Consider the following 122,156-nt stretch of genomic DNA (forward strand, 5'->3'; position numbering starts at 1 on the left):
AGTGAGCAGTTCCCATACTACCTCAAAACTTGCTGAGGCAACATGGAAACCCAAGGAAGGAAGGCAGAAGGCATCCAGATCGAGTCCCTGGATGGTAAAGTCGTCATCTGTCTCCCTCCGCTCTTAGAGTGCAATGAAATCATGAATAACCGTACTGAGATCCCGACACCAAGTGCGGTGCTACAGCAGCCACATCTCCACCACATCGCCAAACACATCCCAGAACTGGATCCAAAAGCGGAAATACTCCTGCTATTAGGAAGAGATGTTATCCAGGTACACAAGGTTAGGCAGCAGGTCAATGGACCGTTCGACGCCCCCTTCGCACAACGTCTGGATCTGGGCTGGGTGGTGATAGGAGAGGTGTGTCTCGGTGACGTACACAAACCGACGGTTGACACACTCAAGACCAATGTGCTAGAGAGTGGCCGCCATTCAATCTTTCAACCCTGCCCGAGTGTCCCGTGCATTAAGGAAGCACAACAAGACGTTAACAAGCCTAAAGTAACTGACGAGACGCCAGGTCAGTCAGTTTTCGTTCAATCCGAGCACGGAAATAAACTTGCACAATCAGCTCAAGATGCCATTTCTTTAAAAACAAAGGACAACAAGGTCTTCAGAGATGAAGCAAATAATTGGGTCGCCCCACTACCCTTCAGAGAACCACGCCAGCGGTTGCCAGATAACAAAGAGCAGGCAGTCAAACGGTTCACGTCCTTACGGAAAACTCGGAAAAGGAAACCTGAGATGCAGCAACGCACCCGATTGACCCACGAGGTACTGTGCACCCTAATGGCACAGCCATTATAAACGCACAACCACTCCTACCGTGTCTTCTGACCCAGAAAACCCCTTCATACCTTCGCCATCAATGCTCCTTACGCAGAAGGCAGGAGCTCCCCCTCCACCAGGAGGCTTCTCAGACGAGGATTTGTACACAAAGCAATGGAGACAAGTCCAGGCTCTGGCAAATCAGCTCTGGTCTCGCTGGAGACAAAAATATCTACCCTTGTTGCAACAGAGACAAAAGTGGACAGAACCCCGCAGGAATCTTCAAGTTGGAGACTTAGTCCTGCTCAGGGACAAGCAAATCGCCCGCAACAGCTGGCCAATGGCCAGAATCACTGCTACATTCCCTAGCGGGGATGGACATGTCAGGAAGATCGAATTGAAGACTACCGACCAAGGCGATGTGAAAATTTACCAAAGGCCAGTTACAGAAGTTATTCTACTTCTACCTAATGACTGATTAAGAAACTAAGTTTGTACTCTGTTCATTATGACCTTACGAAGGTCAAGCAGGGAGTGTGCTGTCTTTACGACAGTTATTTAGTTTATAATATTTTCGCATAGTAATTCATTTTATAGTATTTTCTAGTTAGAATTAGAAGTGTTTAAAGTATATTCATTGCATGTAAAATATATCGGCATGCGATGACGTCACATCCGGTTTCGCCGCGTCTTGTGGGAAAATACCGGTTTGAAATTAGCGCGAGGGTGGGGGCTCACCACGAGGCACACCTGAGCAGAAGTTGTTTTGCAGGCATGAGAAATCACAGTGAGAACAACGCTGTAAGTTAATAGATAATCGATATATTGAACTAAGATGTTAATGCCGATCCTGTTAGAAGTAACGACGGTCGATAATGTTTATGCTTTCGTTAGTTAAAGAGTTGCGGATAGTTTGCATGGAAGTGTATTTAAAGTAGTCAATGGAGCAGATAAACTCTCCCTGTATACTGCACCTTAGTGTAATGTAGTTATAGTCACCTTTACAATTATTTACAATTGAAATGTGATATTAAGGAAGGAAGAAATACTGTATCAATCTTGTATTGTTTTATCAACAGTTTTCACCATATGTTAATGTGAAGAGTGAACAGTAAATGGTTAATCTTACTGCGATCTGGTTTCATTGACTGGTTTATCTCGACGTTGAATTCGGCGTTATTAGTACGCGCGAAGGAGAACGTTACAGTTATTTACTTAAAATGTATTTACGTATGAACGTTTGCATCACTACTTATACGGAGCTGTTGTGTTATTATAATTGATCCCCTGTGCAAAATTGTGATTCTGTTTTGTACTTTCTTTATGATAAGAGAAGCGAAAACAAAATTATCTGTGCATGTGGAATGTTAGTTTTGTAATTTGCAATGAAGAATACGGTATGTAATCAGATTAATCAGATATGTAAAAAATACGGTTGTTGTCAGAGGGGATTTCAAATGTGGTACTGTGGCGACCCATTTCCTGGCACATCCGAACCGGCTCACAATTAGATAGCCTACGGGGGGTTGCGAGCACAGAGCATTGGAGCCTCTGCGCCACGGGGGGCAGGTTGAGGGAGGCTTAAAAGTGAGGCTGAGGATTTCGAATAAAGTTTTTTCCTTCGACTGCAGTTACCGACTCCGTGTCGTAATTTTAGCGCTGCGTGTAGCACACCGCTACAATTGGTGGCCCCGACGGTCCAAACGATTTTTGGACCAGAAATGACCGACGCCGCCTCTGTTCATGCGGTTTCGTTGAAACTGCCGGGTTTCTGGACACAGCGAACGAACCTATGGTTCCAGCAAGCCGAAGCCCAATTCCACGTTCGCCGGATCTCCTCAGAATACACCCGCTACTACTACGTGGTGAGCTCCCTCGACCAGGACACAGCGGCCCAGGTCGCGGAGTTCGCACAGTCGCCCCCGTTAGAAGGCAAGTACACGGAATTCAAAGCCCTGCTCCTCAGGACTTTCGGACTCTCACGGCGCGAGCGGGCTGCCCGTTTACTGCACCTGGATGGCTTGGGCGACAGACCTCCAACGGCTTTAATGAATGAGATGTTGTCTCTCGCCGACGGACACACACCCTGCCTCATGTTTGAGCAGGCATTCCTGGAGCAGCTGCCCGAGGACATACGCCTGCTGCTGTCTGACGCGGATTTCAGTGACCCCCGGAAAGTGGCAGCCCGGGCGGACTTGCTGTGGAACGCCAAAAAGGTGAGCGGGGCGTCCATCGCACAGATCTCCCAGCCACGCTCCCGGCAGCAAACCAGTCCAGGCCCGGCCGCAGAGCCCGCCAACACCCGGCCCCCAATGAACACTGGTGCTTCTACCACCAGCGGTGGGGCGCAGAAGCCCGCCGTTGTCGCCCGCCCTGCAAGTTCCCGGGAAACGCCAGGGCCAGCCTCCGCTGATGCCTACGGCGGCTGGCCATCGGGATAGCCTCCTGTATGTCTGGGATAGAAGGTCTGGACGCCGGTTTTTGGTCGATACGGGGGCTGGGATCAGAGTTTTACCTCCGACGAGTTACGACACCCGCAGCATGGCACCGGGTCCCCCCCCTGAGGGCCGTGAATGGCAGCACAGTAAGGACCTATGGCACCCGTCAGGTGCAGCTACAGTTCGGCTCCAGCCAGTTCACGTGGGGCTTTACACCGACCGCCGTAGCCCAACCGCTTCTGGGTGCGGATTTTTTGCGAGCTCACAGCCTACTGGTCGACCTGCCCAGGAAGAGACTGGTACACGCCGAGACCTTTCAGACGTTCTCCCTGGGTGCAGCCCAGTTGCCAGCCTCTCACCTCGGCTCCATCACGCTGTCCGACAACGACTTCACCAGGGTCCTGGCGGATTTCCCATCGGTTCTGGCACCGCAGTTCACAGCGGCCATGCCCAGGCACGGCGTACAGCACCACATCCCGACCCAGGGACCACCCCTCCACACCCGCGCTCGGCGGCTTCCCCCGGACAAGCTCCGACTGGCGAAGGAGGAGTTCCAGAGGATGGAGGAATTGGGGATCATCCGGCGGTCCGACAGCCCATGGGCCTCCTCCCTGAACATGGTGCCCAAAGCGACGGGAGGCTGGAGACCGTGCGGCGACTACCGCAGGCTGAACGAGGCTACCACACCGGACCGCTACCCTGTGCCGCACATTCAGGACTTTGCAGCAAACCTGCACGGCGCACGGATCTTCTCCAAGGTAGACCTCGTCCGAGGGTACCATCAAATCCCGATGCATCCTGACGACGTCCCCAAAACGGCTCTCATCACCCCGTTTGGCCTTTTCGAGTTCCTCCGCATGCCGTTCGGCCTGAAGAATGCCGCACGGACGTTCCAGCCGTTAATGGACGCGGTGGGACGGGCCCTGGACTTCGCGTTCATCTATTTGGATGACATCGTCATAGCCAGCAGCAGTCGTCAGGAGCATCTGTCCCACCTCCGTCAACTCTGTGCCCGACTGAGTGAGTACGGTCTGACAATCAACCCCGCCAAATGCCAGTTCGGACTCGATATAATTGACTTCCTGGGCCACAGGATTACTAAAGACGGGGCAACCCCTCTGCCCGCTAAGGTAGATGCGGCCCGCCACTTTCCCCGACCCACCACGATCAAAGGCCTTCAGGAATTCGTAGGTATGGTAAATTTCTACCGCCGCTTCCTCCCTTCAGCTGCCCGGATCATGCGCCCCCTGTTCGCCCTGATATCGGGTCCGAGCAAGGACATTACCTGGGACGAGGAGTCCGCCGCCGCTTACGTTCAAACGAAGGAAGCTTTGGCGAACGCCGCAATGCTAGTACATCCCAGAATGGACGCCCCTACCGCCCTCACGGTGGACGCATCTAACACGGCAGTCGGTGGGGTGCTGGAGAAACTCATCGCAGGTCGCTGGCAACCCCTGCCGTTTTTCAGCAAACACCTGCGGCCACCCGAGCTCAAGTAAAGTGCTTTCGACCGGGAACTGTTGGCGCTTTACCTGGCAATCCGGCATTTCAGGTACTTCCTAGAAGGTCGGCCCTTCACCGCGTTCACGGACCACAAACCGCTTACCTTTGCGTTTACGAAAGCGTCCGACCCCTGGTCGTCCCGCCAGCAACGCCACCTGTCCTACATCTCTGAATACACGGTCCGGCACGTCTCGGGTAAGGACAATGTCGTGGCGGATGCGCTCTCTCGCCCTACCGTTCATGCCCTTTCCCAAGGAGTAGACTTTGAGGCACTGGCAGAGGCGCAGCAGGCGGATGAGGAGATTCCGAGTTACAGAACCGCAGTCTCCGGTTTGCAGCTCCAGGACCTCCCCGTTGGCCCGGGTGAGAGGACCCTACTCTGTGACGTCGCCACCGGCCAGCCCCGTCCAGTCGTCCCGACAGCCTGGCGGCGCCGTGTTTTCGACTCCATTCATAACTTGGCGCAGGTTCGTTTGGCACGGACTCCGCAAACAGGTCAGTGAATGGGCCAAAACGTGCATGCACTGCCAGACGGCCAAGGTGCAGCGGCACACCAAAGCCCCACCGCAGCAGTTCCATCCCGCCCACCGGTGTTTCGACCACATTCATGTGGATATCGTGGGCCCCCTGCCAGTGTCGCGCGGAGCGCGGCACCTCCTGACTATCGTGGACCGGTTCACAAGATGGCCAGAGGCGGTCCCGCTCACCGACACCACCTCCGAATCTTGCGCCCGAGCCCTGATCGCCACCTGGATATCTCGCTTTGGTGTACCAGCCCACATTACCTCCGACAGAGGCGCCCAGTTCACCTCCAGCCTGTGGTCAGCTATGGCCAGCCTTTTGGGGACTCAGCTGCACCACACGACTGCCTACCACCCACAGTCGAACGGGCTAGTGGAGCATTTCCACCGTCACCTGAAGTCGGCCCTCATGGCCCGCCTGCGAGGAGCCAACTGCGGACGAGCTTCCCTGGGTCCTACTCGGCATCCGCACAGCGCCCAAGGACGACCTGCACTCCTCGTCGGCCGAGTTGGTATACGGCTCGCCCCTGGTCGTCCCCGAGGAGTTCCTACCAGCCCCACGGGGGCAAGAGGAAGATCCCGCAGCAGTCCTGGGCAGACTACGCGAGAAGCTCGGTAACCTGGCCCCCATACCCACTTCACAGCACGGGCGGCACCCGACCTGCGTACCCAAAGACCTACAGAACTGTAAGTTTGTGTTTGTACGAAGGGGCGGGCATCGGCCACCGCTGCAGCGGCCATACGAGGGTCCGTTTATGGTGCTCCGGAACAACGGGTCCACGTTCGTGCTGGACGTTGGGGGGAAAGAGGAGGTTTTCAAGGTGGACCGCCTCAAACCGGCCCATGTGGACCTGGCGCAACCGGCCGAGTTTCCGGCACCTCGGCGCAGAGGCCGACCTCCCAAGCAGGTTCTGGCCCGGACTGTGGACATTGGGGGGTGTATCGCCGGTTCTGGGGGGGGGGGGGTTATGTGGCGACCCATTTCCTGGCACATCCGAACCGGCTCACAATTAGATAGCCTACGGGGGTTTGCGAGCACAGAGCTTTGGAGCCTCTGCGCCACGGGGGGCAGGTTGAGGGAGGCTTAAAAATGAGGCTGAGGATTTCGAATAAAGCTTTTTCCTTCGACTGCAGTTACCGACTCCGTGTCGTAATTTTAGCGCTGCGTGTAGCACACCGCTACAGTACTTTAAATTCTTAATGTCCAGCAGTGTTCGTTAAATTGCGTTTAAAAAAGACATATTATTTAATAGAGACGTTTGGCTGGCGTCATAGAAGCTACTGCGTCCAAGCACACAGTCATCTTACTGGATGATTATTGTCCCTCTCAACCCCATTCCCTTACTTTTTCTATTTAGCATTTGACGCTCTTACTATTCATGAAACCATCAATCTCCGCTTGCAGTATATCCATCGACTTGCCCTTCACAGACTTTGTGTGAATGAATTCTACGGTTTTCTCCTTTTCTGCCTAAATAATTTTCTCTTTATTTTAGTTCTAAGTGGACGTTCCTCTATTCTCGGGCTGCAACCGGTAGTCTGAAGACTACTGCACTGTAAGAATCATTCTCTCTCCGTCCTCTCAATCACTGATTGATAGGTATAAATCAGATTGCCCACCTCCATTCTTCTGACGTCCAGTGAGTACAGGCCCAAAGTCCTAAAAAGGTCCTCATACGTTAACCCATTCATTCCCGCAATCATTCTCATAAACTACTGTAGGCACTTTCCGATGCCAGCACATTTTTCTTAACAAATTTAAGTGAACATTCTCCTAATCTGTCTATGTGTGTATGCAGAATTTCTACTTTCTCGACAATACCTGATGTCTTCGAATCATCGGGAAATTTGGCAATAAAACCATCAAATCCATCATCCATATTATTACATGTTACCTGAAAAGAAGCGATATGAACACCAAGCTCAGTGGAATATAAGTCGTCACAGTCAGGCAACCAGAGAACTCGGTCACAACGTTGCCTCCTTGATTCAATGGAGGTTTTAACGCTCGGTTTTTGCGCGTTTTTAACCATCTTGGCAGTTGTTTTCCTCGGACTAAGGTACTGAACAAGAGGGATTGTAACAAAAAGAGTATTTCATTTCGATAAAAATAACAGGCAGTTTTGTCATTGAACGGAGTGATGTTCAGGAAGTGTACCAGACAATCTGGTGTTAACATTGCCGTACTTAACACTTATCTAAAGTCGTGAATATAAATTAGCAGTCAGTCCTCAATAAGATAGCAGATCATTGAATCACCTGCAAGAATGTTGATTATTTGGTAATATTGTCTGAATTCGATACAAGGATTTGTTTTCGTGCAAATTAGAGTGACTGCCATGTGAAATCGGCCAATGTCCATCGGTAAATCCGCTTTCGACACATTTGAATTTCTTCCCTTATACAAATAAAAGACTGTTAAACGAAGTATGAAAGGCTTGGCATAAAAGCTCTAAATGAAGGGTTTTTTTGAGGTATTTATTCTTGTGCATTCAAACATCCAATTTATGCTTTTTCCGCGTTTACTGATAGCCTACGGTGATTGTTATTCTATCTCGTGGGAAGTGCACTCATTCAAAATGTATCACTTGTTATATGGCTGTGAAACATTGTGGTTCTGTCGGCTGTGTAAATCTAGGGAAGACAGTCTCCGGCCTTGCCAAACCTGTGAGATTGAGGCGCCAGCGACAGCCCATCCTAAAACCCCCTGTTCGTGTGAATGATGCGTAATTCGTTACCCTGTTACAAATAAGAACCCTACGACCTCTCCTCCCCGGCGTCTTCTCTCTTCATTTCCATAACAAAAATCCCAAGCCCAACCTTAGTGTCCCTCACCCGAGAAACCTCCCCCTAATTCGGCCATTCTAATTGGATGGCACACAATTCTCCTATCACTTATCTTCAACAGTAACCCAAACAAGCAGCTTGCACCGAATAGCACAAATAAAATACAGAGAAGCATGATATAATAGTAACAAAATATTGTCTAGAACATTACAATTGCAATGGCTGTAGAAGATCAACTGGTGATAGCACTTGATGTAATAATATATGAGATGAATTGTTATGTTTTGTAATTTCTAAATATTAAACTAATTCAAAGGAAGACAAAGGAGTACGAAAAGAAAAGGGTGTACCTTCATCTTTAAGCGATTTTATCGCGTATCCCGTAATAGCGTGATGAGTACCCAGTGAATGTATTTATTCATATAATCCGTAGTGAAATAAGTAAACGAACAGGAAAGCTTAATCAACCGTAATATACTCCAGATTACTCAAGAGTAACTAAAATATTAAATACACAACAACTGGCGTGTGTTTTCCATGTGCGGTCACAAGATCACTTTTTTTTTCAGCCTTGGTCTGTTTTATGTGATCGATTCATTGCCATTTGTTGGCAAACCCGAGAGCACACTATATTATTACGCTGTGAAACTGCAGCGATGATTATAATGATTAAAGTTGGATTTCGTTTTGTACAGAAGATGCCAATTAACTTTGGAAATGAACAGTTGGGAATTTATTTGCATTGTTCTCTGGTTTTGTAAAACGGTCTCATCCGTATAGTTTGCCAACCTAGATTGGATACTTCCATTTAGACATCGCCTTAACAAATTTGGCGCCATTATCATTGCTTGGGCTCTTTCATGCTCTGACCATCTAGCATATATTACGTGTCAAAACGGTAAGGAAGTGACACCGAGAGACGGAATTGGGGAAACTTGCAATTGTCCACAGCTTATAAGCAGCCAGAATTCGATCATAATAATTCTCTCTATCACAAGCTCTGCATTGAATGATAACATCAATGCAGTACACATTTGCACAATTTCCAGGCATTTACTTTACGCTCACAGAATGTAATAATTCATTCAAATTCATGGAACACACTGGGTATATGTTCGTGTACTTGTTTACTTATGTGGTGCCTTGGGTGAAGTTCCGTGAAACATTAATGAAAGCTATTAAAAATCCCTTCAGTTTATTATTTTAAATCATGTGACGTAAAGGTGAAGTAGAACGTAATCCATCTTCAAATTTGAGATTGGATCTCGTTAATTATGATACATTAGTACAAATTCTTTCTCACGTGTTTATAATGAAATTGTGTCAACATAGCTAATACAGATATTGAGACATTTCAAAATTGCTGAATAAACTATGTGGTCATTTCAAATGTAGTTATCAGTGCATCATTTCATGTTGAAATACCGTCCATATGAACTATAACGATGGGCACGCAAATTTGATGGTGTCATAATTGATCCTATTTAAATGATGTTAATATTTTCACTATGGTTACTCTTTTGTTGTTGACATCACACACTTAAAATAGTCAAACACAACTGAAAAACATTTCGTCTATACTGTCACAAACAAGAGAAAATCCACAGATGCTGGAAATCGTAACAACATGCACAAAATGCTAGAGGAATTCAGCAGGCCAAGCAGCATCTGTGGGGGAAAAAAAGTGCAGAACCCTGTCAAAGGGTTTTGGTCCGAAACGTCGACTGCATTGTCCTGCTTAGCTCTTCCAGTATTGCCATGTATCCTGTTCCCACTCCTGTTCTATTTCTCTTCTCAACAAAAACCATCGGGATAAAGTGTTATACAAGTTAAATGGTGAACACAGTTACAATCTCAAGCTGGTGCCAATGCAGTTTATAAAATATCTTTGTGCAAACCATAGAAAATCAATCTTCCACCTTCTTATTTAAATAAAACAGCTGTCAGTTTATTTTGTCAGTGTTATTTTAATCCTGAGTTTATTTGAAACATAGGAAATCGGTTTATTGGTTAATTTCACAGTGCAAGCTGTTTACTTTCAATACACAGAACTATTTCCAGAACCATGTTAATTGTTACCACATCTTCTGTAACAAAATACATTAAAAGTTGTAATAATGGATAAATCAATAGATCACTTCATGAGTTCCCCTTAGGCCTGCTGGTATGAACGAATTGATATCCACCTTTGCTTTTGCCTTCAGCTGTGCTGATACTCTCTGTTTACTATACCAGGGCCATGCATTGCCTGACTTCCTGGCTTATCTAAGTGATCTAAATAGTTGCATAAGTGATTGGTCTCTACAGAAAGCAGATTTATTTTGTTTTGAATAAAGTGTACAAGGATATATTGCCCATTCCCTGGTGGCCTTAATAAAGGGATCACAGCCTTTATGCTTGAACCTCAGAGAAGTTCTGGTGAAGAAACTCAAGAGCTTTCATACAAAATAAGATGACCAACCTTTCTCTAAATCAGGTTGTCAATTTGAATGAAGTCGAACAGGTGAGATTGTTCAGAGTCGTAAATTTCAATGAAAATGGCGAAAGTTCATCACATGTAAAGGAAGCTGTTTCCTTCAGCCAGAAAATGAACAGGCTTAGGTCATTTATTTGTGATTCTAGTGGACATTGGTTCCACACAAAATTACTCTACACATCAATGGAATTCATGAACAATTTGCATTTGACTAATACAAATCCTGCTAATGCAGAATTTAGAGGAGAAACAAAAATAGCAGAGACTGAGCATGTATGTGACACAGGCTACTCTGATGTTTTTGTACTCCAGGACTTATATGGAGCAACACAGATTGTCTAAACCACAGCAAACATTTTTTTCATGATTTTATATCGTATTATAATAAATGTTCCAGTGTATTATAATAAAATTTCCAACGAACCAGAGGAGAGTAGGGGCTGGTTTAAAGAAAGAATGGGAAATGAGGCAATGTTGAAATCATGATAGCACAGGAATATGGATCATACAGAGTTTAAAGAAAGTGGATTAAGAGAAATCTGTGAATTTAAAGTATATTCAAGAAACAAACTACTGCGCAAAAGACAAATAATTGAGATTTCCAGATGTATGTATATTAGATTATTGGTGTGTTGCTATATTTCTTTAACTAATTATTTCCCTTTTAACCCTTGCATACTGTTTTGATAAAATTTGACCCGTTTTGACATTTGACAGCAGTAAAAACACCCTAAATGTCATTTTCACCGAAATTTGATGACTGTTCCTAAAGTGACCCAAAATGCTCAAAAATGAACATATTTTAAAATGTTATACTTCTGTACAGGTGCTGCAAAATTTTGTACATTGAGGCTGTTCCAGGACAAATATGACCTGTTTCTATTGAAATGGATTTTAAATCTCCGTAACATTAAAGATTAATCACTCATTTGTTAATGTCAGGTAGGCTATTTATACATTCTAAATAGAACTGAGGTACAAAAGTTGGTATTTATGAGGGGATTCAGGGGCCAGGCCAAAATTGACCCAGACCATACTGAGAAGGTATAGAATATGAACAGTATGTAAGGGTTAAATGCAACTGCAGGAAAACATTGTATAGCATAATGTAAGCCAGAATTCTCTGGTCATTTCTTGCTTCAGCCCTAATGTTATTCCATTGTGGTGAAACAAATACTACTCACTGCTTCTCATGCTCTAACCCCATGAAGTAAAATTTCCATTCCAATGTTACTAAATTGCATTTCCATCTTTGCATTGTCACTTCTGCAACTGAAAATCTAATTATTCATGTATCTTTGTCCTTTTAATGCAAAATCATGGTCATTATCACTAAAATACCACTCTGAACATGCAGCTTACATGATAAAATGGTCCAGACTCTCTGGTTCATGAATTTTTCATACATTTTTCTAAACAGATTTTCTTGTATGTCTTTTAAGAAATCAGTAACATAATGTTTGGCATTAACTTTGCCCAAGATAATTTGAAGCTGAAATCCCCAACATCCATTTATTCTGAAGCATTTTTGAGCTGTAACAATGTACAAGTATTTCTGCTTCAATTTATCTTTGATTATAAATTATGATGAATACCAGGCACTAAATAATAATAACAGGACTCTTAGACTCTTATGACACAAAAAGAGGCCATTCAACCTAACATTCCTCGGCCTACTCTCTGCCCTAGTATGTCACCAATTCCACCACTTGGCCCATCAGCATACTCCTACATTTCTTTTCTTACAATATATTCATCTAATTATCCTTTAAAGAGCACGATGAAACCCCATCCACCACAAGTACAAACAGTACATTCAAGTTACCATAACACACTGCATGGAAAAGATGTTCCTCATTATTTTTGTTTTGTTATTCTTTATCTTCATTTATCTTATTAACCCTCACTCTCTCAACTAAAGGGAAGAGTTATCTCCTTTTCAAAAAACATCAATTTTGTAGATGCTAGAAATCAAGAGCAAAACCCATAATATGCTGGAGGTACTCAGCAAGTCAGACAGCATCTATGGATAGGAATTAACAGACAATGTTAAAGGCTGCGACCCTTCAATAACCCGTGTGGAATTTCATTGCATAAACATTCAGTGATCCACTAAGTAAAACTATTTCCCTCTAATTCATCATTAACTATATTGATCATTTAGTTTTTTTTTCTTAAGAATTCTATATTGCATTTGCATCTTCCAATAATGAGGCAACCAGAATTACAAACTCTTTTACAATGGTGAACACAACCTCCCAGAAATACTAGTAAGAAGTGGGGACACATTGAAACTAGAACTATAGGAACATAATAAGGTGGAAAATCATATCAAATATTATTGGTGATTTATCCAGGCTCCAGAGTGATTAATCTAGTTTTAGAAATGAAGGCTACATTGTTCCCATTTTCTAACATTTATTTTACTTTGGAAAAATGACAGTTAACATCATGGCACTATATTTAAAAACATTCAGTGGTGAGACAGCAGAGACTTTTAGATCAATGACCTTGTAAGAATTTTAAATCATATGGCAGGCAAGCACTTGGGGAAAAGTTGCAAAATCAAAGTCAAGTAGAATTTGTGGCATATTGGTTCAGTTATTAGCAGAGCTGGCTCATAGCTCAAGAGATCTGAGTTCAATCCAAAGTTTGGGGTTGCTGTGAGCAGTTTCTATGTCCCCCATTTGATATTGTGAAGTTCTCTGGGAGTGTTATTTTGCAGTCACACATCAAGTTAATACTAATTGTTAGGATGATTGTCTACAGTAATTTGAAGATGCATGGAAGGGTAGAGGTTACAAGAGGGATGCAAGCTTGAAATGATTTAAGCAGATGCATATAATAACTAACACATACCAATGCTGGAAAAACTCAGCAGGTCGCAGGACAGTGAAAATGCTGTATAACATGGAAATGTATGAAACTATCTAGTTTAGTTTTACACAGCTGCTAAACGAAATACCAACAACATAACAGTAAAGATGTGAACCAGGGCACTACACAAGAGCAGAAGATATTTGATTAAAAAGTCTGCCATGTCCTGGGATTTTCTATAATTGATTCCATATTCTTCAGTTCCTGCATTCCAACCTGTGAGATGTAGCTTGTTCAGCACCTGATCAGCAGTTCACACGCCGGTGTGCTCGAATGCTTTCATAATCTGAGGAGTGAAGCCAAATATTGGACAAGCCAGAAATGTCAGAGTAGAAAAAAACACTGAGAAAGATGACAGTTGCTGATCTCTTCTAATTTTCCTTCATCTCACGTCACTATTAAAGTAATCATCTTCCTTTTAATCTCTTAATACAATTTAACTTAAATATTCAACAAACCTCTGTTTTTCTCCAACACAAGACAAAAGGCCTAATGCCATTAACATTAGATAAATTGTTTGAAATGATTTACAATCTACAATATTGTAGATAGATTAGAACAGCACAAGCACACAGTCAGACATAAAACATAGACAGTTCTATGAAATATGGAGAACTCAACTGAGTGTCCACCTGTAATGATCTTCATCAGATCTCAATATCTCATTCCATTTGTTTGTGGGTTGTGCTTGAAAACTATCTCCACTCCTATACATTTTTGTCAGCTTCACTATTTTGGCAATATCTGGTTTAAAACCATCAATAAAAGTTGACTTCAAGGATCCATGTAGTTGTCCTCTATGTTTTTTAAAATCACCTTTCTTGTAATGTAGAAAATCACTTGCAGTCACTTTGCTCAAACATGAATTTTTCAGCTGATGCAAAAGTATTCCAAAAAAATTTGCACTTTGCACATTCTATTTTATACTGCAATATTCAGTAGGATACAATCTGTACCTACAAAAGCAATTTCCTTATCTAAACTGGCCCACAGCAGTTGCAGGATTTAAAAAAGGATGTCTGCTCATGCTCTGTTAATGCAGCTGGATGGAATTACAGTGAAATTGGTTTAAAACCAGGCAGCTACAGCTAAATTCACCTTATTACAATTACAGTTCCCTTGTGATTTACCGGCCTTGCTTACTGATGCATTTTATTCTATCTGTCCTGCACCATGATGAATTTTTAATAATCCAGCTATAACCATAAGATTTACATCTCATTCCTGATTTCCAAGGAATTTTCCAGGTCCAACAATGTCAACTTGATATCTGTTGCATCTCTCAAATAAATTAGCAAACACAAAGTTTGTAATTCTGCAACTAATGAGACTGATACTTCATTAAGATTTTAAACTCTTACAAGCTGCATGGCATCTTCTTTGCACCCCCCACCTTTTAATTCTGGAGCACTTCCCCTTCTTTCCAGTCCAGAAGATAGGTCTCTGCCCAAAATGTTGACTATTTATTCACTTCATAGACACTACCTGACTTGCTGAGTTCCTCTAGAATTGTGTGTGTTGCCTTGGATTTCCAGCATCTGCACCCATCAAGATCTAGCTAGCCTACTACCACTCTACCCACCCTTTTTACTTGGGCATCTTCCCCTTTCCTTTCGAGTTACATCTGATCTCCAAGCTGGGCTCAGCAAAGCCTAATAGATTTAACATGTTACCATATACAATTCTGAGATTCTTCCCCTGTGGACATACTGAGCAAATAAGTGGAACAGTAAATGTAAACATTAGGAACTGTAAAGTGCAAACTGTGAAAGGACCCTAATGGCAGTTGTATACAGTCCTCTAAACAGCAGCCAGGATGTGGATTACAAATTACAGCAGGGGATAGAAAAGGCATAACAACGAGAGAATTTGTAAAATGTCTAAGGGATTTTTTTTAGAACAGCAATTTTTTTTAGACCCCACCAATGGCTGTGCTGGATTGGGTGTTGTACAATGATCTTCAGGTGATAAAAGAGCTTAAAGTTACAAAAAACTGAGGGAACAGTGATCACAATATGATTGATTTCACTTAGACACTTGAGAAACAGAAGCAAAATTCCAAAGTGTCAGTATTTCAGTGGAATAAAGGAAATTACAATACCATGAGAGGGGAACTGACAAAAGTTGACTGGAAAGGGACACTAGCAGGAGGGACAGCAGAGCAGCAATGGCTGGAGATTCATTGAAAAGTGAGGGAAGTGAAAGAAAGATATATTCCCAATAAGGAGAATTTTTTATTGGAAGAAGGACAATACTGTGGCTGACAAGTGATGTCAGAGCCAAAGTAAAAGCAAAAGAGAGGCAATACGAGGAAATCAAAGTTACTGGGAAGATGGGGAAGCTTTTGAAAACTTGTAGAAAATAAGTAAGAACGTCATTAGGAAGGAAAAGATGAATTATGAAAGGAAGATGGCAACTATTATCAAAGAAGATACTAAAAGGATTTTATAAGTATATAAAGGATAAAAAAGAGTTTAGTGTAGATACAAGACCAAAACAAAATGTTGCTGGAGATATTGTAGTGTGAGATGCAGAGATGGCAGAGGAACTGAATGCATAGTTTGCAACAGCATGCTGTCTGCAGTATACCAGACATACACTAGCCTGACATCAGTGTAGGAATCGATCGTTAGGGATGAGCTTACAGAGTACCTGGAGGCACATGACAAGATAGGCCAAATCCAGCATGGCTTCTTGCAAGGAAAGTCTTCCCTGACTAACTTATTTCAATTGTTTGAGGAAATTACAAGCAGGATCAAGAAACGAAATGTAGTATTTGTGTTGTACTTCTATTTTCAAAAGGCCTTTGAAAGGGTGCCACACATGAGGCTGCTTGGGAAGATAAGAATGCATGGGTGGAGCATTGGCTGATTGGTAGAAGACAGAGTGGGAATAAAAGGATGCTATTCTGGCTGGCTGCTGGCTACCAGTGGAGTTCTAACGGGGTTGGTGTTGGGAGCATTGCTTTTTACAATCTATGTCAATGATGTGGGCTATGAGATTAGTGGATTTGTGGCTAAGTTTTTCAATGATACAGACAGGTGGAGGAACAGGTAGTGTTGAGGATACAGAAACAGAGATCCCACAGAGAGACTTAGATAAATTAGGGGCATGGGCAGAACTGGCAAATAAAATAAAATGTTGGAAAGTGTATGGTCATACACTTCAGTGGAAGAAATAAATGAGCTGACCATTATTTAGATGGGGAAAGAATTCAAAATGCAGAGATATTGGTGGTGAGGAAGGCAAATGCAATATTCACATTTCATTTATAGAGATATGGAAGATAAGAGCAGGGATGTGATGTTGAGACTCTATGAGGCACTCATGTGACTGCACTTGGAGTATTGTGTGCAGATTTGGGCTCCTTATTTTAGAAAGGATGTACTGACATTGGAGAAGGTTCAGAGAAGGTTCACAAGAATGATTCCAGGAATGAAAGGGTTACCATATGAGGAACATATGGCAGCTCATGGGCTGTCTTCCCTGGAGTTCAGGAGGATTGGTGGGTGGGGGAGAATTTCATAGAAACATTCCAAATGTTAAAAGGCCTGAACAGATTAGATATGTTATATATTGTTATTTCCTTTGGTAGGGGAGTCTAGGACAAAAGGGCCCGACTTCAGGACTGAAGACGTCCATTTAGAACAGAGATGTGGAGAAATTGCATTAGACAGAGAGTGGTAAAACTGTGGTATTTGTTGCCATGAGCAGTTGGGAAGACCATGTCTTTGAGTGCATCTCAGTCAGTGATAGATAGGTTATTGATTAGCAAGGGCATTAAAGGGTATGGCGGGAAGACAGAGGGGTGGGGATGCCTGGAAGAATTGGATCAGCCCATGATTAAATGGCGGAGCAGACTCGATGGGCTGTAAGAACAAATTCTGCTCCTATATTTTATGGTCTAAATTATGAAAGTGCAAATATGATTAATAGCAACATACAAGCATAAAATAATAATATAACATCCATCAATATCACACAATAACAGAGTCCTTAAATGAGTGCAGCTATCCACTTTTGTTCAAGAGCCTGGTAGTTGAGGGGTGGTAACTGCTCTTGAATCAGAGTGGTGTGAGTTCTGAGGCACCTGTACCTTCTACCTCATGGCAGCAGTGGAAAAGAGCATGACCTGCATGGTGAGAATCTTTAATGATGGATGCTGCATTTCTATGGCAATGTTCCATGCAGGTATGCTCAGTGGTTGGGAGGGATTTATCCATGATGTACTGGGCTGAATCCATTATCTTTGTAGGATATTCTGCTGAAAGGCATTTGTGTTCCCATACAGGACCATAATGCAGCCAGTCATTACACTTTCCACCACACATCTATAGAATTTTACCAATGACATGCCAAACCTCCACAAACTCCTGAGGAAGTAGAAGTGTTGTTGTACTTTCTTGACAATCAGTTATATGATAGGTCCAGGGCAGATCATCTGAGATACTAGTAACCAGGAATTTAAAGTTACTGATCTTTCAATGATTACTGGTTCATGGACCTCTGGTTACCCTCGCCTGGAGTCGACAACCAGTTCCTTGGTTTTATTCATATTCAATGAGAGTTTGTTATTTTTACATCACTCAGCCAATTTTTCAATCTCTCTATCCTGTGTACTGATTCTCTACCCACTTTGATACTATAGTAAGGCTATAAGATATAGGAGCAGCACTAGCACATTTGGCCCATCAATTTTACTCCACCAATTCATCATGGTTGATCCAATTTTTTTCCTCAGTCACATACTCCATCCTTCCATCATATCCCTTCCCGCCCTGACCACTCAAGATCATCAGCCTCAGCCTTAAATATACATACAGCCTTGGGCTAAACAGCTGCCTGTGGCAATGAATTCCACACATTCAGCACTCTCTAGCTAAAGAAATTCCTCCACATCTCCTTTCTAAAAAGACAACCGTCTATTTTGAGGCAGTGTCCTCTGGACTTAGTCACTCCAAACATGGGAAACATTCTTTCCACATCCATGCTATCAAGGCCTTTCCTCATTCATTAGTTTTCAATTAGGTCACCCCTCATTATTCTAAATACCAGTGAATAAAGTCCCCAAGCCTTCAATGCTCCTCATATGACAAGCTGTTTAACCTTTGAATCATTTTCATTTAATCCAGTTTCAGCACATCCTTTCCAAGATGAGGGACCCAAAACTGCACACAGTGCTGCAAGTGAGGCCTCACTAGTGTTTTACAACATCTCAAGATTACATCCTTGCTTTTATATTCCAGAATAAATGATAAAACTAAAGAGAACTTCTTACACTCTGGAATACAGAAATATTTCAGCATGGTATGATAAATTACAAAGAATATCAGGCAGTTTTCACATTAACAGGTGTGGTAAATTTCAATATTTGTTTATCGACAGACATATCACATATCAGACTATGTCAATGTACATGCAATTAATAAACTTAAATCTGAAATCTGCTCTATAGATCCTTGTGCTAGTAAAGAATGATTTGCCTCAACACTACAAATCTTGTTATGAAATTACATTAGCAAATTTACTTCCTGACAATATAATCATTCATAGATAATATGAAATTACCGGTCATAGCACTACTGTGGAGAATTCAGATGGAAACATGGAGTGAGATGGATTGTCTAGTTCAGTAGTTTTGCAACATCCTTTCAGTGAGCAACAGAAAGACCAGAGAACTGATTGCAGACTTATGGAAGTGAAAGTTGGGTGTACATACTCTAGCTCTTGCATTACCCTTTCACTGACGGTAAGGGTGAGCAACAGCGCTTCAGTGTCGACATCTCAGTGGATCTATACAATGGACAATAGACAATAGGTGCAGAAGTAGACCATTCGGCCCCTTGAGTCTGCACCGCCATTCTGAGAACTGATCATTCACTATCAATACCCAGTCCCTGCCTTGTCCCCATATCCCTCGATTCCCCTACCCATCAGATATCTATCTAGCTCCTTCTTGAAAGCATCCAGAGAATTGGCCCCCACCGTCTTCCGAGGCAGTGCATTCCACACCTCCACAACTTTCTGGGAGAAGAAGCTCTTCCTCAACTCTGTTTTAAATAACTGACCTCTTATTCTCAATCCATGCCCTCTGGTACTGGACTCTCCCAACATCTGGAACATATTTCCTGCCTCAATCCTATCAAATCCTTTAATTATCTTAAACGTTTCAATCAGATCCCCTCTCAATCTCCTCAATTTCAGCATGTACAAGCCCAATCTCTCCAATCTCTCTGCGTAAGACAGCCCTGCCATCCCAGGAATCAACCTAGTGAATCTACGCTGCAGTTCCTCAATTGCCAGAATGTCCTTCTTTAAACCTAGAGACCAAAACTTTACACAATATTCCAGGTGTGGTCTCACCAGGGCCCTGTACAAATGCAAAAGGACATCCTTGCTCTTGTACTCAATTCCCCTTGTAACAAAGGCCAACATTCCATTTGCCCTCTTCACTGCCTGTTGCACTTGCTCATTCACCTTCATTGACTGATGAACTAGGACTCCAAGGTCTCTTTGCATTTCTCCCTTACCTAACTCTACACCGTTCAGACAATACTCTGCCCTCTTGTTCCTGCTTCCAAAGTGGATAACTTCACACTTATTCACATTGAATGACATCTGCCAAGTATCTGCCCACTCACCCAGCCTATCCAAATCTCCCTGTATTCTCCTAACGTCCTCTTCGCATGTCACACTGCCACCCAGTTTAGTATCGTCAGCAAACTTGCTGATATAGTTTTCAATGCCCTCATCTAAATCATTGACATAAATCGTAAAGAGCTGTGGTCCCAATACAGAGCCCTGTAGTACCCCACTAGTCACCTCCAGCCAGTCCGAGAAACACCCATTCACTGCTACCCTTTGCTTTCTATCTGCCAACCAGTTTTCTATCCATGTTGAAACCCTGCCCCCAATGCCATGAGCTCTGATTTTACTCACCAATCTCCTATGTGGCACCTTATCGAATGCCTTCTGAAAATCTGGGTATACAACATCCACTGGCTTACCCTCGTCTAACATCCGTGTTACACCCTCAAAAAACTCCAACAGATTAGTCAAGCATGATTTGCCCTTGGTAAATCCATGCTGGCTCGGCCTAATCCTATTACTGCCATCAAGACGTGCCACTATTTCGTCCTTAATAATGGACTCAAGCATCTTCCCCACGACTGACGTTAGGCTAACAGGGCTATAGTTCTCCATTTTCTCCTTCCCTCCCTTCTTGAAAAGGGAAATACTTTGATGATTATATTGATGCAGCCTTGAAGAAAGCATGCATCCAGCTCATTAGCAACCTGGAGAGATTTGGTATGCTACTAAAGCCTTGTGTAACTTTCTACATGTCAGTGATGGATAGCACACACGCTGATCCTCCTCGCTGATGATCAACACCAACACAATTCAGGGGTCTGTGCTTAGCCCACTGCTCTACTTTCAGTATACACATAACTGTGTGGCTAGGCATAATTCAAATACCATCTATAAATTTGATACAACCATTGTTGGTATAATCTCAGGTGGTGACGAGAGGGTGTACAGGAGTGAGATATGCCAACTGGTGGAGTGGCGCCACAGTAACAAACTGGAACTCAATGTCAGTAAGACAAAAGAGCTGATTGTGGATTTCAGGAAAGGTTTGATGAACAAATACATATTGATTCTCTTAGAGGGATCAGAAGTGCAGAAAGTGAGCAGCTTCAAGTTTCTGGGTGTCAAGATCTCTGAGCATCTTACCTGGTCCAAATGTATCAATATAGTTATAAAGAAAACAAGACAGTGGCTATACTTGATTAGGAGTCTGAAGAGATTTGGCATGCCAACCAATACACTCAAAAACTTCTATAGTTGCATTGTGGAGAGCATTCTGACAGGGTGCATTGCTATCTGTTATGGATGGACTACTGCACAGGACGGAAAGAAGCTGCTGAAGGTTGTAAATCTAGTGAGCTCCATCTCAGGCACTAGCCTACAAAGTACCCAGGACATCTTTAGGGGGAAGTGTCTGAGAAAGGCAGTGTCCATTATTAAGGACCCCCAGCACCCAGGGCATGCCCTTTTCTCATTGTTACCATCAGGTAGGAGGTACAGAAGCCTGAAGGCACACACTCACCAATTCAGGAACAGCTTCTTCCCCTCTGCCATCCGATTCCTAAATAGATATTGAAGCTATGGACACTATCTTACTTTTTTAGTAAACAGTATTTCTGTTTGTGCTCATTCTTTTAAATCTATTCAATATATGCGATTGATTTACTTATTATGTTTTATTTTATTTATTATTATTTTTCTCTCTCTACTAGAATATGTATTGCATTGAACTGCTGTTGCTAAGTTAGCGAATTTCACGTCACATACCAGTGATTAAAAACCTGACTCTGATTCATCATTAAAGAAACTCACCATCCATACATGCCCTATTCATGCTTTTGCATTTTAAAAGCCTATGTCTTAAACAGCAGCATAGCTGCAAAATGACAAATTTCACAATATGTGCAAGTGATAATAAACATTCAGTTTCTGTAAGGCTTTTTTGAATCCTCTCTTCCAAACCAGTATCATTCATAAGTAAAAATGTTTTTTTATTTGACTTTCACAGTGATTGGAAATTTCTTCATCAGCACAGATCTCAGATTTATGTCAAATGGAATTCCTACTGGAAGCAAAACCCTAAACCTGCTTATGTATTCATAAAGTCAGATGATATCTTGATGGTAACTGAAGTACTGTTATACCATAGAATCCAATGCCTCATTGCATCATTACTCTCTTCATGTGCAAATACTCATCAACTTTCTCAAGTTTGTTCATACTTCACTGTATTTTTCCTTATTAAATGATGAGATTTAAGCCTCTCCCTATTTGTAATTGTCCACTAAGCAAAACTACAAATTTCTGAAAAGTTTGCCTACACCTTCACGCAAGCCTCTCACACCAATTCTGGTATGTATAACGAGCAAATATTTTAAGCTATTAGTCCTATTGTGAAAACTTTTGTTTAGAGCATGCGAGAGTCAGGCTGGTGGAACACCTTGTCAGTCCAGCTGTAGAGTACATGTGCCAATTCCCTGTTCTGATGGAGTCATTTAGACCTTCAGCAGAGAAACAGAGGTCCTCTATCCACTAGTCTTTACTATGCAATCCTATCTTACTATGTGGATAAACTTTGTGGTCTTAAATACCTCTGTGATGCTAATGGGCTCTTAACTTTTGCTTTGAGTTTGAGCCTGATAAGTTTGTACATCTGATACACCCTGTGCTCCAAGTAAAATGAAGTTCAGTCTATCCTCATAACTGAGAGAGTCCATGTCCAACAAATTATTTTGGAATCTCCTCAGCACAATCTAGAATACCAGTAACCAAAAGGGTAAACCTTTACTGTACACTCTCTAACAAGCCCACCTTTCCAGTATAGATAGGTCAGTAGTAAAGCTCAATATTCCCTCTTTATACTCTCAGCACTGATGCTGTGTCTTGATCCTAAATGTGAACTAAATTATATTAAATATGAGCCAACAGTTTGCCTCCACAGATGCTGCCTAACTCTGCATTTCCCCAGCAGTTTGTTTCTGGTGCCTTTCTTTATGGATTTACATAGTTTTCAGATTGGCTTTTGGGATATCATGCAAGTTAATTCCACATGCTTCTAGAAATGTGCAGAACAGTATGGGCCCTAGAACGCAATATAAATATATAAAATTCCACTCCACATCAATATAACCCATTCCTCCTACACAACCTCTAGACCTCCATTTTATATTATTTGCATACCCAAGGATCCTTCAAATATATTAATGTACTGCATTATTTTCAAACACTCTACATCTACATAGCTTTCACATATCTGATTACAGGAAAAATACACAAACAGTACAAAGGCTGCATGAGAGCAGTGCACATTTTCGGCATTTCAGTAAAAGGATCTCTCCATCTACTCCCTTATTCTACTTGTGACTGATCATTTTCTTCAAAGTCATTGTTTTCATTAGCAATTTCATCTTACCTCCTCTCTTCTTCGTCCAGCAATAAATTCCAGCAAGCACAGCACTCAACAACATAAGTACACATACACCGATCAGCCCAATGTGCCTGTCTTCCTTCCCACTGCCTTCTGAAAAATAATAATGTTTTGTAATTATACTAATATAATGATAAGCTTTGCAGATATTGCATTATTCCAAATATATAGGTCACATGTATTTTTGTAAGTCTGGCATCCTCTTGAACTATGCATACAGTGCATTATTTTATAAGGTGCAAATTCTCTCCTCCATAGACTTTGCTGAACAGGTCTGTGTGAAAAATACATTGCAGAGCAAAGCATGAAGCAGACAGCAAAGGGTTAGGTGTTTATAATCAGAGAGGATCAATCAAATGTTTGATATAATTGCATGATTTGAAGAACAATGATCAAAAACTTAATTTTGTGAACAGTTTGAAAGGAATCTGGGTCTGAAACAATGTATTAAAGCAATACATTAGATATGGTGTATATTGACAAGTTGAACTGAAATAAAATTAACCATAGTTGAATGCATAGTTGGATGTAAAGTCAGAATGAATTTTCATCATGGTGTGCTAACATGAACTTTGTTTTCTTATTTGTTCTATTGCACTTCTCCTTACAAGTGAGTATAAATTATGATTAATCTATGTTTCAAAGAAGGTTCTTAATGATTCCTTTGTTTCTGCATTCACCAGTGAGAGGCAACTTGATGATTGTGATGGTAGTGCAAGGACATGACAATATGTCTGACCAAATTCATATTAAGAGAAATTACTTGAACCTATGAAGAACATTGGGATAGATAAGTCACTGGGCCTGACTGGGGTTATAGGCTACTGCAGGAAATGAAATAGGAGATTGATGCACCTTTTGTGATGTTCTTTGCATCGTCACTGGCTGCAGCAATAGGACAAGATGACTGAAGCTTGGCAAGTATTCTTTTGTTCAAGAAAGGGAGTACAGATAACCCTGGGAATTATAGACTAGTGAGTTTGACATCTGTTGGGACAGGTCTTTGGAAAATATTCTGAGATTTAGGATGAATTTTTGGAGACACAAGGGTTTATGAGGAGAAGGTCGTGCTTCACAAAGTTGATTGAACTTTTTGAAGATGTGACAAAGCACAGTAAGAAGGCAGAGCAGTAGACAGGATACATATGGATTTTAGTAAGGCATTTAGTAAGGTTCCCTATTGTAGGCTTGTTCAGAAAGTCCAGAAGCTTATCTGTTTGGATACAAAATTGGCTTGCCAATAGATGGCAATAGGTCACTGTAGATGAAGCATTTTCCGTCCAGATGTTGGTGATCAATGATTTTTTGCAGGAATCAGTTTTAGGATTCCTGCTGTTTGTGATCTTTATAAAAGTGTTGTTGATTACAAGGAATATGCTGTCATGAATGTTGCTAGAGTTAGATACATTAAGGAAATTAGTAGGTCTCCGAGATAGACACATGCGATAGGAAGATACGTGGCTATGTTGGAGGGAAGCGCAAGGCTGATCGTGGGGTAGGTTAAAAATGGGGTGTAACATCATTTGCTACAGAGCCCATACTCTACTGTAACATGCTATATTTGATGCCTTCATCATTCTTTGTTGTCTGGTCATATATTTGTTTCATGTTGCTAGAGTAGCCTAGGCAAATAACTGCAGTGCATTTTATAGACAGTGCACAATACATATGGAGAAGCAACAATTTTGCAGCTTCACACACACAGTAGAAATTAGGTCTCCTGATTTGTGCTGTTTGAACTGTGAAAACAGTGGAAAGGCTTTTGCATATCAGGTGGTGTATGTCATTGGCCACTGACTGGGAAAGATAACCTCAGTTTTAAGCATTTAATCCAGTTTAGGATTTGCACCATGGTTAATGCAAGAGGCCAACTATTGGGCAGTATTTAATAGCAATGGCATTTTATAACAAAAGGTAGCCAAATTACTACTTGTTGGGCATGAACATGCCCAGCATTTGTGATAAAAAAATATTATTAGCCACTTAACAATCCAGTTGAACTTTTTATCCAAGGCTTTATAAATACATGCCAATTACATTTTGGTGGCTAAATTTGTTGATTACTTTTAATTTTCTAAGATTTAATAAAAATGTCAATAATCACAAAATATAACAAGACTTCTCTCTCCATTCTCACAGCATAATTGGTTCAATACATTTGATAAAACTTCTTCCAATTTCAGACTGGTAACAATTGGAGCAAGTTGCATTTGTGGTACCAATGCCAGAGGTATAAATAAATTATGTGTAAAGCAACGGACAAAATTTAAAATTGTGATGAACATTAGAAGATGGGAATTATAAATTGAAAACAGTTCTTGCTTTCATCCTTCAGCAAAATGGAAGGCTACACAATATATTAGTATTAACAAAGTTCAAAGGAATTAGAATACAGGATGCAGTCTGAGGGATTAAAAGGAAACAAAAAATGATAATGATAAACTTTGTTATTAATAGTGCCAAAGCTTATTCCACCTGCTCAGATATGAATGTCCTTACCCCAGATGACTGTCTTCCCATCCGGCATGCTGCTATGATTAATATGGCAGGAATATTCTTTGCCATCAGATGGATCAAAATCAAGGACAGACCGCAGTTGATATGTTCCATCTTGATTTGATAATACTCCAGTAGATTTTGTCTCAGAGACATTTTGCCCATTCTGGAACCAGCTCACCCTGATGGCCGTTGGATAAAATCCAAACACGCTGCATCGGAGAAACGAGGAATGGTCCTTGTGAGCATCAAGAAAGACCTCGGGAACAACTACATGATAGAACATAGAACACAGAAAAATAGTAAAAATAGTATACAGTGTATGCCCTTTTGACATAATGACATTTTAATATTTTTATCTACGGAAGATTAATCTAAGGTTTCCCACCCATATATCTCTCCATTTGTATTTTGTGCCTATGAGCATCTTAAATGTCCCAAATGTATGTGTACCTATTGCAACTTCTGGCGACACATTCCATGCTCCCACTGATCCCAGTGTTAAAAAAAAACTACCTCTGACCTCCCCACTATAATTTCCTCCATTCATATTAAAATTATCAGCATCCATATTAACTATTACCCCTTAGGAAAAAGGGGCTGCTTTCCCACTCTGTCATCTTATTAAGGCACCTTTCATTCTCCCTTGCACCAAAGTGAAAATTTCACCCAACATTTTTCATGAGACATTATCTGTATTCTAGGCAGCATCCTAGTAAATATCCTGTTTGAATTCAGTTCCTCAACCAATTAAGACCAACATACTAGATGCCTTCTCATACACCCCATCAAATTCCATGGCGAATTTGAGTGATCTATGATCGTAGACTCCATGATTCCTCTGCTGCTCTAACAAGTGAAAAATCTTGCCATTAACCCTACAGTCTGCATTCAAGTCTGTTCTTTCAAAGTGTATTGCCTCATACTTTTCCAGCTTGAATTCCATCAGCCACTTCTCAGCACAGTCTGCATCCTGACAAAGTACAGCTGCAAAATGTTGGTTATTTTCAGCTTCAGCAAGATTTGCACTGCAGCCATCATGCATCCATTCACACTACTCCCATTTTTCCTCTTTAATTTCCATCATCCAATTGGTCCTTAATTATTCTCCCATATTCACATACGTTATTAACAACAAACAACAACCAGCAGAGTAACATAGCTGATAACAGTGCAAACAACCTGGGTTCAATTCCTACTGCTTCCTGTAAGGAGATTATACATTCTCCCTGTGAGCACATGGGTTTCCTCCAGGTGCTCCGGTTTCCTCCCACACTCCAAAGACCTACTTGTTTGTTATAGATTAAATAACTATATTTAATATATAGTCCCATGATTATTTTAGGATTAAATGGGGGGATTGTTTTTTTGATGTGGCTTGAAGGGTTAGCAGGGCCTGTTCTGCACTATATCTCAATAAATAATACATAAATTAACAAGTAAATAACATCTCAATAAACTCATTTTTGTCGTGTACAGGAAGTGATAGCACATCATCGAAACAGACATGATTTCAGGTACAACATACAGTCTCTAAACAGTCAGCACATAAAATGTTTTCACGAGGGCATGTAATTGACTATAGTAAATAAATGACAAGTTATTAACTGAACAGCATGGTTGGGAAACAGAAACTTCTGTTGAGAGCATTTGGGAGGGGAGGAGTGGAACAGATTAGTGCAGATTAGAACAGTGGAACAGGAGTGGAAAGGGGCAGATTATTTACAAACAAAATGTATAAGTACCAGTATTTCTATCTACAGAAGTTGATCAATTTCAGCCACTCCCTATGCCTGATATTTGTGAAAGCTAAGCCTCTTAATACACGGAAAACAAATATGGTTGTATTGCTGAAAGATGGAAGAATTGACATTCTGGAAAACTGGAAAAAAGCTTAGTTAAGGGCTTGGGCAGATCAGCCATAATGACTCTAAATGGCAGTCCAGGTTTGATGACCAAATGGCTGACACCTGCTCCTATGCTTTTGTATCTGTAAATCCAGGCCTCTGAAACAGAGAGGTAGACGTGATTAATTATATTATTAATTGTATTACTGGGCTGAATCTTTCATGTAAGTAAATCAATGAAAAAGTAAACAATTCCACCGTGTCATATTTAGAAAATTATAGCAGAGACTGATACACACTGGAGTGACACTGTATAACAGCAGGTAGAGCAAGTCTCACATTTCCCATAACCAGGCTTCAATCTTCTACAAGAAATCTGAAAATACTTAAGAATTTACTGAATCTTGCAGGATTGATGAAAACAGAAACAGTTTTAACTTTTCAGACTGCAAAGCTTTTACCAAAATAGAGAAGAAGAAAATAGTAGTTTTCAGTTGCAGGAAAGGAAGAGGAGAGATTACAGGATAGAGTGAAACCAGCTTCCTCTTGGGAAAAGGTGTCAAAGTCTCCCATTAATCCATTCCAATCTCTTTAACTTCCTGCACTAATCCATTGATATGGCAAAGTTATAGAGGAGGTCACCAATTCAGAGGGTTTGGGAGAGCAAGAGAAAGAGAAAGAGAGATAAAGGAACCAGAATTGTAAAGACAATAAGATATAGGAGCAGAGGTAGTTCATCCCCACTCCCCTGCATTCACCCCCATACCTTTTGATGCCCTGGCTAATCAAGAACGTATCTATCTCTGCCTTAAATAAACCCGATGACTTGACCTCCACAGCCGCTCACGGCAACAAATTCTACAGATTTACCACCCTCTGACTAAAGTAATTTCTCTGCATCTCAGTTTTGAAAGGATGTCCTTCAATCCTGAAATCGTGCCCTCTTTTCCTAGAACCTCCTACCATGGGAAATAACTCTTCCATATCTAACCTGTTCAGGCCTTTTAATATTCAGAAAGTTTCTTTGATATCCCCCATAATTCTCCTAAACTCCAGGGAACACAGCCCAAGAGCTGTCAGAAGTTCATCATACAGTAACCCTTTCCCTCCTGGAATCATTCTTGTTAATCTTTTCTGAACCCTCTACAAAGTCAGTATATCCTCCAGGTACTCAATAAACTCATCCCTAACAATCGATTAAAATGCTTCCCAACCACTGATATTAGGCTAACAGGTCTATTGTTTCTTTTCTGATACCATCCACCCGTCTTAAATAGCAGAGTAACATCTGCAAATTTCCAGTCTTGTACAGTGCCATAAACTATCATTTCCTGAAAGATCATTGTTAATGCTTCCACAATCTCCACAGCTACTTCAGAACGTGAGGGAGCATTCTATCATATCCAAGAGATTTATCCACCCTCCCATTAAGTTTCCTGAGCACCTTCTTAGTCATAATTTTCACTACACAAACTTCACTTTCCGGACATTCTTGAATGTCTGGTATACTGCTGATGTCTTCCACTGTGAAGACTGATACAAAATACACATACATTTCCTCTTACATCTCTCATTGCAATAATTCCAGTGTCATTTTGTATTGGTCCTATAACTTCCCTCAACTCTCTTTTATCTTTTATACAGAAGACACAAAAAAGCTTTTAGTATGTTCTTCAACTATTAGTCATAGCTTTCTCTCATAATTCATCTTTTCCATCCAAATGTCCTTCTTAGTTTCCTTCTGCATTTTATTTTTAAAAAGCTCCACAATCCTTTATCTTCCCACAAGCTCTGGCTTCCTCGTATGCCCTCTCTTTTACTTTTACTTCAGCTCTGACTTCACTTGTCAGCGAAGATATTGTCCATCCTCCCCTTTGAAAATTTCTTCTTATATTTGGAATATAAAAAATACATCTGTCTTGCACTCCCATCATTTTTCACAGAAGTTCCAGTCATTGCTACTCTGCTGTCTTTCCTGCAAATGTCCTTTTCCAGTCAACTTCGGCCAGTTCCCCTCCCATGCCATTGTAATTTCCTTTATTCCACTGCGATACTGACACATTGGATTTTATCTGTTCTCTCTCAAATTTCAATGTGAACTCAATCATATTGTGATCACTGTTCCCCAAGTGTTCCATGCTGCTCTATAGGACTTGAGCATTCAGTCAGGTACAGGTCAATAACTTTCAGTAGGAATGGCCAATTTGGATACAGGCAGAGAAAGTAAACTACCTTAAAATTGTGCATCCGATATAGAGTTTGGAAACTACAACATGCAAAGAAGGAAAATGAGCAGCTGCTCGACAACCTTACATTGTCCTTGTGGTCCCAATGCAAGAGGTCATACAATGGACCATTGTAGGGTGGGGAATCTCAATGCAAATGCAAACCAGAAACAGAAAAGTAGCAATGACTCTAATAGGGGTAATCTATAGTTACCCCATAGAAATAAATCAGAATCAAGATTAATATCATCAGCACATGTTGTGAAATTTTATAACTGTATGACAACAGTACCATGAAATATATGATAAATATAGAGAAAAATCTGAGACATTAATTACATACAGTGCCTATAAAAAGTATTCATACCCACAGAACCATAGAACATTACAGCATAGAAACAGGCCTTTTGGCCCTTCTTGGCTGGGCCGAACCATTATTTTGCCTAGTCCCACTGACCTGCACCTGGGCCATATCCCTCCAAACCCCTCTCATTCATATACATGTACAGGGTTTTCTTAAATGTCAAAAGTGAGCCCACATTCACCACTTCATCTGTCAGCTTATTCCACACTCCCACTACTCTCTGCATGAAGAAGCCCCCCCAACCCAATATAACCATATAACAATTACAGTGCAGAAACAGGCCATCTCAGCCCTTCTAGTCCATGCCAATGCTTACTCTCACCTGGTCCCACTGGCCCGCACTCAGCCCATAACCCTCCATTCCTTTCCTGTCCATATACCTCTCCAATTGTACTTTAAAGGACAATATCGAACCTGCCTCTACCATTTCTACTGGAAGCTCATTCCACACAGCTACCACTCTCTGAGTACAGAAATTTCCCATCATGTTACCCTTAAACATTTGCCCCCTAACCATCAAATCATGTTCTCTTGTTTGAATCTCCCCTACTCTCAATGGAAAAAGTCTATGTCAACTCGATCTATCCCTCTCATTATTTTAAATACCTTTATCAAGTCCCCCCTCAACCTTCTACACTCCAAAGAATAAAGACCTAACTTGTTCAACTATTCTCTGTAACTTAGGTGTTGAAACCCAGGTAACATTCTAGAAAATCTTCTCTGTACTCTCTCTATTTTGTGGATATGTTTCCTATAATTTGTTGACCAGAACTGTACAAAAAAATCCAAATTCAGCTTTACCAATGCCTTGTACAATTCTAGCATTACATTCCAAGTCCTACACTCAATGATCTGCTTTATAAAGACCAGCATACCAAAAGCTTTCTTACCACCATATTCACTTGAGATTCCACCTTCAGGGAACTATGCACCATTATTCCTAGATCACTCTGTTCTACTGCATTCTTCAATGCCCTCCATTTACCATGTATGTCCCATTTGGATTATTCCTACCAAAATGTAGCACCTCACACTTATCAGCATTAATCTCCATCTGCCATTGTTCAGCCTACTCTCCTAACTGGCCTAAATCTGCAAACTTCGAAAACCTATTTCATTACCCACAATGCCATCTATCTTAGTGTCATCTGCATACTTACTAATCCAATTTACCACCCCATCATCCAGATCATTAATGTATATGACAAACAACATTGGACCCAATACAGATCCTTGAGGCACACCACTAGTCACTGGCCTCCAACCTGACCAACAGTTATCCACCACTACTCTCTGGCATCTCCCATCTAGCCACTGTTGATTCCACTTTACTACTTCAATATTAATACCTGACAATTGAACCTTCCTAACTAACCATCCATGCTGAACCTTGTCAAAGGCCTTACTGAAGTCCATATGGACAACATCTACTTCTTTACCCTCGTCAAATTTCCTCATAACCTCTTCACAAAATTCAATAAGGTTTGTCAAACATGACCTTCAACACACAAATCCCTGCTGACTATTCCTAATCAGACCCTGTCTATCCAGATAATTATATATATCATCTCTAAAAATACTTTCCATTAATTTACCCACCACTGACATCAAACTGATCTGCCTATAATTGCTAGGTTTACTCTCACAACCCTTTATAAACAATGGAACCACATGAGCAAATTTGTAAGGAGATAGATATTTGTAGTAAGCACAAGGTTGTGATTGTGGAAAATTTTAATTTTTCACACATAGACTGGGAAGCCAATTCTGTAAAATTTCTGGATGGTTTGGACTTTGTAAAATGTGTGCAGGATCATTTTTGCAGCAAATCATAGAGATACCAAATAGAGAATGGGCAGTAGTGGATCTCCTGTTAGGAACTGAGATAGGTCAGGTGATGGACGTATGCTATTTCTATTTCTATGCTATTGCTATTTCTATACCAACTTCCCTCAATGTCCTAGGGAATATCCTGTCAGGACCAGGAGATTTATCCATTTTTATATTCCTTAAAAGTGCCAGGACTTCCTCCTCTTTAACTGTCATAGATTCCATAACTTCACTACTTGTTTCCCTTACCTTACACAATTCAATATCATTTATCTTTATCCCTTTATAACTTTATCCCTCACTATCTGTTTGCTATTAATATAACTGCAGAAACCCTTCAGATTTATTTTCACCTTACTTGCCAAAGCAACCTCATATCTTCTTTTAGCTTTTCTAATTTCCTTCTTAAGATTCTTTTTATATTCTTTATATTGCTCGAGCACCTCATTTACTCCATACTGCCTATATTTATTGTAGATCTCTCTCTTTCTCTGAACCAAGTTTCCAATATCCCTTGAAAACCATGGCACTCTCAAACTTTTAACCTTTCCTTTCAACCTAACAGGAATTTAAAGATTCTGTACCCTGAAAATTTCACCTTTAAATTACCTCAATTTCTCTATTACATCCTTCCCTTAAAACAATTTATCCCAATCCACTCCTTCTAAATCCTTTCACATCTCCTCAAAGTTAGCTATTCTCCAATCAAAAATCTCAACCCTGGGTCCAGTCCTATCCTTCCCCATAATTGTATTGAAACTAATGATATTGTGATCACTGGACCCAAAGTGCTCCCCAACACATACTTCTGTCACCAGACCTATCTCATTCCCTAACAGGAGATCCAACACTGCCCCTTCTCTAAGTCAGTTCCTCTATGTATTGCTGCAAAAAAACTATCCTGCACACATTTTACAAACTCCAAACCATCCAGCCCTTTTACAGAATTGGCTTCCCAGTCTATGTGTGGAAAAGTAAAATCTTCCACAATCACAACCTTGTGCTTACTACAATTATCTGCTATCTCCTTACAAATTTTCTCCTCCAATTCTCGCTCCCCATTAGGTGGTCGATAATAAGTGTTACTACACCTTTCCCTTTCCTCAATTCCACCCACCTAGATGAGCCCTCTAACCTATCCTGCCAAAGTACCATTGTAATATTTTCTCAGACAAGCAATGCAACACTTCCTCCTCTTGCCCCTCCAGTTCCATCATACCTGAAGCAACAAAATCCAGGAATATTTAGTTGCCAATCATACCCCTCTTGCAACCATGTTTCACTAATAGCTACAACATCATATTTCCAGGTATCAATCCATGCTCTTAGCTCATCCACCATTCTAACAATGCTCCTAGCATTAAAATAGATGCATTTAAGAAACTCTCCAACTCTTCATCTCTTTTTATCCCTAACGATGCGATCAACTTTATTATCTTTTCCTTCCTTCTGCCCTACATCTTCGGTCTGAGCGCTCCCCTTCTCTATCACCTGTCTATCCTCCCTCACACACTGTCTACTAGCTTTCTCTATTTGTGAACTAACCTCCTCTCCCCTAGTCTCATCAAACTGATTCCCACACACCCAACCATTCTAGTTTAAAGTCTCCCCAGTAGCCTTAGGATATTTCCCCGCCAGGATATTGGTCACTCTAAGATTCTTTTTGTACAGGTCACTCCTGCCCCAAAAGAGGTGCCAATGATCCAAAAACTTGAATCCCTGCACCAGCTCCAATCCCTCAGCCACGCATTTATCCTTCACCTAATTCCATTCCTGCTCTCACTGTCGTGTGGCACAGGCAGTGATCCCGAGATTACTACCTTTGTGGTCCTTCTTCTCAACTGCATTCCTAACTGCTTATATTCTCCTTTCAGGACCTCTTCCCTTTTCCTACCTATGTCATTGATACCTATATGTACAATGACCTCTAGTTCCTCACCCTCCCACTTCAGGATACCTTGGTCACGATCAGAAACATCCTGAACCCTGGAAACTGATCACTAGGATAAGTGCCAGGAGGGAGATCAGTGGGGAGGGATAAATGTTCATTGCCCCCATAATCTCAATTTACTGTGGATATCCAGTCTAAATACACCTCCAAACTGCACCAGAAATGCCTCAAAGCTCTGTTTCTTTCTGGACATCAGACTCAACCGATTCCCCTCCACTATCAATCTCCTCCATCTAGTGTTCCTCCTAGTACTTATCCTTGTAAGCAGAACAAGTGCTACACCTGCCTCAACAAGTCCTCCCTCACTGCCATTCAGAGCCCCAAACAGTTCTTCCAGGTATGTCAACTCTTCACCTGTGAGCCTGTTGAGGTCATATAGTTTGTTCAGTGTTCCTGGGTGGCCTTCTCTATATCAACAAAGATTGAGAACACCGTTACTCCATCCACCAGAAGAAGCAGGACTTCTCAGTGAAGATCCATTTTCATTTCAGTTCCCATTCCAATATGTCAATCCATCACTTCCTGTACTGTCATGATGAGCACACACTCAGGCTGGAGGAACAACACGTTATACGCCATTTGGGTAGCCTCCAACCTGATGGCGTGAACGTCTATTTTTTTGAACTTCTTGTGATGTTCACAAGAACTGCCTCTCCTTAATGATTCCCCATCCCCATTTCCCTCTTACCTTATCTCCGTACTTGCCCATCAACTCCCTCTGGTGTTCCTCCTCTTTTCTTTCTCTCCTATCAGACTCCTTCTCCAGACTTGCTTCTCTTTCACCAATCAACTTCCCAGCTCTTAACTTCATCACTTCCCCTCCAAGTTTCACCAATCACCTTGTATTTATCCCTCCCCCTTCTCCACCTTCTACTCCTCATGTATTTTTCTCCAGTACTGCTGAAGGGTCTTGGTACAAAATGTTGACTGCACTTTTTTTTTTAATATATTCCATAGACACTGACTGCCTGACTGCTGTCTTCAATGTGGAAGACACTAGCGGTATGCTGATGGTCCAGGGTGCAGAAGTGAGTGCCATTGCTGTTACAAAGGAAAAAAGTGCCAGGTAAACTCCGAAGGCTTCAGGTGGATAAGTAACCCGGACCAGATGGACTACATACCAGAGATGTGCAAGAGTTTGATGAAGAGATAACAGATGCATTGGTCATGATCTTACAAGAATCACTTGATTTTGGTTTGGCCCAAAAAGGCAGGAAGATTGTGAATGTCATTTCACTCTTTAAGAACATGGGAAGGCAAAAGAAAGATAACTATAGGCCAGTTAGTCTAACCTCAGGGGTTGGGAAAGTGTTGGACGTTTCAGGGAACTTGCAGAGTGATGATAAAATAAGTCAAAGTCAGCATCCGTTCTGTGAAAGGAATCCTTGGCTGACAAATCTGTTAGACTCTTTGAGCAGGTAACAAGGAGGTTGGTCAAAAAAGTGGCAGTGGATGTCACTTGAATACGTACATGATGCTGGAAGAACTCAGCAGGTCAGGCAGTATCCGTGAGAAAAGAGTAGCCAACGTTTCGGGCTGAGACTCTTCATCAAGAATGGTGGGGGGGGGGGGAAGAGAGGGCTGAAGCCCAGTAATAGAGATAGGGGAGGGGGAAGGGCTAGAGGTGCCAGGTGGAGAACCAATCAGAGGAATGATAAAGGGGGGAGGGGATAAGCATGAAAGAACTGCAGAGATAAAGGAGCAGAAAGTTGAAAGGGGAGTGAGGCAGAGAGGGACCTAGGATAGGGGGAGGGAATTCCCGGAAATTGGAGAATTCAATGTTCATACCACCAGGCTGGAGGCTATCCAGACGGTATATGAGGTGTTGCTCCTCCAACCTGAGTTTGGCCTCATCATGGCAGTAGAGGAGGCCATGTATGGACATATCTAGATGGGAATGAGAGGCAGAGTTGAAGTGGGTGGCAACCGGAAAGTCCTGTCTATTGTGACGGATGGAGCTGAGGTGCTCGATAAAGCGGTCCCCCAATCTGCGTTGGGTCTCGCTGATGTAGAGAAGGCTGCACCAGGAGCATCGGATGCAATAGACTCACAGGTGAAGTGTTGCCTCACCTAGAAGGACTATCTGGGGCCCAGAATGGTGGTAAGGGTGGAGCTGTGGAAACAGGTGTAGCATTTGTGCTTACAGGGATAAGTGCCAGGTGGGAGTTCTGTGGACGTGTGGACCAGGTAGTCACGGAGGGAATGATCCCTGCGAAAAGCTGAGAAGGGTAAGGAGGGAATGATGTGCTGGGTGGTGGGGTCCTGTTGAAGGTGGCAGAAGTTGGGGTGGTAGGTGAGGACAAGGGGAACCCTGTCCCTCTTGTGGTGATGGGAGGATTGGTTAATGGCTGAAGTGCGGGAAGTGGAGGAGCTGCGGGTGAGGGCATCTTTGATGACTCCAGAAGGGAAACCATGACCCTGAAAGGAAGAGGACTTTTGAGAAGTCCTGGAATGGAAAGCCTCATCCTGGGAATAGATGCAGCCAAAACGGTGGAACTGGGAATAGGGAATGGCATTTTTGCATTGGGCAGGGTGGGATGAGGTATAGTCAAGACAGTTATGGGAGTCAGTGGGTTTGTAGAAGATGTCAGTGGATAGTCTGTCTTCGGAGATGGAGACCGAGAGATCAAGAAAGGGGAGAGAAGTGTCTGAGATGGACCAAGTGAATTAAGAGCTGAGTGAAAGTTAGAAGCAAAGTTGATGAAACTGACGAGCTCAGCATGGGTGCAGGAACCTTCAGCAATGTAGTCATCAATGCAGCGGAGGAAAAGTTGGGGAATGGTGCCAGTATAGATTTGGAGCATAGACTGTTCCACATAACCCACAAAGAGGCAGGCATAGCAGGGGCCCATGCGAGTGCCCATGGCTATACCCTTGATCTGGAGAAAGTGGGAAAAACCAAAGGAGAAGTTATTAAGAGTTAGAACAAGCTCCGCCAACCGGAGCTCCTGGTGCGGTTCCCGTTGGAGACCCGACACAGATTGGGGGACCGCTTCGTCGAGCACCTCCAGCCTGGTGGTATGAACGTTGAATTCTCCAATTTCTGGTAATTCCCTCCCCCTATCCTAGGTCTCTCTCTGCCTCTCTCCCCTTTCAACTTTCTGCTCCTTTATCTCTACAGTTCTTTCCTGCTTATCCCCTTCCCCCTTTATCTTTCCTCTGATTGGTTCTCCACCTAGTGCCTCTAGCCCTTCCCCCTCCCCTATCTCTATTACTGGGCTTTGGCCCTCTCTTCCCCCCATTCCTGATGAAGGGACTCGGCCCAAAATGTTGGCTACTCTTTTCTCACAGATGCTGCCTGACCTGCTGTGTCCTTCCAGGGTTGTGTACGTATACTTTGATCCACAACATCTGCAGTTGTATTTTGTATTTTAGTGGATGTCACTTACTTAGATCTGCAGTAGGCACTTTATAAGATGCCACACGTGAGGCTGCTTAAGAAGACAAAATCCTTTGGCATTACCAGAAAGTTACTGGCATGGATACATGAATGTCTGACAGACAGGAGGCCGTGAATGGAAATAACGGGGAGTTCTCTGGTTGGCTGCTAGTGTTAGTAGAGTTTCTCAAAGACCCATATCAGGACCATTACTTTTCACATTGTTTGTCATTGATTTAGATAATGGAATTGACGCCTTTTGGCAAAGTTTGCAACTGATACAAAGATAGGTGGAGGGTTAGGTAGTGCTGATGAAGCAATGCGACTGCAACAGGACTTAGACAAATTGGAAGAATGGGTAAAACAGTTGCAGATGGAATACAGTGTTGGGAGATGTGTGTCTATACTCACTGGTATTTTGAAGAATGCATGGGGATCTTATTGAAACCCATGTCATGTTGAAAGGATTAGATAGGATGGATATAGAGAAGATATTTCCAATGGTGGGGGCATTAGTTCATGAGCCAGGACACCAAATTTGGGCCACTGGTACTATCTGGGGAGAACAGTTCTTATAGTGTTTTTTGGCAATGTATACACCCCTAGTGCTAGAAAATATGTGAAAGCGTTGCAACCGTGGTAGTTTTCTGAGTGTTATCACTCGATAACCCCATGTCAAAACACACTTTTCAAGACTATACATAGCACAGAATAAAACTTTCTACTTCAAACTGATGGTTCTCTGTTATTATTGACACTTCATCTTTGAAAATTGGTGCAAATATAGCTCAGACAATAAGTTTTTCAGAAAAATTATTAAAATTAGCATCTGTACGAATGTTATCTATTACTGGCAGTGACAATGCAGTAACTATACTTTACATAAGATATACTTGTTTTCATGTGCTGTTTCACATTTATATCTTGTATTTCATCATTTACGCATACATTTATATGAACTTTGCAGCAGGTGCTTTTTTCACCAGCAATGTTAATGTGATTTTCTTTTCTGTTTCAGCTACTGTGGTGGTGGGATTGTCCTGCACAATAGAGTAGAGTTTATTTAGATCTGGAGTAGCTGAATTACTTTGCTTCAGAATGAGAGCCATAAGCACAAAGAATCTATTAAGAAGCAGTGTATCATACACCTGAAAATATCAAAAGAAGATGATGTTGTTGTCGTTTGAATTTCCAGCATCTGCAGATATCCTCGTGTTTGCTCTTTAAATTCACTACTGCGAAGCTTCTGCCAGTGATGCCTACACTGAAGAAGTTTAAATCTTCTCTTCGACGGGAGTTCAGTGAAACCCTCTCTCACTGCTCCCCATCTATAACTCTTTCAGCCCTTCAACTTTTCGATCATATTTTGACCCAGACCCGCTATTACAGCCATATACCCTTCCTTGGAATGTGTCTCCGCTGCCAACTGACTCCAATTGGCTTCAGGATCCGTTTTCGAGCTTCTCAATTTGGACTTTCTGAGGATCCCAGATACTCACATTTAATTGATTCTGCCTCCATTTGTTTCTCCCGTCGAGCTCTGAGGGCGACACTCTCCACAATGAGAAGGTACCTGGCATCCCTTTCATAATCACTTCCACCCCTCCGGGACACCTTTTTCTCCGTTTGCAATGGACCTGTCCATTATTTCATCCTCCGTCGGATCCATGCGTGCAATCACCAGTTCTTTGACTTTAACATGTCCTGCAAGGATCGCAAGATCTTCCCTCTGCAGACCCCAGAGCATGGTCTTCGTATCGCATCCCCAGCCTCGGCAGTCAATCTTAGCTGCCCCAGCGACCCAGGGTATATTGAAAACCCGGACTCCAGCACCATCGACACGGGTTCCTATGGCCATGGACAGCTTCAAAGTGATTGCGTAATCACCGATTGCGACTCCAGCCTTGAGCTCCAGGCCGGGTCTTCATATGCTGCGATTGTGACTCCCGTCTCCCCTTCCCCCACCACCACTATGCAATCCCCTCTCCCTCAGATCCCATTGTCAGCTCTTGGGCCCTTAGAGGATCCATCTTCCTCCCAGCCCAACCCCTCCCTCTCCACTGACACTACCAGCCTCCCTCCCCCCTCTGATCCCATCTCTCATCCATGCTGGGTCTTTACCATTCCCTCCAACCTTCAACTCTCTAAGGCAGAGCGCTCTGTCCTCAGTAAGGGCCTCTACTTTGTCCCCCTTCACCCACACTTCAGTGGGTTCTGCGTACGCCATGACTCTGAACTCTTCTTCCGCCAACTCCGTCTCCGAGCTTACTTCTTTGACAAGGACTCTCCTACACCCACCGATGACCCTTCTCCCGTCTTCAACCCTACTCCTCTTCATGGACACCCCGCTCTGGTCTTCTACCTGCTCTGGATCTCTTTATTGCTGATTGCCGATGGGACATCAATCGTCTTGACTTCACCACACACTGTTCCAATTCCAAACTCACTCCTTTCAAACGCTCTGCTCTCCACTCCCTCCGCACCAATCCCAACCTCACTATAAAACCTGCGGATAAGGGGGGAGCTGTTGTGGTCTGGCATACTGACCTCTACCTGGCCGAAGCACAGCGACAACTCTCTGATACCTCCTCTTATTTACCCCTTAATCATAATCCCACTAAGGAGCACCAGGCCATTGTCTTCTATACCAACCTTATTAGTTCTGGGGATCTCCCATCCACTGCCACAAACCTCATAGTTCCCACACCCCACACTTCCCGTTTCTACCTCCTACCCAAGATCCACAAACCTGCCTGTCCAGGTGGACCTATTGTCTCAGCTTGCTCCTGCCCCACTGAACACATTTCTGCATAACTTGACACTCTTATCCCCCCTTGTTCAATCTCTTCCCACCTATGTTCATGATACTTCTCATGCTTTGAATTTTTTCAATGATTTTAATTTCCCTGGCCCCCTCTGTCTTATTTCCACCATGGACGTCCAGCCCCTATATACCTCCATGCCCCACCGAGATTGTCTCGAAGCTTGTCGGTTTTTTTTTTGGATTCCAGACCTAACCAAATCCCCTCTACCACCACTCTCCTCCGTCTAGCGGAATTAGTTCTTACTCTCAATAATTTCTCATTTGGCTCCTCCCACTTCCTCCTAACCAATGGTGTAGCCATGGGCATCCGTATGGGTCCCAGTTATGCCTGCCTTTTTGTTGGCTTTGTGGAACAGTCCATGTTCTAAGGCTATACTGGTATCCATCCCCCTCTTTTCCTTTGTTACATTGACGACTGCATTGGCGCTGCCTCTTGCACGCGTGCTGAGCTCGTCAACTTCATTAACTTTGCCTCCAACTTTCACCCTGCGCTCAAATTTACCTGGTCCATTTCCGACACCTCCCTCCCCTTTCTTGATCTTTCTGTCTCCATCTCTGGAGACGGCCTATCTACTGATATCTACTATAATCCAACAGACTCTCACAGCTACCTGGACTATTCCACTTCCCACCCTGTCTCTTGGAAAAAGGCTATCCCCTTCTCACAATTCCTCCGTCTCTGCCGCATCTGCTCTCAGACGCATCTCTCCCATTTCCCGCACATCTGCCCTCACCCCATCCACCCACCACCCCACTCGGGATAGGGTTCCCCTTGTCCTTACCTACCACCCCACCAGCCTCCAGGTCCAACATATAATTCTCCGTAACTTCCGCCACCTCCAACGGGATCCCACTACCAAACACATTTTTCCCTCCCCCCTCTTTCTGCTTTTCGCAGTGATCACTCCTTACTCGACTCCCTTGTCCACTCCTCCCCCCCATCCCTTCCCACCGATCTCCCTCCTGGCAATTTTCCTTGTAAACAGAAAAAGTGCTACACCTGCCCTTACACTTCCTCCCTCACCACCATTCAGGACCCAAGACAGCCCTTCCAGGTGAGGCGACACTTCACCTGTGAGTCAGCTGGTGTGGTATACTACATCCAGTGTTCCTGGTGTGGTCTTTTATATATTGGTGAGACGCAACGCAGACTGGGAGACCATTTCACTGAACACCTACGCTCTATCCACCAGAGAAAGCAGGATCTCCCAGTGGCCACACATTTTAATTCCATGTCCCATTCCCATTCTGATATGTTTATCCATGGCCTCCTCTATTGTCAAAATGAATCCAAACTCAGGTTGGAGGAACAACACCTTATATACCGGCAGGGTACCCTCCAACCTGATGGCATGAACATTGACTTCTCTAATTTCTGTTAATGCCCCTCCTCCCCTTCTTACCCCATCGCTGACATTTTTAGTTGTTTGTCTGTTCTCCATCTCCCTCTGGTGCTTCCCCCCTACTTTCTTTCTCCTGAGACCTCCCGTCCCATGACCCTTTCTCATCTCCAGCTCTGTATTACATTCGCCAATCACCTTTCCAGCTCTTAGCTTCATCCCACCCCCTCCTGTCTTCTATCATTTTGCATTTCCCCCTCCCCCCACTACTTTGAAATCTCTTACTATCTTTCCTTTCGGTTAGACCTGACAAAGGGTCTCGGCCTGAAACGTTGACAGTGCTTCTCACTATAGATGCTGCCTAGCCTGCTGTGTTCTACCAGCATTTTGTGTGTGTTGTTTGAATTTCCAGCATCTGCAGATTTCCTCGTGTTTGCAAAAGAAGATGACAATCATTTAGTCCTCAAGACTATGAATCCTGAAACAGATCGCTTGAAGCAGGCAAAGTGAGACACTATGCCCCAATTTTAGACTTTGCTAAAGAACGTCAAGGAAATGAAATCCACAGAATCTACTATCACCGAAAATGCCAAAGCTTTTTCACCATGAAGAGAGACTTAGAGACTCTGAAAAGAAAAGCCAAGGAAAGCATTACTGATTAAGCTGGTGAGAATACCTGTACATCAAAAAGGTCAAGGAGATCTTCATCAGAAGAAAGAGTGTATGATTAAATCTGCATTTTTTATTATAAGGTGAAATTTCTGAAGGGCTCCAAGTCACGTGAAAAGCTTACACAAGCTGTACAACTCAGAGCTGACCTAACACTATGAGAACGTGCAACCCAAAAGGAAGATGAAAAGATTCTAGCAGTAACAAGCAGAGGCATAGTGGCTACAGAGGCCCACTAACGTGTTTCATGCTAGAATCAAGAATAAGGGACCTGAGTTCAAAGAGAATGATGGTGATGAACTGTATAAATGGATTGAAAGGGAAGCCTGTAAGGACCTTTTCAAGTATATCAGAACTGATAGCATACCCAACAAGATGATTGTACAAGTCACTCCTTTGGTCATGAAACTTGAATCTTTCATGCTATCTGGTGGAGTTAGACTCCTGCAAGTTTCTACAAGGAAGCACATTTGTAGGAAACTGGAATATGAGCTGGGCAATTTAGTAGATATATTTCCAGATGACAAAGGAAAAATATTAATGTTTCCTGAAAGTGTATCTTTAAGGGACGTTGTCTTAGGAAATCAAACTCTACAGAGGGAACTCAAAGTTTGGAGGGCCAACACAACCAGTTTCAACAAGATCATAGATCAGACTTCATCACATATCAGATCAATAATTAGACAGGAGATGACTGTGACTCCCTGGCAATTCCATCCATCTGATGTGAAAGATAGTGCTCATATCTCCATACTGGATCAAATAGAGCAACTTCTTGTTGGACTGCTCACCAGAAGTCCTGACACCAAGACTCAAACACAGAGGGTCACTGATCTGGTTCAGTCATGTAGTCAAGGCATAATATATGCTGTGACATGTGGTCAGCATAAACCACCAGATCACCTTCTACTTCCTTATGCAGTATAAACACTGATGGTTAACACTGAGTTCATCCAAACACTGAACAAGCTTGGACATGGAGTGTCTTACTCCCAACTTGAAGAGAACAACACTGCTCTGTGTCTCCAAAAGCTAGCAACAGCCTCCAACCAGAGAGTTGTACTTTCTGCCTCCATCAAGCCTCCTATCTTCTCTAATGGGACAATATCCATAGACTTGCGGAAACTCTCACTGGAAAGGGTGCATCACATAGAGTCAATGGCATAGTGGTACAGGTCAATGTGTATGGACCACATCTGCCAAGAGCAGAGCTTTCACACGTTGAGAAACTGAAGCAGAGATCAGTCACCACTGAGGACCAAGTATACATCGCAGGTGCACGTATAGGCCCACAGCCTCTCCCAACCAGGGAACACTGTGTCCAGGACAGCAAGGAAGCTGCTTTTCTTGCCTGCAAGAAGAACCTGGTGCAGACTCTTGCAAAGCAAAGAGATCCAGAGAGTCAGACAATCCCAAGCTGGACTGGTTGTAATATCAGCACCAGCAACCAAGGACCAATCTCACAAGTTATTGTTGGGTATCTACCAGCCATCAATTCACCAGCCACAGAGATGACTACAGTATTTGAAAACCAGAACCAATCAGAACTAATCAGGAAGGAACTTCATCTGGAAACAATTGTGGTAATCATGGATCAAGCACTCTATGCACAAGTCACTGAAATTGCCTGGAAGTACAGAGTGCTTCTCCAACATTCATCTCAGAATGGGGACATTCCATACCATATGTAATGTTTTAGCCATCCTAAGAAAGCGATTTTGGGATGCTGGTCTAAAGGCCGTATGCACAGAAGCTGCCATTGATGGCAAACACTACAATCATGCTGTCAGGGTCCGCAAGTATATCTATGAAGCACTGATGAGACTCACATTGGCAGAGTTCACACCGTGGATTGAGGACAACATTCCAGTGAGAAGCGAAATGATCAAATCATTCTCAGACCATGTGAGCTATATGGCCAGTGACTTGAAGCAACAGAAGTTGAAAAAACTGCTGCAAAGTACACTCTTAGCTGAGCTGATAGCCCTGTAGACAGACATTCTGGAACACTTCCGTCACAACAATGGAGAGCTATCCACATTCTGGATATCATACATTGACATGGTAGAGAACGTAGTACGTGGGCTTCTGTATACATTTTGTGAAGGGGGCTTGGACCTGCATCTCCATGTTATAAGAACGATGATCCCATGGCACTCTGCCTATGATATGAATTATTCCAGGTACCTGTCCCCTTAATTTGCTCAGATGATGAACCACCCAGAGAAGAATCATTCTGTGTATGAGGCCTTTAAGACAGGCCAATTCTCAGTGCAGCTGAAGTACCAACACCTTTGAGCAGATTCCTGTGGACCAGGCTATTGAAGCCACAGTGAACAAAGACACATAGACTCCTGGAGGCACATCATGGTTAATTCTTAATGCTGGAGCTATCAAGCTACCACTGGTGAAATGCTATCATATATTTTTTAACTCTAGAGATGTATACCTTGCCAAAAATCATAATGAGTTTTATTCCTTCAGATGGTACTGAACAACCCTACTGGACTACATCCAGAACTAGAGAACACAGCCTCAAATTGACAGGCAATGCTTTGAACAGAGTTAAGGTGTATGTTTTTCTTTTTAGCCAGAGGATAGTGAATCTGTAGGATGCTCTGTCTCCACTGTGGTGGAGGCTAAGTCCATGGGTATATTTAAGCTGGAAGTTAATTATTTCCTGATCAGTCAGGGCATCAAAGGATATGGTGAGATGGCAGGTGTATGAGGTTAAGTGGAATCGGAGATCAGTCACCACGGAATAGTGGATCAAATACAATGAGCTGAATGACCTTATTCTGCTCCTATATCTTATGGTCTTCTGGCTTTGTGAGTGCAAGCCATGACTCATATGCCTTATTGAATTAATTGAGCATACGACAAAGCATTGATGAAAGTAATGTAGCAGAAGTGGTGTATATAGAATGTATTAATGCATTTGCTAAGGCTTCAAAAAAGTCATTCAGAAATTCAGGAGGCCTTGGATCTTGTAAAACTTCTCTGTGTGTGTTCCGAAATGGCTTGCCACACCCCTGCTCTTTTGTGATTGTTGTAAATGACCTGGATGAAAATGAAAGGTTTCATTTGTAGATTTGCATATGACACAGCAGTTGGTGGAGTTGTTGATAGTACAAAAGATTGATGTAATGCATGTTACACTGGGACATTAATAGGATTCAGAGCTGGGTTCAGAAGTGCAGATGTAGTTCATCCCAAAATTGTGCTAAGTGATTCATTTTGGAAATTTAAATTTGAAGGCAAACACAATTGCAACATATTTACTAGTATGGAGATTTGAAGGAAACTTGTGGTCCATGCAGAATGATCTCTCAAACTTCCCACAAAATTTGATAGGGTAAAAAAGTGTATAAGTGCATTGGGTTCATCAGTGAGGGTAATAGGTTCAAGAGCCATGAAGTAATTTTGCAGTTCTATATAACCCTGATTATTAGACCACACTTTGAGTTTTCTGTTCTTTTCTAGTCATCTCCTTATAGGAAGGATGTGTAAGCTTTAGGGAGATTCACGAGGACTCAGCCAGAATTCGAGCACTTGTCTTATAGGGATAGTTTGAGTGAGCTAGGATTTTTCTCTTGGAACAAAGCTGGATGAGAGGCAACTTGTTAGTGGTATACAAGAGGATGAGAGAGGTACAGATCAAATGAATATGCAGAGATTTTTTCTCCCCAGGGTGGAAATGGCTATAAGGGGGTCTCATTTTAAGGCAACTGAAGGAATGTTTTGAATGGATGTCAGTGAATTATTTGAAAAAAATAAAATGTGTGTGAGTGGTGAGTGCATGGAACATGGTGGTAGAGGCAAACACATTACGTATAATTAAGTATTTCTTAGGTAGCTACATGGATGATAGAAAATGGAGAGCTATGTGGGAGGGTTAAGTTAGATTAATCTTGGAGTAGGTTAAAAGGTCGGCACAACTTTGTGCGTCAAAGTATTGTGTATGAACCCTATGGTGTAGGGTTCTTTGTTTTATGTCCTATATCCAGTACATGATTGGAAATGCATTAATCCTTCCTGCCTCTGTCCATTGGCAATGGGAAGGGAAGAATTAAAATGATATGTGCTGCATGTGCCCTGATTAGTTGAGTGATTGTAGGGTTAATGGAGCAGACCACAGACTTGCATGTGGAATAACAACTGTGAAAGAGTGAATGGGGAATGGAAGAAGAAAAAAAGTTTAGTGGTAGAATCCTGTTAAATATGACAGGAAGTGTTGAAAGAGAAGTTTGGAGGGGTTGTAGGTGACCTCCAGGGCAAGCCTATGGTTGCTATGCCAGAGAGCAGATGCTGTTATGATGGAACAGCACGACATAGATATAATGTCATCAGCTATTCTTTCAGCTACCATCAAGTGAAGCCACAGTTCATGAAGGACAACTGCCTTTGCTATTAAAATGGAGTTTCCAACCATTTTCTGTCACTCAGTGGGTTTCCTCCAAATGAGCCAGTTTGATCCCACATAGTAAAGATACACCAGATCAACTTCTTCTCACTCATAAGGAAATAGGAAATGGGTGTGTCCAGGTTACAAGTAATAAAACAATGACAAAACAATGCCTTCAGCCCTGAACTCACCTTTTCGGGTCAGGTATGCTTGCCCAACTGCATAATAGTTCTTGCATAGTGGCACACAGTCCTTTTCTAACAAGCTCTTGAAATATTGGTTCATTTTCACATTCTTATCCCATTTCGTTTTGATGGACTGATATACTGGATCATGTACAATCCACTCCAGTTTGTCTTTATCAAAGCTAAGTATGTATCTTCCTTCATAAGCGAACTTCAGTATCCCTATATTGGGACTGTTTTCATTCAGCTGACAACCAAACTGCCCTTGTAAGTAGTGATAACCTGAAAGAAAATGAATTATTGATTAACTATTACATCTGGACAATATGTGAGCACCTAAGCCAAAATACAAACATCCCCCTTCCAGCCCCATGGAGAATGCTCAACTCCACAGAGGTAATCCTTTCATGATAAGACTGGGAACAGATTTAACTACCTGAAATAAGCATTCTTACATAGAGTCATGGGAGATAGTGAAAAATAAGCTGCAAGGTCAGTCAGAAATACATGCTGCAATCCTATATCAATGCCAAAGCAATTTCCTTTATTGACTGAAATATCATTTGTCACAAAGATAATGCAAGATGGATTGTTAATTCACTTTGAGCTTAACCCAGGTGAAAAATGTGTCAAATATCTTATACAAGACACATAATTTAACTGTGTTACAGTAAATTAAATTGATTCCCTCACGTGCAGCATTTACAAAATGGAGCAGACAACTTAGAAATCTTTCTTCTGGATGGCATCTTGTTAAGGAAAGCGGAGCTCTCACATTTCATTAAGCAGAGGGAGTCAATGCAATCACAGCTTCATCAGGTCATAAAGCACTTAATAAGGCTTTCCTGCAAAAATGATCCAAGAAAGCAAAGATGTTCATCTAACTAGTCTCATGCTTCTTCAAGTTGGTGCTGGCTCAGAGCAATGATATCAACCCACCTATTTCACTCTCGTATGCCTACCAACTCTGTACATCAACTGCGCTCATTTAACCTGGCAAAATGGGCATCAGAATCAGAAAGCAGAATTGACCTCTGGTTATTGGAACATGAGGCAGCATCATCATTAATAACCTACTCCACATCTGCTCCCCAAAGCATAAATTACCTGAATTTCATACACATGAAATTAGCACAGTTAAAACAAAGTAATTGGAAAATGAATTTAAGTTTATACTGCTACCCAAACTAAACAAAAAGAGAATTTCTTTATGATAGCAGTCTTTCTTTTTACAATATTTTTATTCAGAAGAAAAAAAACAAGATTTACAGAGTGCAACACGTAGATACATCTCAACATAAATTGTGTATTCATATATTGTAATAAAATTGATCAAAATGTTATAGCATATCACATAAAGGTATAACACTCTCTAATCAAAACTTCAAAGATGTCATACATCATAAAATAATTTTTTATATATAAAAATGTCAACCCCTTACCAACTACCAAAGAAAAACGCTAATGGATGATAATAGATAATTAGAAAAAAAAAACATATTCGCTTAAGAGAAGATAAAAATATACATAAAAGTCTGTGCACTGTTAAACTTTATAATTTGGAAAAGTAATTTAGGAAAGATCCCCAGATATCATAAAAAGATTGTTTCGAATTTAAGACTGAGCAGCGGATGTTTTCTAAATTTAAATAAGACATAATATCACGTAGCCATTGAAGATGTTTAGGAGGGGTAGACTTCTTCCATTTAAGCAAGATTGCTCTCCTTGCTAATAGAGAGGTAAAAGCTAAAGCCTGTAGGTTAGTATTTAAAGTTATATCTTCATTTGCAATAATACCAAACAAGGCAGTAAGGGGTTTTGGGTCAAAATAGACCCTAAATTTGCGAGAAGGTATGGAATATTTCTCGCCAAAACTTTTCAATTTTAGGGCAAAACCAAAACATATGAATTGAAGAGGCATCAGCAAAGTTGCATTTATTACAAAGTGGAGAAACTTTTGGATAAAAATTGGACAGCTTCTGTTTAGAAATCTAAGCTCTATGAAATTGTAGAAGAGAATGATGAGTACAGAAAGATGATTTATTAACCCGTTCAAGAATTTTATTCCATCTTTCATCAGGAATCTGCCAATTTAGGTCATCCTCCCAAGCTTTTTTTATTTTATCTAAAAAGTCTCGTCTAGAATCAATCAACAAGTTATAGATACCGGTAATAGAACCGTTAACAACAGGTTTTAAATTTAAAAGATCATCCAGTACATTTTTATCAGGACCTATAGGAAAAGTAGTTAATTGGAAACATAGGAAATCTCTAATTTGAAGGTATTTGGAAACATGTGTTTTTGGGGGTGCAAATTTAGTTGACAATTGGTCAAATGAAGCAAGAGATCCTGAGATAAGCAGGTCCCAAAAACACTTAATACCTAGTTCATCCCAATCCTTAAAAGACTTTGTCAGTCATGGAAGGGATAAAAAAAAAATAATTAAGGAGAATGGGAGATGATAATGAAGAATTCGCTACACCAAACCATTTTCTAAATTGAGACCAAATTCTTAAAGTTTGCTTAACAATTATGTTATCTGTTTTATTTGCTAAAAAAGAAGAGCATGATCCAAGAAGAGAGACAATAGAGGAACTTTTAGGAATAGAGGACTCAAAATTTCATTATACACTGATGATATTTTATTTTTTATCTCTAACACTGAAACTTCTTTACCTTCAGTGATTTCTTTAATTTCCCAGTTTAATTTTTTTTTCAGGATATTAATTCAACTAAATTTTTATATCTTTTTCAGGCTTTACATATTGTTATTCCTAAGACCTACTTTGATTATTTAGATTCAATTTTAACATCTTATATTTGGAATAATAAACAAGATCGTTTAAGTAAAGTTTACCTACAAAGAAATAAAGAGATAGTTGGATTAGCCTTACCCAATTTTAGGTTTTACTATTGGGCTGCCAATATAAGGAATATTACTATCTTGTCCTATTATATTTATCATTAAGATTACTCATCATGGGTCTCCTTAGGTTAATCCTGTAAAAAATTCCTCTATTAATGATAGCAGTCAATGTTTTATGCAATGTAGAATGAGGCAATTCAACACACTGCATCCAAGCTATCTGATCGAGCAATTCCATTCCTCCAATAATGTTTCCTTTAACCTACCAGACTACACTAGAGGAAATCTAGCCATTAATTAACCCATTGACATGGAGGAACATATGGAAAATCTGGAGGAATTCAGATGGTCAGGCAGCATCTATGAAAATGAATCAACAGTCAACATATCCGGCCAAGATCCTTCATCAAGGCTGGAAAGGAAGGAGAAACTGCTAGAATAAGGTTCGGGGAAGGGAAGGAGAGTAAGCTGGATGGTGAAGTCAAGTGGACTAGGGAGAGGGATGAAGTAAGAAGTTGGGAAGGTGATGGGTGGAAAAGGTAAAGGACTAGAGAAGACAGAATTTGATAGGAGAGGAGAGTGGACCATGAGAGAAAGGGAACCAGAGGGAGGTGATAGGCAGGCGTGGAGAACAGATAAGAGGCCACTGTGTGTAAATGAAGAGGAGGGAAGGGGAGGGGTAAAGAAATTACCAGAAGTTAAAGAAATCGTTGTTCATGACATCAGGTTTGCAGCTTTCCAACCGGAATATGTGGTGCTGCTCCTCCAACCTGAGGGTGGCCTCATTGTCGCAGAAGAGGTGGCCAAATGTTGCCATGATGGAATGGGAATAGAGACAGGAATTGAAATGGTTGGCCACTTCCCTCATGCCTCCACATTAATCTCCTCACTGGCACTTACCCCTGCAAGGGCTGAAGAGCTAAACGTGCTTATTTACATCCTGCCTCACCTCCATTCAGGGTAACAAAGAGTCCTTCCAGATGAGACAGCACTTCACCTGTGAACCTTCTGGGGTTATCTACTATAGCAGGTGCTCCCAATGAGTCCTCATTTGCACCAGTGAAACTTCAAGCACCTGTGCTCTATCTGCAAAATGCATGATTGCCTGGTAGGTAGCTAGTTTCATTTCTATACCCATTCCCATATGTCAATCCATACCTTCCATGATCTGCCATGATGAGACTACTCTCAGGTTGTAGGAGTAACACCTCATTTTCTCTATCTATGCTTGCAGTTTAAGGTGCTGCTGTTGTGTAATGTAATCGATGAAACGTGCATAATTCAGAACCACCAACATTGAGTTGGCATTCAATCTAAAAGGATGGTTTGACATGATAACCCAATTACATGAAGTTTTTTTTACTCCGCAGTCTGTTCTGTGTTTGGAGGACAATAATGAGTTGTTACAGCTTTCCTTCAAATTTAAACCGCTCTGCTGTTTTATTTCTGAGAACTGGTGACCACGAGTTATTCCAGAGTTATTGAACACACATCAGCTAATCATTTCTTCAAAACTGCTGGAGATTTGGGAGTAAAGTGTTGCTGCTTGGTTTGTGCAAGCTGAAGCCCTATCTCTGTGTGTGTCACCAGATAATGCTACATAGTAGATTCACTCAGGAGTTCCATGGCTGTGAGAGTAGTGAGTTTACTTGAATACCAGCCTGAAATCTCGCCTTTTACAATCTTTGGGCTCATTGGACTCAAGCTTGCCAGATGCCTGGGGGATGCTCAGCCTTCAGAACTAATGAACCATAAGCAGTCTCTTCTGGGAAATCACCATCCTTGCTTAATTTTTAAAGAACCGTTTATGCAGCAAATGTTTGATCAAGTTCACATAGCCCCCGTTAATGCATGCACAGAGGACTATAGGGAGATGGCTAAAATGCCTGATGGTCGAAACTCATCCAGGCAGAGGTGCATGATTCCTCCTCTTTTCCCTGCCTCAATAAGCCCAGTCAGCAGGACCACCAACACATGCACACCCCTGGCTGTGAAAACTCTGAGTCTGTGCTTTTGGCATGCTTGCTCTGGTATGAACTCTAGGATGTGTCAACTGCCTTGCAGCTTCAACAGTGCCAATGCATTGGGGTATCAGAGGTCTGTGAACACTATGCGTTCTAGCTGCCAGTCTCATTTACTATTCATTACAGACACCCTTTCAGGGCAATGCTTCAATATGACGCAGGTGCTCAAGTGAGTGTGCTGGCAGCATGAATGATCAATCAGAAGGCAAAGAGTGAGGAAACCTCACTGGAGACCACCAAAGGCAGCTGGATTCAGACTTTAACTTAAAGCCCTTTGTTTAGACATTTACTCTGTGACATTTGCTTTGTTCTCCTCAGCGCTGAGGCTGTGCCCTGCTCTGGGCTTCACGTCTGTGAACTTTGCAACAATTTGCCCCTGCTGTGTGATGATCTGAGGCTGAGTCTATGAACCTGCTCCAGGCATCACACTTATGGGTTAAATTTAATTCTGAATGATGTTGATTGCTTTATTGTTTGCATGATTTGTGTGTTTCTTTCTCCCTCTGCACATTGGGTGTTGGTCCTTTTTTAAAATTGTGTTCTGTCTGGTTTTGTGTTCTGTGGCTGCCTGTAAACAGACAAATCTCAAGGTTATCTAATTTATACATTTTCTGATCATAAATATGCTTTCAATTTTGATATCTTATGGTCTTATTTCCACATGGACCACTCTTTTGTCTTTTCAGATTCCTTCTTCTCCAGCCCTGTACCTTTTCCATCTATCATCTCCCAGCTTCTTACTGTACTTCACTTCCACTCTCCAACCCACCTGTCTTCATCTACAACCTTTCAAGCTTAGACTCCAGCATTTTCAGTGTGCTGTTCTAGATTTTCAGCATCTGCAGAATCTCATATTTATAACCTACTGTCCTGCGTGCTTTTGCGGACCTGTAGGAAAGCAAGGCAGCAACATTGTCACATGAAGGAAATGCAAACTCCACAGAGGTAGCATTAGAGGGCAGCATTGAGCTTATGTAACTGGAGCTATAAACTAATAGCTCTACAAGCTAAAAATGTACTTCTGCTGTAGATTAAATCTCCACCATGAATAAAACATAAAAATTTTACATTTAATAATGGAAACATATTGATGTTATTCGTGGTAATTAACCTGATAATAATTCAGTGAATATCTTATTGACATTACTTAAAAATTATATTACTACTAGATCTGAAGGTTGACAGAAATTGTGACTATGCAATAATAATTTGCTGCAGATATGAATCTTGTTCAATATGTTCAGAGTAAATTACTATTTCAGTAAAAATTTACTAAATACATAATTAAATATCATATGATAAAAAACAACATTATGAAAAATAATCAGTTATACAACACCATTGTCAACCAATGTCAGCTGTGGCAGAATGAATTTCACAACTTACGGTGGGAGTTATTGGTAAATCAATTGCCCAAGTTATGTTATGTCTGACCTTCAAAATCCTCATGCACCATAGCTCGGGCATCCAACTCTGCAATTAGTTCATGCCATTTCAGATTTCCAGCATGTGTATTTTTCTTAATGTTCATTCTCATTGACCTAGAACACCCTCCAAGTTCATTCAACAGAGTAAGTTTACCTGTAGTTGTGTTATGCTCCTGCAGCCATTCTGTAGCCTGTCCCTTTATGATTCCATGGATACTATGTTCAGTCATTGTATCTTTTGCCCAATAAGACTTGTCAAATGCAGACGCCATCCATCTTTGTCTTGGGACTGTCATTTCCATAGTTTTGTCATAGTACTGGATCTCACAACCATCCAGGACACCAACGACACTATACTCAGGTAGATCAGCATTCCCAAGATTCAGAGTGTAGTAATAGATCAGCGAGTGAGACACTAGAGAGAACAAAATAATAGAAATATGTTAGTGAGCGGTGACTCGAAATAGCTTAAAATAATATATTCAGAGAATAAGACATCCCAAACTCAGCTGGGTTGGTTAATTGGCAATGGTAACCTTCCCATAGTGTGGAACTGAGTGGTGAAATTTGGGTGTAGTAGTTGGGAATAACCAGAGAAAATGAGTCATTGCAGGATATGTGCAAATGGTCAGCACAGGTTTCCATACCAATCTATTCTGATTAAGTTACATCACATTATGCTTATGTAAAGTGAGACCTACCATTTTATTATACAATATTGATTCAATCAATTACAGTATTTTATTTTATTTAGCAATGCAGCATGGAGTAGGCCCTTCCAGCCATGCTGTCCCAGCAACACCAGACAAATATGATTAACCCTAAAGTAATCTCAGGATGATTTACAGTAACAAATTAACCTACCCAGTATATCATTAGGCTGTGGAGAGAAACCAGAACACCCAGGAAAACCCATACATTCCACAGGAAGGACATATAGACTTCTTATAACTGGTACTAGAATGGAACTCCAAATCACCAGGTTGTAATAGCATTGAGCTAACGGCTACATTATTGAGGAGAGTGTTATCTGCCACTAACACTCTCCTCCACCTAGCAGAACATGTTTAATCTAGACCAGAGGTCGGCCACCCGCGGCTCTTTCATCTCTGTGATGCGGCTCCCCGTGGTTTGTTAGTTTTTGAAATGTAATTCGAAATTTGAAGATTATGGTGATCTTGTACAATCTAAAAACTTTGTGGAGACCCCATTTCCTGGCACATCCGAACCGGCTCACAATTAGGCACTGTTCCGGCTAAGGGAGATAGCCTTCGGGGGTTTGTGAGTACGTGTCTTTTGGAGCATCCGTGCCCACAGGGACAGGTTGAGGGAGGCTTTAAAGCAAGGCTGTTTAGTTCGAATAAAGCTACCTTTGACTGCAGTGTCTTTATTTTAGCGCTGCGTGTAGCACACCGCTACAACGTGTTTTTTTATCGCTATTAATATACATCACCACTGCCAATGCCTGACACCCGCCAGTGCGTGCTTTCTTTTAATTCTTCGATCCAAGGTAGGCTAACTATGGAGTAACCTTCAACCCAACGTCTTTTTTTCGGAGTTCAAAATGTTTTTGTTGCATGCAGCAATGTAATTTCGTTTTCTCTGCAGGAGTTCATCAATTTCATAAATGCAACACATTATAGTTTGTTTATACATAGCATAAAGGCAAAAAAAGCCATTGTGTGCAGTGTTACTTCATTTTAAATGTCAAACAGGTTTTGTGGCTCCCAGTGTTTTCTTTTCTGTGGGAAATGGGTCCATATTGGCTCTTTCAGTGGTAAACGTTGCCGACCCCTGATCTAGACAAACTTTTTTTTTATTCTTCTCATTTTATACAAACAATACCTGAAGCCATGGGCACCCACATGAGCTCCAGCCGTGCATCCTTTTTTGATAGCAACTTGGTATAGTACTTATTGCTGGCTCCACTCCCCCTTTCTTTCTCTAGTACACCAGTAACTGCATTGGTACTATCTCTGCGTGGAGCTCACCTGTTTTGTCAATTTTTCTACTAACCCACTCAGTACTCAAATTCATATAGAACATTTCTGATACATTTCCCCTCCATCCAGATCATCTCAGAAGATGAACATAAAGGGAACATTTACTATAAACACATCAAATCCATCAACTACCTAGACTACACCTTCACCCACCCAGTCTCATGTAGTGATACCATGGCTTTCTTGGTACCTCTATGTCTAATACATCTGTTCCAAGAGATGGTTTTCCATTCCAGAACTTTGGCTTCCAACTGTCTGAAATTGATGACTCCTCAGTGACATCTCCTCCATTTTCCCACACTTCTAGTGCTGCACTGCCTCCTCCCAGAGAGGCAGAATTCCTTTAACCTCATCTTTCATCATATCAGCCCCCGCATCTAGAATATCATTCTTCATCATATCCATCCATTGCTACATTACCAGACCACCCGTCATACTTTCCCATTCTCACATCACTCTGCTTTTCACAGGGATCACTTTCTGCATGGCCACCTGCATCATTCACCCATCCCCACCAATTCCTCCATATTCCAGCACTATTTTCCCCTACTGCAGTAAGAAATACAACTCTTGTCCCTACAACATCACGATCATCCACTGACCTGAACTGGCCTTCCTAATGAGGCAGAGATGTCTTCATTTCATGGTCCAGTACATAAACTCCACGTTCCGGTTCACGGTCCAGTCTGTGGACTCTGGACTCCAGGTCTTCTGGCTGTCCGTTGTTTCATTTGGGCTTAATCACAGGTACCTGATTCTCATATTGGGCCTGGAATATATTGGCCCTGGGTTCAAGTGTGGTGGCTGGTTTGTCTTGTTAGAGTCCTTGCCTCTGTGGGGTAAGTCAGGCCGTCCTTGCTGTTGCCCTATGATGGGATCTGTCCCTTCCTGTTCTTGCCTCCATTGGGTAAGCCAGGCCATATTTGCTGTTACCCTGAGGCTGGACTGCTCCCTTCTTTCCCTCTGAAGCCTGGCTTGAAGCCCTGCTGGCTACACATCCCTGTGTCCTCGCCTGTATTGCCATCGAGTTCAGCCGCTGGAGTGAGACCAGACCCTTGCCACGCAACAGAAGGAACTATCTATTGTTGAGCTTGGAACTGTCTCTTTATGTCCGTGTTTATTGTCCATGTACGAGTCCCAGCCCTATGTCCTGTTCCCATGGAGGGGTCCCAGCTCTGCGTTCTGTGTTCCTGTGCTTAAGTCCAAGGCTCCGAGGAGGTTCCAGTCCATGTCCAAGTCGCAGCCTAGACCCTGTCCTGGTCTTGTCCAGGGCTAGTGTCGGTGTCCAGTTATGCATGTCTCCGCCCCTGCTTTGCTCTCCCTCGACCTAGGCTCTGCGTTCCTCCTCTCCCTTGATCAAGACCTAGTCTGAACTTCATGTCCTTGTCTAGCCCTGGAGTCCCGCATCATGCCCCACATCCAGTCCTGTTGCCTTGCCACGTTCAGTCCTCGCCTGGATCCGGAGTCTGAGCCCGAGTCAAGACTCTGGTCCCAGGTCCCTGTCCAGTCACTGGCTCAGAGTCCTTTTCCAAGCTCCTAGTTCCTCATCTGGGTCCCACTTCCCTGCTCTAGTCCTAGCCCATGCTCTGTATCCTAGTCTTGTCCAGCATTGTTCCTCCGCCACTTCGCTTGCTTTCTTGATATGCCTAGTCCTCTCCCTAGTACTTCACCATCTGTGTCTTGCATTTGGGTCCGTCCCCAACGCCCACCTTATGACACTTCCAATGTGGCCTGCTCAATGTGACCTGTGCTCTGTCCATAGTGGACACTTCAAGCTCCCATTCACAAGCCATTTCATTTCTCCTTGTATTCCCACTGGGATGCATTTGTCGTTGGCCTTCTGCACTGCCAGCATGGTGCTACGTTGAAGCTGCAGGATTGGAAGCTCTTAAAATACCATAAGACATAGGAGGAGAGTAAGACCATTTGTACCATTGGGTCTGTTCCACCATTTCATTCTAGCTGATCCATTTCCCTCCCAGACCCAATCTCCTGTCTTTTCGCGATACCCACCTATGCCCTGACTAAACAAAAGCCTATCAACTTCATAAGTATCTCCAATAACTTGGCCTGCACAATCGCCTATGGCAATGAATTCCAGAGATTCATCAGTCTCAGAAGAATTTAATTGATCTTCCTTTGCAACTGCTCCAATATCAGTGCATCCTTTCATAGATATAAGGTCCAAAACTGCTCACAATACTCCACCTGAGGCCTCACCAGTGTGTTATAAAGCTTCAATATTACCTTCTTACTTTTATCTTCTCAAAATAAATGCTAACATCACATTTGCCATCCTGACTACCGACTCAACCTGCAAATTAAGCTTTGTTGAACCCTAATTGAAGACCCAAAAATCCCTTTGCACCTCAGATTTCTTTTAATTTTTGCTCTGTTTAGTAAATAGTCAATGCTTTTATTTCTTCCCCCAAAGTTCATGACTATGCACTTCCCCGCACTGGATTGTATTTGCCATCTCTTTGCCCATTTTCTTAATCTTTAAGTCTGTCTGTAGCCTCCATTCTTCCTCAAAACAACCTGCCCCTCCACCAATGTTCATATCATCAGCAAATCTAGTCTCAAAGCCATCAATTCTGTCATCCAAACCATTGACGTATCACATAGAAAAACAGTCTCAAAACAGACTAGACACTGGTAGCCAACCTAAAATGGTTTTCATTATCCCCACTCTTTGCCTGTTGCCAAGCAGGCAATGCTCTGTCTATGCTGATATCTTTCATACAATACCATGGATTTGTTAAAAGCCTCATGTGTGGCACCTTGTCAAAGGCATGCTGAACAATCCAAGCACCCTGAAGGGAACCATATTGACTGTGGCTCACAAAGTACCCCAAAACCACATCCTTAACAATCAACTTCAACATATTCCCATCCACTGACGTCTGACTAACTGACCTATAATTTTATTTCTTCTATCCCTCTCCCTTCTTGAAGAGTGAAGTGACATTTGTAATTTTCCAGTCATCCAAATGCAAGCCAGAATCTGCAAATTCTTAAAGGATCATTACTGATATCTCCACAATCTCTGCAGCCACTTCTTACACTACACTAGTGTGTAGTCCATATGGTACAAGTAATTTATCTACCTTCAGACTTTTCAATTACCAACTTCACACACTTCTGCTCCCTGACACTTTCAACCTTCCACCATAGATCTAGTATATTCCACAGAAAAGACTTATGCAAAATACTTGTTCAGTTCATCAACCATTTCTGTGCACCCTCCCCCATTACTACCTCCCCAGCACCATTTCAAGCAGTCTGATATCTACTCTTTCATCTCTTTTATACTTAGTACATCTGAAGCAGCTTTTGGTATCCCCTAGCATTATTGGTTAGCTTGTTCTCCATTGTTCCTTCTTAATAACATTTTAATTGTCTTCTGTTGGTTTTAAAAGCTGCCCAGTCCTCTAACTTTCCATTATTTTTTGTTCTATAATATGCAATATCTTTGACTTTTTTCATATTTGATTTAATTTATCTTGCCAGCCACTGTTGCATCATCCTGCCTTAGGTATATCTCCTGCACCTTCTGAAGTGCTCCTGGAAATTCCAGCCATTGCTTCTCTGCCATCATACCTGCTTCCTTACAATCAATTTTGGCAAGCTCTTTTCATCTTTCTGTAATTCACTTTACTCCACTGTAATACTGATACATCTGTCTTTAGCTCTCCTTCTCTAGTTGCAGAATGAATTCTATCATACTATTATCACTGGCCCTAAAGTTTTGCTTTACCTTAAGCTCTCTAAACAATTCTGGTTCATTGCACAACCCCAATCCAGAATAGCAGATCCTTGAGTGAGCTCAACCATGAGCTGCTCTAAAAAACACTGCATAGGAATTGTACAAATTCCCCACTTGAGATCCAGCACCAACCCATTTTTACCCGCAATTTCTCTGCATAAGGAGATACCCCATAATTATCGCAACATTGCCCTTTTAACATGCATTTTGAATCTCTCATTGTAATTCGTAGGTCACATATTTGCTGCTGTTTGGAGGTCTGTATATATCTCCCATCAGGGTCATTTTAACCTTGCAGTTTCTTTGCTCTGCCTACAATGATTCTACACCTTCTGATCCTATGTCACCTCATTCTAATGATTTTATTTATTTATTTGTTTATTTTTATTTTTTTAAATGAACAGAACTACCCAAACCCCCTCTATCTACTTGTCTGTCGTTTTGATATGCTGTGCATGCTTGGATGTTACGCTCCCAGCTATAATCTTTCAGGCATGACTCAGCGATGCCCAGACTTCATAACGTCAACCTCTAACTGTGTTACAATTTCATCTGCTTTATTCCATAAAACTGTGTGCATTCAAATACAACACCTTTAGTTCTGTATTCACACTTTTCGGATTTTCTCTGTCAATTACAATGGAATTCATCCCATTCACTGAAAACTTTGCCCTAACATCAGCCTCCCTTTGCTTGCAGATTCACTACACACAACCTCTAATTGCAAACCAGATACCCCATCCTCAGCACAATCACTCAGGTTCCCATCCTCCTATCAAATTAGCTCAAACTCTCCTGAAGAGGTCCAGCAAACCTGCCCACAAGAATATTGATTCCTCCTTAGGATTCAGGTATAATTCATCCCTTGTGTACAGTTGGTACCTTCCCCAGAGGAGATCCCAATGATCCATAAATCTGACACCCCTGCCCCCTGCACTAGATCCTAAGCCACACATTCAGCAGCTGAACCATCCTATTCTTGCACTCACTAATGCGTGGCCCAGTCAGCAGTCCAGAGATTACTATCCAGGAGGTCCTGTTTTACAATGTTTTACCTAAAATAATTTTCCTAAAGTTCTTTTCAGGACCTCCATACATTTCCTATCCTTGCAATTAGTGCAAATATGTACCAAGACTTCTGGCTGCTCACCAACCCCCCCCCCCCCCACCCCCACTCCTTCAGAATGCCATGGACCCGAGCTGAGACATCTCTGCCCCTGACAGCTGGGAGGTAACATGCCATCCAGGTGTCTCTGTCGCTCCCACAGAATCTCATCTCTGTTTCTCTGACTATAGAATCTCCTATCACCACTGCAGTCCTCTTCACATCTGTTCTCTTCTGAACCACAGTGCCAGTGGTAAGTGCTGTAGATGCAATTGCTGCACTTACCCCCAGTAGGTCATCCTTTTAAAAGTATCCAAAGTGGTATACTTAATATTGAGGGAAACAACACAGAGATGCTCCACACTGGCAGCCCATTCACATTCGTTCTCATGACAGTCACCCAATTACATGCCTCCTTCAATCCAGGGGTGACTGCCTCTCATTAGTTCCCATCTATCACTTCATCAGTCTCCTGTATGAGCCAAAGTTCACCGATCTGCACCTCAGGTTTGCTTAACACATTCTCTGAAGAGATGCAGCTCGGTGCACCGAATGCAGATGTGATTATCTGAGAGGGTAGAGGTTTTCCAGAATTTGCACACCTCATCCAGAAAACAAAACATTTCCCTTGAGTCATTCTCACTGCACTATCTGTTGCCTAGGAGTAATGGAATGAAAAAATAAAGTGGCTCAAGACTGATCTTGCCTAAGCCTGCTAAGCACTCCACTGCTGGCTCACTCACTCAATGCACCATATTTACCTGTCTTATTTTTATTCATTATTTCTAATTAATCCACTTCATTGATTGGGTGCAGTCCAACTCTCTCCTATGTAGTCTACAACCCAATGTTACAAAACAGGGAATATACCAGATCCCAGCAAACTGCATCCTGTGATCTGTTTTCCCCTCTTCTGCTTGACCTAGGTCTTCTCAACACTATTCCTTCCAAATTACCTCACTAGCTGTCTGCCACCCAGATCCTTTCTCCTTTCTGAACTGCTCCCATCTGCCCAACATCCTTCCTTTATCTTGTGCCACTCATGAGCTTCTTTTATCAGAATTCATAATTTGCAGCCTGCTGTTGTTTGCACATCACCTGCCAGTCTGAAACTACCTCAACCTTTCCTATCCCACCTATCTGTACTGGCCCCTTCCCTGGATCTGCCTATCACTTTACAGATCCTGTCTCACCCTCCCCTTTTCTTATTCTTAATGGCTGTCTCTTGTCAAAACCCTCAGTTCCACTGCAAAATATAGATCATAAGATGGGAATTGATCAAGACTAGAGCAGAGTGCACATTGGTGTCTGACACTGTCTGCCTGTATTTGACCAGTCTTTCTCTCCCTTTGGCTAGCTGCTGTCAGAGGAAGGCACCAGAACCTTGGGCTCCATGATGCAAGGATTGATCAGCAAGACTTGTGGCCATGGACTCATCTTGGGGGATTTTGAGGTTCATGTTGCGTGCATTTCTGGATCCTGATTACACTCTTGATATATTTCAGTAGTTTGATTGGGGCAGTCAGAGCAGACAAGGGTACCTCAGTGAATTCTGGCTCTACAGCCTACAGTCAGCTAGCAACAGAGAACTGGACTTAATCGAATAAATTGAATACTCATAGTTTGATGTTGAGATTCTAGGAGTTGCTCGATCCCTTTTTGCTATTTGTATAAATAGTTCTTTTATTCATTCATTGGATGTATCATGTTTTCTTTGAAAAAATTCCATGGTGTTTCTTTGTTTTGCAGCTGCTGCGGGAGGATGAATCTCAGAGGTGTATTCAGTATACATACCTAGATAATGAGTATACATTGATTCTTTGAAATTGACAAAAGCATCCTCCCTTGAGAGATGCTGTCTGATGCACTATCTTTCTATAGTAACAAACAAGAGAAAAATCTGCAGAAGTTGGAAAAGCTTACATTTTTTTCACGAATCATCTTCCCAGCTCTTTCCATTGTTTCAGCTTGCTCCTGCCCCACCAAATACATTTCTGCATACCTCGACACTGATTTATACCCCCTTGTTCAATCCTTTCCCACCCATGTTCATGACACTTCCCATGCTCTAGATTTTTTCAATTATTTCAAGTTCCTTGGTCCCCATCATATTTTCTCCATGGACGTTCAGTCCTAATATACATTCATCCCCCACCAGGAAGGTCTCAAAACTCTGCATTTATTTTTTGGATTTCAGACTCGACCAGTTCCCCTTAATAATTTCTCCTTCGGCTCCTCCCACTTTCTTCAAACTAAAGGTGTAGCCATGTGCACCCATATGGGTCCCAGCTATGCCTCCCTTTTTGTTGGCAATATGGAACTTCCCATGTTCCATATCCATCCCCTACTTTTCCTTCATTAAATTGATTACCACATTTGGCACTGCTCCCTGCACGCATGCTGAGCTCATTGACTTCTGCAACTTTGCCTCCAGCTTCCACCCTGCCCTCAAATTTACCTGGTCCATTTAGACAATAGACAATAGGCAATAGGTGCAGAAGTAGACCATTCGGCCCCTCGAGTCTGCACCGCCATTCTGAGATCATGGCTGATCATTCACTATCAATACCCAGTCCCTGCCTTGTCCCCATATCCCTTGATTCCCCTATCCATCAGATATCTATCTAGCTCCTTCTTGAAAGCATCCAGAGAATTGGCCTCCACCGTCTTCCGAGGTAGTGCATTCCACACCTGCACAACTCTGGGAGAAGAAGCTCTTCCTCAACTCTGTTTTAAATAACTGACCTCTTATTCTCAATCCATGCCCTCTGGAACTGGACTCTCCCAACATCTGGAATATATTTCCTGCCTCAATCCTATCAAATCCTTTAATTATCTTAAACGTTTCAATCAGATCCCCTCTCAATCTCCTCAATTCCAGCGTGTACAAGCCCAATCTCTCCAATCTCTCTGCGTAAGACAGCCCTGCCATCCCAGGAATCAACCTAGTGAATCTACGCTGCACTTCCTCAATTGCCAGAATGTCTTTCCTTAAACCTGGAGACCAAAACTGTACACAATATTCCAGGTGTGGTCTCACCAGGGCCCTGTACAAATGCAAAAGGACATCCTTGCCCATGTACTCAATTCCCCTTGTAACAAAGGCCAACATTCCATTTGCCCTCTTCACTGCTTGTTGCACTTGCTCATTCACCTTCATTGACTGGTGAACTAGGACACCTAGGTCTCTTTGCATTTCTCCCTTACCTAACTCTACACCGTTCAGACAATACTCTGCCCTCTTGTTCCTGCTTCCAAAGTGGATAACTTCACATTTATTCACATTGAATGACAAAGTATCTGCCCACTCACCCAGCCTATGCAAGTCTTCCTGTATTCTCCTAACGTCCTCTTCGCATGTCACACTGCCACCCAGTTTAGTATCGTCAGCAAACTTGCTGATATAGTTTTCAATGCCCTCATCTAAATCATTGACATAAATCGTAAAGAGCTGTGGTCCCAATACAGAGCCCTGTGGTACCCCACTAGTCACCTCCAGCCAGTCCGAGAAACACCCATTCACTGCTACCCTTTGCTTTCTATCTGCCAACCAGTTTTCTATCCTTGTTGAAACCCTGCCCCCAATGCCATGAGCTCTGATTTTACTCACCAATCTCCTATGTGGCACCTTATCGAATGCCTTCTGAAAATCTAGGTATACAACATCCACTGGCTTACCCTCGTCTAACATCCTTGTTACACCTTCAAAAAACTCCAACAGATTAGTCAAGCATGATTTGCCCTTGGTAAATCCATGCTGGCTCGGCCTTGTCCTATTTCTGCCATCTAGATGTGCCACTATTTCGTCCTTAATAATGGACTCAAGCATCTTCCCCACGACGGACGTTAGGCTAACAGGGCGATAGTTCTCCGTTTTCTCCTTCCCTCCCTTCTTGAAAAGTGGGATAACATTAGCCACTCTCCAACCTTCAGGAACTGATACTGAATCTAAGGAACATTGGAAAATGATTACCAATGCATCCGCAATTACCTGAGCCACCTCTTTTAGAACCCTCGGATGCAGACCATCTGGACCCAGGGATTTATTAGCCTTCAGTCCTACCAGTCTACTCATCAGTTTCTTTCCTAATGTCAATCTGTCTCAATTCCTCTGATATCTTATGACCCTGGCCCATCCATACATCTGGGAGATTGCTTGTGTCCTCCCTGGTGAAGACAGATCTAAAGTACGCATTAAATTCTGTTGCCATTTCCCTGTTTCCCATAACAATTTCTCCCAATTCATTCTTCAAGGGGCCAGCATTGTTATTAACTATCTTCTTTCTCTTCACATAGCTAAAAATGCTTTTGCTATCCCCTTTTATATTCCTGGCTAGACTGAGCTCATACCTAATTTTTTCTCTCCGTATTGCTATTTTAGTTAAGATCTGCTGCTCCTTAAAACTTTCCCAATCATCTGTATTCCCACTCATCTTAGCCCTGTCATACTTTTTTCTTTAATGCTATACAATCTCTAACTTCCTTTGTCAACCACTGTGGCCCCTTCCCCCTCTTTGAATCCTTCCTTCTCATTGGAATGAACTGCTTTTGCATCTTTTGTATTATGCCCAAGAATATCTGCCACTGCTGATCCACTGTCTTTCCTGCCAGGGCATCCGCCCATTTAACTTTGGCCAGCTCTACCCTCATGGCTCCGTAGTCTCCTTTATTTAATTGCAACACTGACACCTCTGATCTGCCCTTATCCCTCTCAAATTGTAGATAAAAACTTATCATGTTATGATCACTACTTCCTAATGGCTCCTTTACTTCAAGATCACTTATGAATTCCTGTCATTACACATCACCAAGTCCAAAATAGCCTTGTTCCTGGTTGGCTCAAGCACCAGCGTTTCCAAAAATACATCCCTTAGACACTCCACAAACTCCCTATCCTGGGGTCCAGCACCTACCTGATTCTCCCAGTTCACCTGCATGTTGAAATCACCCATAACGACTATATTACCTTTAGCATATGCCAACGTTAACTCCCTAATCAACTTGTACCCAATATCCATGCTACTGTTTGGGGGCCTGTACACAACACCCATTAGGGTCTTTTTACCCTTACTGTTCCTCAGCTCAATCCACACAGACTCTACTTCCCCTGTTCCCAAGTCACCTCTTGCTAAGGACTGAATCTCATTCCTCACCAACAGGGCCACCCCACCCCCTCTTCCCATATTTCTGTCTCTACGATAGCATGTATACCCTGATACACTCAATTCCCAGGCCTGATCCCCTTGCAACCATGTCTCCGTTATCCCAACAATATCGTAGTTCCCCATTTTCATCTGAACTTCAAGCTCATCTGTCTTATTTCTGACACTACGCGCATTCAAGTATAGAATTCTTAGCCCATTCCTCCTCTCTTTGCTTAAAACACTGTCTACTGTACCTAACCCAGCTCCTTGAACTTCCATCGGGCTAATTGCACCCCGAATTTTGATGACCTTCTCAAGATCACCCAAACCTTCTACACTTTTAACCCCATGCTCCTTCTGACCAACCCTCTGGATCTGGATCCCTGCCCCCTGCACAACTAGTTTAAACCCCCCCGAGCAGCACTGGCAAACACTCCTGCAAGAATGTTAGTACCCCTCCAGTTCAGATGTAGACCATCCCTTCGAAACAGATCCCAATGTCCCTGGAACAAAGATCAATTATCCAAAAACCTGAACCCTTCCTTCCTGCACCATGCTCTCAGCCTCGTATTAATGTGCATAATCATTCTATTCTTCTCCTCACTCGCAAGTGGCACAGGTAGCAATCCCGAGATTGTCACCATGGAGGTCCTGCCTTTCAGCTTCACTCCTAACTCCCTGAACTCTCTAAGCAGGACCCCCTCACTCACCTTACCTACATCGTTGGTCCCTACATGGACAACTACATCTGGGTTCATGCCCTTGTTCTCAAGAATAGCCTGCACCCGATCTGAGATGTTCCGGACCCTGGCACCAGGGAGGCAACATACCATCCGAGACTCACGATCTGCCCCACAATATCTCCTATCTGCCCCCCTAACTAGAATCCCCTAAAACTATTGCTCTCTTCTCTTCCCTCCTCCCCTTTCTTGTTGAGGGTTCAACCTCTGTGCCAGAGGCGGACCACTGCAACTCATTCCTGGTAGGTCATCCCCATCAACAGTATCCAGTACGGTATACTTATTGTTAATGGGAATGGCCGCAGGGGTGCTCTGCTCTCTCTGCCTGCTCGCCCTGCCTCTCTGGACCGTCACCCATCTGCCTAAATCTTGGTTCTTTGGTGTGACTACCTCCTGATAACTCCCATCTATCTCTGCCTCTGCCTCCCGAATGATCCGTAGTTCATCCAGCTCCAACTCCCTAACTCGGGCTGATAGGAGCTGCAGCTGGACGCATCTCTTGCAGGTGTGGTCATCAGGGACAACTGTGTTGACCCTGACTTCCCACATACTGCATACAGAGCACACCACTGCTCTGACTGTCTCCCCCATACCTGAACTGAATTAATAGAATAAGTCTAAAAAGCACCTAGCGACCTTACCTTCTTCCCCTCAGCGAGCAATCACACAGCCTTACCGAAGCCCACTTAGCCAAAGCCCAGGACTCTGCTTCCACGGACTCCGCTGCCCGCTCTGACAAGAAGTCCTGCCTTTTAAAGTGCGCGCTCGACGCTGACGTCACTCGCGCCTGCGCAGTTCCCCCTCCTCCACAGGTATTGACCAGGTAGGCTTAAATCCTACCTACACGGTCGAATTCTCTGAGCTCCCAGCTGAATCACAAGCTGTAACTTGCTCCCGATTCAAATGACCACTCTGACAAGAAGTCCTGCCTTTTAAAGTGCGCGCTCGACGCTGACGTCACTCACGCCTGCGCAGTTCCCCCTCCTCCACAGGTATTGACCAGGTAGGCTTAAATCCTACCTACACGGTCGAATTCTCTGAGCTCCCAGCTGAATCACAAGCTGTAACTTGCTCCCGATTCAAATGACCACTCTGACAAGAAGTCCTGCCTTTTAAAGTGCGCGCTCGACGCTGACGTCACTCACGCCTGCGCAGTTCCCCCTCCTCCACAGGTATTGACCAGGTAGGCTTAAATCCTACCTACACGGACGAATTCTCTGAGCTCCCAGCTGAATCACAAGCTGTAACTTGCTCCCGATTTCTGACACTTCCCTCCCCTTCCTTGACCTCTCAGTATCTCTTGGAGACAGCTCAGCTACTGATGTCTACTATAAGCCCGTGGACTGTCACAGCTACCTTGACTATTCCTCTTCCCACCCTGTCACTTGTAAAAATGCCACCCCCTTCTCTCAATTCCTCCATCTCCACTGCATTTTCTCTTAGAATGAGGCATTGCATGCCAGGATGAAGGAGATATCTTCCTTTATTGAAGAAAGCGGCTTCTGCTCCTCCACCATCAACTTTGCCCGCAAACACATCTCTCCCATTTCACGCACATCTGCACTCAGCTCATCCTGCCACCACCGCACAAGGGATAGGGTTCTTCTTGTTCACACCTGCCACCCCACCAGCCTCCATGTCCAACACATAATTCTCCGTAACTTCTGCCATCTCCAACAGGATTCCACCACCAAGCACGTCTTTCCCTTCCCCCCTCCACTTTCTGCATTCCGCAGGGATCGGTCCCTACACAATTCTTTTGTCCACTCAATCCCCCCCCCCATTCCTTCCCACCGATCCCCCTCCTGACACTTATCCTTTTAAGTGAAACAAGTTTTACATCTGCCCTTACACTTCCTCCCTCACTACCATTCATGGCCCCAGACAGTCCTTCCAGGTGAGGCGACAGTTCACTTGTGAGTCTATTGGTGTGATATACTGTGTCCAGTGATCCCAGTCTGGCCTTCTATATATTGGTGAGACCCGACGCAGACTGGGAGACTGTTTCACTGAACACCTATGCTCTGTCTGCCAGAGGAAGCAGGACCTCCTAGTGGCCATACATTTTAATTCTACATCCTATTCCCATTCTGATATGTCTATTTATGGCCTCCTCTACTGTTGAGATGAAGCCACACTCTGGCTGGAGGAACAGCACCTTATATTCTGTCTGGATAGCCTCCAACCTGATGGTATGAACATTGACTTCTCTAACTTCCATTAATGCCCCTCCTCTCCTTTTTACCCCACCCCTAATTTTTAACTTTTAAATAAGCTATATTTTTTCTCTCTTTTCCTCTCACAAAAACTCCTTGCCTGTTCTCCATCTTCTTCTGTTGTTCCCTTCCCCCTTTCTTTCTTCCAAGGCCTTCAGTCCTATGATACTCCCCCCTCTCCATCCTTGTTTAAGAAGAGAAATAGGGACAAAGAAGAATATTATGCACCTGTAAGCCATACATTAATAGCATAAAAATTTATGAAGAGTTTTCTTGGAATAGGATCTATTCACATCTGGACAAACAGATTTGTAAGGGTAGTCTGGCTTTGTGTGAGAGAGGTTGCATATTGCAAATGATCAAGTTTCATGCCAGGCATGGGGGTGAAGAATGGACTGGGTGGATGTATGCAGATAGTTGGGAAGGAAGGAGAAGTAGGGGAGAGACACAGAACAGGTAACTCAAGAGAATGGCAAATGTGTGATTTGACAACTTTTGTAGTTGTTCAAATTGACTGTTGAATTTCTTTACCTGTGAGCTCTGGAGAGAAGTAATCAAATACATACTAAATATACTAATGTGGAATCTGCAGTAAGGCAAGGATAGCAAGGGGCAGTTGTAATCATGGAAGCTCATTGAAGTGAGAATGCCAGAGTCACCTCTGCTTGCTAAAGATGAGATAGACTTGGGTAACTGTGGCAATATGCACTCAAGCCAAATGAGTGAGGCCTCTGTAGTGAGACTTCCTGAAAGGTCAACCTAAAAACGTGTCCCTTTACACAATAAGGAGTGCCAAAGTCAGACGAGATAATAAAAGGTTATGAAATATACCCAACAACTAAGGCTCTATTGTCCTTGCTAACATTTAAATATCATTGCTGTTTGCTTGAAGTTCAGTTGACTCCAACATCTCTATTGTGAGTGGTGTTTTATCTTGGGAGTAAGGAATTCAAGCATGTACAGTTAACAATAATTACTATCCATAATTGATATGCTATTTCTTCATGGAAATAGCAGTTTTCAGTTCATATGTCATAAAAGGTGGATGACAGTGGCCCATGCTGTTTTCCTTGGGCACATGCAAAATAAATGGAATGCTTGAGTACTGAGAATGTGTGTGGTCTGCCCCAGTTATTTTATTCTATTTTCTTCTCAGTGGCTACAGTTACTTGGACAATGTTGACAAAGCTTAAATAATGCTGGTGTCTGGAGATATAGGAGGACTGTTGGAAAGACTCATTCCACCGACATGTAACACTGAACGTCATAGGAATTCATTCCTGCCTGTGGCCATCAAACTTTACAACTCCTCCCTTGGAGTGTCAGACACACTGAGCCAATAGGCTGGTCCTGGCTAATTTCCACTTGGCATGATTAACTTATTATTTAATTATTTATAGTTTTATATTGCTATATTTCTGCAGTATTCTTGGTTGGTGCGGCTGTAATGAAACACAATTTCCCTCGAGATCAATAAAGTATGTCTGTTACTTTGAATGTATAATTGTGTCAGAGATTTTCTTTCATTACAGTGGTCGACCAGTGGTTCAGCTCGGACAATTCCTGCTTCTAGATTCCCCGTGTTTCCCAATGTCAAGTCAAATTCATCTGTTATTTATACAGTATCTGCATTTGCAGTTTGTGTACAGTTGCTGATGTTTACAGTTACTGTTCTATAGATTTGCTAAGTATGTCAGCAGAAAAAGGTTAGGGTTGTATGTGGTAACAAACATGTACTCTAATAATAATATTATTTTGTTCTTTGAATGCTCACAAGTACATGAAAGCAGGTGTTATTAAAAAACTTGCATCATTAATATAGCATTTAATATGCAGCATTTAAATGAAAAATTTAATTATGCATTATTTTACAAGAAAGCAATTAAAAAAAGGACTTGCTGTGCTATGTCAGTGGTTATCGGTATTGCCTCTCTAGTTGTCTGTCTTTCTCCTTTATATTTGCTAACAGTACCCTGTAGCAATTTCTCCATTTTTAAAGCATACTTCCTTTGCTGTCTGCTCAAAAGCTGAGGACAGGTATTATACAAGCTAAATATAGTTACTGTGGTCATCTGTTGTTCTCAATAACGAACTTCTGATGACCTTCTGACAGCTCACTGCATTGTCTTTTGTCAGGCAGTTCCTGTCTCATTTCTTTGAGAGGCCCCAGTTAACACAATTGTTTACTTGCATTGGGATTAAGCAAGACAGATACTTCAACTATGTACTCTCATCAATAGTCCTCGAAAATACATTATAGAAAAATAAGCTTCACACAAAAGAATTGACTATCTTGGTTATTATCAAGCTTTTGAACAAGTGTAACTTTATGTTTCCCATTAAACTGGCACTTTCTCAGAGTGCTTTCTAACTGTAGTGTCTACCTTAACAAACAAGATGACAAGATAAAAGTTAGCAACAAACTCTGGCATTCTGGAGCTTGGACTTCAATTCCAGCACAGTTCTATAAGGCATCTCTATATGTTCCCCTCGTGGAACACATGGGCTTTCTCTGGGCCGCCTTCTTTCCTCCCACAGTCCAAAGATGTAGATTGTTCATTGTAAATTGTCCTGTGATTAAGTTAGGCAGGGTTATGGGGTTGCTGGTTGGTTCGAAATGCCGGTACTCCACACTGTATCGCTATATAAAATAGACATTGTTTGAATGTTACAGAAGTTACACAACTTCCTCTTGTTTAACAAGTACTTTTCCACAGTGTACTATATGGTAACCAATATCAGTGCTTTGAATGAATTTGAAATAATCAAATGAAAACAGAAACATTCTTAAACAATGGACATTTACAAAATGGAGAAGATAACAGCATCTGTTAATCATAAGCTGGAACAATTTGATTCATACTGGGAAAATGGTTTAACTACATAATGCCTCATAGGCCTGATTTTATTCTTACAAATCAATGAATATGTTGTAAAAAAAATCACTCCATACTTGTACATAGCTTTTTTTTCCTTTTGCTTGTTTTTTCTTTCCGCTCTTTTCTATAAGTGTATACCTCAGATAAATACTTTGTGGAGATTTGTGATATACATGAACAATGTCTGAAATATATCTTATGGAAATGTTTGTTTGATGATGAACTTCAATTAAAAAAAATGACAAAAAGATTCAGCTTCATACGAGACCGAAGTCTCACACTCACACTCCAATCATCCACTTCTCACACTCACTTTAAACTCATGAGGACCTGGTTCTCACACTCATTTTAAACTCATGAGGACCTGGTTCACAAACTCACTTTAAAAACACAGGGAATTGGTGTCCACACACACTTTAAACTTCAGCACAGTTTATCCATTCCAGCTGCGATACCATTTACCTACATTGTGTCCTATTTCCCCTCCACACTTTTCCTATTTAATCCATGCACAAATTGCTTTAAAGCATTGAATTGTATCTGCTTCTGCCACTTACTTTGGCAGCTCATTTGAAATAAACACAACACAGGGATCTGTTAACATTCAGATCTCTTGTATCATTGTCCTTGAAGGGGAAAAAAAGTCCTAAACAATCTGAGGCCCTTAGCAGTTCATCACATGTTATAACTTCAGCCTCCTATGTACTATTGGGAATAGACAAAGCCAATGCAAATTTTGTTGCAACTATAGCATGCCGCTACTGAAAGCAGCCTGGTGGATCTTTTACAAGAGAAATCTGCAGATGCTGGAAATCTGAGCAACACACACAAAATGTTGGAGGAACTCAGCAGTCCAGATAGCACCTTTGGCAGAAAGAGCAGTCAATGTTTCAGTCCAAATCATTTGGCAGTCCCAAAACATCCTCTGTGCACTTTTCCCCCAAAGATGCTACCTGGCCTGTTGAGTTCCTCCAGAATTTTGTGTGTGTTGATGAAACTCTTCTTCACTCCTTTTAATGCCACTATATTTTTTTCCTGAAGCTTGATTCTATACAGTACAAGTGTAGCCTAGTCAATGTTTTGTACAGCTGCATCATGAAATCCCAGATTTTTTATTCAATATCTCAGACTATAATTGCAAAGGTACCATATAATGTCTTCACTAACCTCTCCACTGATATTTCCACGTCCAGGGAGCAAAGGCCCTGCACTTCAAGATCTTTCTGTATGTTAATGTTGTATGGTGACCATTTGCTCCATAATGACAGATGAGGAAGCTTGTTAAATCCCACAATCATTTTTTTTGTGATAAGCAAAAACAGACCAAGCTCCATTACCCAAAGAGAGAACAGCTCTGTCTCACACAGACAGGGGAGAATGATCATCGCCCACCACAGTTACAGTTAAGGTGACCCACAAATACACAAGCAAATGTACAATCCAAGATAAAATGTAACAATAAATGAAATGGAATTTCCCATAGTAATTCCACAAAATCATTTTAACACAAGAGTAATAAACTGTGCTGGTCATTAGAAAATCAGGTGTGGGCTGTCGACCACCGCCACATCCCAGGAACACAGTTGCTGTGTTTTTTTAGGTATTTAATCAACATGTCCAGAAGACCATGAGACATAGAACAGAATTAAGCCATTTGGCCCATTATCTGTTCTGCTGTTTGATCATTGCTGATTCATTTCCTACACAGCCCCATTATACTGGCTTCTCAATGTAGCCTTTCACACCCTGACTAATAAAGAATCCATCAACCTCTGTCTTAAATATACCCAATCACCCAGCCTCCATGGCCGCCACTGGCAACAAATTCAAGATTCACACTCTGACTAAAGAAATTCCTGCTCATCTCCATTCTGAAGTTATGCCCCTCTATTCTGTGGTTCTGACCTCAGGTCCCAGACTCCTTCCCTACAGGAAATATCCACTCCACTGAAGCGTTTCAACATTCAACAGGTTTCAATGAAATCTGCCATTAATCTTCTAACTTCCCGAACGCACAGGCCCAGAGCCATCATATGCTCCTCATATGATGAGCCTTCCATTCACCTAATAATTTTCATTAACCTCCCTTGTAAATTCTCCAATATCAGCATATGTTTTCTTAGATAAGTGGCACAAAACTGCTCACAATGCTCCAAATGAGGCCTTGCCAGTGCCTTGTAAAGCATCATCATTACATCTTTGCTTTTATATTCAATGACACTTTAGGGAATCCTGCACAAGGACACCAACGTCACTTCGCATCTCAGATTCTTGAATTTCCACCTCATTTAGAAAATAGTCTACACTTGCATTCCCTGTAGCAAAGTCCAGGACCATATACTTCCTGATATTATATTCCTCTGCCACTTCTTTGCTAATTCCCCTAATATGTCCAAGTTCTTCTGCTCCCTTCCTGCTTCTTCAACATGACCTGCCCCACCACCTATATATGTTTCATCCACAACCTTAGCCACAAAGTCATCAAATCCATCATTCAAACCATAGACATGCAATGTAAAAAGTAGTCCCAACACTGACCCCTGAAGAACAACAACTGTAACCAGCAACCAATCAGAAATGCTAATTTTATTCTCCCTCGTTGCCTCCTGCCAATCAGCCAATGTTCTATTCACACTAATATCAGTCCTGTAATACCATGGGCTTTTAACTTGTTAAGCAGCCTAATGTGCAGTGCCTAGTCAAAGAGCTTCTCAAAATCTAAGTATATATCATCTGATTCTCATTTGTATATTCTGCTTGTTATTTTCTCAAAGAATTGCAAAAGTTTGTCAGGCAAAGTTTTCCCATGCTGCCCTTGGCCTATTTTATCACGTGCCTGCAAGTACCAGTTGGATCAACTACACATGCCCTGAAACGTACTCCATAAAAATTGGCTCCAACATGTTCCCAACCACTGAGGTCAGGATAACTGGCTTCAAATTTCCTTTCTTCTGACTCCTTTGTTTTTTTGAAGTGTTCCAACATTTGTAATATTCCAGTACTCTGAAACCTTGCCAGACAGTGATTCTTGAAAAATCATTACTAATGCATCCACAATCTCTTCAGGTACCTCTATCAGTACCCTAGGGTGTAGTCCATCTGGTCCAAGTGGCTTATCTTACCATCCATAAGATACTGGTCTCTTTCAGGTTCAGTTGTAACCCATGGCTTTTATATAGGTTATACATTCCATAACTGAAACCATGCCCATGCACTAGTTCCAACTGAACTCTTTCAGAATGCCATGGACCCAATTCAACACATCCCTGATTTTGGCACATGAGAGGAAACATGCCACCTAGGTGCCTCTATTGTATCCACAACATCTTGGACCTACTGATCTAACTATGGAATCCCTTATCGCTGCTGGAGTTCTCTTCTTCCCATTTCGCTTCTGAGCCACAGTGCAAGACTCAGCACTGAAGACTGGGTCACTGCAACTGCATCATGCCCCCTCCCAAAAGTGTCCAAAGTTGCTTACCTATCATTAAGGGAAACAGCTACAGGAGTACTCTGCATTGGCTGCATACTTCCTTGCCATCTCCTGACAGTCACCCATGTACTTGCCACCTTCAACGCAAGGGTGACTACCTCCCTTCAGATCCTATTTATCACCTCATTTTCCCATACGAGCTGACATTAATCAAGCTGCAGCTCCAGTTTCATAGCACATTCTCGGAGGAGCAGAAGCTCAGTGTACCTGGTGCAGTAATGGTTGTTCAGGAGGCTGGATGCCTCTCAGCATACCCACATCTCACACAGACATGACACAACCTCTGAGGTTATTCTCACTGCTCCAACTATACACCCTCACTGATGAATGATAAAGAATCTTAGCAGATATGTACCTCACTAAGCCTGCCCTCACAGAAGCCCAATGAGCCAAAACCTCCCTACTCTAACTCTAGCAACACACACAAAATGCTGGTGGAATGCAGCAGGCCAGGTGGCACCTATAGGGAGTCCAGTTGATGTTTCGGGCCAAGTCTCTTCTTCAGGACTAACTGAAAGAAAAGATAGTAAGAGATTTGAAAGGGTCTTACTATCTTTTCTTTCAGTCAGTCCTGATGAAGGGTCTCGGTCTGAAATGTCGGCTGCACTTCTTCCTATAGATGCTGCCTGGCCTGCTGTGTTCCACCAGCATTTTGTGTGTGTTGCTTGAATTTCCAGCATCTGCAGATTTCCTTGTGTTTGCACTCTAACACTACTCCACTTCACTTGTCCACACCTTCCTTTTACTTGACCTTGCTAGTGATTGGGGTACAATAATTTGACTTTCAAAGTATTTCATCACAGCAGATGCGGGTGCCACTGTGTGACAGTTATTGAGGAAACTCAATCTGCTCTTCTTGGGCACAGGTATGATTGTTGCAGTTTTGAAGCAGATGGGAACTTCTGACTGCAGCAGTGAGAAATTGAAGATGTCCTTGAACAAACTTGCCAGTTGGTTGGCAGAGGATTTTAGCACCCTTACAAGCATCCCACCAGGACCTTACACCTCTTGAAAGATGTTCTGAAGTTGGCCTCCAAGACACAGACCACATGCTCAATAGATGCTACATGGATTCAGAGAGGTGTAGTTTTGGAATCCCTTTCAAAATTTTATACTTCCTTTCAAAGCCATTCATGATGTTAGGTTTTACCTTGTAGGAAGTTTCATTTGTGGTGGCATTCGTCAGTCTCGAGAGACCATGGATCTGCGCCTGGAGTTTCCAGGGTGCAGGCTTGGGCAGGGTTGTGTGGGAGACCGGCAGTTGCCCAAGCTGCAGGCCTCTCCACGCCACCGATGTTGTCCAAGGGAAGGGCACTAGGACCCATGCAGCTTGGCACCAGTGATGTCACAGAGCAATGTGTTGTTAAGTGCCTTGCTCAAGGACACAAACACGCTCCCTCAGCTGAGGCTCGAACCAGTGACCTTCAGGTTACTAGACTGATGCCTTGCCCACTAGGCCATGCGCCAACACAAGTCTCATTTACTGCCCATTTAATGCTGAAACAGAGTCATGGAAGCAGAACATTCTGCTCACTGTGTCCATGGCAACCATGAAGCACCCAGTTTTACACTAATCCAAACTTAACCCATTTTTATTCTCCCTACATTCCAACATTTCCCTCCAGATTCTACCACATATATCATAACCAGTCAATTTACTGTGACCAATTAAACTACCAACTTACATGTACCTTGGAAGTAAAATAAGGAAGAGCATATTGAGGAAGAACATTTAAGTTTCAAATAGATTGCCTGGTGATCAATTGAGTTAGACATGAACAGGCAATTATGCAGGTTGTGCCTCTGTTAATGTTTGATGACAATTATGCCAGCATCATTCGATCCCCCTTACCCTGTAGAACCTTATTACCAATAAGATAAGACTGTAAGAATGAGGACTACAATTGTGTCACTCAGCCCATCAAGTTTGCTCCATATTCAATGATATGAACATTATCTTTCTTTCTGCTAGCCATGCCCACTGTAACCCTTATAGATCAAGAAATTATTAAATTCTGCCTTGAATACACCCAGACATTTAACATCAACTACTCTGAGGCAATGAATTCCACGGATCTGTCAATCTGGCTGAAGTAAATCCTCTTCATCTCAGCATCTAATGTCTTCTATTTATTCTAAGGCTGTCCACCCAGATCATAAATTCTCCTAATAATGGCCAAATTTTCTCCAGTTGTACCCTACCCAGGCCTTTCAGTATTTAGTGGCTTTCAGTGAGGACCCCACCCCCCACCTCATCCTTCTGAACTGCATTGAGTACAGACTCAGAAATATCAAGTGTTCCTCATATGTTGAGGCTTTCTTTCCTGGGACAATTCTTGTGAACTTTATCTGGACCCTTTCCAGGGCTAACATATCTTTCATTAGATACAGGGCCAAAAATTATTCAGAATATTCCACATACAGTTATCCTGTTACATTTACTCCTTTTCTACTTAAAAAGTCAGTACAATCAGATTTTAGGTTTAAAATCTCTAGTGTCATGGTAGTCCTCCCTGTGTTGACCAAAGTATTCAATCAACCTCTATCAGCTCTGACTTCCTGATTCTCCAGAATTTACATCCTTTGTTCAGATCTAGAAAGTTGAATGACATCCTCTAATCCTTCCTTTAAGTTACTTCTTAAAATACTCATTTAGTTACATGTTATAATATTGCATTTAAAATTAGGGTAGATGAAACTTCATCAATTGTTCAGAAATAGGGGGAGCAGCTTCAATTTCCTGGGTTCAAATATCTCTGAAGATCTATCCTGGGCCCTAGCATATTGATGCAATTACAAGGAAATTACATTAGGAGCTTGAGGAAAATGGGTAGGTCACCAAAGACATTTGCAGATTTCCACAGGTACACCATGGAGAGCATTCTATATGGATGCATCACTGTCTGGTAAGGAGGCACCATACCACAGGAGCAGGAAAAGCTGCATACAGAACTCTGCCATCTCCATCATGGGTACTAACCTCCCTAGTATTGAGGACACCTTCAGAAAGGTGGCATCTGTCATTAAGAACCCACATCACCCAGGACATAGCCTCTTATCAATGTGACATCAGCAAAATGGTACTGGAGCCTAAAGACATGGACTCAACATTTCAGGAACAGCTTCTTCCACTCCACTCTCAAATTTCTGATTAGTTGATAGACCTATGAACATTTCTTGCACTGTTCCTCTCTTTTTGCACTGCTTAACTTATTGTACTACTTTTTGTAATTTATTGCTCTATTATTATGTATTGCAATGTTCTTCTGCCACAAAGCAAGAAATTTTAAGACATCTGTTTGATATTTTAAACTTGATTCTGATTTTTTTCACAATATGAAGTAAAATTGTGTATGCTAACAGTCTCAAAAGCTCTTTAACTTAACTTCATTAACAGAATTGCAATAACTATGTTACTGTTTACTTCCCCCAAATTAGATTGTCAAGGAGAATATAATTGTTTCATACATAGCTGTCACTTCTGGCATCAATACTGAATTTTATTGCCAAGTTTATTGAACTTATCCTGTACCTTGGGTTTGTCTTGTAGAGTATCTGCCATACAAACATAACATGAGCAGGATGATATCATTTCACTCTGTTCTTGTTTACCATTCTATAAGATCATAGCTAATCTTTGCAACACTTTTATATCTAATCCAAGTCTCCAACTTTTTCTAAAGCTGCATCGATCATTGTATTGAGTAATTGAATGATAAGAGCTCCCCTCAAATTCCTGGGAGAACACATCACTCACAACTTTTCATAGTCCCAGAATGCATCCTGCACAGTCAAGACAGCTCACTAATGCCTCAAATTTCTGAGTAGGCTGAATAGAGATAGACTTTGCACAGACATGCTCAGCATTCTACAGATATGCAATAGAGAATATCTTAACAGGCTGCATCACTGCATGGTATGGAAACTAAATGGCATCAGACAGAAAGGCAATGTGATCTGTAATCAATACTTCCAAATGAATCACTGGCAGTAGCCTACCAAAGGTCATGTATGCAGAAAGGTGTCAGAAAGTGGCCAGTAACAACATAAAAGATACCACAAATGCTGTTCATGGACTGTTCATCCTGTTGTTATCAGGAATGATTGTTGGGTTTTATCAGATTGAGGGTAACAATTATTTCATTCTCCTTATACTTGTGTACAAGAAATAACATAAAACAATATTGAATCTTATACCTTGCATCAGTTAGAGATTGGCAATTGTGAAATTGTGAGCATCACTGAGCCTTAGCTGAGAGAACATTATATTTAGGAGCTCAGTATTCAAGGATACATTTATACAGAGAGAACAGGCAGTTAAGCATGATGGTATGGGTTGGCTTAGTTAAGTAAGAAATTAAATCAAGTCCTTAGCAAGCGGTAATAGAAGATCAGAAAATGCAGAATACTTCTGGTGAGAGTTAATATAGGATGAAAGACCATGATGCAAATTATATACAGACATCTGAATGTTGGCTAGGATGTGGAATATAAATTACAATGCAAGAAGGAAAAGGCATGTAATAAGGGCAATGTTATCAAAGTCATGGGGGATTTCAATATGCAGGCGGATTGAGAAATTCAGGTTGCTACTGGATCCCAAGAGAGGGAACTTGTAGAATGCCAAAAAGATGACTTTTTAGCTTGTTTTGACCCACTTGGGGAAATGCAATTTTGGATCAGGTGTTGTGTAATTAGCCAGATTTGATTAGGGAGTTTAAGGTAAAGGAACTCAAAGGAGTAGTGATTATAATATTATAGAATTCACCCTGCAGGTTCAGAGGGAGAAAATGAGGTCAGATATATTAGTATTGCAGTGGAATAATAGGAATTATAGAAAAGAAATGAGAGGAAGGAAACTGGAGTTTCTGGGGACAAGGTACAGGATAGACACAAACCAAAGATGAATAATAAGTATTATAAAGGGGGGGATGAGGCTCATAAGAGAAGACAAAGAGTGCATATAATATTGTAAAAGTCACTGGGAAGTGAGAGGATTGGGAAATTTAAAAACAGAAAGCAATTGGAAAGCCGTAAAGAGAAAAAGATTGAATATGAATGGAAGCTGGCTAATAATATAAAGATACAAAACATTTTTTTTCAGATATATAAAGAGTAAAAGATAGGTATGTGGACAATGAACCATTGGAAATTAATGCTGAAGGGATAGTAGAATGAAATAGTGGATGAAAATAATCAGTATTTTGCAACAGGTTCACTGTGGAATACACCAATGGTATGTCAGAAAATCGAGTGCCGGGGGCATAAGTGAGTTTTAGTTCCTATTAATATGGAGATGCTGCTAAGGAAGTTGAAAGGTCTGAAAGTGGATAAGTCACCAGATAGAGTATATCACAGGGTTCAGAAACGGATAAATGAAGAGATTATGGAGATACCAATGATCTTTCAAGAATCACTAGATTCTGGAATGGTTCCTGAGCACTTAAAATTGCAACTGTCACTCCACTCTCAGAAGGGAGGGAGCAGTAGACAGGAATTAAAAGCTCAGTTATCCTGACTTCAGTGGTTAAAAAGATGTTGAAGTCTATTATTAAGGATGAAGTTTCACGGTACTGGGAGGCACATGATAAAATAGGCCAAAGTCAACATGGTTTTCGAAAGGGAACTTTTTAATGAGGAGAAACCCAATCAAGGTAGACAAAGAATCAACTTGGATTTTCTGAAGGCATTTGACAAGGTGCCACATATGAGGTTGCTTAACATGAGTCCATGGTATTACATGAAAGATACTGACATGTATAGAAAAGTGGCTGGCTGGCAGGAGGCAAAAAGTGGAAATAATAGGTTCCTATTCTGGTTAGCTGCGAGTGACTTGTGTGTATTGTGAGTGATTATTTTCATGTATTATTTCAATGATTTGGTTGATGCAATTTTACAGCTTTGTGGCTGTTCGCAGATGGCATAGCGATAAATAAGGGGGAATATAGTGTTGTTGAAGTGAGGAGCCTGCAGAAATGCTTAGACAGACTGGGAGAATGTGCAAAGAAATGGAAGATGGAATATAGAGAATTGTTGCTTCCAATCTAGCAACAGAGACTAAGGGAAGATCTGATAGATGTTTATACAATTATGAGAGGCGTAGACAGAGAGACCAACTGATAAACTTTTTCCAGTGTCAAGCTTTCTAATGTTGCCCCCCAACACCACACGATAAGCCATTTCTGTATGTTCCAGAGCACACAAAATGAATGCCAACATTGCATTTGTCTTCCCTACAACTGATGAAACCTTTTGGGAATTCTGCACAGCAACTTCCAAATCATTATGCTCTTCTGATTTTTTAAATTTTCTAGCCATTTTCTAGTTTTCTAGTCTATGCTTTTATTCGTTCTACCAAAGCATAAATCCTTCTAACAAAGTACACCCCCCAAGATTCACCTATCGTCTGACATTCCTCATTCCTCACACCATTCAAATTTACTCAGTTTTTTTCTTCTTCCAGTGCTTCAAAAGGGTTTCATCCTGAAACTTTGACTGCACTTTTTTTTCTGATAGATGCTGCCTGGCCTGCTGTGTTCCTCCATCATATTGTGTGTGTTGATCAGATTTCAAGCGTCCACAGACTTTTTCTTGAAAATAATTGAGTTTATTTGAAGTGGAGCTGGATAGGTTCTTCATTAGTCAGAGCTTCAAAGCACAAGGCAAGTTGGGAGAAGAACATGTTTGAGAGGGAGAATAAATTGGCATGGTGGAACATCAGTGCCCTAATTCTGCCCCTATGTCTTATGGCCTTTTTTAACTTCTGTTGCTTTTTTGTTGTTTCCAAAGCAGCAGCAGAAACTGAGGGAAGATCTGACAGATATTTCTATAATAATGAGATGTATAGACAGAGAGGGCAGTTGATAACCTTTTCCCACGGTCATGCTGTTTAATATTGACACCCCCCCCCCAAACACACACACACACACACACACAAAATAGACCCTCTGTCATGCATCTCCTTTAAAATTACCTTCTCTCATACAGCTAAATAGAAAGGAAAGTTGTGCGGGGAGCAGGATGTTATTTTTAAAGAGAATGGAGGGTGTCTGAAATTTGTTGTCAGGATAGCAGTTGATGTAGAAATAATACAAGTATTTAAAACTCTACTGAATAGGCATATTAATTACATAGAACGGAGGAATATAGACCATATTCTGGACAAATGTATTAGATCTCTTCTATTTAATTACTTCCTCACAACATTTCAGGGCAAAGGGCTTGATCCTGCACTACACTGAATTATGTTTAAATGCTCATGACTGATCTATTACTCTCTTCTAAGAAGAGAAAATCTGCAGATGCTGGAAACCCAAGCAGCACACACAAAATGCTAAAGGGACTCAGCAGACCAGGCGACATCTATGGAAAAGATGTTTCAGGCCAAAATCTATCTGGGAAGTAGTTGTAAGTTAGAGATTTCACTTCTCTTTCTGATAACATTTTGCCAACAAACATCGTTCTGTAAGTGATGAAGATGCAAGGTACGGCTTTCCGACTCTTTCACGTTGTATCCCCATTTTAATGAATAGAAATTAACATTGAGCGCAGTTTATGTTTCAGTCTTACGCTCCGGTAAAATGATGCCTAATGAAACCCGAAATGTTGTAAAACCAAAACAGGAGCTCCATTCTGGTGATAGATCAGTCTTAAGAGATTAAACACTACACTTACACAAACCTGAGCGCACTTTGCAGAGCACAAGCGGTTTGGACTACGAGCTCACTTCTGTTCAGTGGTGGCACTTCATTCAGTATAAATAAAACTAGTAAAGTGTACTTACTGGATAGAACCACTTGCAAGTGGAAGAAACCCAGGACCACGCACAGGAACATCCTGAACTGTGCACTACGACTCACCAAGACTGGAGCGGAACTGAATCGGACTTCTCTCTCAAAGAGTCGGTACGGAAGCTTATGACCCAATCAGAATGTAACTATAGTGTTTCGTCATCAGCCTCTAGGCGGGCTGATTAGAATCTAACCTGCCTCAAATTTAAATTGTTATCTTTCACAGTAGTGTCATGAAACCAAGGGCTGAAAAATGTTCACGATAGCGCTCTTTAGCTGGAACGCTACTTGATCGGTATTGAAATCACACTTGGTCGTCGACAATGGGCAGAGCATGGGCTGCACACTGTTGCATGGTCAATTAGCGAGAACCTACTCAATAGGATATTGGGATAAATCATACGACGGAGAAAATTATTAAATACTTGAAGCAAGTACTCCCCTGTAAATCACAATTCATTTCGTTCTTGCTGTATCAAGAGTTTCCATTTAAATCGTATACTTTAATGCCAGATTCGCAAATAGTTAGTGTCCACTTCAAAACAAATTTCACGTCACATGCTGGTGATAATATACCTGATTCGGATTCTAATATAATGCGTGGCCCTTTTTTTTGTGGTGGACTGGGGGATATTGTATGCATACTCGCCCGCCTTGTAAAAACGATCTTTCTACATAATCTGCACCTGATGATCATATAAGATACTTTTAAAACCAAGAGAGAGGACGGCCGGCACTGTTTCCTCGGCAAGGTACTAAAATAAAGGCGGCATACCATGGCACCACTTTTTTTTTCAAAACCAGCTCAAGCAAATTATACAATCCAGAAAATCCCGGAATCACACAAAAAGCTGGAGAAGCTCGGTACGTTAAGTAGCATCGATGGAGGGAAATGACCTGTCGGCGTTTCAGATCCAAGTCCTTCACTTGGGCAGACTCCCTCGAACTTTTGTGTGTTTGTTTGGCCAATTATGGAAACGAATAATTGAAGAACTGGTGGCGTGTCTACAGATCTATCATCTATCAGTGAAAAAAAGGCCATTTCGCTGGGCACCCTTACCAGAATCTAATCGTAAAAATTGTCAGCGGTCCAACTTTGACAACGGATTCGGCACACATCATTCCCCAACATTTCAACACAGGCGAAAGCATTGGACTTAGTATTTCCTATTCCAACAATTAAGGAACAGATGCAAGTTTCATCCCATGCCATATACAAAGACAAATTGGCTGCGGACAACACAGGTATGGAGTAAAGAAGCCAAGCAAAAGCGAACCGAAATGGTAGCAACGAAAAGTGAGCTGAAGTGGGACCTGTCCGAGCTAGTCGTAAATGAAAGTTCCTGGCTGTCAGAAATAAAAAAAGTGGCACTCTTCCCCCCTCGAAATTGCATCAACATCAAGTAGAAACATTTTCACTATAGAAGACTATAGATCTGGTATCTCTCGAAAACAGAAACAAGAACTAAATTCTGGAAGAACTCTACGAACCTAGTAGCACAGGGGGCAGTGTCTGTGGGGGGAGGGGGATTGAGGAGAAATGACACAGATCGGGTCGACATTCTGTAACTTTGCTAAGTCAGGAGAGGAAAGGAACTCAACTAAAGTCAGTGAAAGGGAGAAGAGTGGTGAGAGAGGGGCCAGTATGTGTCCGAGGCTTGCAATAGCATGAAGGGCTGATGAGGCCAGGTATGGGAGAGCTGGAGTCGGAGAGAAAGAGAGGCGGGGACAGGCGAGAACAGAAAAAGGAAAATGGACATGTGTGGGCGGAGGATTGTGGGATAGGCTAGGTGAAGTTGAAAAGTGATAAGCGTGAAACAAACCTTATGTTTGCGAATCTGACGCCTCTATCGGACTTTATTTCCTGCACGTTCTTAAACTACCCCAGAAGTCGTTAAAATGCTGGTGAAAATAATTTTATACTTACTCCGCTCATACTGTTTCTTAGCACTTTTGCATGTTCACAATTAGCCACACCCCTCCAGTTCCAATAATTCGCGATTTATTACATCATTGAGTCACGCAGCGCGGAAACGACACCTCCGGTACAGAGCCCACCCCGACCATAAAGCAATTATTAACACATATCCCATCTCATTCGACCCACATTCCCAACAATACCCCCTCTACCTTTCGAATCCTCCCACTTACCCGCACATCAGGGGCAATTTGCGGTCATTTAACCTAGCAACCAGGACGCCTTTGGAATTTGGTAGGCAAACAAAGTAAACGACAAAATCCTCTACAGCAATGCACAAGGTTTACATTTGACATGAGGGCTGCGGCAGCACCCCCACTGTCTGTGTCGCTGCATTCTCAGTTGTTTTTGAACTGTGTATAGCGAGAAAAAAGTGAACACATCTGGTTCAATGATCGGGAAAAAAAGCAAACTAGCAAAGATAGTTAGTTGGGGGAAACGGCTTTGAAAAATATGAAAATGTTGAGGGCTTCACCGGTTGAGGCAGCGTTTAGTTACGGAGCCCAGGCTGCCCCTGAGAATGTAATGCTGAGCTGCTCTCTTGAAATGCTAAGTTATTTGAACTCTGCGTACACCCACATGTTGTTACGAAGGAGTTCCAGGATTTCGGTCCTGTGATGGTTTGGCGATGATGATATTCACTCGGTGGCCACTTCATTAGGTACAACTGTACACGAGCTTACAAATGAAACTATCTCTACACCAGCTCACAACTCAATAGAATGTGGGAGTGGGAGACTGTTTAAGAAGAATACTGTGCATGTAAAACAGAACGGAGTCAATAGACGATAGACTATAGGTGCAGAAGTAGGCCATTCGGCCCTTCTAGACAGCACCACCAATCACTGTGATCATGGCGGCAGATTATCCACAAACAGCACGCCGTTCCTGCCTTCTCCCCATATCCCTTGACTCCGCCATCTTTAAGAGCTCTATCTAATTATTTCGAAAGCATCCGGAGAATTGGCCTCCACTGCCTTCTGAGGCAGAGCATTCCACAGATCCTCAACTCTCTGGGTGAAAAAAAAAAATTCTCAACTAAATCGCCTACCCCTTATTCTTAAACTGTGGTTCTGGACACCCTCAACATCAGGAACATGTCTCCTGCCTCTAGCGTGTCCAATCCATTAATAATGAGTCTTGACGAAGGGTCCTGGCCCAAAACGTCGACAGCGCTTCTCCCTATAAATGCTGCCTGACCTGCTGCGTCCCACAAGCATTTTGTGTGTGTCCCTTAATAATCTTATATGTTTAAATCAGATCCCCTCTCATCCTTCTAAGTTCCAGTGTATACAAGCACAGTCGCTCCAACCTTTCAACATATGACAGTCCTGCCATCCCAGGAATTAACCTCATGAACCTACGCTGCACCCCCTCAATAGCAAGAATGTCCATCTTCAAATTTGGGGACGAAAACTGCACACCATGCTCCAGGTGTGGTCTCACCAGGGCCCTATACAACTGCAGAAGGACCTCTTTGCTCCTATACTGAACTCCGGTTGCTTTGTTTTCTGCCTGCTGTACCTGTGTGGTGAACTACGTGTGCCTGTCTGGACACGCCCCCTTCTGACTACTCCTGTGGCTCCTCCCACAGGCCCCTGTATAAATGCGATCGAGGTCTGATGCTCGGCCTCAGTCTCCAGGATGTAGTATGATGGTCACTCACTGCTGGTTCCTTCTTCCAGTCAATAAAAGCCGATATCTCGCCTTTACATCTCAGAGAGAGTTATTGATGGCGCATCAACCTGCATGCTTACTTTCAGTGACTAATGAACAAGGACACCTGGATCTCATTGTACTTCCCCTTTCCCTAACTTGACACCATTCAAGTAGTAATCTGCCTTCCTGTTCTTGCCACCACAATGGACAATCTCACATTTACCCACATTAAACTTCATCTGCCATGCATCTGCCCTTTCACCCAACCTGTCCAAGTCACCCTGCATTCTCATAACATCCTCCTTACATTTCACACTACCATTCAGCTTTGTGTCATCTGCAAACTTGTTAAAGTTACTTTTAATCCCTTCATCGAAATCGTCAATATATATTTTAAATAGTTGCTGTCCCAGCACCGAGCCTTGTGGTACCCCACTAGTCACTGCCTGCCATTCTGAAAAGGACCCGTTAATCCCTGCTCTTTGTTTTCTGTCTGCCAAACAATTTTCTTTCCATGTCTGTACCCTACCCCCAATACCATGTGCTCTAATTTTGCCCACTAATCTCCCATGTGGGACCTGATCAAAGGTTTTCTGAAAGTCCAGGTACATCCACTGGCTCTTCCTTGCCTATTGTCATAGTTACATCCTCAAAAAATTCCAGAAGATTAGTCAAGCATGTTTCCCCTTTTGTAAATCCATGTTGACTCAGACTGATCCTGTTACTGCTATCCAAATGTGGCGCTATTTCGTCTTTTATAATTGACTCCAGCATCTTCCCCAACACTGCTGTCAGGCTAACTGGCACATAATTCCCTGTTTTCTCTCTCCCTCCTTTCTTAAAAAGTGGGATAACATTAGCTATCCTCCAACCCTCAGCAACCAATCCTGAATCTATAGAACTGTAGAAAATGATTACCAACGCATCCATGATTTTTGCAGCCATCTCTTTAAGTACCCTGGGATGCAGACCATCAAGCCCTAGGGATTTATCAGCCTTCAGTCCCATCAATATACCCAACATCATATTCTGACTAATGTGAATTTCCTTCAGTTCCTCTGGTACCTAGGTGCTCTTGCACTATTACATCTGGGAGATTGTCTGTGTCTTCCCTAGTGAAGACAGATCCAAAGTACCTGTTCAACTCGTCTGCCATTTCCTTGTTTCCCATAATAAATTCACCCATTTCTGTCTTCAAGGGCCCAACTTTGGTCTTAACTAATGTTTTTCCTCTTCACATTCCTAAAGAAGTTTTTACTATCCTCCTTTATATTCTTGGCTAAGTTACCTTCGTGCCTCATCTTTACTCCCTGTATTGCCTTTTTAGTTATCTTCTGTTGTTCTTTAGAAGTTTCCCAATCCTATGGCTTCCCACTCATTTTTGCTATGGTATACTTCTTCTCTTTTATTCTTATACTCTCCTTGACTTCCCTTGTCAGCCATGGTCACCTCCTTAGAATCTTTCTGCTTCTTTGGAATGAACTGATCCTGCACCTTCTGTATTATTCCCAGAAATACCTGTCATTGTTGTTCCATTGTTCCACTGTTAGGGTATCCTTCCAGTCAACTTTGGCAACTTCCTCCCTCGTGGCTCCATAGTCCCCTTTGTTCAACTGTAATACTGACACTTCCGATTTTCCCTTCTCCCTCTCAAATTGTAGATTAAAGCTCATCATATTATGGTCACTACCTCCCAATGGCTCCTTTACCTTGAGTTCCCTTATCAAATCAGTTTCATTACACAACACTAAATGCAGAATTGCCTTCTTCCTGGTAAGCTGCAGTATAAATGCTCTAATAATCCATCTCAGAGGCAGTCCACAAACTCCCTTTCTTGGAGTCCAGTCTACCTGCATGTTGAAATCCCCCATTACCTTTGCAGTCAGTGTAGGATGGGCCAGCACAGATTACTGAGTTGAAGGTCCTGCTTCCAAGCCCTGAAACTGTGACTATGTCATCAAGCAGTGTCTGTGAAGATAGGGGTAAGCTGTGTTAAAGTGGCAGGTTGACGACCTTCAGAACCTGTCAGTTCTGAAAGAAACAGAAATTATAGGTTGCTTAAATGTTTTGAATTCACTGTAGAGGAGCCCCAAGCTGCAGCATCCCTAGAAGAAAGCTGAATCTGCATTACTTCAGCTTGTATTTTGCAGACAAACCAAAAGAGGCCAAAGAGATGGATGGGGAAGTAAATTGACAGGGAACTAGAAACTCACAGCTACTGCATCTCCACAAAATTGCAACCTCAGCCCTGCAGTCTGCTTCCTGTACATATGTACAGTAACTCTGTGGCTAGACTCTGATATAACTCCATCTACATGATACCACCATAGTGGGCTGTCCCTCATTTAATAATTAAAGGATGGGGATACAGACTTTAGTGGCATGGTGTCATGGCACCAGTATTTCTTGCAGTATCAACAAAACAAAAAAATTGGTTATTGACTTCAGGAAGTGGATGATGCACATGGTCCTGGCTATACCAACAATATTAAGAGTGAGAGGGTTGAGAGCTACAAGTTTCTAGTAGTGAATATCACCAATAGCCTGTCTGGATTTAATCCCCCTGTGTTGAAAGGACAAGGCTGAGGATGAGCCCAAGTGCAGAGACAGTCAGGAGACATTCTTCATGTAGCATGTGTGGAAATGGTATTGAGGAGCGATGCGAGGGTATAAATTGTTCCTATCCTGGTTGGCTGCCAGTGTCTAGTCTGTATTCTGATCACTTATTTTTATGTAATATATCAACAATATGAATGGTGCAATTGACACCTTTGAGCCCAAGTTTACTGATAAAGTGAAGGGGCAGGTAGTGCTGATGAATCAGGGTGTCCACAGAAGGACTAGATAGGTTGGGAGAATAGGCAATGAAATGGAAGATGGAATGCAGTGAAATGAATGGTTATGCACTTTTGTAGAAAGAATAAAGAGATAGATTATTTTCTAAATGGGGAAGTGCAAGGAGACTTGGGAGATCCTGTGCAGGATTCCCTAAAGTTTTTATGTACAGGCTTCGTTGGTGGAAGGGAAGACAAATGCAATGTTAGTATTCATTTCAAGAGGACTTGAACATAAGACAAGAATAACGCTTTATAAGGCATTTGTTCGGTGGCACCTGGCATATTGTCAGCAGTTGTGGGTGTCATGGTCCCATCTGGCAACTCCCTATCTTGCTATTACCTCCTTAATTTGGCCCTAATCCCCTTGTCTGATTTCCAATCATTCCGGTTCCACTATTGCACACCTATTTCCCATTAGTGAACATAGGATAAAATTCGGGCATCAACAGCGATGCTTTGTCAGTTTGTTAGATGACTTTAGTGTGAGTAAACCTTGTTTCCTGATTCCTTAGGACAGGCAGTTCTAAGCTCTGCATCATTTCCTGGATGCTGTACATAAATCTTGTCTACTTATAAAGACTCTCCTGGATACCGGTTCCCCATTTATGATGGTGCTAACACCGCATGACTCTGCTGCTGTACCTGTGTCCTGTACTTGGGTTCATCCTCAGCCTCGTCGTTGCAACAGTCGGCCTCTTATCTAAGAAAAGAAATGCTGCCATTGAAGAGGGTCTAGAGTAGATTCACAAAAATGATTCTAGGAAAGAAAGGGTTAATGTATGGCTCTGATGGCTCTGAGCCTGTACTCAGTGGAGTTTAGAAGAATGAGAGAGAATATCAATGAAACCTGTTGAATATCAAAAGGCCTATATAGAGTGAATGTGGAGAGGATGACTAGGATAAAACTGAGCAGCCTCAGAATAGAGTTAAGAAGAAATTTCTTCAGCCAGAGAGTGGAATTCAATGCCATGTATGGTTGTGGATGAAAAGTATTTGAGTATATTTAAAATGGAACTTGATGAGTTCTTGATTAATCAAGCATCAACGTTTAAAGGGAGATGGAAGGAGAATGTGGCTGAAAGGGATAATTAGCATGATGGAATGTCAGTGTAGAATTGATGGACCAAGTTGCCTATCTCTGTTCCTATTCCATATGGTCTTAAAAACTTCAATTGTCCTTATTTTTGGATCCAATAAAGTAACAAAGACTGAGGGAAGATCTGATAGAAGTGTATGTAATTATGAGAGACAAAGAAACAGTGGGCAATGAATAAACTTTTCTCCAAATTCATGCTGTTGAATATTTCCCTCCACAAAAAAAAACCTCTGTCTCACACATCTCCTTTAAAATGAGACCCTTTCATTGGGATAAGTTCAAAGGAGAGTTGTGTGGGATTTTAATGAAGTCCATATGGACAGCATTAGGTTAGGATACGACATGAGCCATGAGGCAACTACCCACTCATTCTGTCACTGACTTCTCAGGCATATTTCAACTGCGCATGGCACAAACCAAAGTGCACACAGTTGAATATCTGATCTGGGACAATTATCAGAGAAAAAAAAAACAGCAGACAACCAACCAGCAAAGCTAGCCAGTTGGAGGCAACCACAGTCTGATGGATTTGACTAAAAAAAACATAACATTCAAAATTTGTGTGCTTCACTTTCTGAAAAAGTGTTTGAAGGAAACACATATATTTCACCATATTGAACCCTGGGATCAGATACGGAATCAGATTCAGGTTTAATATCACCAGTATATGGAAAGAAATTTGTTAACTTTATGACAGCTGTACAATGCAGTACATGATGCATATAGAAAAAACTGAATACATTAAGTGTACATTAGTATATTGAATTATTAAAATGATTAGTGTAAAAAGAGAAATTTAAAAAAATAGTGAGATTGGGTTCGATGTCCATTTAGAAATTGGATGGCAGAAGAGAAGAAGCTGTACCTGAATCACAGGGTGTGTGCTTTCAGCTTTCGTACCTCCTTCCTGAAGGTAACATTGAGAAAAGCGTGTGTCCTGGGTGGTGGGGTTCCTTGATGATGACCTACTTCTGCTCCTTTGTCTTATGAAACGTAGAAAACCTACAGCACAATACAGGCCCTTCAGCCCAATAAGTTGTGCCAAACGTGTTCCTACCTTAGAAATTACTAGGCTTACCCATAGCCCTCTATTTTACTAAGCACCATGTACCAATCCAAAAGTCTCTTATAAGACCCTATCGTATCTGCCCACCACAATTGCCAGCAGCCCATTCCACACACTCACCACTCTCTGAGTAAAAAACTTACCCCTGACATCTCTGTACCTTCTCCCCAGTACTTTAAACCTGTGTCCTGTTGTGGCAACCATTTGAGCCCTGGGAAAAAGCCTCTGACTATCCACAAAATCCATGCCTCTCATCATCTTATACACCTCTATCAGGCTACCTCTCATCCTCCTTCACTCCAAGGAGAAAAGGCTGAGTTGACTCAACCAATTCTCATAACGCATGCTCCTCAATCCAGGCAACATCCTTGTAAATTTCCTCTGCACCCTTTCAAAGGCTTCCACATCCTTCCTGTAGTGAGGCAACCAGAACTGAGCACAGTACTCCAACATGGGTCTGACCAGAGTCCAATATAGCTGCAGCATTACCTCTCGGCTCTTAAACTCAATCCCACAATTGATGAAGACCAATACACAATATTCCTTCTTAATCACAGAGTCAGACTGTGCAGCTGCTTTGAGCATTCAATGGCCTTGGACCCCACAATCTCTCTGATCATCCTCACTGCCAAGAGTCTTACCATTAATACTGTATTCTGCCATCATATTTGACCTCATACTGGGTTGAACTTCATCTGTCACTTTTCAGCACAGTTTTGCATCCTATCAATGTCCCACTGTAACATCTGACAGTCCTTCCCACTATCCACAACACCTCCAATTTTTGTGTCATCAGCATACTTATTGTCCAATCCATCCACTTCCTCATCCAGGTCATTTATAAAAATCACAAAGAGGAAGGGTCCCAGAACAGATCCCTGAGGAACTGCATTGGTGGCTGATCTCCATGCAGAATCTGACCCATCTACAACCATTCTTTGCCTTCCGTGGGCAAGCCAGTTCTGGATTCACAATGCAATGTCCCCTTGGATCAGATGGTTTCTTATTTTCTTAATAGGCCTTGCATGGGGTACCTTAACAAATGCTTTGCTGAAATCCATATATAGAGCTATAGAACATTACAGCACAGAAACAGGCCCTTTGGTCCTTCTTGCCTGTGCCGAACCATTTTTCTGTCTACTCCCACTAACCTGCACCAGGACCAAATCCCTCCATATTCCTCTCATCTGTGTACATGTCTAGGTTTTTCTTAAATGTTAAAAGTGAGTCAACATTTACAACTTCATCTGGTAGCTCATTCCACACTCGCACTACTCTCTGTGTGAAGAAGCCTCCCCTAATGTTCCTTTAAACTTTTCCCCATTCATCCTTAACCCATGTCCTCTGTTTCTTTTTCCTCCCATAGCCTCAGTGGAAAAAGCCTGCTTGCATTCACACTATCTATACCCATCATAATTTTATATACCTCAGTCAAATCTCCCCTCATTCTTCTATGCTCCAGGGAATAAAGTCATAACCTATTCAACCTTTCTCTGTAACTCAGTTTCTCAAGTCCCAGCAACATCCTTGTAAACCTTTTCTGCACTCTTTCAACCTTATTACTATCCTTCCTGTAATTAGGTGACCAAAACTGTGCACAATACTCCAAATTCAGCCTCAGCAATGTCTTATACAACCTCAGCATTATATTCCAACTCTTATACATACACAATACTTTGATTTATGAATGCCAATGTACCAAAAGCTCCCTTTACAACTCTATCTACCAGAGGCCACACTTTTAAGGAATTATTTATCTGTATTCCCAGATCCCTCTGTTCTATTGTACTCCTCAGTGTCCTACCATTTACCTTGTATGTTGTATCTTGGTTTGTCCTTCCAAAGTGCAATATCTCACACTTGTCTGCATTAGAATCCATCTGTCTGCACAAAATCCATCTGACATTTTTCAGCCCATTTTTGCAACTGGTCCAAATCCCTCTGCAAGCTTTGAGAACCTTCCTCACTGTCCACTACACCTTCAATCTCTGTATCATCAGCAAATTTGCTGATCCAATTTACCACATTATCATCCAGATCACTGATATAGATGAGAAATAACAATGGACCCAGCACTGATCGCTGTGGCATACCACTAGTCACAGGCATCCACTCAGAGAAGCAATTGTCCACTACCACTCTCTGGCTTCTCCCATTGAGCCAATGTCTAATCCAATTTATTACCACTCCATGTACATCTGGCAACTGAATCTTTCTAACTAACTTCCCATGCAGGACCTTGTCAAAGGCCTTACTGAAGTCCATGTAGACAACATTCACTTCCTTTCCCTTCATCCACTTTCCTGGTAACCTCCTTGAAAAATTCTAATTGATTGGTTAAACATGACCTACCACACTCAAAGCCATGTTGACTCTCCCTAATAAGTCCCTGTCTATCTAAATACATGTAGATCCTATCTCTTAGTACTCCTTACAATAATTTGCCTACTACTGGCATCAAGCTTCTCAGCCTATAAATTCCAAGATTACTTTTAGAGCCTTTAAAAAAAAACAGAACAACATGAGCTGTTCTCCAATCCTCCAGCACCTCACCTGTAGATACCAACATTTTAAATATATCTGCCATGGCCCCTGCAATTTCAAAACTAGTCTCCTTCAAGGTCTGAGGGAATGCCCTGTCAGGTTCTGAGGATTTATCTACTCTGATTTTCCTCAAGACAGCAAGCACCTCCTGCTCTTCAATCTCTATAGGTTCCATGACTTCACTACATGTTTGCCTTGTTTACATACCTCCATACCAGTTTCCTTAGTAAATACAGATGCAAAAAAAAAACATTTAAGATCTTCCCCATTTCTTCTGGTTCCATACCTAGCCGACCACTGACCTTCAAGAGGACCAATTTTATTCCGTACACTCCTCTTGCTCTTAATATACCTGTAGAAGCACTTTGGATTATACTTCACCTTGGCTGCCACAGCAACCTCATGTCTTCTTTCAGCCCTCCTGATTTCTTTCTTAAGCAGTTTTTGCACCTTTTTGTAATCCTCAATCACCTTACTTGCTCCCTATTGCCTATGCATGTTATACATTTCTTTCTTTTTCTTTGTCAGAGTTCCAATATCTCTCGAGAACCAAGGCTCCTCAGTCTTATTCACTTTGCCTTTAATCCGGACAGGATCATACAAACTCTGCACGCAAAATTTCTCCTTTGAAGACCTTCCACTTACCAAAGACATCCTTGCCAGATAACAGCCTGTCCCAATCAACACTTCTTAGATCCTTTCTCATTTCTTCAAACTTGTCCTTTTTTTCCAGTTTAGGACCTCAACCGGAGAACCAGATCTATCTTTATCCATGATCAAATTGAAGTTAATCGTGTTATGATCACTGGATCCAAAGTGTTCCCCTACACACACTTCTGTCACCTTTCCTAACTTGTTTCCTAATAGAAAATCTAATATTGCATCCTCTCTAGATGGTACCTCTATATATTGATTTAGAAAACTTTCCTGGACACATTTTACAAACTCTAACTCATCTAGACCTTTAACAGTATGGGTGTCCCAATCAATATGTGGAAAATTAAAATCTCCTACTATCACAACTTTATGTTTCCTGCAGTTGTCTGCTATCTCTCTACAGTTTTGCTCCTCTAATTCTCACTGACTATTGGGTGGTCTATAATCCGACCCCACTATTATTGTCATACCTTTCTTGTTTCTCAGCTCCACCCATATAGCCTCGGCAGACAAGTCTTCTAATCTGTCCTGTCTGAGCACTGCTGTAACATTTTCCCTGACCAGAAATGCTACCCACCCCCTACACCATGCTTCATCCCTCTGCCTCTATCACGTCTGAAACATCAGAACCTTGGAGCTTTAAGATGCCAGTCCTGCCCTTCCTGTAGGCAAGTTACACTAATGGCTATAATGTCGTAATTCCATGTGTCAATCCACACCCTCAGCTTGTATTCTTTCCCCACAAGTCTCCTTGCATTGAAATAGACACACTTCAGAAGATTATTACCACCATACACAAACCTTCCGTTTGTAAACTTGCATGAACTTTTAACATCATTTATTTTCACCACTGCTCCACTATTTGCTCTGTCACTCTGGTTGCCATCCCCCTGCCAATCTAGTTTAAACCCTCCCTAATAGCACTAACAAACCTCCCTGCAAGGATATTGGTCCTGCTGTAGTTCATGTGTAATCTTTCTCTCTTGTACAGGTCCCACCTGCCCCAGAAGAGGTCCAAATGACCCAAAAATCTGAAACCCTGCCCCCTACACCAGTTCCTCAGCCACGTGTTCATCCTCCAGGGCATCCAACTCTTACCCTCACTGGCACATGGCACAGGTAGCAATCCTGAGATTATCACCCTCTACTACAGCTACTCCTCTTCCTTCATCAATGTGTTTAGCGACATCCTCAAAAACTTCGATCAGGATTATAAGGCATGACTTGCCCTGGACAACACCATGCTGACTATTCCTTGTCATATTATACCTCTCCAAATGTTCATAAATCCTGCCTCTCAGGATCTTCTCCATCAACTTACCAACCACTGAAGTAAGATTCACTGGTCTATAAATTCCTGGGCTATCTCTACTCCCCTTCTTGAATAAAGGAACAATGTCTGCAACCCTCCAATACTCTGGAACCTCTCCCATCTGGATTGATGATGCAAAGATCATTGTCAGAGGCTCAGCAATCTCCTCCCTTGCCTCCCACAGTAACCTGGGGTACATCTCATCTGGTCCTGGTGACTTATCCTACTTGATGCTTTCCAAAAGCACCCAGCACGTCCTCCCTCTTAATATCTACATGCTCAAGATTTTCAGTCTGCTGCAAGTCATCACTGCTATCACCAAGACTCTTTTCCATGGTGAACACTGAAGCAAATTATTCATTAAGTACCACTGGTATTTCCTTCTGTTCCATACGCACTTCCCCACTGTCACACTTGATAGGTCCTATTCTTTCCTGTCTCATCCTCTTGCTCTTCACATACTTGTAGAATGCCTTGGGGTTTCCCTTAATTTTGCCCTCCAAGGCATTCTCATGACCCCTTCTGGCTCTCCGAATTTCCTACTTAAGCTCCTTCCTGTTCAGCTTATAATCTTCTAGATCTCTAACATTACCTAGCTGTCTGAAGCTTTTGTAAGGTTTTCTTTTCTTGACTAGATTTATTACGGCCTTTGTACACCACGGCTCCTGTACCCTACCATAGCTTCCCTGTTTCATTGGAACGTACCTATGCAGAACTCCATACAAATATTTCCTGAACGTTTGCCACGTCTTCCATACTTTTCCCTGAGAACATCTGTTTCCAATTTAAGCCTCCAATTTCCTGCCGAATAGCCTCATAATTCCCCTTACTCCAATTAAACTTTTTTCTAACTTGTCTGTTCCTTTCTCTCCAAAGCTATTTAAAAGAGATAGAATTATAATCATTATCTCCAAAATTCTCTGCCACTGAGACATCTGACACCTGACCAGGTTCATTTCCCAATAACAAATCAAGTACAGCCTCTCTTCTTTAGGCTTGTCTACATATTGTTTCAAGAAACCTTCCTGAACACACCTAACAAACTCCACCCCATCTAAACCCCTTGCTATGGTCTTATGTGCTTGGAAGTGAAAGGGACTGGGGACAGAGTTAGGACACTGTATCATGTTAATAGTAAATGGATACAGGCAGAGAAAGAAAAAATATCAAAAGGTTGGAGACAGCTGCTGGAGAGTGATGCAAACAGAGTACTACACTTAGACCATAAGACATAGGAGCAGAATTAGGCCACTGAGCCCATATAGTCTGCTGTGCTATTCCATCATGGCTGATCCTGGATCCCACTCAACCTTCTCTCCCTATCCTTGATGCCCTGACTGATCAGGAGATGATCATCTTCTGCCTTATATATACGCAAGGACATGGCCTCCACCACAGACTGTGGCAGGGCATTCAATACATTTACTAGCTCTGGCTTAAAAAAAATCCTCCTTACTTCTGTTGTAAAGGATTGCCCCTCAATTCTGAGGTTGTGCCCTCTAGTTCTGTATACACCCACCAGAGGGTGTACACCCTCTCCACATCCAACCTATTTAGTCCTTTCAGAATTCGGTAGGTTATATTGAGAACACTAATAAATTCCAGTCCGTACAGCTGTCAAAGCTGCCAAACATTCTTGATAGTAAATTTGCAGATGGCACAATGGTTGGGGGTGTTTTGCATAGTGTGGAGGGCTGTCAGAGATTACAATGGGACATGTATAGGATGGACAACTGAGCTGAGAATTGGCAGATGGAATTCAACCCACATAAATGTGAGGTGGTTCATTTTGGTAGGTCAAATATGATAGCTGAATATGGTATTAATGGTAAGACTCTTGGCATGTGGAGGATCAGAGGGGTCCTGGTGTCCGAGTCCATTAGACACTTAAAGCTGCTGGGCAGGTTGACTCTGTAGTTACAAAGGCATATGGTGCATTGGCCTTCATCAATCTTGGGATTGAGTTTAAGAGCCGAGAGGTAATGTTGCAGCTATATAACAACCTGGTCAGACCTCACTTGGAGTACTGTGCTCAATTCTGTTCGCCTCACTACAGGAAGGATGTGGAAACTATAGAGAAGGTGCAGAGAAGATTTACAAGTATGTTGCCTGGATTAGGGAAAATGCCTTATGAGAATAGTCTGAGTGAACTCAGCCTTATCTCTTTGGAGAGACAAAGGTTAAGAGGTGACTTGATAGAGGTGTTCAAGATGATGAGAGACATTGATCATGTGGATAGTTACAGGCCATTTCCGGGCTGAAATGGCTCGCACAAGAAGGCCGAGTTTTAAGGTGCTAGGAAGTAGGTACAGAGAAGATGTCAGAGATCGGTTTTATACGCAGAGAGTAGTGAGTGCGTGGAATGGGCTGCCAGCGGCTGTGGTGGAGGCAGATACTATAGGGTATTTTAAGAGACTCCTGGATAGGTAAATAGAGCTTAGAAAAATAAAGGGCTATCTATAAGTCTAGGTAACTTCTAAGGTAAGGACATGTTCAACACAGCTTTGTGGGCCGAAGTCCCTTAATTGTGCTGCAGATTGTCTATGTTCTATGTTCAATATGTTAACTGCTTCATTCCCAGAATCATCCTCTTGAAAATCCTCTGGACTCTTTCTAATGACAACACATATCTTCTGATATGTGGGACCTAAAACTGTGAATAGCAAAGGAGATGACAATGGAGGTAATGTTTTAGAGGTAACTAGCAAATGAAACAGAACTTTGTGGGCGTGGTGTGAAGAATTTTTGATGAACTGTCTGCATATAATGGGTGAATGGAATCAGGGAGAGTCAGATGAAGAGAGTTGAAAGTGGACTGGACTTGTATGAGATAAAGGGGACAAGAATGGGCAGATCAGAAGACTGGAGTGACCGACAACATCTTTCTTGTGAATTTCTTCACAGACTTGTTAGATAAAAATGTATGTTTATGAAAACCAGGGAAATCAGCAAGGGTAGAACACCTTTGCGTCAATACTTTGCACTATTCTACTGCATTTTAAACTTTTGCATTGGTCCTAGAGATGATCCAGGCTTTGGGGGCAAAGCTCAATTTCAGTTGATTTTGAATTACCCTTTAAGGTTTTTAATACAACCATAGATAAGTTCATAAGTTTCTATGGCCTATTGAGTCTGCTCTGCCATTTCATCATGGTGGATCCATTTCCCCTCTCAACCCCAATCTCTGGCCTTCACCCCATATCATTTCATATCATAACTAATCAAGAATCTACCAACCTCTGCCATAAAAAGACATAAAGACCTGGCTTCCACAGATGCCTGTGCCAATGAATTACACAGATTTACCACTCTGGTTTAAGAAATTCCTCCTAATCTTAATTGAAAAATGATGGACCTCTATTTTATGGCTGTGTCCTCTGGTCTTGGACACTCACATATCCTCTCCATATCCACTCTATAACAAGGCCTTTCACTATTCAATATGTTTCAACAAGGTCACCTGTGATTCTTCTGAATATTCGTGAAAACAGCCCAGAACCATCAAAAACTCATTACATGACAAGTCATTTAATCCTGGAATAATTTTCATGACCCTCTTTTGAACCCTCTCCAACAAATCCTTTCTATGAATTGAATTGAAATGTATTTATTTCTTACATCCTTCACATACATGAGGAGAAAAAATCTTTACATCTCCATTTAATTGTGCAATTTATAGTAAATTTTATAAATAGTATGTATAACAGGATAGACAATATAGCACAGAGATACAATTGTATCAGTGTGAGTTGGTCAGTCTGATGGCCTGGTAGAAGAAGCCATACTGGAGGCTGTTGGTCCTGGTTTTAATGCTGTGGTACAGTTTCCCAGATGGCAGCAGCTGAAACGGCTTGTGATTGGATTGATTCAGGTCCCTTTAAATGTACCTGTCTTTGTAAATGTCCTGAATACTGGGAAGTTCACATCTACAGATACACTGGGCTGTCTGCACTATGTGCAGAGAGCTGCAACACAGGGAAATACAGTTCCCATACCAGGTAGTGATGCAATGACTCAGCAAACTTTCAATTGTGACCCTGCAGAATGTCCTTAGGATTTGGAGAACAATATCAAACTTCTTCAACTGCCTGAGTTGAAAGAGGTGCTGTTGTGCATTTTTCACCACACAGCTGGTATGTACAGACCACATGAGATCTTCATATTTAACCATATAACAATTACATCATGAAAACAGGCCATCTTGGCCCTTCTAGTCTGTGCCGAATGCTTACACAGATGGACTAGCCTACACAATGGTCTAGTCCCACTGACCCGCACTCAGCCCATAACTCTCCATTCCTTTCCTGTCCATATACCTCTCCAATTTTACTTTAAATAACAATACCAAACCTGCCTCCACCACTTCTACTGGAAGCTCGTTGCACATAGCTACTACGCTCTGAGTAAAGAAATTCCCCTCGTGTTACCCTTAAACTTTTGCCCCCTAACTCAACTCATGTCCTCTTGTTTGAATCTCCCCTACTCTCAATGGAAAGACTATCCACGTCAACTCTATCTATCCCCCTCATAATTTTAAATCCCTCTATCAAGCCCCTCCTCAACCTTCTATGCTCCAAAGAATAAAGACCTAACTTGTTCAACCTTTCCCTGTAACTTAGGTGCTGAAGCCCGGTAACATTCTAGTAAATCTTCTTTGTATTCTCTCTATTTTGTTGACATTGTTCCTATAATTCAGTGACCAGAACTGTACACAATACTCCAAATACAGCCTTACTAATGGCTTGTACAATCTTATATCCTCCTTGTTGCCTATACATGTTGGAATGATGTTTTTGCAGAGGAATGTACTGTGGACACGTGGTCAATGTTTTTGGATCTCTTGCAGTATCTTAGGGATAAATTTGTCCTGGTGAGGAAGATAAAGAATTGTAGAGTGAAGGAACTACGAGTGACAAGTGAGGTGGAAAATCTAGTCAGGTGGAAAAGGCAGCATACATGAGGTTTAGGAAGCAAGGATCAGATGAGCCTATTGAGGAATATAGGGTAGCCAGAAAGGAGCTTAAGCAGAGGCTGAGGAGAACAAGAAGGGGGTATGAGAAGACCTTGGCCAGTAGGGTAAAGGAAACCCTCAAGGCATTTTTCAATTATGTGAAGAATGAAATAATGACAGGAGTGAAGGTAGGACCGATTAGAGATAAAGGTGGGAGGATGTGCCTGGATGCTGTGAAAGTGAGCGAGGTCCTTAATGAATACTTCTCTTTGATATTCACCAATGAGAGGGAACTTGATGATGGTGAGGAAAATATGAGTGAGGTTGATGTTCTGGAGCATGTTGATATTAAGGGAGAGGAGGTGTTGGAGTTGTTCAAATACATTAGGACAGATAAGTCCCCAGGGACTTGATGGAATATTCCCCAGGCTGCTCCACGAGGCGAGGGAAGAGATTGCCAAGCCTCTGGCTAGGATCTTTATGTCCTTGTTGTCCACAGGAAAGGTACCAGATGATTGAAGTGAGATGAATGTTGCCCACATGTTCAAAAAAGGTAGTAGGGATACTCCGGGTAACTATAGACCAGTGAGCCTTACGTCTGTGATGGGAAAGCATTTGGAAAACATTCTTAGAGGGAGGATCAATGGACATTTAGAGAATTATAGTCTGATCAGGGACAGTCAGCATGGATCTGTCAAGGGCACATCATGTCTAACAAGCCTGATAGAGTTCTCTAAGGAGGTGACTAGGCATAGGTTGTGCAGTGGATGTGATATACATGGATTTTAGTATGGCACTTGACAAGGTTCCACACAGTAGGCTTATTCAGAAAGTCAGAAAGCATGGGATCCAGAGAAGTTTGGCCAGGTGAATACAGAATTGGCTTGCCTGCAGAAAGCAGAGGGTCATGGTGGAGGGAGTAAACTTGGATTGGAGGGTTGTGACTAATGGTTTCCCACAAGGATAGGTTCTGGGACCTCTACTTTTCATGATTTTTATTAACGACCTGGATTTGGGGAGAGAAGGGTGGGTTGGCAAGATTGCAGATGATACAATGGTTAGTGGTGTTACGGATAGTGTATAGGATTGTCGAAGATTGCAGAGAGACAATGATAGGATGCAGAAGTTGTTTGAGAAGTGGCAGATGGAGTTCAACTCAGAGAAGTGTGAGGTGGTAAACTTTTACAGCGGGGAACTAGACAAGGTTGCCCTCTTAGTCCTTTACTTTTTGCTTTAGCTATAGAACCCTTAGCAATAGCATTTCGAAAATTTAAGGACATTTCTAGTATACTAAGGGAAGGTATGACTCATAAAATTTCATTATACGCTGATGATATTTTACTTTTTATCTCTAACACTGAAACTTCTTTGCCTTCGGTTCTTTCTTTAATCTCCCAGTTTAGTTCTCTTTCAGGATATAAGCTGAACTTACATGAAAGTGAACTATTTCCTTTAAATGACCTAATGTCATCAAATGCCGAATTTCCGTTCCAAGTTGTTACAAGTCAATTTACATATCTAGTTGTAACAATTACTAAAAACTTCAAGAATTTATTTAAAGAAAACTTAAACCCCTTATTGAATTCTGTGTCCAGTTCTGATCGCCTCACTATAGGAAGGATGTAGAAGCATTGGATAGGGCACAGAGGAGATTTTATAGGATGTTGCCTGGTTTAGAGAGTATGCAGTATAGGGGAGCTATGGCTTTACTCTTTGGAGAGAAGGAGGATGAGAGGAGACATGATAGAGGTACACAAGATATTAAGATGCATAGATAGAGTGGACAGCCAGCGCCTCTTTTCAATACAAGAGGATATGGCTTTTAGGTAAGGGGTGGGAAGTTCAAAGGAGATATTAGAGGAAAGTTTTTTACTCAGAAAGTGGTTGGTGCGTGGAATGCACTGCCTGAGTCAGTAGTGGAGGCAGAAATTTAAGAGACTGCTAGGCAGGTATACAGAGGAACTTAAGGTGGGTGTTATATGTGACGCAGGGTTTAAGCATTGGCACAACATTGTGGGCCAAAAGGCCTGTACTGTGCTGTACTATTCTATGTTCTATGTTCTAATCTGTTTGAGTCATGTTGTAGCCTCCTTACTTCCTCAAACCTACCTGCCCCACAGCTATCTTCATAATGTCTGCAAACCTTGCAACAAAGCCATCAATTCTATCATCCAGATCATTGACATATAACATAAAAAGAATGAGTGCATAACACAGAGCCCTGTGGAACACCACTAGTCATGGGCAGCCAGTCAGTATGGCTCCCTTTATTGTCATTCTTTGCCAATCAGTCAATCAGTTTCTTTGCCTCCTGCCAATCAGCCAATACTGGAATCTATCCTGTGATAAGATGGGCTTGTAGCTTGTGTGGTAACTTGTATAAGGCCTTCTGTAGATCCAAGTACAGAACATCAACTAATTATCCTTTGTCTAGCCTGTTTGTTTTTTTTTAAGATTTGTCAGGCAATATTTTCCCTAGCTATGGCCTATTTTATAACATGCTTCCAAGTACCATGAGACCTCATCCTTAATATTTGACTCCAACACCTTCCCAACCACTGAGGTCAGACTAACTGGCCAATAGTTTCTTTTCTTCAGTGTCTCTCCCTTCATGAAGAGAGAAATGTCAATTGCAATTTTCCAGTCTTCCAGAATCATTCCAGAATCTAGTGATGTTTGGAAGATCATTAGTAATGCTTCCATAATCTCCTCAGCAACCTCTTTCAGAATTTGGTGTACACAATCTGGTTGAAGTGACTGATCCACCTTCAGACCGTTCTGTTTTCCATGCATCTTCTCTCTAGTTATGTTACCTTCACACACTTCATGTCCCCTGACACCTAGAACTTCCACCATACTGCTACTGTCCTCTACAATAAGGATTGAGGAAAATCAGTTCATTTGCAATTTCCTTGTCCTCTATTACTGCCTCTCCAGAATAATTTTCCAGTGGTCAAATATCCACTCTCGCCTCTCTTTTACACTTAATATATTTGAAGTGACTTTTGGTATCCTCTTTAATATTATTGGCTAGCTTACTTACATATTCCATCTTTACCTTCATAATGACCTTTTAGTTACATTCTGTTGGTTTTTAAAAGCTTCCCGATCCTCTAACTTCCCACTAATTTTTGCAGTATTATATGCCCTCTCTTTGAATTTTATGTTGGCTTTGACTTCTCTTGTTAGCCACAATTGTGTTATTTTTCCTTTAGAATACTTCTTTCTCTTTGGGATGTAAACTGTATATCCTGTGCCTTCCAAATTGCTTCCAGGAATTCCAGCCATTGCTGCTCTGCCATCATCCCTGCCAGTGTTCTTTTTCAATTAATTCTAGCCAACTCCTCTTTCCTGGCTCTGTAATTTCCTTTTGTCCACGGTAATAATAATACAACTGATTCTAGCCTCTCCTTCTCAAATTTCTAGGTGAATTTGATCATCTTATTATCACTCTCCTCTCAGAGTTCCTTTACCTTAAGTTCTCTAATCAATTCTGGTTTATTGTACAACATCTGATCCAGAGTAGCTGATCCTTTAGTGAGCTCAGCCTTGATCTGCTCTGAAAAAAGCTGTCTCGTGGTCCTATAAAAATTCCCACTTCTGCAATACAAAACCAGTCTGATTTTCCCAATCACCCTGCAGATTGAATTCCCTCATGACTGTTGTAACATTGTACTTCTGGCATGCCTTTTAAATCTCTCATTGTAATTTGTATGTCACATCCTTACTACTATATTGTTGAGAGGTATGGCTACATGAGTACTTTGATCTGGTACCTTAACACCCTTTCCCTTCCTGATTGTCATAGTGTTTCCTGTGTCCTGCACCTTGGGTGTAACTACCTCTCTATATGTCCTATCTATCACACTTTCAGCCTCCGGAATGATCCAGAGTTCATCCAATTCCAGCTCCCTAATACAGTTTGTTAGATGCTGCAGCTGGAAACACTTCTCACATTCAAGTGGACAGAGATACTGGAGGTCTCTCTGCCTTCCCATATCCCACAAGAGGAGCAATGCAATATCCTGCCTGACATCTCTACTGCCCTCAGTGAGCAGATATAGAGAAAAGGGGGAAAATAGCTTTTCTTTCTTTTGCTTTCTCTGAGTGTGGCACCTCTTTGTTGCAACTTCAAAGAGCTAAAGCCTGAAGACCACAATTGATTACCTCCAATGTCCAGATCGGCTGATAATCAAAGCTCTATTATGTTGCTGTGAACTGCTCCTGCCTTTTCTCCTTGGGCAGTGAAAATGATTAAAGTCCTCTCCTCTCCAAACTTCTGATGTTCAGATTGGCTGCGGATCAAAGCTCTATTCTCTGGCTGTCCATTAAATATGTGCCATTTGTCATATTGTACCTTTCTACCAAGACACCACTTATCCTCCATCTGCACAGAGAGAAAAGCCCAACCTTTTCTCACATGATATACTCTCTAATCTAGGCAATATCCTGGTAAATCTTCTCTGCACCCTCTCTAAACTTCTATATCCTTGTTTTAAGGATCAGGACTCAACTCAATACTCCAAGTGTGGTCTAAGCAGAATTTTATAGAGTTGCAACATTATCTCATGGGTCATGAATTCAATCCCCCAATTCAGAACAAGAAAGCTTGCAAGAATAACGGCTAGGGGTTTCTGGAGTGAAGGCCTTTTAGTACTCGGGGTAAAGAGAGGCAACACTGCACAGTTGCATGACATCAGCGAGCAGTGAGGGAAAAGTTTATAAAGAAGACCACCATTTGCAGCGGGCAGCAGAGTGAGAGGTAGCAGAATGATAGGGCTTTGGCTCAATGGGCTGAGCTGGTAATGAGGCGAGGTAGGTCGACCTGTGTTAATTGCAGAAAGGAAGTATGTGTGTGAGGCCAGTTTTATGTGCTTGGAATCAGATGAGGGAGGTCCTGGAATCTCCCAGTCACCCAGTTGGCCTTATCTGCACCTGGTGTATCGAGCTGCAGATCCTAAGGGACCATGTTAGGGAACTCAAGTTGCAGATCAATGACTTTCATCTCGTCAGGGAGAGTGAGGAGGTGATAGAAAGGAGTTATGGGCAGGTGGTCACACCAGGACCAAGGGAGACAGTGGGTAATAGTCAGGAGAGGAAAGGGCAAGAGTCAGGTACTAGAGAGTACCCTGTGACAATACATGCTCATGTTTGAGTACTGTTGGGGAGCAGAGCCTACCTTGCGGAAGCAATGGTGGCCGTGCCTCTGGCAGAGAGTCCTGCCCTTTGACTCAGAAGGGCAGGGAAAGGAAGATGAAGACAGTAGCAATAGGGGAATTTATAGTTGGGGGTCAGACAGGAGGTTCTGCGAATGCAGGAAAGAAACTCGGATGGTAGCTTGCCTCCCAAGTGCCAGGGTCCAGGATGTATCAGATCGCGTCAATGATATCCTGCAGTGGGAGGGAGAACTGTCAGAGGTCATGCTACATATTGGTACCAATGACATAGGTAGGAAAATGGAAGAGGTCCTGAAACTAGACTGCTAGGGAGTTTGTAAAAAGTTGAGAAACAGGACCACAAATGTAGTGATCTCAGGATTACTGCCTGTGCCACATGACAGTGAGTAGAGGAATAGAATGAGGTGGATGATAAAGGTGTGGCTGATGGATTGCGGCAGGGGCCAGTCATTCAGAATTCTGGATCATTGGGACCTCTTCTGGGCAGGTGTGACCTATAAAAAAAGGACGGGTTGCACTTGAATCTCAGGGGGATCAACACCATTGCAGGGAGAGTTTAAACTGGAATTGTTAGGGGGTGGGAACTGAACTGAAGAAACTGGGGAAGAGGCAGTTGGCTCACAAGTAGAAACATAGAAACATAGAAAACCTACAGCACATTACTGGCCCTTCAGCTCACAAGATTGTGCTGGACGTATCCATACCTTACACATTACTAGGCTTACCGATAACACTCTATTTTACTAAGCTCCATGTACGTATCTAAAAGTCTCTTAAAAGACCCTATCTTATCAGCCGTCACCACCGTTGCCAGCAGCTCATTCCATGCACTCACCACACTCTGAGTAAAATACATAACCATGACATTGCTTCTATACCCAATCCCCAGCACTTTAAACCTGTGTCCCCTTGTTGCAACCATTTCAGCCCTGGGAAAAAGCCTCTGACTATCCACATGATTAATGACTCTCATGATCTTGTACACCTCTATCAGGCCAACTCTCTTTTTCCTTTGCTCCAAAGAGAGAAGGCTGAGTTCACTCAAACTATTCTCATGAACTATGCTCCCCAATCTAGGCAACATCCTTGTAAATCTCCTCTGCACTCTTTCTAAGGTATCCATAACTTTCCTTTAGTGAAGCGACCAGAACTGAGCGCTGTAATCCAAGTGAGGTCTGAACAGGGTCCTATATAGCTGCAACATTAATTCTCAGCTCATAAATTCAATTCCACTATTGATGAAGGCCAATACGCCATATGCCTTCTTAACCACAGAGTCAATCTGTGCAGCTGCTTTGAGTGCTCTATGGTCTCGGACCCCAAGATCCCTCTGATCCTCCACACTGCTAAGAGTCTTACCATTAATACTATATTCTGCCATCATATCTGACCTACCAAAATGAACCAATTCACACTTATCTGGGCTGAACTCCATCGTCACTTTTCAGCCCAGTTTTGCATCCCATCAATGCCCAGCTGTAACCTCTGACAGCAACTCCACACTATCCACAGCACCTCCAACCTTTGTGTCATCAGCAAACTTACTATCCCATCCCTCCAGTTCTTCATCCAGGTTATTTATAAAAATCACGAAGAATAACGATCCCAGAGCAGATGCCTGAGGTACCTCACTGTCACCAACCTCTATTCAGAGTATGACCTATCCACGACCTATCCTTCTGTGGGCAAACCAGTTCTGGAAAAAGCTTGGAGACAGTGTGTCAGGGAGGATAGCCATGTGATCGAGAAGGGATATGCTCAGACCGACGGTTTAAGGTGGGTCTATTTTAATGCAAGGAGTATTATGAACAAAGCGGATGAGCTTAGACCATGGATCAGTACTTGGAGCTACGATGTGGTCTCCATTACAGAGAATTGGATGGCTCAGGGACAGGAATGGTTACTTCAAGTGCCGGATTTTAGATGTTTCAGAGAGGACAGTGAGAGAAGCAAAAAAGGTTGGGGCGTGACACTATTGATCAGAGGTAGTGTCATGGCTGCAGAAAAGTTGGACATCATGGAGGGATTGTCTATAGAGAACCTGTGGGTGGAGGTCAGGATCAGGAAGGGGTAAATAACTTTACTGGGTGTTTTTTAAAGGTCATCCAATAGTGACAGGGATATCGATGAGCAGATAAGGAAACAGATCTTGGAAAGGTTTAATAATAACAGAGTTGTCATGATGGGAGATTTTAATTTCCCAAATATCAATTGGCATCTCCCTAGAGCAAGGGGTTTAGATCAGGTGGCGTTTGTTAGGTGTTTTCAGAGAGGTTTCTTGACTGAATATGTAGATCAGGCCTATAAGAGGAGAGACTGTACTTGATTTGGTTTTGGAAAATGAACCTGGTCAGGTGTCAGATCTCTCAGTGGAGAACATTTTGGAGATTGTGATCATAATTCTATCTCCTTTACAACAGCATTGGAGAGAGATGGGAATAGACAAGTTAGGAATGCGTATAATTGGAGTAAGGGGAATTATGAGGCTATCAAGCAGGAAGTTGGAAGCTTAACTTGGGAACAGATGCTCTCTGGGAAAAGTACAGAAGAAAATGTAGCAAATGTTCAGGGGATATTTGTGTGGAATTCTGCATAGCCCTTGCATGCTGTTCATCTTTTTATACCTTCCTAGTATGGTCAGGGTCAATTTTGACCCCGGCCCAAGAAACTCCCTATAACAAGAGTCTATACCAAATTTTGAGCCACTTAACTATTTACATTGTCAAATAGCCTATCTGACTTTAATAGAAGGGTCATTAATCCTTAATTAATGTATCAGAGATGAGGGACAATATATTTTTTAGCTTTTTTCCACCACTCATCAGAGAATAAACATACACTGTCACACAATACAATGTCCTCTTTTACCTAAGACATGGAAACATAACAGCCATAAAGAATTAAATATATTTTATTGAAACGGAAAATGCAAGCACTTTCTGAAAATGTGGGGTTTATGATATAACTATTTGGAACAATTACCACCAGCAAACACTGTCCTCATTGCTATATCTTAAAAAATCCTACTAACCAGTATCTAACTAAAACTATTAACTATTAATTCAACATTAAATAACATTTAACCAACAAACTAACCAGGAAAAAGTAGTTGCTATTTGCAAACTGGTCTTTGCATTCAAAGCAGTGGTGGGAAACCTTGCATGTGTGGCCCTTGCATATGAGTCTGCCACATTTGCTGCAAGTAGTCAACGTTTTGCAGTCCTTTTTTGCAGGACAGAAATTGCATCTCCTTCTCTTTTGTCCCCCGGTTTGACCTATTGTGGGATTTGTTGAGCTGGGCCAGGTTCAGATTGCTGCACTGCAGCTGAAAATGCTGCATGGGGAAGGTGTTCTTGCCTTTGCATAGAAGGAATCACAAAGTCCTATCCAAGCTCCTCCAAAAAGAACCTCCTCCAGTTCCTCTTGCTTGCCCTCCAGGAAAGGCTCATGTCACTCCAGATGACAAAGACCACGTATGTGGAAACATTAATGATCTTATGAAATATAGCGAGAGTGCAGTTCTCTTCTTGCAACAGTATGTGCCAGTGACTTTGTAAAGGTTGTCAACCCTCACCCCTTTTGTTGGCATTATAGTTCAGGATGATGGCTGGTTTTCTGCACCTTGATCGCTTACCTCTGCAGCCTTATTTAAAGTGCTCATGAGGATCACATTCTTGTTCTTTGCCATATACAACACAACTATGGTGTCATGGGTGAACACAAACTTAGAAGACAAAACAATTCTCCCCCTTCTTTCAGTCAGAGCAGGTGGCAGCTCTGGCTTGTTCTGCCTTATAGTACCCACCATTGTGATTCTCCTCTTCAGGAGTATATAACCTAACTCATGAGCCATGAAGAAGTTGTCACAGGTCACGTAGTGTCCTTTAAGCTTTTCTGTCATGACCAACACAACGTACGTGCCTTGCTTTCTCTGGGGGCCTCCCACAGCTGGCTTCGCAGGAGAGCAGGAAAGTAGATAAAATGTCAAATGCATGTGATACAGCCAGTCTTGTGGGTCCAGGAGTATTTTGAATGATGTTTTCTACTACCATCCTGCCTGCAGCTTAATTGGAAGTGAGAACCACCAGATCTTGTTGTCCTTGGACATAAATGTCACCCTTGTTTCTTCCTCCTCTCTCACAGAGTCAACTTCATCTGAGGGGCTGTAATCAGAGTCTTTGTCCATGTAGTCCTCCTGCTCTGAAACTTCCTCCTCGAATTTGCTGTCTGTGTCTTCATTTTCGAATACCTGATCAATTACCTCCTGAAAACAAAGCCTACGTCTTTCTTCCATAACTGCCATCACTAAAATGGATGCTCAGCACATCATGTGCTTGCAGATGCAGATCTTGTGAAAGGGTCTAGGCTTCTATGACCTTTTCAGGAGTTCCATGTAACATTCGACCCCCAATAGCCGTTGCTATCGGTAGGGGTAAAACTTGACCCGGAACAGCTTCCGTGTTGCAAAAATTGTAGCACCTGTACAAGAGTCTAATTTATCTTTAAGCTTTTCATTTTTGCATATTTAGGGTCACATTAGGAAAAGTCATAAAATTTCAGCTGGAAAAAAACAGCATTTAGGGAATATTAACTGCAGTCAAATGTCAAAAAGGGTCAAAGTTGACCCGAAGAGTATGTAAGGGATAGGTACGTTGCAATGAGACAAGGAAATTATAGAATGGTACAGGAACTGTGGTGTACAAAGGCTGTAATAAACCTAGTCAAGAAGAAAAGCTTACAATAGGTTCAGAGATCTAGGTATTGCAAGAGATTGAGAAGATTATAAGGCTAACAGGAGGAGCTTAAAAAGGAAATAAGGAGAGGCAGAAGGGGCCATGAGAAGTCCTTGGTGGGCAGAAATGGTGGGAAAACGTCAGGACATTCTACAACTGTGTGAAGAGCAAGAGGATAAGATGTAAAAGAATTAGAGTGTTAAGTGTGACATTGGGAAAGTGTGTATGGAACATGAGGTAATAGCAGGGGTACTTAATGAATACTTTACTTCAGTATTCACCAGGAACAGGATCTTGGTGATTGTAGTGATGATTTGCAGTGGACTGAAAAGCTTGAGAATGTAGATATCAAGAAAGGATGTGCTGGAGCTTTTGGAGAGCATCAGGTTGGATAAGTTCCCGGGACCAGATGAGATTTACCCCAGGCTACTGTGGGAGGTGAGAGAGTAGATTGCTGAGCCTCTGGCAATGATCTTTGCAACATCAATGGGTATGGGAGAGGTTCCAGAAGATTGGAGGGTTACAGCTGTTGTTCCCTTATTCAAAAAAGTGGGTAGAGATAGCTCAGGAATTTATAAACCAGTGAGTCCTACTTCAGTGTTTGGTAAGTTGATGGGGAAGATCTTGAGAGGCAGGATTTATGAACATTTGGAGAGATATAATATGATTAGGATTAGTCGTGCCTTACGAGCCTGATTGAATATTTTGAAGATGGCAATAAGCTTATTGATGAAAGAAAAGCAGCAGATGTAGTGTATATGGATTTCATTTGATAAGGTACCCCATAGAAGGCTTTTGAGAAAGTAAAGAGGCATGGGATACAAGGGGACATTCCTTCATAGATCCAGAACTGGCTCGCCCACAGAAGGTTGTAGTTGGGTCATATTCTGTATGGAGGTCGCTAACCAGCTGTGTGCATCAGGGATTTGCTATGGGACCCCTACTCTTCGTGATTTTTATTATTGACCTGGAGGAAGATGTGGAGGGATCAGTTAGCAAATTTGCTGATCACACAAAGGATAGAGGTGTTGTGGATAGAGTGGAGGACTGTCAGAGGTCACAGCGGGACATTGATATGATGCAAAACTGGTCTGGGAAGTGGCAGATGGAGTTCAACCCAGATAAGTGTGAAGTGGTTCATTTTGGTAGGTCAAATACGACGGCAGAACATAGTATTAAAGGTAAGACTCTTGGCAGTGTGGAATGTGGTAACTTCCACTTTAGAAAAGACCACTCAACAATTTTGTGGCCAAAAGAACATCTTTATCTGGGACAGCAAATTACATTTATAATACAGAAGCTTCCAGGTACCTCGTGTGGCATGGGTGGTGGAACTATATACAATGCATACTTGGAGTAGAAAGAGCAGAAGTAAAAAAAAACTGCCAGCCCTGGAACCTGTTTCTTGTTACCAACAGCTTCCTGATTAGTATTAACTTACTTTTATTAATACTCACATTACAACATGGAGGATCATAGGGACTTAAGGGTCCAAGTCCATCGGATGCTCAAACCAGCAGTGTAGGTTGACTCTATGGTTAAGAAGGCAGACTGTGTTTTGCTGTTCATCAATCGTGGAATTGAATTTAGGAGCCGAGAGGTAATGTTGCAGCTAAATAGGACCCTGGTCAGAACCTACTTGGAGTACTGTGCTCAGTTCTGGTCTCCTCACTACAGGAAGGGTGTGGAAATCATAGAAAGGGTGCAGAGGAGATTTATAAGGATGTTGCCTGGATTGGGGATCATGCCTTATGAGAACAGGTTGAGTGGACTATGCCTTTTCTCATTGGTGTGTTGGAGGATGAGAGGTGACCTGATAGAGGTGTATAAGGTGATAAGAGGCATTGATCATGAGGATAATCAGAGGTATTTTCCCAGGGCTGAAACAATTGCCAGATAAGAACACAGGTTAAAGGTGCTCGGGATTGGGTACAGAGGAGATGTCCGGGGTAAGTCTTTTATGCAGAGAGAGGAGCATGTGTGGAATGGGCTGTCGGCAATGGTGGTGTAGGCAGATAGAATAGGGTTTTTTAAGAGATGTCTGGATAGGTACATGGAGCTGAGAAAAATAGAGTGCTCTGGGTAAGCCTAGTAATTTCTCAGGTATGGACATGTTTGGCACAACTTTGTGGGCTGGAGGGTGTGTATTGTGTTGTAGGTTTTCTTTGTTTCTATGTTTTTCTATGTTTCTAATTAATGAAGATTAAGACATCATGCCAACTACTTAACCACACTATAAACTTGCACTGCAATTTAGAGGTGTCTATGGATGTGAACCTCCAGATCCAGGTGTTCCTCCACAATGTTAAGAATTCTGTTATTGACCCTGTATTCTGTCTTCAGGTTCAACCTTTTAAAGTGAATCACTCTATACATTTCTGAGTTGGAACTTTTGTATCAGCTGAAAACTTACTGACTCACCATTTCACTTCCTCATCCATGTCATTTATAAAATTCATTAAGTGGAGGGTCCCAGAACTGGTCCTTGTAAAACACCATTGATCACTGACTTCAATGCAGAGTATGATCCAAATACTACCACCTTCTTCTGCCTGTGAGCAAGCCAGCTCTGATCCACACAGTCAAGTTTCCCTGGATCCCATGCCTCCTGGGAAGTTTATAAAACAATGAGCAGCATAGATTCATTACACAGCCAGAACCTTTTTCCCAGGATTAAAATTTGAGAAGCTATTTAAACAAGTGGAGAACTGGATGTGAAAGCTCCCATATCAAACCACAGATTGGTCAGTTCTGCTTCCAGTTTTGTTTTGTTCTGATGTTATTTTCGTTGGCTCACATTTCCTTATGATGCAGAATGACTTTGTTTATTCTATTTATTTAATTGCACGGATGATCATTAATCCTCTTGTTTAGCTCTTTAAATAATCTCTTAACATATCTGTGAGTCAGAATTCCCCATGCAGTCAGCTGTGCTCACAAATACTTTTGAACAAGGCCACCATAGTTCCTTCCATAGCTTCTCACAAGGTGTTAGGAGGCACTTAGTCAAGCCTTGAGGACTTAAAGTGTTTCAAAGCACCTAATACATCACTTTGGTTGTTTGGTGATTGTCTATTGTCAAGAAATTACATTTTATTTGCTTCTTCCATGAACATACTTAATATTTTTGCCTCCACCACTTTCTGTGGGAGAGTACTGCCTCTTATAAATGTCCTTGATGGTGATCATGATGGAGCTGACTACTCTATGACCCTCTGCAGCATCTTTGAAACTGGTGCAATGGAGCCTCCATACCAGGGTGTAATGCAGCCAGTCAGAATGCTTTCCAACATACATCAAAATAAATTTGCAAGCGACGTTGGTGACAGAGCAATTCTCAAACTGCTAATGAAGTAGAACTACAATGTATTGGACAGAGGACAGATCTGCTGAAATTTGACACCTAGAAACTTGATGCTGCTCTTCCTTTCATCCACTGAACCATCAATGATGGCTGGTGCATGTTCTCCTGACATACCCTTTCCAAGTATCAGTCAATTTATTGTTCCTTCTGATGATGAGTGCAAAGTTGTTGTTAATACCGCAGTCCGATACAACACAGTATTGCCAACTGAGGTTCAGAGGCCCAGGTTTAAAGCTTGTTGATTAGTACTGAAGGTACTTAATATTGTGGAACACTGAACAGTAATTGGTCAGCAGCAGCCTGTCATATTTTTTGATGTTATCTTGGTGCTCCAAAGCAGAGTGAAGTGGCAGTGAGAATTTAGCTGTTGAGAGCTATTGTGGCAGTCGGCAAAATGTAGCACATCCAGGTCACTGCTAAAATAGGAGTTATTTCTAGCAAAAGATTATTTCACAAAGCATTTCATCACATTGGATATGAGTACAGCCAAGCAATAATGATTCAGGCAGCACACCTTGTTCTTCTGGGGCATCGGTATGATTGCTGGCCTTTTGGAGCAGTGAAAGGTTATTGAAGATGTACTTGAGAACTCCATCCATTTGGTCATGACTGGTTTTTAGTAGTCAGTCAGAGGCTTAGATAGGGCCGTTTGGAGTTTCACCCTTTAGAAGAATGGATATTCTTACATTGGAATCCTAATAGGGTCATGGGATGATATGGGGATTTATAAGATCATAAGATGTAGGAGAAAATTAGGCCAGTTGGCTCATCGAGTCTGCTGTCCTATTCCATCATGGTTGATCTATTTTGCCGCTTAACTCAGCCCCAATTTCCTGCCTTCCCCCCATATCTCTTCATGCTCTAGCCAATCAAGAATCTAACCTCCACCAGATTCACCACTCTCTGGCTTAGGAAATTCCTCCTTATTTCCATTCTAAAAGGATGACACTCTATTCTGAGGCTGAATACTCTTATCTTAGACAGTGCCACCATAATAAACATCCTCTCCCCATCCATTCTATCAAGGCCTTTCACCATTCCCCAATAGTTTTCTATTTGGTCTCGCTTCATTCTTCTGAATTTCACTGAATACAGACATAGAGCAATGAAACACTCTTCATAAGACAAGCCATGTAATCCAGGAATCATGTTTGTGAATTTCCATTGAATCCTCTCCAGTTTCAGCACATCCTTTCTAAGATAAGGAGCCCAAAACTGCTCACAGTAATCTAAGTGAGGCCTCGACAGTTTTTATACAGTCTCAAAATTACATCCTTGCTTTTATATGAAATGAATGCTAACATTACAATTGCCTTCCTCACCACAGTATCAACCTGCAAATTAATCTTTAGGGAATCCTGCACAAGGACTGTCAAATCACTTTGTGCCTCAGATTTCTGTACTTTCTCTCCACTTATAAAATGGGTAACCTTTTAATTTCCTCAACCAAAGTGTATTACCATGCATTTCCTGACACTGTATTCCATCTGCCACTTCTTTGCCAACTCTCCCAATCTGTCTTTCTGTAGCTTTTCTATTTCCTCAAAATTACCTGGCCCTCCACCTATTTTCAAATTGTCTGAGAACTTTACAACAAAGCCATTGTCCAAATCATTGACATTTAACATAAAAAGGGACAGTTCCAACAGACCCCTGAGGACCACCTTTTGTCACCAGCTTCCAACCAGAAATGACTCTGGTTTATTCCCACACTTCACATCCTGTCAACCAGCCAATTGCTTTATCTATGCTAGAATTTTCCAGTAATACCATGGGCTCATAACTTGTTAAGCAGCTTCCTATAGGGCACCTTCTCAAAGTCCTTCTGAAAATCCAAGGATACAACGTCATGCATTTCTCCTTTGTCTATCGTACTTGTCATTTTTTCAAAGAATTCCAGCAGATCTTTCAGGCAAGGTTTTCCCTTGAAGAAACTATGTTGACTATGTCCTGCTTTATCATTAGCCTCCAAGTATCCCAAAGCAACAGCCTCAACAATCAACCCCAAAATCTAATGTGGTCTGGGATACGTAAAGAATATTTCTTTACAGTAAGGCCACCGTTTGTTTGATTTTCCTTGCAAAAATGCTGTGCTTGATACCAGGTTTCCTGAATTTGTCTGCAATCCATATCAGGCTGTTGGACAATTAGCCTTCTTTTTCTTTAACTGAATGTTCAGGAGTGTGTGTAGGGTGTGTATTATCTCTTGTTAATGAATAATAGCTTTCCCACATTCCAAGTGAAAGTTTAAAAGACTTTAGGTCAATAATGTAAGAAGTATTACGAGCTCTTTACAACCGATATCCTCGATATTATTTTTATTTTGATTAGTTTTTTGTTTATAGTTTGTCTTTGCCTGTTATGTATAACTTTTCATAAAATTCTATTGTCTTTCTTTTAACCTGTAAATGATTCTCAAGGAAGCATATGCTAACATGTATGTACTTTGATACTAAGATTACTTTGAACTTTGAATTTACCATGGATATGAACACTCCTTGAAGCTAAAACAGAGCAAGAATTCAGTGCACTTTTATCAGGACAAAGCAATTTTTAAAAACCTGCATCATTGCAGACTCCATCATAATGTAATTGAAAACATTTTAAAAGCAACTTACAGCTTAATGAAACAAATATGGCATGAACAAATATTGATAGAAAATAAATAGGTTCATACATGATAAATACTGATTAAAGCAAATTAGTTGGTTAATTCTGAATGGGGGTGGGAATCAGTTGTATCAGTAACCTATTAACTGCATTCAAGATATCAACAATCAAGTTAATATGTGTCTTATTATCAAGTTATTACATATTATAGTCATTGCACATCACTACAGTCCTTTTAGACCAGTCTTCTCATCTGTTAAAGGATCATGCCATTCATTGCACTCCTGTTCCGTAGTGCCTGGGCATATGTATTTCAATGTTCAAGCTACATTATTAATACAAATTTGCTCTTCCTCACATTAAAATGAGGAGTATGTTATCTGAGAACAAAGGTAAAATTGTTCTACAAATGTAGGTAGCCATCAACAGCAGGGTTTACAGTTGCGAAACTCATCAATTCAAATAAAAGCAGAAAATGTAGGAAATACTCAGCTAGTCAGGCTACCTCAGGAGAAAGAGAAAAAGAGCAAATATTTCAGGATGATAGTCATTTCATAAGGGCCACTCAAACAGAAATGTTAGCTTTGTTTCTGCTAATTAACTCTGTTGACAATACTACATTGATTGGCCTTATCTCAAATAAGAACAAAGCAGCCTACAGAGAAGGAGTCATCACCCTGACATGGGGGTGTCAAGAAAACAGTCTCTCCCTTAATGTTTCAAAAACAAAGGAGCTGGTTGTGAACTACAGAAAAAAATTAAGACTGGCTAACACCTATTGTCATCAATGGATCTGGGGTTGAGAGGGCGAACAGCTTTAAGCTCCTTGGCATACACATCACTGAGGATCTCAATGGTCTGTGTGGCTGTGTGGTGAAAAAAAGCACAATAGTTCCTCTTCCACCTTAGATAGTTGAATGGTTGAAGAAGATTGGCATGAGTCCTAATGACTATTACAGGGGCACAATTGAGAGCACCCTTACTGGTTGCATCACTGCCTGGTACGGGAACTCTGCAGAGTGTGGTGCCGGCAGCCCAGCACATCTGTTGACGTGAACTTAGCACATTTCAAGACATTTAGAGACAGGTGCGTAAAAGGGGCCCGAAGTATTTTCGGGGACCTGTGTCACCCCAACCACAAACTGTTCTAGCTGCTACCATCTGGGAAAAGATACTACAGCATTAAAGCCAGGACTAACAGGCTCCAGGACAGCTTCTTCAACCAGGCCATCAGACTGATTAATTCACACTCATACAGTTGTATTTTTATGCTATATTAACTGTCCGATTGTACATACTATTCATTATAAATTACTATAAATTGCACATTGCACATTTAGATGAAGACATAACTTAAAGATTTTTACTCATGTATTTGAAGGATGTAAGAAATAAAGGCAATCCAATTCAATTCAATTCTTCCTTCAGAGGTTGTCTGATCCACTGAATTAGGGAAAATAACTTGCTAAGGAAACTCACTTAAAATTGATCACAAGTAAATGAGACATGGACTTTGAAGTAAAGAGAGCTTTATTCATGATATCATGGGTGCAGAGAGGGTTTTGAACTCAAAAAATGCAGAGAACACAGCTTTTTTTATACATGTACAAACTAATTGGAAAAGCAAAGGCTGTTTGATTATCCTTGTGAATTACAACAAAATAAGCTAGGTTCACATGCAGCTCTCTTATGATAAGCTATACCCATGGCAACAGCCAAAAATTAAAAGGTTAGAATTGCATACAATTTTGTATTAATAGTTTGTCTCATATCCCTAACACTAATTGTTACAAGATAAGCAACTGCAAGTATTTATTCTAAGAATTGTCTCTGTTAAAAGCCAAGGCCATATCTAAAACAAACAAAGCTGCAACTGGTTTCCATACTCAAAGAGCCAATATTAAGCCCTTGTCAATCAAAAACTTTAACTCACAATATTTTCCTCCACAGTCCCCTCAATTTTGATCTCAAGGTCAACCACAAATATCAAAGTTTGCAAATGAGGCCTTATAACCCAGTGTTAAGGGTATAATTTTTAAACATTCCTCTTCATTATACTCTAGGTCATGAATGTGTTAACCCATAGAGATGGGGAGATTCATTAAACAGGAGAGGGTTGCACATATGAATTGAGTGGCAAAACGCACTCTATTACTATAATGATAATAATTTCATAATGTACTAATGTTCCCCACCAATGATCAAAGCTGTTCCCAAAGGGCCCCCAGCCCCCAGGAGGGTTTTAACTATGGAAATATTCTCTAATATTACATATCTGTTTTACACTTCTCTGGATATTGTGAGCCAAATGGGTAATATTTTCAGTTTCTTTGGGAATATAGGTACAACATTCCTGGCCTATAATGGCACACATTCTAAGATCTAAGACCATCCTGTTTTGCTGGGCCACATTTTGAATGGCTACTATTTCAGCAGTTAAGCCTAATTATTATAATCACAGACAAGTCTAGATGGAAAAGCAATAAGGCAAAAAAGTCCATATATTGTTAACCATTTCATTTTCCTTTAGTTTTCCTTCTTTTCCAGTACACTATCAGACTCCAGAAAAGAGGGCTGAAACAGTTCACAGTTGATTCTGTGCTCCCATTTGGTTTTGCCTTGTACCTCGACCACATTATGAGTTGTTAGCAGCATTTGATAGTGTTCCTTCCACCAAGAAAAGAAAGAGAGTCTTTTCCATTGAATACATTCCTACATAGTCATCTGGCTTAAATGGATGTGTATAATATGCGTCTAGAATCGAGGGGATAGATCTTACTATCAATATTTCAGAATGGGTCAATTTGGTGCTCCAGTTAATGTATTTCTTAAGGTACACAGAACAATTGGTAGTGCCTCACGCCATAATCAATCACAACTCTTCGCATAATTTGGCCAGAGTGTCTTTAAGTACTCATTCATCCTTTCCACTAATCCTGATGGTCATTGTTAGTGGGATAAATGCCACTCCCAGGAAAATTGCAGGAATTGCGCCCGAGCTTTAATTAATTTCCCCATAAAATATGTTCCTCTATCACTGTTAAACTTACAAGGAATTCCAAATCAGGCAATAATTTTCTTCATCATAAATTTAATTACTGTCCTAGTGTAATCTTTTCATGTGGGAAAGGCCTCTATCCATTTAGAAAATATGTCCACTATGATGAACAGATTCTTATTTCACCCACTTGCTGGCATATGTACAAAGTCTATCTGCAGATTCATGGATAGTATAGATATCTACAGTTTTACTTTCTTATAAGATGCGAGCTTTAGTGAGTACAAACAGCTCAGTGGCTTGCACTGATGCTCCTTAAGGAAGGGAATCCACTTCCAGTACCTCAGGAGGAGTCATCACAGCAAATCCAGACAGTGTCTCAAAATCATTAGACTTCCACAATGAATCATCAATAAAAAGCATCAGGTCTGGGTTTCCTAAAGGAGCTGAACTCAAATTGGGACTAGGGGCTTCTACAATTAACACACAATCATGTGGTGCAGTATCACTGTGAATAGGAACAAGCGTGGGTGGATTAAGGTCAGGTGCTCTATTCAAATCAAATTTGGTTTTGAAAATATCTGATCTCATACCCTGTTTGCCTTACTGTTGTATTGTGTAGCAGCTGAATTGAGAAGTAGCATTATGTGTGAGGAGTCAATGCTATGCAGGAATGGTCTAACATTATAGGTACTGCCTTTTCAACAATCACTGCAGTTGCCGCAACAGCTCATAGGCAGCCAGGCAGACAACACATCACGGGTGGTGATTGAGTAGAGTAATATGCCATCGGTCTTTTCAAGTCACTATGATCCTGAGTATTGTGCTCTCAAATCTCTCCTTTTCATTCACCTATAACTGAAAAGATTTAGGCTAGTCAGGAACGACCAAGGGTGTGCATGGAGAAGTTGCATCTTCAGAGCCACATATGTCTTTTCCACTTCTGGGTTCCATTGGATCTGAAGAACATAATGCAAATAGGTGACAGTTGTGACTTAGATAATGAGGCTTGATGTCCATTGGAGTTTAACAGTGTCTTTCTGGCAACCATTCAGTGTCTTGGAAGCTAGCAGCAGATTATCAACATATTATAAAATTACAGAAGTGCCTGGCAACAGTAATACATTCAAGTCGTCTCTTACAGCAGCTGCATATACTGCTGGACTCTCAGTATAGCCCTGAGGTAACCTCATCCAGGTATATTGTTGCCCATTATACATAAAGGCAAACATCTTCTGACAGTCCTCATGCAGAGGGATTGAGAATAATTTGGAGCAGAGTTCAATCACTGGGTACCATCGAGATTCAGATGGTATAGAGATCAACTGACATTTGTGTCCAGTAAAAAACAGAAGAATGGAATGCACTATCTGGTTGACAGCCCGCAAATTTTGCCCAAACTGCCATTCATCTGGCCTGCCCAATTTGAGATTGGCAATGCCCACAAAGAGGAGTCCACTTCCCAAAGGGTCTCAGCCCAAAATGTCAACTGCACTCTTTTCTATAGATACTGCCTGGCCTGTTGAGTTCCTCCGGTATTTTGTGTGTGTTACATGAGGCATAGTGCAGTCTCCTTCTTGGAAGTAATTTATCTGAAAAGGATATAGTTGTATTTTGGCAGCTATCCCTTCATGGCTAAAAAAATATTTGGTTCTTAAAGCACACACTCTGTCATGAGCTTCAGCTTTTTCTTATATCCATTTTCAATTTGAATGAGTGTGTTACTTCAGATTGCCAATAATTTAAAAAGGTTTGCATCATTACATTGTATTCCCGGAACATTTTCCCACATAGCTTTAAAGTGAGAAATGAAATCTATTGCAGGCTCAATTTTTCTGTTGGTATCTGATGACCTCCACAACATTTTCATGATTTCTAGCCCCTGCCAGGACTGTCTCTTTGGCCTGTTGTAACTACATCAGCATACTGGTGTTGTCTTCAGCTCCATCTGCATTCATGACCCAATCATCATTTGTCCCCTAGAATACAGCAAATTGTTCTTTGAAGGTGGACCGGGATCTGCCATAGGCAACCCGCTGCAGACATCTGGGTAAAGGGTTACAAATTTGACAAGTTTGTATTAACTAATTGTGGAAAACAATGGGTTTTCTAATAGGGTTAATGTGTCACTAATCATACTCCTAGCCTCTGTAGGGATCCAGAGCTTGAGGATCAGCATTTCTCCTACCATTATTCCAGGTACCTGCATATGGATTGTACTATCAGTTAGCTCACTTTGCCAATAGTTATCACTAGGTCCTGCTATCTACTCTATAGACTGTTCTCTCCTGGTCTGCAACTGCATTTGCATCCCTAAATCCTGTGGAACGTCCATAGATGGTGACTGTTCTTGTTCCATAGGAACAGAATGACTCCATATGCTTGAGACATCTTATGGGGAAACCTGTTCATGTTAAGGAGTTGGGTTCTCAGAATAGGACTGAGACAATCGTATTCGTTGTTGTAGCTGCTGAGCCCTATGTTCTGTGGCAGCTGTGCTAAACAATGCTATTTCCATAACAGGATCTTTTGGCAGCCCATTATTCAGAAATTTAGGATAGAGTGTGGTAGTGTGGCAGGCTGTGGAGGGTCTACTTCGATTTTTGCATTTTAGCCAGGTCCATCTTAGGTTTTGGTTTCAGTGTCTGCAACCTTTTGGCCTCTTCTTCCCATTTATTGAAACACCATATCGTGTATCCCAAATCCCAATTTGGATCTTTATCTGCTCCTTTGGTCTCACCTCTCCAGTAATGGATTTTCTTCAAATCAAAGAGACTCCATAGGGAAAGTCTTCTTGACTCCATCCATATAAATCAC

At 41.9% G+C, this 122,156-nt stretch overlaps 1 protein-coding gene across 2 annotated transcripts; it reads right to left on the bottom strand.

The window, feature by feature from the left end:
* Nucleotides 1-9,588: 9,588 nt before the first annotated feature.
* LOC132394460 (major histocompatibility complex class I-related gene protein-like) lies at nucleotides 9,589-82,424 on the bottom strand. 2 transcript variants are annotated; one of them, XM_059970644.1, is made up of 6 exons: nucleotides 82,351-82,424; nucleotides 53,376-53,636; nucleotides 46,910-47,185; nucleotides 25,888-26,154; nucleotides 23,374-23,478; nucleotides 9,589-13,659 (listed from the first exon to the last, which is right to left on the bottom strand). In XM_059970644.1, exons 1-6 carry the CDS (start codon nucleotides 82,400-82,402, stop codon nucleotides 13,619-13,621), a joined length of 1,002 nt encoding a protein of 333 aa, XP_059826627.1. In that variant the 5' UTR covers nucleotides 82,403-82,424; the 3' UTR covers nucleotides 9,589-13,618. The 2 variants fall into 2 exon arrangements, with proteins under 2 accessions (XP_059826627.1, XP_059826626.1); XM_059970643.1 differs by having other exon boundaries at nucleotides 9,590-13,659; nucleotides 23,374-23,481.
* Nucleotides 82,425-122,156: the final 39,732 nt, after the last annotated feature.

The sequence above is a fragment of the Hypanus sabinus genome, chromosome 5, assembly GCF_030144855.1.
Source record: "Hypanus sabinus isolate sHypSab1 chromosome 5, sHypSab1.hap1, whole genome shotgun sequence".
Taxonomy (NCBI): Eukaryota; Metazoa; Chordata; class Chondrichthyes; order Myliobatiformes; family Dasyatidae; genus Hypanus; species Hypanus sabinus.

Bases quoted from the DNA above. Each gene is read 5' to 3' on its own strand.
- LOC132394460 (XM_059970643.1), bottom strand. From the start codon at position 82,402: ATGTTCCTGTGCGTGGTCCTGGGTTTCTTCCACTTGCAAGTGGTTCTA. The intron at 53,637-82,350 runs GTAAGTACACTT...TGTTCTCTCTAG, and splicing joins CTTGCAAGTGGTTCTATCCA to TGTCTCACTCGCTGATCTAT. The intron at 13,660-23,373 runs GTAAGATGAAAT...TTCACTCCTCAG, and splicing joins CTGGACGAAGAAGAGAGGAG to ATTATGAAAGCATTCGAGCA.